The 143,515-nt window shown below is 51.4% G+C and overlaps 4 protein-coding genes across 10 annotated transcripts; 3 read left to right on the top strand and 1 right to left on the bottom strand.

Annotated features, from left to right (window-relative positions):
• The first annotated feature begins 38,030 nt into the window (after nucleotides 1–38,030).
• Nucleotides 38,031–46,755, top strand: LOC122382970 (leucine-rich repeat protein soc-2 homolog). 2 transcript variants are annotated; one of them, XM_043368976.1, is made up of 11 exons: nucleotides 38,031–38,173; nucleotides 39,521–39,657; nucleotides 40,208–40,471; nucleotides 40,660–40,875; nucleotides 41,032–41,127; nucleotides 41,419–41,648; nucleotides 42,094–42,277; nucleotides 42,536–42,790; nucleotides 43,332–43,489; nucleotides 43,845–44,082; nucleotides 44,629–46,755. In XM_043368976.1, exons 2-11 carry the CDS (start codon nucleotides 39,595–39,597, stop codon nucleotides 44,662–44,664), a joined length of 1,740 nt encoding a protein of 579 aa, XP_043224911.1. In that variant the 5' UTR covers nucleotides 38,031–38,173; nucleotides 39,521–39,594; the 3' UTR covers nucleotides 44,665–46,755. The 2 variants fall into 2 exon arrangements, with proteins under 2 accessions (XP_043224911.1, XP_043224912.1); XM_043368977.1 differs by lacking the exon at nucleotides 38,031–38,173 and adding an exon at nucleotides 38,340–38,467.
• Nucleotides 46,756–52,250: 5,495 nt separating this feature from the next.
• LOC122382951 (protein unc-13 homolog 4B-like) lies at nucleotides 52,251–110,393 on the bottom strand. Of its 6 annotated transcripts, XM_043368940.1 has the most exons (24): nucleotides 95,871–96,379; nucleotides 93,355–94,566; nucleotides 93,080–93,238; nucleotides 87,625–87,805; nucleotides 72,994–73,158; nucleotides 72,526–72,592; nucleotides 71,705–71,810; nucleotides 69,091–69,280; nucleotides 62,383–62,829; nucleotides 61,940–62,064; nucleotides 61,536–61,685; nucleotides 61,124–61,322; nucleotides 60,367–60,524; nucleotides 59,763–59,925; nucleotides 57,935–58,060; nucleotides 57,430–57,618; nucleotides 56,779–56,916; nucleotides 56,214–56,420; nucleotides 55,521–55,699; nucleotides 54,254–54,364; nucleotides 53,722–53,744; nucleotides 53,516–53,636; nucleotides 53,082–53,275; nucleotides 52,251–52,829 (listed from the first exon to the last, which is right to left on the bottom strand). In XM_043368940.1, the coding sequence occupies exons 1-24, from the start codon at nucleotides 96,362–96,364 to the stop codon at nucleotides 52,672–52,674; spliced, it is 5,262 nt and encodes a 1,753-aa protein (XP_043224875.1). In that variant the 5' UTR covers nucleotides 96,365–96,379; the 3' UTR covers nucleotides 52,251–52,671. The 6 variants fall into 6 exon arrangements, with proteins under 6 accessions (XP_043224875.1, XP_043224874.1, XP_043224877.1 ...); XM_043368939.1 differs by lacking the exon at nucleotides 53,722–53,744 and having other exon boundaries at nucleotides 54,231–54,364; XM_043368942.1 differs by lacking the exons at nucleotides 53,722–53,744; nucleotides 93,080–93,238 and having other exon boundaries at nucleotides 54,231–54,364.
• Nucleotides 110,394–119,360: 8,967 nt separating this feature from the next.
• LOC122382953 lies at nucleotides 119,361–120,132 on the top strand. The gene is made up of 2 exons (XM_043368947.1): nucleotides 119,361–120,032; nucleotides 120,105–120,132. Exons 1-2 carry the CDS (start codon nucleotides 119,361–119,363, stop codon nucleotides 120,117–120,119), a joined length of 687 nt encoding a protein of 228 aa, XP_043224882.1. The 3' UTR covers nucleotides 120,120–120,132.
• Nucleotides 120,133–120,250: 118 nt separating this feature from the next.
• On the top strand, nucleotides 120,251–123,250 carry LOC122382972. Its single transcript, XM_043368979.1, has one exon. It carries the CDS (start codon nucleotides 120,251–120,253, stop codon nucleotides 123,248–123,250), a length of 3,000 nt encoding a protein of 999 aa, XP_043224914.1.
• Nucleotides 123,251–143,515: the final 20,265 nt, after the last annotated feature.

Below are 143,515 nucleotides of genomic sequence, written 5' to 3' on the forward strand. Positions count from 1 at the left end.
GACAATTTTGCGACCCTTCTATTAGGTATAATGAAATGGGAGAAAATCAGGGCATGTGCCTCTTTTTATAGGTAGACAAATGTCAAAGTTAACGAATTTAAACATCACAAAACAATTAAAAATGACACACTTAACCCTCGCCTGACTTATTGGTTTTCTACATACGCGCCGGCCGAAGGGGGGGGGGGGGGTACAGTCTACAGCAGAAGTAATGTGTGGTTTCAGTCATGGGTATGTTCTGCTTCTGAAGCTTAGGAACGATTAGCCAGACTACAATGAAACTTTGAATGTAGCTTATATGTATCGTCACCCTTGCAGCTGTAACTTTAGCTATTGACATCTTCTTTTCGATCACTCCGCATTAAACAATCGCCAATCAAAGCCAACCGTTGAGATTGGTAAAACCCTACATTACTTTAGCGGTGGGCTGTACAACCCCCCTCGCCGTTTCGCCCCTGGTGGAGCTAGCGCGTCGCGGATGAACGAGCTTGTGCGCCGTTACGAGACGCAGAGATTGGTACCCGATTTTAAGGTCCTAGGTCAACCGGTGACCTCTGAGGTCAGGTCAAGTGCCTCAAGGTACGGTTCAGTTTTTGGTGAATAACTTCGCAAAAAACAGCCGCAGAGCCGCGATTTTGGCAGCATCGTGTTCGCCTTGCTCAGGCGCGTCCAATGATATACTTTTTGTTCTGGTCAGGTCAACTTAGGGTTTTGACCTCAGGTCAAGGTCAGGTCAGCACCCCCAGGTTACGAAGTTGGTCGAAAGAGGTCATGTCGCATATCATTCGACTCGGCAGGTCTTCCTGAGTCCATTGGTGGCTTTCCCGACTCGCTAGCTCAATTTGATCGGGAGTTATTGACGAAAAACTAATATGACCTTGATGACGTCATAAATGACGTCACGCAAGGTCAAAATTGCAAAAGTGACGCATCTAACCTTGCAAGGAGTGCATCAAATCACGATTCTGTGTGTTTGAGATAGTTGGAGATCGTTCCCGGCGCCAGAATAGCAGTTTTCATTTTTCCCCATTGACTTATAATGGTGAGGTCACGAAAATGACCTGACCTCATATGACCTTTAGGAAAAATCCGAGATATACAAGTTGTGAGACTCATAATGGATACTAGATCCTGCAAGTTTCATTTCCCTGTGACATCTCCTCCGGCAGTGAGGGCGCTGCGAAGTTGCGACATCTGGAGACCGTGCAGAGGTTCACTTATGACGTCATAGGTCAGTGACCTGACCTGACCCAAAAATGCGGTTGGTGTCAAAAGATCCGGCTTGAATCAAAGGTCAGTTATGCCAAGTTTCAGCTCTCTATCGCCAGCGCGTTCGGAGCTATCGCGAAAAAACCCTATGGGGGGGGGGCGGCACCCGCCCCCCCTCGGCCGGCGAGAGTTAATCGGAAAATTGCCACCCACGACCCCTCGTTATGTCCTTGAGGTCATGTCAGGTCATGGAAGGCCTCCAGCAGTTTTTTCCAATAACTTCTGATAGAGACATGCGACATGCCTGAGCGATGAAAACACCTTAGATGATTTCAGTTTGACGATACAAATCGACTGATATGCAACATGACCTTTACCAGTCAGGTCATGCCCTGGACCTGAGCTCAAATTTCCCAAATGACATTTGAATGTCAAATTATAGTTCATTTGACCCATCTCGACGAGAGGAGCACAGTACTGAAAAAAAACAATGTCATAACTTTCGTGAGTCAATAATTATTACAGTAGAAAGGTTCCTCATTAAAACAGCTCAGTAGAGGGGCGGAGGGGGTCCACTGTCCCCTCCAACCCTCCGCGGCCCGGCACGGGTTAAACAAGTTGTGCTCTGGAGGTTAAGCCGTTGATGTTAGGTCAAGTCTGAGGACTTTATAGGAACGCTATTGAATGCGCTTTTTCGCGGTGCTGTAGTTCTATTCTTCCCCGAGTTATGCGCCAGTTTGTCAATAAATGTTGAAACAGACAACATTTCACCCACATTTCACCTTTGATGACCTCTGGTCACCTGATATTTGACATTTGACTTGACCTAACCAAAGTACGGTTAACCAACTAACCCAAGTAGTTTTTGACACTCTTTCGAATACCGCTTACCGCGTGTCGCTACGTGGCCCAAGTAGCCAAGTTATATAGGGGTCGGGAGGGGGGTTCTAACAACCTCAGCCCGGCGCCGATTAAGGGAAGGCACTATCATTTTGGGGGCGCTGCAGATATGCTAAGGGACGACAACATCATTTTGAGGCGCGCCACCAATTTTTTTTAGGGCACTTTAACCACTTTGAGGGGCATCACCGACACTGTGAGGAGCGCAATTATCTCGTTGAGCGTTGAGGGGTGGCACCGTTACATTGAAGGGCGCCATGTGAGCAGTGATGTGGGGCAAAATGACAATGAGGAGCGCCTCCGATACTTATTGCGCCTCCGATACTTAAAGAAGAGACGCCACCATTACTCGGGGGGGGGGGGGAGCAACATCACTTTTATTTTGAGGACGCCACCTACATTGTAAGGGGCGGCACTGTAACTTTAAGGACCGCCGCGGATACTTTAAGGGGCGGCTCCATCATATGGAGGGGCGATACAGATCGCTAATGGACGACAATAGGTATGATATTTAGGGACTCCGATACTTCGAAGGGCGCCACCGTTTGTTTGAGGGTGACATCATCACTTTGAGGGGCACCACCGATACTGTTCGGGGCGCCACCGACACTGCCAGGAGCACTTTGACCGGCGTTACTATCACATTTAAGGGCGCCGTGAGCACATTGGGGGCGGCACCATGACGTGGAGGGGCGTTACGGATGGTTTGAGGGGCGGCAACATGACATTGAGGAGCGCCTCCGACACTTCGAGGGACACCAGCATTTCTTTGAGAGGCGGCACCTTCACTGAAACACGAGAACAGAATAGAATATATGTTGTGCAATTGACTTTTGTGCGATGGGCGCTGTGCTATAATTTATATTTGTCGTTCAACGACGCCAGATGCGCGCGTGTGTGATGTGAATGTTATGTGTCTCACAGTGACGCAGGAGCCTCCAGTTTTGTACGACAGCTCGGGACAACAGATTTGACTTTTGAGGAGACACCAGTACCACCGACACTGTAAGGGGCGGCACCATCACTTTGAGGGGCGCCACGGATGGTTTGAGAAGCGGCACCATTATGTATATGGAGGGGCGCTACAGAAAGTTGGAGGGCGGCAACATTGTATTGATGAGTTCCTCCAAAACTTTGAAGGGCGCCACTGACACTGTAAGGGGCGGCACCAGCACTTTTAGGGGCGGCAGCATCATTTTGAGGGGCGCCACCGACGGAGACACCATCACATTTAGTGGCGCCACTGACACTTTGAGGGAGGCACCATCACATTGAGGGGCGCCACCGATACTGAAAGGGGCGGCATCATCTGCTTGAGGGGCAGCTCCATCACAATAAGGGGCTATGTGCATACCTAGAGGGGCGGAACCATTATATTGGTGCGCTCCTCTGACACTTCGAAGAGCGTCACTGACACTATAAGGGGCGGCACTAACACTTTAAGGGGCGGCAGCATCATTTTGAGGGGCGCCACCGACTCGTTGGCGGGCAGCACCATCACATTCAGGGCGGCATCATCTTCTTGAGTGGCGGCATCATCTGCTTGAGGGGCGGCTCCATCACAATGAGGGGCTATGTGGATACCTAGAGGGGCGGCACCATTATATTGGTGGGTTCCTCCGACACTTTGAAGGGCGTCACTGACACTATAAGGGGCGGCGCCAACACTTTAAGGGGCGGCAGCATCATTTTGAGGGGCGCCACAAACTCGTTGGCGGGCAGCACCATCACATTCAGGGGCGGCATCATCTTCTTGAGGGGCGGCATCATCTGCTTGAGGGTCGGCTCCATCACAATAAGGGGCTATGTGGATACCTAGAGGGGCGGCACCATTATATTGGTGGGTTCCTCCGACACTTCGAAGGGCGTCACTGACACTATAAGGGTCGGCGCCAACACTTTAAGGGGCGGCAGCATCATTTTGAGGGGCGCCACCGACTCATTGGCCGGCAACACCATCACATTCAGGGGCGGCATCATCTTCTTGAAGGGCGGCATCATCTGCTTGAGGGGCGGCTCCATCACAATGAGGGGCTATGTGGATACCTTGAGGTGCGGCACCATTATATTGGTGGGTTCCTCCGACACTTCGAAGGGCGTCACTGACACTATACGGGGCGGCAGCATCATTTTGAGGGGCGCCACCGACTCGTTGGCGGGCAGCACCACCACATTCAGGGGCGCCAACGGCACTTTGAGGGCGGCACCATCACATTGAGGGGCGCCACCGATACTGAAAGGGGCGGCATCATCTTCTTGAGGGGCGGTATCATCACATTGAGGGGCTCCACTGATGCTTAGAAGGGCGGCACCATTACATTGAGTGGGGCTATTAACAGATTTAGGGGCGGCACTGTCACATTGAGTTGCGGGGCCGGGATCATCACTTTCTATAGACGGCTGCTTCACTTTAAGAGGCGACATTATCATTTCGGAGGGCAGCAGCCTCACTATGAATGACGGCACCTAGCCTGCATGTGCGTGCTGCATCCTAGAGGGGGCGGCAACTGGGTCGGCAAACGGCTGTCACTGGGTCGGCATTCTCCGTGACTGGGTCGGCAATTGCCGACCCAGTTAACATGTTAAAATACGCCCTGCCTTTCTTAGGTCTTAGCGTCAAAATCCCTCTTCTATGAGTTATGAATAATTGACCGTTATCTTTGGCATCGTTAAAATAGCTCACAACTATGTCCCCAATCTCATTCCAGAAGAAAGAGAAAAATTCGGCAGAAAATCCTGAGATTCCTGCTGCTTTATTTCTAGCCATGCCAAGTAATGCCGCACTGCATTCCTCTTTCGTTATATACCCTTCACATCTATTTTTCTCTTCCTCCGTTAATCTTGGGTCTTCATCGCTCAAGGCAAACTCATCTAGATATTCTTCGTTAGTTAATTGTTTTGAATAAAGCGATTGAAAGTGTTCAACGCACATGTTGAGAATAGGTCGATTACCTTGTATTAGCGATCCGTCATCAGTTTGGAGGGTGCTTATCGTTTTTTGCATCGCTCTCTGTTGTGCAGTTCTCATGAAATACCTAGTTGGCTTTTCCCCTTCTTCTGTCCATACTGTTTGAGATCTCAAAATTGCTGCCTTGCCACGGTTACTTTTGATCTCATCTAATCTTTGTCTGGTATTTTCGTACTCTTTGACCAGTTCCTCTGTCGGCGAACTGGCGAGCTTTGACTCGCATTTACTTAATGCGTCATATAAAAGATTTTCTGTGCGACGTAGCTCGTACGCAATTTTCTTACTTCTTTTTATCGCAAGCACTCTTATGTTGCTTAATAGCATATCGATTATCACTCCTTTCTGAATGTTTTGATGATAAGGTTCAGTTTTTATCAAAACTTTATTTATTTCAGACTTAGCTGCGTTAATGAATTCATCATCTAAAAGAAGGGAATTATTAAAGCGCCACAGACCGGGCCCTCGGGAGTGTCTAAAAAGCAGACGAGATTAGCAGACGAGCCCATGCTCAGTAACTACTGGACCGATTTTGATAATTCTTTCACCATTCAATAGCAGGGAACTTATATAGGTGCCGTTTTTCGTTTTTTGGCGATTAGTTCACTCTGACTGGACCAATCGGACCAAAATGGTCCAGAACCATACACCCCCTTAAAAGCAGACGAGCCCATGCTCCGAAACTACTGGACCGATTTCGATGAAACCTTCACTATTAGACGCGCCGTGGTCTGAATCGGTGCCGTTTTGGATAATTTTTTGATTGGTCCACCCTAAGTGGTCCAAATCGGTCCAAAACCGTTAAAATCTGTTGCAGACGAGCCCATGCTCCGAAACTACTGGACCGATTTCGATGAAACCTTCACCATTAGACGCGCCGTGGTCTGAAACGGTGCCGTTTTTGATAATTTTTTGATTGGTCCACCCTAAGTGGTCTAAATCGGTCCAAAACCCCTAAAATCTGTTGCAGACGAGCCCATGCTCCGAAACTACTGGACCGATTTCGATGGAACCTTCACTATTAGACGCGCCGTGGTCTGAATTGGTGCCGTTTTTGATAATTTTTTGATTGGTCCACCCTAAGTGGTCCAAATCGGTCCAAAACCGCTAAAATCTATTGCAGACGAGCCCATGCTCCGAAACTACTGGACCGATTTCGATGAAACCTTCACCATTAGACGCGGCGTGGTCTGAAACGGTGCCGTTTTGGACAATTTTTTGATTGGCCCACACTAAGTTATCCAAATCGGTCCAAAACCGTTAAAATCTGTTGCAGACGAGCCCATGCTCCAAAACTACTGGGCCGATTTCGATGAAACCTTCACCATTAGACGCGCCGTGGTCTGAAACGGTGCCGCTTTTGGATAATTTTTTAATTGGTCCACCCTAAGTGGTCCAAATCGGTTCAAGTACAGCCCAAAATACGTTTTCACGTAGTCAACCGATGAGCTGGTTTCCGCAGCGCGGAGGTGCCCCAGGCCCAATTAGCATGCATTTTTGCTCTAGTTTGGAAAGCAAAATGCATGACAATGGGTTTGGGGCACCTCTGTGCTGCAGAAATCTATCCGGACTCTGACAAAGTACAAACGGGTTTTAGGCATTTTGGACTGATTTGGACCACTCAGGGTGAACCAATAAAAGCTTATCAAAAACGGCACTGTTTCAGACCACGGCGCGTCTAATGGTGAAGGTTTCATCGAAATCGGTCCAGTAGTTTCGGAGCATGGGCTCGTCTGCAACAGATTTTAGCGGTTTTGGACCGATTTGGACCACTTAGGGTGGACCAATCAAAAAATTGTCAAAAACGGCACCGTTTCAGACCACGGCGCGTCGAATGGTGAAGGTTTCATCGAAATCGGTCCAGTAGTTTCGGAGCATGGGCTCGTCTGCAACAGATTTTAGCGGTTTTGGACTGATTTGGACCACTTAGGGTGGACCAATCAAAAAATTATCATAAACGGCACCGTTTCAGACCTCGGCGCGTCTAATAGTGAAGGTTTCATCGAAATCGGTCCAGTAGTTTCGGAGCATGGGCTCGTCTGCAACAGATTTTAGTGGTTTTGGACCGATTTGGACCACTTAGGGTGGACCAATAAAAAAATTATCAAAAACGGCACCGTTTCAGACTACGGCGCGTCTAATGGTGAAGGTTTCATCGAAATCGGTCCAGTAGTTTCGGAGCATGGGCTCGTCTGCAACAGATTTTAGGGGTTTTGGACCGATTTGGACCACTTAGGGTGGACCAATCAAAAAATTATCAAAAACGGCACCGTTTCAGACCACGGCGCGTCTAATGGTGAAGGTTTCATCGAAATCGGTCCAGTAGTTTCGGAGCATGGGCTCGTCTGCAACAGATTTTAGCGGTTTTGGACCGATTTGGAACACCTAGGGTGGACCAATAAAAAAATTATCAAAAACGGCACCGTTTCAGACCACGGCACGTCTAATGGTGAAGGTTTCATCGAAATCGGTTCAGTAGTTTCGGAGCATGGGCTCGTCTGCAACAGATTTTAGCGGTTTTGGACCGATTTGGAACACCTAGGGTGGACCAATAAAAAAAATTATCAAAAACGGCACCGTTTCAGACCACGGCACGTCTAATGGTGAAGGTTTCATCGAAATCGGTTCAGTAGTTTCGGAGCATGGGCTCGTCTGCTTTTAAGTGGGTGTATGGTTCTGGACCATTTTGGTCCGATTGGTCCAGTCAGAGTGAGCCAATCGCCAAAAAACGAAAAACGGCACCTATGTAAGTTCCCTGCTATTGAATGGTGAAAGAATTATCAAAATCGGTCCAGTAGTTACTGAGCATGGGCTCGTCTGCTAATCTCGTCTGCTTTTTAGACACTCCCGGGCCCTCGGGGTTCATCCGAAAAACAAAATGTTAGCGTAATAAAGCTGTGGTCACTCAGGATGCCGGTATCGATATGGGCTTTTACTACATTGTTGTTGATTATCCAGCTGCTTACAAAAATCATATCAATTCGAGACTGCTGCAGAGGGTTTGTTCTCCTCCAAGTAAATTTTTTCTCCGTTGGGTGCAGTGTTCTCCAAGCATCTTCCAGAGAAAATTCTCCTATCAACTCTCCTAGTTTTTTACTAGCTCTGCTTTCCCGGAAGGAATGACTGTCAGTGTCGAGTGAACTTAATCTAATATTAAAGTCTCCCGCCATAACTATTTTAGCACAACTGAAATCAGTCAAGACTTGTCTCAGTTCATTTAAGAAATCGCATTTTACGTTTTGATCGTCAACGGCAGGTGCGTATACCCCTAACAACACTACTTTATTCGGCACGGATCCAATTTCCACACAGACTAATCTTCCTTCATGATCAGCAAGTAATTCATTGACGCTATACTCAAAACCACCCGGAACCAACACAGCAACACCTGCTTGTCCTGACTCTGAACCATGTGAGAAGAAAATTTGTCCCTTCCATTCATTCTTCCATGTGTTTTCCATCGACGGTCTAGAGTGTGTCTCTTGAAGAACAACGATACATTTTTTGTACTTTATTCGAAGATGACGAAAAATGGATCGTCTTTTGGTGCGATTGCGTAAGCCTCTCGTATTAAAGGAAACCACCGAAACTTCCTTCATGAACCAGCCGGTAGATTTACAGCAAGGCTATATGTTTTAAGAGGTCTTGGTTGTACCGGCACCACCGCCTGGCACAGACAAATATGGCAGTATATGCACGCCAAAGGAAACCTAGCACGTATTTCACCAGTAAAACCATCATTTACAATAAAAAAAGAACTCAATACCTCTAGACCCCACACTTCCCATTCCCCTAACATTACGGCCGTCCGCAGGCTAGTCATATGGACCTCCTACAGACACAGCAGTGCACGAGCGTGCCGCTCCGGGCAGCAATTATCGACGCATAATGGCAGATAACTTCTCACAACAGGTTAACCCGCGCCCTGCTGGGGGGGGGTGTTTGAACACCCCCCCTTGTGGTTTTTCGCGAATATCTCAAAAACGGCGGCGCGGAGCGCCGCCGTTTTTGGTACACCTTATCATACATCAATTCTACACATGTTGTGAAAATTTCAGACCAAGGTCATTCAAGGTCAGGTCACCAGGTCACTTGAAGTGACCTCACCTCATAAAAACTTTCAATGTCTGTCATAGCTACACCGAGTGACCGATCGCTTTGAAACTTTCAGCGATTGCTAAGAGCAATAGCATGTACAAAATGTATATCTCAGAATTTTGATATCGATGACCTAAGGTCAGGTCAATTTTGCGACCTCCCCATTATAAGTCAATGGGAGAAAATTGAAATGCGCCTCTTTTGGATGAAAGACATTATAAACACTCCCAAACACCGAATTACAAGTGGTTTAGACACACTGAACTTGAAAATGGTGTCCGTGACCCTTGTTTATGCCCTGAGGTCATCTTAGGTCACGAATGGTATCTAACAGTTTTTCGCAAATAACTTTTGATAGAGGCATGCTAGAGCGATGAAAACGCCCTAGATGTGTTCAGCTCGACGATACGGATCGACTGATATGCAACATGACCCTTTCCGGTCAGGTCATGACCTTGACCTGAGGTCAAATTTTCAAGTTGACCTTTCAAGGTCAAGTTATTGTTCATTCGATGCGTCTTGACGAGAGGAACACGATGCCGGTAAAAGTAAGCTCGTACAAGGCTTGGGTCAAAAGTTATTGCAGAAAAACTGTTTTCGAAAAAATCGGCTATTTTTGCAGTTTTTGCCCCCTGCAGGCAAAACCGTTGACGTTAGGTCAAATCTGAGAGAATTACTCAGAAAGAGCGTTAATAGGGCTATCGAATGCGCTTTTCCGCGGCGCTGTAGCTCTATTGGTTCCCGAGTTATGCGTTGGCTTCTTGGAAATTTTCGACATTCGACCTGGAAATCGGCGAAATTTTGCCTTCAATGACCTCTGGTGACCTGACCTTTGACCTGACCAAAAAATTGACCGAAGTGATTTCGTCATTATTTTTGACGCTCTTTCGAACGCCGCCTTCCGCGTATCGCTACGTGGCCCAGGAGCCGAGTTACAAGGGGGGGTGTTCAAACACCCCCCCCCCCCCCAGCAGGGCGTGGAAATCCAGGACCCCCAGCAGGGCGCGGGTTAAGTGCGTCTAGTCAAAAGTCTGATACGTCTAAGCTATCTGTTACAGATCAGAAAACTTTTCCAAACGAGAATATACGTAGAAAATTGAGATGACACGTAAACAACTAAATATATAAATAAATGAATAATAAAAATGAATATCTTATGAAAAAGCATTTCTATATTATCTTGCAGGGTTCACTAATACAAGCCACAAGAAATTCGTCTAATACAGGCGTCATTGGTTAGCTGTACATTAATGCTAGAAGACAAACATCTACCAAGAATCATCAAGGCGCTATTTAGGAGCACTTACTTCAACGACCAGTAAACGGACCGAACCCGATGACGAAGACCTGCACCGGAAACGGTTTCCGGTGACCGCGCACCGGTCTCACCGGGCTCAGACGACTGACGTCACCGGGTCTCCAGAAGCGGCGACCGCCGGACTGTTCGGCACCTCACCGCGCGACTCCGTCGACGGCCTCGCGGCCGACACCGGCTCGGAGTTTGACGCGGCACAGGATTGCGCTGCAGTAGAACCCGGCTGTGGGGCACCGGATGAAGACGAAGGCGTTGATGTTCCCTTACCGGGCCCGTCCGAACGTACATACGGCGATGACGCCGCTTTTCCGCCGGAGGCACCCACCGCAGGGAGGACGCCCGAGTGAACAGAGGGCGGCGGCGGACGGCCACGGTGCCGAGTCGAGAAACGGGAGCCGTCCAAGACTCGCCGGAGGGCGGCCTGATCAGCAGCCATGATATTGTCGCCACGTTTCACACGCCGACAGAACACAACGCCACGTCGAGTGAACACCGACGCGATTTTCGCACCGTTACAGGGCTTACGAGCCTCGAGGAGTTCATTATAAATTGCTCTGTTGCTCGGGGTCAGGCTCTCATTTACATAAAGAGGTGACAGCCTTTCCTTGCGCGCTGAGTGAGCACTGCCGGAGTTCATGGAGAAGCGGCGTTCATAAATAGAGTCACGTACCCGCTGTTTCGCGAACTTCACGATCACTTTGTCGTCGCCCTGAAGGCGATGTGCGGTCTGTAAGTCCGCAGCAGTCAAGCGGATGTCCGGGTCGCGTTTGTTGACAACATCAACGACTTGTTGTTCGATCTCTTCATTTGGCCGACGCTTCCCGAAGTCCGAGCAGGTGAAAATCAGCGAAGTCATCCGCCCGTTCATGTCCATGGATTCTACCTGCTTCTGCAGCTCAATATTGACGTGAACTTGCATCTCTAATTGTTCAGATAATCTTCTGATTTCTATGTCGCGATTCATTTCTTCACCCTCAAGAATGGAGATCCTCTTTTCAAGCCGATCAAATTTGGCCTCAAACGCAGAAATAACCCTTTGTATGCCGTCACCGATCATTTGCTGTATGGCGCTCATCGTCTCGGTGTTCAGCCCCACCCCGGCCCGACCGCACGCCGGGGCGGCCAGCCCTGTAGCCCGGGGCAACGACCGGCCGTCCGGCGCCGCCGGGACGGGAGGGCTGCTGCCCCGGGCCGCACGTTTTGCGTTACGTTCTTCGACGCGTCTCACCATGTCAGAAACGGAAGATCGACGCTTGCGACGACCACTTTCTGTGCCGGAAGTAGCACAGTCGGTGGAAAAGGCTCCCTCACTGTCCGAATCTGAAGCCATGGTGTTTGAAGGCGACTGGATCCGGTGAACAGCGCAATAGATATTTCCTCACTTCTTATGTACGAGCACACAGCACTCGGTAGCAATTCACAAAAAGTCGCTCTGCCGCCAACCTCACTTAACACTGGCCGCTGCCCGGGCGTGCACTGAGCAGCGCTCACGCCACTGCCATGACTGGAGCCGCGGACGGGCGACCCGACCTCGGCCACGGTCAGCCGCCGACTCCGATTGCAGCTTATATTTAGTGGATTGCATTTATTCATATTCTGCATTCATTTATAGAAAGATCAAATATGTATCACCCATTTTCCCGCTTACCCTCTGTTGGCGCCGTTGTCGCCTGGCGATGCTAACTTTTAGTTGTCTGGGCGTTTGACAGATGGCGGTGTGGTTTTCGGTTGCCCATTTGTTATCGATTTATTGATATGTTTATTTTATGGTTTGGTGCCTTGTTTCTTTTGGTTTATTTTAGGTATCGGTTTGTAATTTAGTTTTGTATTGTGTTTCGCGGTCATAAGTTATTTGGGTTTTGTTCGATGTACCGTTTTGTTGGTACTGACCGGTGACCTCTACGGTCACGTGACCCGCCACGTCACCCTGCTGGGTCAGCGGAGGGGCGGCCGGCGGGGCAGCGCCCATTCTTGGTTGGCCTGTCGCGGCGGCGTTAGCGTGCCGCGCATCGGTTTGGTTTGGGGTCGTGTTTGGCTTGGTTCAGCCGTTCGACGTGAGAGCACAAGGGCGCACCGTGTAGGTGAGTGAGCGATTTTGACCTCGGAAATTAGTTCATGTTGGTGAGATTGTTTGCCGATTTTGTTTTCTTTGCTTTGTTGTGTCTGCGTATTCGTTTGGTTGGTGTGCATTTGGTCATATGTTAAGTTTCCTTTGTTTCGATTCCAGAAACCGCTACGCTTTGTTCCGTTCTGTTGCGCTACGAGCAATATATGGTCAGCACAGGCGGAGCTAGCGCGTTTTACTACCGGTCTGCGCGAGATCCGGGGCCCTGAGGTCGTCGGCGGCTACAGTTTCTACACGCGCCAGTTTCTGCGCGAGCCATCTGCGCTCGCTGGCTGGTCTTCGGCTGCTCGGCGCCAGCTTCTGTGCGCGCCGACTGGATCTTCGGGAGCGCGCAGTTTCTGCGCGCCGGCTGGATCTTTGGACGCGCGCAGTTTCTGCGCGCGCTGGCTGCGCTATCGGCGCTGTCCTACGGACGCGCGCAGCTTCTACCAGCTTCTACGGTCTGCAGTGGCTACAGTGTTTCGCCCTGCAGCAGAGCTCGACACGTGCCGACTGCCGGGCCTCTGCGCGTGTTTCAACGTGCTGAGTTTCTGCGTGAGCTAACGTGCGCAGAGTCAGAGTCGGTAAGTGATCTGGGTCTGGTTTGGTATGACCGTGGGTTTGGTTTGGTTTGACTCACCTCTGTGAGTTTGGACCTGTGAGTACCTACTGCTCGCGGGTAGTTTGGCCTTGAACCGGGGGCAGTTTGGCCTTGAACTTTGGACTTGGACTCGCGCCAACTCGCTCTTCCTGGGTTGGCTGTGTGCCAGGATTGGACTCAGTCTGGCTCAGTCACAGTGGTATCAGTGAACTTTGGCTCAAGTAAGGAATTTGAGTGCTCTTCAGGGGGAACATCAGTGGGGCTGTTGGGGTTAGCTTTAAGGTGTTACTGTGTCACGCATTTGTGTGTTTAGTGTGTGTTGTTGTTGTTAGTCTGTGTGATGCATTATTAGGGTAAGGTAGCTAAATGGCATCAAGGGAGGAGCTCTCCAAGCTCAAGTCTTCAGAGTTAGTGGAGGAGCTCAGCTCTAGGGGGCTTTCGACTTTGGGTAAAAAGGCGGAGCTTGTTGATAGGCTGTGGAATGTTGTCAAGCCTGTTGATGATGAGCATGATAGTGTAGACAGGGACATGTCTCAGTTAAAGGGAGATGTAAATCAGGAACAGGTCAGGATGGCAGCAGGTCAGTTGGATAGCAATACTTTGTCTCAAAATCTGTCAGGTTCTGGCTCGGAAGCGTCTCAGTTGCTCATTGCAAAGTTGAGGAATTTGAAAGAGATGGAACAACTTGAGGAACAGGAACTTAGGATTAAGATGAGACGTCAGCAGTTAGATATAGAGTTAAAGCTGGCTGAGTTGCCCAGTGGAGAGGTAAGTGAGGAAGTGATTGACTCATTGAGGATCCAGACAGACAACCAGGTGAGATCTCCCCGTTCTGATGAGACATCCGTGCTGAACTCACAGATGCAGAGGATGTTGTTGCCACCTACTGAGATTGAGAAATTTGATGGTAACGTCATGAAGTACAAACTGTTCATCAGGTCATTTGAGGCTAGAATTGTGTCACGCACGACTGACGATGACGAGCTCTTGCACTACCTTGAGCAGCTGACTGTGGGAAAACCGAGACAGATTGTTAGGAGCTGTATGTATCTGAGTGAGGGTGGTTATGCAGAGGCCCGAAAGCTGTTAGATCAGAGGTATGGCAGCTCACACAGGGTGGTCGATGCATACGTGCAAAGACTGAACGACTGGGGCAGGATCCCTCCAGGTGACGTAGAGGAGTTAGATAGGTTGACCCTGTACCTGACTGAAATCAAACACGCAATGACTGACTTGGACGTTGCAGGTGAGCTTGAACACCCGAGAACCTTGAGAGAGGTGGTTGACAAACTGCCTGGCTACTTGAAGGATAGGTGGATGAGGTTAAGTGATGATATCATGGAAGGTGAAGGGAGGATGGTGAGGTTCAGGGACTTGGTTGATTTTTTGGCCAAGGAAGTGCGCGTTAAGAGAAACCCAGTTTTTGGTAGGTCCTCGGAGAGCAAACAGGCTGCACAGAGGTCAAAGCCGCAGGTCTCTGGTCGCATGCAGGCGCAGTGCAGTGCGACTGCAGTAAGCTCAGGATCAGGTGAGAACAGATGCAGGTTCTGTCGAGGTAATCACTTCCTTGATGACTGTCAGGAGCTGAAATGGAGACCGATGGATGAGAGGAAGCAGTTCATTCAGACTCAGAGGTTGTGTTTTGGTTGCCTGCATGAAGGTCACACTGCCAGGTTCTGCAGGAAGCGTAGGAAGTGCAGCATCTGTGGTGGTTTGCACGCTACTCTCCTCCACAGGCAGGGTGAGCAGCCACCCAAGTCTGAGCAGGTGAGACCCAGTGCTGCTCCCAGCAGCTCAGTTCAGGTTAGCAGCGGTGGAGTCACTGCTGACTCTGGTCAGAGAACAGGTACTCTGATGCCTGTGGTTCCAGTGAGAGTTGTGTCACCCTCAGGGAAGACAGTGGAAACTCTTGCCTTTTGTGATAGTGGCAGCTCTGGAACTTTCATGAGTAAGAGTCTGGCTGATCAGCTTGGGATGTGCTCAAAGTCCACTACCATTTCTGTTGACACTGTGTGTGGATCTGGGAGTGAGATTTCCACATCTGTGATGGAGGATGTGAAAGTTGGTCCCCTGAAGGGTGAAGGTCTGTTCTCGCTCCCTCCAGTGTTCACTCTTGACCGCATTCCTGTGTCCACTGAGGATGTGTGTGACAGAGTTGAGTTGAGTGCTTGGCCACACCTGTGTGGTGTGGAGCTGCCGGAGACTGATGTTGATCTGCGTGAGGTGGATCTACTGATTGGTGCAAACTGTCCACAGCTGTTGGTGCCGGATGAGGTGAGGAAGCCTGAGGGCGACGGGCCGTGCGCTCTGCGCACCCGCCTCGGGTGGTACGTGATTGGACCCTCCCATCGGTCGGCTCGTGATCCTGTGGGTCAGCACTCTGTGAACCGGATCGGCGTTTCGCGTTCTGACATTCCTGGTAAGGTCTCTGAGGCTGATCTGTTCGTTCAGCTGTACGATCAGGATTTCAAGGATGTAGCTGATGAGACTGAGAGTTTGTCCGTGGAGGACAAGGAGTGGGTGAGCATGGTCAAATCTAAGCTGAGGAAGGATGAGATGGGCCATTTTGAGATAGGTCTCCCACTCCGTGATGTCAGTGACTTGCCGGATAGCTACTTCACAGCTAAAAGGCGCTTGGAGCCTCTCAGGCGACGCTTGTCAGGCAACCCGGTCTTCGTGATGAGTATGTTTCTGTTGTTCAGCGACTGTTTGATGAGGGCTACGCTGAGGTGGTCCCCGATGCTGAGGTTGAGACTGGGGAAAGGGTTTGGTATTTGCCGCACCACGGTGTTAGGCATCCAGAGAAGAGGAAACTAAGGGTTGTTTTTGATTGTTCTGCAAAAACTGACGGCCTGTGTCTGAACGATCTGCTGATCAAGGGACCCAACCTCACCAACTCACTTGTTGGGGTGCTGCTTCGATTCCGCCTGAATCCTGTGGCGTTCACGTGTGACGTGGAGTCGATGTTTCACAGGGTTCGGCTGCCTGCTGCTGATGCGAACATGCTGCGTTTCCTGTGGTTCAGGAACGGCGATGTCGGCGGTGACGTGGTGGTCTGCCGCATGAAATCGCACATCTTTGGCGCGGTGTCTTCTCCCAGCGTCGCAGGGTTTGCACTGAGGCAGTGCGCTGAAGAAGGTAAGGCCGAGCATCCAGAGGCTGCTAGGATTGTTGATCAGAATGTCTATGTAGACGATGCACTGGTATCGGCTTCATCAGTGGATGAGGCTGTTCGTTTGGCCAGCGATTTGAGACAGTTATGTCAGACAGGCGCATTTAACATGCGCAAGTTCACGAGTAACAGCACAGAGTTCCTTCGGAGCATTCCGCGTGAGGACAGGGGCAACAACGCGAAGGATCTTGACCTCCAGGTAGAGTCGTTGAAGCCAGAGCGTGCTCTAGGCATGCTTTGGTCAGTGGAGGATGATACGTTCCGGTTCCGCTTTGTTGACGGGCGCAGACCAGTGACGAGACGAGGCATCTTGTCCACAGTGAGTGCTTGTTCGACTCGCTGGGCATCGTCTCGCCAGTCACCTTGCACGGCAAGGTCTCTGTCTAGAAGCTGTGCCTGATGTCCTGTGGCAGGGACGACGCCATTCCGGCGCCATTCCGGGTTTGGTGAGCTCTGTTCGGATTTTGGTGAGCTCTACTCTGGGTTTTGGTGAGCTCGGCTGTTGGTTTGGTGAGCTCTACTCAGGGACTTGGTGAGCTCTGCTCAGGGTTTTGGTTTGGTGAGCCCTGCTCAGGGATTTGGTGAGCTCTGTTTTGGTTTGGTGAGCTCGACTTGGAGACTTGGTGAGCTAGGCTCTGGGGTGAAGGCATACCAGGTAGGTTTGCTGACGAGCAGTTCTCCACCCAGCAGTGGAGAAGGGTCCAGTACCTCGCTGACCAGTTTGGCTCAGATGGAGGCGCGAGTACTTGCCGACCTTACAGCGGCGCCAGAGGTGGGTATTTAAGTCTAGGAACGTAGAGCAAGGAGACGTTGTGTTACTGATAGATGAGGATGTGCCGAGAGGTCATTGGCGCATGGGCAAGGTGACGCAGACGTTTCCGAGCAAGGACGGTTTGGTGAGAAAGGTGTCCCTGAGAACTGGTGGCACGGTTTTGACGCGGCCGGTGCATAAGCTGATAGTCCTGCTGCCGACTGCTGACCGGAGCCTGAGCTAGGCTGCGATCGTCTGGAGCCGACTGCGGCTCAGACCTGAGTTACTGAGTGTTGTCGCGGCGCGGTGATAGTTAAGTGTTTTATTCGGTGTTTAGTGTTAAGTGATGAGTGTTAGGTGTCCTCAACCCTGTCGGTTGAGCGGGGGCAGTGTTGGCGCCGTTGTCGCCTGGCGATGCTAACTTTTAGTTGTCTGGGCGTTTGACAGATGGCGGTGTGGTTTTCGGTTGCCCATTTGTTATCGATTTATTGATATGTTTATTTTATGGTTTGGTGCCTTGTTTCTTTTGGTTTATTTTAGGTATCGGTTTGTAATTTAGTTTTGTATTGTGTTTCGCGGTCATAAGTTATTTGGGTTTTGTTCGATGTACCGTTTTGTTGGTACTGACCGGTGACCTCTACGGTCACGTGACCCGCCACGTCACCCTGCTGGGTCAGCGGAGGGGCGGCCGGCGGGGCAGCGCCCATTCTTGGTTGGCCTGTCGCGGCGGCGTTAGCGTGCCGCGCATCGGTTTGGTTTGGGGTCGTGTTTGGCTTGGTTCAGCCGTTCGACGTGAGAGCACAAGGGCGCACCGTGTAGGTGAGTGAGCGATTTTGACCTCGGAAATTAGTTCATGTTGGTGAGATTGTTTGCCGATTTTGTTTTCTTTGCTTTGTTGTGTCTGCGTATTCGTTTGGTTGGTGTGCATTTGGTCATATGTTAAGTTTCCTTTGTTTCGATTCCAGAAACCGCTACGCTTTGTTCCGTTCTGTTGCGCTACGAGCAATATATGGTCAGCACAGGCGGAGCTAGCGCGTTTTACTACCGGTCTGCGCGAGATCCGGGGCCCTGAGGTCGTCGGCGGCTACACCCTCAACCTCTGAGCAGTGACATTTTCTTGATCGATTCAAAAGGCATGGAAACACCAAGCAGAAACTGAGTGCGTAAGATATTTGGTAGCAAGTATCACATACGCTCTAAATGAACTTCTAAGCAGATTCGAGAGTCAGTAATTACCTATTTAATCACGTTGCGCTCATTCATCAAGTCAAACAAATACCTAAACCGATTGGTAGCGTCATCTAGGCGATCATAAGTGCCAAACTGCTAGTTGAAGACTTCTATTATAGATGGCACTGCTAGACAAGCCAGAGCATATGCCAGAGGATTTTACCACCGCCGTGAAAAATTCCTAACCAAAGGCGCACTCCGGTCCCCTCAACATAAAACTCCCGATATTTCTCTGACCAATCAGAGTAAGCCTTGCTCGGCGCTGATTTGCTAATCAGAAAATGACGTCATTAGGGAGCCACGGCGTTCAAGCTATTTTGTGGCGATTCAGGTGATCCACTTAGAAGTCATATTTTGATGTTTTTAGAAAAGTCTGATGAAACCTTTTATATTTTCAGAAAAGAACCCTTAATGCTGTTGTTGATAAACCCAACTTCGCTATTTTTGCCAATAGTAATAAGACAGGAAATAATCTGTTGGTGGGTCTTCACGCTAAATCTACCACCCCCAACTACGTCATCATCGTTCCTAAGCATGCTGTACTTGGTCATAACTTCGTTGCCCAGCACTAGTTAGCCTTGATTTCCACCAATCAGAGTGCAGAGCTGTCTGCCGAGAGACAGCAGTACTCGATACTAGTGGTGGGCCAAATACTTGTTTTCTAAGATGTTTTTCTTTACAGCCTTTTATATCTTACTTTTGTTTATATTATATATCGCTTTATATTTTGTTTTTGTAAGGAATATCTGCATATATTGTGATTTATATAGCTTGATTTAGCTAATATGGCAAAGTGTTTACGAAGGGGTGCAGGGAGATATGGCAGCAGATATGGTGCTTGCAAGTAGTCTTTGTACGCATGAAATAGTACCCTTTTTTCGAGCCGAAAATAACCTATTTATTGCAATTTATTGATGTATCATGCCTGAATTCCGAAAAAGTGCTCCTCGTAGCATTGAATACAGTCACTTGTGTAGTTGCAAAAGGTCACTGGCCAGTTTTGTGATATCTCTAGGCCAGCTAGGGAAATGTCTAAATGCTATGTAAACAGGGTTAACATGTATCGATACCAGTTGGTGACATACCAGGGAAATAAGCTAAAATTAGAGTGCTCTATTTATTGCTCCTGCCCCATGTTGAAGAGATACCCCTAAAAACGTGATCTTTTATCGGCCCTTACGCAGCAAGGCAGTAATTCTCAGACCGGTGGATGGTATCAATAGAAAGAGAATGCGTCAAAGATTAAAATGAATTAATTAAAATAACATTAAAATGTTAATTAAGCGTGGAAATTAGTCCCAAACATAAGCTAATTATTGCTTCTACCTCGGCGACGGCGCTCCCCGCAGTCAGCGGAGAAGCTAAAATAAAAGCCACCATCCTCCTCCGTAAGTCAATTTTAGAGCGGCCGAGTGGGCCGATGCGGCCGTGGCTAGCAATTGCAAACCGCCATAGAAATCAATATCTTAAGACGTACAATATGGGATGATTACTCTGAAGCTGGAGTGAAAGCATGAGTAGATTGCAAGAAACGAAATGCATAGATTGGTTGAATTATGTACAATAGGCACAGCTCAATAGATGAAGCCATTTCTATGATGTTGACATTTGACATAACCCTTCCTCTCCTCACCTATGGGCTATGACCTAAGTGCATTGGCAGTTACCGGCATAGTTTTTGAGCACGAGTTTAATTCGCTATCGGACCGCAATGCATGTTGCTAGGCTGCTGCAATTACAACGAACATACGAATACTGCCTTCATTTGTAGACGTTTGTTTTTTAAGCGGTCTTTGACGTACCTACAAGGGGGCATACCTGTCGACAACTTGAGTTTCTCCGAATTTCAAAAACTCCCAGAATTTCAATTCCTTATGCACTGTTGTAGGTACAGCTACGTTCACAAGTTTTCGTTTCCTCCTGTTCTAAAAAGGTTGATATTTGTCGATTTTGTGCGTCGCTGATAAGAGGGTGCGTTTAATAATTAGGCCCAACGCTTTCTGCATCCGCGAGTACCTACATTCAAAAGGGAACAACAGTTTCCATTTATTACACTATGGGACATGTGACAAAATGACCACTGGAACACGCATGAAACGGAGCTCATATTCCTAAAAATGTCTACAATCACTTCCTTTCTGACACTATTAGCAAATACCATCTCAAGATACCATCTCTCATGACTGGTTGACAGACAGTCAATGGAGATCTGGGGAGACTGAGTGATGCCAATTCACCACTTAACCCTATTCCTGGCGGGCTCCGCCGGGACAAGAAACTGGCGGGGGGGGGCCGATTCGGCCCCCCCCCCCCTGAGATCTCGAGAACGAAGCAAGATAGCGACAAGCGGTAAACGGCATCGGATACGCATGGACAAGGTCTACAATTTTTACCAAGGTCATTTTCAGGTCAGGTCAAAGATGACGTCACAGGGGTCGAAAAAGTCAAAATGGCGGCGCTAGAGATGGAGAGAGTTTTTCTCGAATAACTTTCGAATTAGTCAAGATAGGAACAAACTAAGGGCATCATCGTGATCCTCTCGTCAATCCGCATCGAATGATATATATGTTGACCTCGAAAGGTCAAGGTCAAAGGTTGACCTCAGGTCACGTGACCTCGAGGTCATCATGTATATCATTCGATGCGTCTTGACGAGCTGAACACAATGAGACCATCCACGCGTCTGTATCTTGTTCCTGTACGGAGTTATTGGCCAAAAACCTTTGGTGACCTTTGATGACGTCACATGACCTCACAGCTGCCCAACAGCAAAACAGACCTCAAGGTAGTGAAGGTTGATCGTATATGAAGTCATGTATGGTATATGGGGCCATTCCGACCCGTTTTAGTGGTAAAAACAGGAAGTTGATTTTTCCCCCATTGACTTATAATGGGGAGGTCGCGAAATTGACCTGACCTTAGGTCACCGATATCAAAATTCCGAGATATACAAATTGCACATACTGGTACCCTAACTAAAGCCTGAAGAGAAGAAATTGATCGGTCAAAAACTCTAGCTCTGGCGTGATTGCAAACTTTTCTGAGGTAGGGTCACCAAACCGCCTCTGGTGACCTGACCTGAGGTCAGATCAACTCAAAATTTTCAGACATGTTGCGTAGAAGCCTTATAGGAAAAGTCAGAAAATTTGAGCTTCCTAGCTCAACGCGTTTGGGAGAAATAACCAAAAAACCTCAGGGGGGGGGGGCTCCTGAGGCCCCCCCCCCGCCAGGAATAGGGTTAACTGATAATGAGGGCTGAGGGCAGAGAAACAGGCAACATGCACAACTGACAACTTGACAAGTGACAAAACACTACCAATATTGCGCAGTGCACAACATATTACAGCGGCCAGCCCAAAAAATGCTTTTGGTGGCTAATTGCAAAACAAGTCACTAATAAAATATGTCTTAGTTGCAGCTGAACACTGCACAATGATCACACTGTTCACGCATTGAGTGAGATGCCACAGGTGGTTTGAATCACACTTTGATACAACTGCAAATCTGAAGTGTTATTTTGAGATTCATGCCTCCATGATCACAGCACTTTGGTTGTGGTTGGCATAACACTTGTAGTCTGCAGAGTTCCACATGAACTGCAGACACCTCATCTGGTGGTCTTCATGTTGCTCAACTTCTTCAGGAGGCAAATGTCGACCACCCAGCGGAAGCATGGTCCTGCAGAAAAGAAAGGTAATGCATAAGGTACAAACATTATCTGCTGAAACAGCCCCTTCTGTTGGCTGTTATTAAACTTTTAACATAACATAACAACATGTATTCCATGTATATTACATTTGTTGAAGTAAAATACTGCCGGCTATTTCAATACCAGAAAATGAAATTATATTGTGGCATAATTCACATGCTCAGCTATCAGTATCAAATAATAAAATAATTTAAAGTTTGGCATATTCTATAAAACACATTCCTAGAATATTCTACTTCACGTCACAAGGACTCACAATCTTTCTGTTGGGTGTTTGATTGACGCATTAACTAAGTTTGTCTTAGGTCTTATTATTACACAAAAAAATTCATATTGCATTATTGTATCAAAATACTGCCAGCAATAACAAAACAAGAACATGAAATGTCAATGAGCAGGCCGCCTTTCCTAAAAATGGGTTACTTTGAAAAGAATTTTAGTTTCTTTTAAGGAAAAGAAGAAATGATTATCAGGTAATTATCAGAAAACCACTCAACCAGCAAGTGGCTGGGTGGTTTCACAGCAAACATCAAGCCAAAACATATATTTACATTTATCTAACAATTGAGCCATTTGACTACCACAAGGATATGTGAGCAAAATAAGAATCCAATTATCCAATGTTGACTTCCGTGCAAAGTTTATGCCTTATTTTAAGAAAACGTGGCACTAGAATATGATACTTATCATCGAATATTATTTAATTTACGATTTATTTCGATCGAAACGCACATGGAGTCACGCGCCATTTTCGTCGACGATTAATATGATCGTGTTTCATGAAGAGATAAGGGGTTTCAATGGTCTTTCAAAGCAATAATTTGATGCAAAAATTGGTAGGAAATAATATAAAGCTGGTTCAAATGGCCATCAACCATTTAAAACACCGAAAATACTCACAACTCCGTCCCGACGACCACGCAGCACCGCGCACGCCACAATACTGGCACTAGGGCCTTGACTGGCACAATGCCAAAACTGCTGTCACAGCAGAAATGTTTTTTATTCTCGATTGCAATTATGGAATTATTTATTAAACAGAAGACGATCTTTCCGAAAAACCGACTGATTTCATACACAGATGCATGGAAAATAAAAAATCCCGGGAAATTTACTTGTATTGTTTTGTCGATTTTGACATGCTCCTACTTTGCAGCCATATTTCGATATGTTCTACAGGGAGTTCAGAATTATTTCAGGACCAATCTTTTCCTCGTTCATTTTCCCGTCGATCATGAAATTTTTAGAGCGGAACAATTAGTTTCCAGGCGGTCCGAGCGGTTTTCGTGAGAAGGGTGCAAAAATCGGCGTCATTTTTAGAGCCTCGACACCAGCTCAACACAGGACCCTATGGGAGACGGTGAAGTAGCGGGAGCAATAAATAGAGCGCTCTAATTTTAGCTTATTTCCCTGTAGTGTCACCAACTGATACACTGTGGTCGCAGACCAGTTGTTCAGGGCTCTCTCTATCGCCTGGATAAAAATAGGCCCCGCCCATCCCAATCAGCTGCTGCATGACGAGTTGATGACGACAACCACTACTTACCAGCAACCAATCTAGGGATAGCGTACGTGACAGTAATGGTGCAGCGGTTGCAAAATATTACATTGTTATCACTGAGCTCATTGTTATTCAAACGGTTTTTGCTTTTAGGGCCTTGTTAGATGAGGATGAGGTTAGATTAGATGAAGTGTTGATGAAGGCAGGTATTTTTTTTTTAATATTTTTTTGACAATTTTTTGCCCTTGTTTTACTTAATAGCTGAACCTGGGACCACCTGAAGTCTAAACCTTATTTTATATAACATGTCAATGCTGATGCTGTCTTGAAATGTGAAATTTAGACAATGGTAATAGGAATAATGCATATCAATTTCACCAACAACATTTTAATCTCTAGGAAGTGCAATTAAAATTAAAATCACTGTCTGCCACACTGCTCCATCCTGGTCATGGTCATGCAACCAACGTTCATGGGTGGTGTTTCACGGCAGAGCACGCAATGCAGTGCTCAGCACTGCAGTGCGCTGCGTGTGTCAGAGCATTGAGTTTCCATGGCAGTGTCAACAAACTTCACTGTGACGCTAAGCTATGACAGCATCCCAGAACGCTAGCATGCTGCGGTACCAGCACCAGCAGCATGCTAGCAGTATTTGAACTCAAACCTCTGTTCTTGGTACGGTTTTTCAGAACCTCTCACTCTGTTCCAAACGCGATTGATCATAAACTAAGAGATCACATGCAACGTCATTTGAGTGATGCTATGGTATGCCGTAGCTACCAGTGCACACAGTGTCTGGATGGTGAAACAGGGCCATTATTAATCACATTTGCTTTGCTTTGTTTCAGCAGAAACCTGTCTGCACATGGGAGGAGCGCAACAAAAGCCCATCAAGTTCATGCATGGCAGTGGATCTCAACAGGAGAAAACCAGAAAGAACATGGATGTTTGTAGATTGCAGTTGTACACTGCTGTTATCACCTGATGTGTGTGGCTGGCATTGCTCCTGGCAAGAACCACCTGCAACTGATGAGATGGTGCCTCAGTCGTTGAGTGTGCTGCAGTGTGAGAGGCGCCCTGATCTCTACTTTGTGATGGGTTTCCATTGGAGGTTCAACTGAGAAGTGAGAACTGACTGTGACCATGCTTGAGCATGCCAGTGGAGCTTTACATGCTTAGGGCAGCTTTTGAACAGATGCTGACCATGGCATGTCCCATCCAGTTATCACGTGCACAGAATGGTGGGGGGAGGGCAACTCTGGGCTCTTGAGTCAGCCCTACTGCACAGGGGGTACAGATGGCCGCTTACGTTTGGTGTGTCCTGCACTGCATTATCAAGCCCAGTCTGCGCCACAGGCAATGGGTCGGGCTGCACTATATTAAAGGCAGACTATCTTGCAAAGGAGGCTGGCATCCTCTCCCATAATGACACACCAATTGGCAATCATCGCTGCGATGATCACGAGGGTGTCTGCTTATCTAACATGGTGAGGTGGAGAGCCAGTTCAAGCTGGCCTGAGGGATGGTTTTACTTCATCTGAGGCCCCCTTTCCCCGCCTGCCAGGCCCGGTCAAACGACCGCTTCACAGTGAACGACTTGCAGTGGATGCCGTCCCACAGCGCAACGAGCGCGCCGACCAGAGGCGGCTGATTGGCCAAGAGGCGGCCGCGCTGGACGGTCCCGGTGGACGTCGGCAACGCCCACCGCGCGACCATCAGATCGGCTCGCGACAGCGCCGTCGCCGACTGACCGCATGACTGGTATCTGTTCTTGATGTGGGACCGACTGCCACCGCCGGTCGCGGAAGGGCATCGCTCATCGGCCATCGACGTCCGCCAGCTTCGCGTGGGTCACTGTTCGGGCTGCCACCAATACACCGAATCGGATGGAACCCTGTCGGCGAATGCCGGCGGTGCCCCGACATCGACTGCGCGGCGGCCAGTGCATCGCGTGCCGGGAGGAGGCTGGCACCCCCGATCGGTCATTGGTCACAAACCGTGTCCCAGCTCATGACTGCATCCAGCGCAGCTCTGTGAGATGTTCTGCAGCTGCTGCAGTCTGCCGCGTGTGTTGAAAGAAGAATGAACATGAGAAAACCTCAAAACTTTATGCCTATTCGTAATTGACCAGTATTGGAATAAGTTTGGATTTTGAGAATTTGTGTCCCTGTGCTTGTGCCTGTGTGGAAAGGCATGCTTTACGGTGTACCATCTCAATGTCAAATCCCGGCTGCGCTGTGCGGATTTGTGCGGCTGCTGACAGGCCACCTGGGTGCCAACGTATGTGCGAATCCGCGAATACGTTGTGTTTCGTCAGTCAGTATCGTTCTGAAAATATTGACTGCAATAGGCTATATAGCGTATGACGGTTCAGCCCAGCAGTAATAACTGACCATTGATTGGGCGATTTTTGGGTGGTGGTTCGCTAATACATAACCTAAAGAGTGTTTTGCCGGAATCGTTTAGTAGCAGAACTGACCGGAATATAAGTAGAATGCAACGGTTTGACTAATCGTTAATTTGTTGAAACGATTGCTCTCTGAGACCACTGTGTAACTTTTGACCTGAGAATCACCAATTATAACGACAATGGGGAAGCAGTAGGCTGTACTGTAGAGTGTAGGCAACACTATATAGTTGGCACACTTACGGAAGCACACGACTTACGCAGTGGACATCTGCATCATGCATGTTAAGGTTTACTGGGAAGAGTGAGAAATTAGTCAGAATATAACTGACTAAGGAAAATAGGCGACATTTCCTATTGAGCTGGGGCGGAGAGGGGGAGGGGGCGTGTGGTCAGCTATGCCAATAATTCATTCTCTTTATGCAGCTGTGTAAAAGGGCGTCCGTTTTTGGGTGAGACCTTCCCCATCGGCCATTTCCAAGTTAAATCGTGGTGGAGAGTCTGGAGACCTCAGCCTCGGTAGTCGGTACCCTACGCGCTGCGCCACCTTGCGAAACATAAAGCAGCAGTCCTGACATCTACAGGCGTGACTTTTCATGAAAGCGCGGATGTGTTCGCGCTTATGCGAAGAAAATTCTTCCGAGTATGGTTGATAATGAGATTAATTGTTGTCATTTATTTATTAATTCATTGGCAAAAGTACCCTAATAAATCGGTAAAATAGCTTGAACTGTATCGTATTTCCTTGGGAAAAAATGACGAACTCATCCTATGACATCCAGATTATTGGATGCGTTCGTCAGTTGTAAGTAGTTCAAGTTTTTGGGAAAATTTGCTTGTGGAAAATCATAATATTTCAAAGATATGCCTATTTTCGAATAATTTATGCATTTATCTGCATTGAAAAATGATTGTAAAGCAAAAGTGCAAAAGATTATTGTCAACTTATTTTCTCAAATCACGATTTACGAACGCACAAAACTCCAGCTTTTAATTTAGTGCGTGTGCGAATTGCGGTCAAGAAAAAATATTTAAACTGTCTATGTTCCTCTTAAAACAATGAAGGATGAATGAGGAAAACGCTGTTTTGAACAATTGTATATTTATTTTTTCTTAATTAAGCAAAAGTACAAAATTTTCAACTATTATTACATTTGCTCTCACAAAACCCATCACTTTTTAGCATGACGTCATGTCAGCCAAATTTACTAGCGCCATCTCTGGAGAGCATCTTTCGAAACCTCCAGACGATAGAGAGAGCCTTGTTCAGGCCGTGTACGTAGGAATAATGTTTAAAGGGACCCTCCCACCTTCAAAAAAGTTTATGAATTGGCATGAAAGTGATGTCGCTCGGTTCAGAAAGAGCGAAAACGAATATCTACCAAATTTCACCGAAAAATATTCACCGGTTTTCAAGATATTAGACTTTTACTTTTGTTTACTTTTTTGGGATCTCCGCTGTTTCTAGCGACTTTATTTTAGAAGTGCGGCGTTTGCGGCAGATGTTGCGCGCAAATAGCATATACCACCGCGTGCTACAAAACGTTTTAGTCAAACTTAATGACAGACGTTCGAAAGCCTGATGACGTCATCAGATTCCCATAAAGACATAAAGACATAAATTTGCAGTACAACAAAGAGCCACTGGGGCCCATACTTGGTTGCACATTTGCACAGTCTGTACTCTGTCAAAATGCGTGCCACCTTTCCGCTTTTCTCCCTAACTTATGTGTGTGAAGTTGGCACAAAACAGCGACACATTGCAGGCATAAAGCATACCTACACCACATTACACAACATTTTGCCACTTCATCACTTCATCAATCATTTCGTCACAACTCTTCCCTGCCCCCCCCCCCCGGCCACGCACTATCATCGCCAAATGTCTCACAAGTCCACTGCCATGCAATGCATCTCCAAACAATTCGCATGTAAGCTCAACGGAACAGCATCAAACACCCGCAACAACATTCTGCAGACATATTGCAACCTAATACCAGGCATAATTTTTGCTATGAATTCACGCACATCTTACATTGATCACATGCACACATCAGTTGGCTAGTCCTACCTATATCTGTATACTATATCCCGCTCTGTAAAGTATTTGTCGAGGCTATGTTTAAATGTTTCGAGGGAGGTTGCACTTATTACACTAGTTGGTAAACTGTTCCAATGACCTACCACTCTTCTACTGAAAAACGACTGCCTTAACTTTGTCCTACTACGTTTAATGGCAAGCTTATATTGATGGCCCCTGCTGCTTCTGCCCTCCAAATTGAAATCAAACATATCCTTAAGGTATCCTGTGGCTTGGCCATTTACGAATTTAAACACCTCGATCAAGTCTCCCCTAAGCCTTCTGTATTTGAGAGAAAATAGCTTAAGCGATTTTAATCTATCCTCGTAATGCAGATCTTTCATACCATTTACCATCTTTGTCGCCCTTTTTGCACTCTTTCCAAAAGCAAGCTATCTTTTTCATGCATTGGAGACCATGACTGAACGCAATATTCCAAATGAGGCCTAACGTATGCACAATAAAGCGTAAGCAAAACCTCTGCACTTTTGTACGAAACATTCCTGTTTATTGCTCCAAGCATCCGAAGGGCCTTTTTTCTGGCTGCTTGTACTTGTTCAGTTGAAGAAAGCTTCTTATTAATAATCACGCCCAAGTCCTTTTCTCTGTCTATATTACATAATGTTTGTCCCCCCATTGTGTATGAAGTGTCATAATGTTCTCTACCAATATGCATGACCTTGCACTTTTTAAAATTAAACTTCATTTGCCACTGCTCTGACCATTTTACGAGCCTATCAAGATCTGATTGGAGCTCATTATGATCCTTATCGTCCCCTATAACCCTAAATATTTTAAGATCGTCAGCAAATTTCAGCACATCACTATTCACGACAGTTTCGATAGAGTTAACAAAAATTAAGAAAAGCAATGGTCCCAGGACGGATCCCTGTGGAACCCCACTTAGCACATTTCTCCATTTTGATTTAGTGCCATTTAGCACTACCCGCTGTTGTCGATCAGATAACCAATTCTCAATCCAGCTTAAGATTTGACCATCTATTCCATGACATTTGAGTTGTAAGCAGAGCCTTTTATGGGGCACCGTATCGAAGGCTTTACTGAAATCAAGGAAAGAGACATCTAGCTGCTTACCCTGATCAAAAGTCTCTGTCGCCTCATCAAGAAATTTCAAAAGGTTAGTGAGGCATGAGCGCCCTTTCATAAATCCGTGTTGAGATTCTTTTATAATATCATTCTCCTTCAGAAAACAAACTATGTTATCATTAATAATCGATTCAAGTAGTTTACATACCAAGGAGGTAAGACTGACAGGTCGGTAGTTTTCAGCACAACTTTTATCGCCTTTCTTAAATATTGGGACTATATTTGCTTTTTTCCAATCAGTAGGAATGTCTGCATCGTTAAGGGATCTCGTAAATATTATAGATAATGGAATTGATAACTCTTGTTTACATTCCTTTAATACCTTTGCATATATTTCATCAGGCCCTTCAGATTTATTTGACTTTAGTCTCTCAATATACTGTTGAACCAAGCCACAACCTATCTCGCCTAAGTTTCCAACCATTGTATCAGTAACCATCTGTGGTAGAAGTGACTCAATACCATCCGTGTCCTCAACGGTAAACACCGATTGAAACTGAGTACTTAGTAATTCTGTCATTTCGCTATCACTAGATACTACATTGTTGTTCGACTTCAGGGGTCCAACGCCTTGTGTGATATTATTTAATTTATAAAAGCTAAAGAATTGTTTGCTGTTTCCATGACAGTTTCTTGCCAGATCTAACTCCTTTGCTCGTTTAGATGCTCTGACCTTCTTTTTGAGCAAATTTCTACACTTCTTGTAATTTATCCTATCTGATTCAAGAAAGGCACCCTTCTTCATGGCCCTGAAAGCAGCCTTCTTACATCTTATGGCATTTCTGACCTCAGGAGTAAGCCATGGAGGGTTCAATTTCCTTCTAGATCGTCTAGTTTTCGTTGGTATACATCTCGACTGAATGTCGAACAATACCGCTTTAAAGGCATTCCATGCTTGAGAAGCACTTAAATCTAAAAGCCTCTGATGCCAATTAACCTTCGATAGCTCATTTCGCATCATTCTAAAGTTCGCCTTATTAAAGTTTGGAACATTGGCTAGGTTATCCTTGGGTTTGACCTTTGACGGAATAAGAAAGTTAACCATATTATGGTCACTCTTGCCCAACCCTTCACCAACCTTAAGTTCTTTTACCATCTCCATGTTGTCAGAAAATACCAAATCCAAAATAGAACCCCTTCTAGTTGGCTCGCTAACAAATTGATTCATGAAGAGTTCCTCCTCTAAGAGATTTCTATACATTTTGCATGCATTTGTGTCCCCTGTCCTTTCTTCGTATTCTTTAAGGTTAAAATCTCCCATTATAAGACAATTTGTTTTGAAGTTTCGACGAATTTCCTCACATATCATGCCTTCCTCACATATATAAGTAAAGTAATCTTGATGCCATCTACCTCCAGCTGTGGGATTTCCATAATATTACCGGGCCTATAGAAAACCCCAAGTCTTACATCGTCATTGATATCTTTCCCCAGTCTCACATCAATCCATATTGACTCTACCTGCTTTGCCTTCAATGCATCATCCACTATCCACTATTCCCGTAATGGTTAAGAGATAGGGACCACGCTGGTCCCACCCTGCAAGTAAAGGGAAGAAATTTCTTGAACACCATAAAGCTGCGGGGGTTGCGACCAGGATAAATGGTGGTTTCTGAGCCTGGCCGCAAACTTGGCTATCTCAACTCAAAACTAATGTTAAGGTGGGAGGGTCCCTTTAATTAATTAATTAATTAATGTTTAATTAATGTTAATGAATAAATGTTTTACGCTCTAGTTGGACTGCGCCATACATGAATGGCATGCGCCAGAAACGAGGTGAAATCCAAGGTGAAATATACGATTGCGACTACGAAATTCATTATGCTAGGAACAGACGGAAAAAAGATTTCTTGTTTGCATCTTACACATTTTAACGGCCACGTTTTTCACTGAATTTTAATAAAATACATCTTCTCATCTATGACTTTTTCTTTACCTAGCCAGCAAATTTGGTCTGGGTCCTAGCTTGTTTTACTTTGGTTAGCTCCGGCATTTGCTTTGGCTAAAAGCACGGGCTGTGTCTGCCTCTGGGGCTCTACTGAAACTGACACATGATCCTGGACCTCACCCGCACCACAGCCGGACGACGTATGCTGGATTGAGCTGTGGCAGAGAGCCGGCTTTGCATCAGACTTGGCGTTCCGAAACCATACCAGCTCTGGTGCGCTTCGGGCAAGGCTGGCTAACCGGAAAAGAGCTATTATCGACCCAAAGCCCGGCTCTGACGGCGTTCCGTTTGCACTTTGCCCGGCCCGGCCGCTTAAGTCTAGGGTACGTCGGAGGCGGAGCTGCCGGGCAAAACGGACTTGAACCGGACTAAATTGCTGGCTGGGTAATAGCCTATAACCCTTTCCTGAAGATTCTTATCTTACAGTCCGGGTCCGTTTATGTCGGCATGGCCCGGCATGTCGGCCGACCTTTGTCCAGCAACGCTGTGACCACTCCCCAAGGTATTTCTCCCTCCGCCCCCTAAAAAAAATGTTTAGATCCGCTCTTGCAATATAGATATAACTAGGTGCAATGCGCTCTTAGCTTTTTTTTTCTAGGAGTAGTAAAATAATCTTGTTTTCTAGCTTGTTTTCTAGGGCCTTGGTGTTTTCTTTCTCACTTGAGAAAAGAAAAAATAAATTAGTCCAACGAACGGGACACGCCTAAGAGCTGGACTTTTTGATGACGTCTTCGGGTGACGTCATGTCGTGTGTGACGTTTCGTGAGCAGGTAAGGAAAAGTCACCACCGCTGGCGAACATTGGTGCGGTAAATGGCAGACACAAATGCTCCGCAGAAAAGACAAATGTGTAACTTCAGTATTCGACGACATTCGTTGGGTATAATTTATACTGTGTTTTCTCTGCATTATTAACATATTCATCATATATACAATATAAGGGCCACATGTTTTTTACAGGGAGACATGTCAGACAGCCCAGTAGGATGAGGCTTCGTCAAGCGTCATTTTTAGCAAAGCTTTTCTAGCATAAAAGTTAAAATGACAACACTCACTGGGAAAATGGTGATATGATATTATTTTAATGGCCATTGAAAATTCTGTTTGTCAGATTTGATATTCTGAACAGCGGTTTGGCAAGATATTTTCAGTACCTAAGTAATCCACTTTGCTAGAGTACTTTTGTGCGCTTTTACGTGAATGCATCCATTTCCCCCTGAAATAAACTTTTATAGTGATATCAAGCATCTTTTTTCATTGTGTTCAAAACTTTGAATTTCAGCGCCAAATGCTGGCTCTGTTCAACCTTGGACCCCCATTCACAACAGCCAGAATCAAGATTCTTTGTCTTCTTTTAAGAACTGCCGGAATAACTTTCCTATCTTACTTCCCTTAACCTGAAACTTGTGTTTTCTCCACCAGGGTGCAAAATTGGTATAATGGTGGTCAAATTTGATTACTATGGCATCATCACCGTAGTCATACTTAGCAAAGCTGTAGTCAAAAACAGTATTGCTAAAAATGACCACTCTTGACCAACCAAACCTCACCCCACTGAGTTCAAACACCATTGTCAAAAGTCCTTACACTCGACTCCCAGCTGTTGTGTCTTTGCTATGTGATGTTAAACATATAAAACATCTTACTATTCATGTATGCGCCATGACTCATGTAATCTTTTCACAGCCAAGACGCTCCTAAGGTACTGGGAATGTGGGGAGTGCAGCAGCATCAGTGCAGCACCGATGGTCGGATGCGATGGCTGCGATAAATGGTACCACTTCCGTTGTGCGGGACTGACTAAGGAGCCAGGTAAGCGCAAATGTTTTCTGTCTCAGTATTTTTGTTGCAGCTATAGTGATCAATGAAATATTTTCCGCACTGTTCAGCCAAACATGTATTTCAAACAATCAGAATCTGCTTCCCAACCAAGGGCGTCACCACAGGGGGGGGGGGACGGAGGGGATCTCGTCCCCTCCACTTTTTAAAATGTTAACATTACGCCTATGGCGTTGCATGGAAAGAATCGACTTGAAATGGTCCTCGTCCCCTCCAAAATGGTCAATGTCCCCTCCAGTCGTCGCACCGTGGCGTCGCCCCTGTTCCCAACTACACAAATTTAATCAAACAATGTGCCAATATGGAATTTTCAGGTTCCGTTGAATGAAATAGGAACAATGATAATTGTAGATTACGTATACCTGCAAGAGAGGAAAACAGAATACATTGTATTGCTTGTCCTTCGCCGATACTGTTATTTTTCCATTTCTAGAAACACCGACATGGCGATGCAGGTGGCGCTGCCTGGTGAGGCCGCGGTCTCCGGAATCGCCTGCAGACGAAGTCACCTGGCGTCCATCTGCACATCACTTGCAGCAGTGAGGCCTGCTGACAGCGTCTGGCAGTGTCGGCAACGTGCCAGACAGCTATCTGGAGTCCTGCTCACCGCAGGTCGCCGACAGGAAGGGCGACGCATCGTCTCCGAGGTCGCCTCAGCAGCAGTGAGACCCCACTGGCCGTCTTCTTAGGCTTCAACTAGATTGCGAATAACCTATGCTGAGACAACGCCCATGACGTGTGATCCGGTACCGCTACCGCACTGCGTGCCTGTGCCCGCCGTGAGCCGCTAGTGCATGGGTTCGACCATGAGAATATGTGTTTATGCTGCTTTTTATACTATTGTTTATACGTTGAAGTGACGAATTGTTTATTTTTCGCAAGCCTCCGCTGTCCGGTTGCCTGCAGCTCCATGCAACGCCAGCTGTACTGTTGTTTTAATGTTGTCTCTCCGCTTAGCTGTGCTGTTGCCTCTCCGCTCATAACAAACTATGCTGAGACAACGCCCATGACGTGTGATCCGGTACCGCTACCGCACTGCGTGCCTGTGCCCGCCGTGAGCCGCTAGTGCATGGGTTCGACCATGAGAATATGTGTTTATGCTGCTTTTTATACTATTGTTTATACGTTGAAGTGACAAATTGTTTATTTTTCGCAAGCTTCCGCTGTCCGGTTGCCTGCAGCTCCATGCAACGCCAGCTGTACTGTTGTTTTAATGTTGTCTCTCCGCTCAGCTGTACTGTTGCCTCTCCGCTCATATATGACACCCTCTATATGAATGGCACTACTGATTGTCACACCCACTGTCCGTATTGTCCGTAGTGGTGTCTGAGCAGTAATCGCCACGCACTTTCAGAATGTGGATCGCTCATGATTGCTCAATACAATACAATACAATACGCCCATGTTCATACAGCGTGCAGAATCCAGATTCTATTGAGGAGAGTTGAGCCAAGTCACCATAGGCTCGGGAAGAGAGCAACGTGGAGGCCCACTGCCCCTTCCCCGGCCCCCACTGGGGGCGCCAGCCACTCCAACTTTTGACTGGATGTCAAGAGCGTCGCCACGAGGGGAACGAGTCGCCGGCCAGCCAAGGTAGCCAACGGCGTGTGAAGGTTGCCTGACCTCGAGGAAACTGAGATGGCACCAACGGAGGTTTTGTTAAGTAGGCGACCAAAATTCGAGCGGCAGCAACCTGGGCACCTTCACAGATAGCAGTGCCGCGTATCAGGGCGCCTTCGACGGTGAGCTGGGCGCCGATCATCAGGACGCCGGGGGAATATGACCCAATATCCCTCGTAAATATGTGCCTCGGAAGGGAGACCCAACCATAAAACTGAAAGCTCGCCGTATTTTATCCACTATTTTTCGAGCAGGTCCATAGATTTCCGTCCTCAAAAGTGCGGGGATATTCCCCAGTGTTTGAGTTGGATGGGACTATAGTGGCGTTTACACCGACAGGAGATTCCCATTGCCGGCTGTGGGAAACTACTGTCGGTGTAAACGCCATTCATATTTCCTGCGTCACCCCTGTGGGGACGCCCTTACTCCATGGTGCCGAGCTTATCAATTTGGATATCAATGGAATCAAAATCTCTTATCGATCGATGAAGAACTAAATTACCCCGACCCGGAGAGCGTCTTTGGAATCAAAGCAGTAGCACATGACGTAAGACTTCAGGCAAATAAATCCTTCTTGTCTGAAATAAAACATTTGTGTATTGATAAGCACGTTTTATAAGCAATGGTAGCAAGATTCTCCATGTATTTGGTTAAAGTGATAATTTAGTAGCAGATACTTACCGTCGCATTTCGTTTTTTTAGTTAATAATTTATATTGTCAGAACTAGCAACATGTCTCTTCACTCAACAATAATTACAAAAGTGAAAAGGAAATGATAAATTGCTTATATTTTGGTGAAACTAAAAATAAATTCAGCACATATTTTTTTTACAGCGTTGAAGTCCAGCTCCAAAGGACAGCTGACGATCGTAGCCGAGCAGGCGCTTTGGTACTTCTTCACTACTTCTTAGAAGTACCCGTTAGTACCGATCATGTCTCACATAATAAGCTATTGGAGCAAAAATATGCATGTTCTTCTAATTATTCTCCTTTCACACTTTAAATAAATACTTTTGAAATGCATTTAGTAATAAATTTCACAAAAACGGCTTGAAATTTTACAACGTCAAAATACTTATTCTAATTTCCACCATGAAACCACCACTATATTACTTGCTTACAGAACCGTGCGCACAGTGCGCGCAGTTTTATCGTGACGTCAGAGGGTGCTTCCTCAGTGGCGCCCCCTGGCGGGGAACGCGTGCAAAAAGTCCAGCTCTTAGGCATGTCCAACGAACGCACCCTGAACATTAGTACTCTGGCGCTTTTGCGACAAATGGCTGAAAAGCGTTCGTCTTTACACATCGATGGGATTAAAATACCTTTTTCCACGTCACACAAATTTCTAGGGATCATTTTGGATACTAATCTAACCTTCCGTCAACACGTTGAGCACCTAAGAGCACGTTGTATTAAACGAATCAATGTCCTAAGATGCATATGTGGGTTTTCTTGGGGTGCGGACAGGAAAACATTGCAAATGTTGTATATTGGGCTAATCAGATCTACGATTGAGTACAATTGTTATCTGTTTAGCACACTGTCGCCCAGTTTATGCAAACGTCTAGAAGCCGTTCAATCAACGTGCTTGAGACTTCTAACTGGGGCTTTTCGCACATCGCCAGTTCTTGCGCTTCGTGCAGATACCGGCATTCCAGCACTTGATGACCGACGCGTCTTTCTTTTCCTCCGCTATTACTACAGAGCAAAAAGTGTTCGAAATCACATTGCGGTACCAGCAATGGAGGCGAGGAAACCAAGAACCCGACGCCCACTGCGTAGATCGTGCTTTCTACCCGGGTGCCTTGAGCAAGCTCATCAACTGCTAAACATTAGGCGCACTGAAGTTACTCTAAATCCTCCTATGATTCCATTTTGGCTCCTCAAAGACCTATCCATTGAATTTCTTTTTGATTATAAGAAGACCAGTATACCTCCGGTGGAAGCTCAAATGCTCTTCCAGGAGTATGTAGAGCTCAACTGCGACTCTGCTTTTTTCTTCACAGATGGCTCATGTCACGAAAATCAGATAGGTTCAGCAGCCGTCGGCCCTGGGCTTAGGTTTGGGACCCGGCTTCAAGAATTTGCGACAGTCTTTAGTGCCGAAGTTCACGCAATCGAAAAAGTTATGGAGCACATCAAGGCAGAAAAGATTGATCGGGCAACCATCTGTACTGATTCGAAATCCGCTCTTCAAGCACTGGAAAGGACCGATAATGTTACCCACCACGGTATCTACAATATTCTCAGGATCACATCAGATCTCAATGAGGGCCAGCATGTGACCCTTCTTTGGGTTCCAGGTCATTACGGTATTGCAGGAAATGAACGTGCGGATGTCCTCGCAAAGGAGGCTGCAATGCGACCTGATCCAGTTGTGGAACCTATGGCCCAAGGGGACGCTATTCATATGATAAAAATCAAATTCGCCGAGTACCTTCAACGCAAATGGGACCAACATCATGCTGCACATATGTATGCGATCAAACGAGAACTTAGAACATGGGTCACATGTAACCAACCAGACAGGATACGCGAGGTGACCCTGGCCAGATTGAGGTGTGGTCATACTCGCCTCACCCATGGCCACCTTTTTGATAGGACGGGCCCTCCGATTTGCCACACCTGCGACACACGCATCTCCGTAGAGCACATTTTGATCGCATGCACGGCATTGCATCACGAACGAAGACACATCACTAACTATCTTGCGGTACAACACCTTAAAAACGACCTCCCGACGCTTCTCGGGGACGACACAACATTGACAAACCTGGTACTTGATTTCGTCCTAACATCACCCTACTCAGAGCTACTTTAACGGCCTTGACTGTTAGCAGGCGCCCGTTTCGCTACCACCAGGCTGACTTGTGATACGGGATGGGTCGGGTTTTTCGCTGGTGCCGAAACACAGAGCTTCGGTGGCAGACGGGTTTTCTCCTGCCGCTGGAGCAGGCTTAGAGGCTCAGCGGCCCAGCGAGCTACACCAGCGGACCCCGGCCGCTGAACAGCGGCGGCGGCCGGGTTGAACGACCACAGACAACCGTCGGCCGCCAACTGCAGCAGCGACAGATTCCCCATCCTCCAAACCATTCCTTTCATCGTGACGCTTAAACATTCACAAACCCCATCCCTCCCAGCGACATATCCCCCACTCTTCAAACCATTCCTGTCATCAAACTCTCGTAACCTTACCATTCACAAACTTCCTCCTTCCCTCCCTTCACAAACATCAATTTACCGGTAAGTTTCACTGTCATTTATGTGTCTTAACGTAAATTCATGGGTTTTTTCCCATATTCATGGCATAGTATATGGATATGGGTTTTCCCATGTTGTCTTGCTGTAAAAGTGGCCACCGGTCTTAGTTAGGACGGCCGGTTTGTTTTGCGCGGCGTAGTTAGGTCGCCGCCCTCCTCGCGAGGCCGGTAACGTAAGTTAGGGCCACTAAAAAAAAAAAAAAAAAAAAAAAAAGTCTTTGCAGTTTGCGAAAAGCGCAGATGAGCGCAGATTGGAAACGAAAACCGAGGAAAGTCGTTTCGGTTTGGAAAGTACATAATCTTACAAGTTATTGACGTGAAACCTGATGCAAGGCTATCATAGAGTGGATTTCACAGGTTAGTGGTGTTCCTCTTTTATACATAGCTGAGTTTCCTGTATGTCTTCATTCCTAAGGACAAAGTGAAATTGTGGTTTTGGCCTTGGCCTAGAGCAGTAGCGGCGGAACACCTTCAATTAGAGGGGGGGGGGGGGGCGCCAACTTTTGGTCCCATTCTTTCCATGCAACGCCCATACTGCTAATGTTAAGATGCCAAAATCAAAGGGCATGGTGCTCTGCTGTGGTGCCCTCCCCGTTCCGCCGCCTATGGCCTACTGCCTCAGCCTAGAGGGTGAAAAGTGCAGCATGCAGAGTGGGTGGCAGCCGTGCATTCCCTAAGCTGAAGCTGATAAGAAAAATTGAGCATTAATGGAAATTTACAATTTAATCCCTTTGATATGAATGATCCATTATGTTTTTCATCTTTGGAAAGTCAAAGTGGTATCCAGGTAATCTATTTGGTTTTGTGAGCAATGAGCATTGCCCCCATTGGTACCTATATGAATAAATCCCTTAAGCTGTCCTCACCTGTTAAAACTCCGCTGTTAGGTTTCTACTTTCTACAACCCTAGTTCATATGGAAAGGAATGGAACCCATTGTGAGTAGGGACACACTAATTTCTTAAGTGGTCGCTCTGCAGCGTTCACAGGGTGTCAGTGTTAAATTGTGGGACCTCAGGCAGAGGTTGAAATAAATGGTGCATCTGCACTAGGTACAATAGGTACTCATAAAAAATGAGCATCATGTTTATCCTGGAATGTTGAGATTGTCAACTAATAACCATCCACTGATTAAAATTATAATAAGAATTTGAAAACAAGTAATTGGTAACCATCAGCATGGATATTACCTTTTGGGTGAGGTGGGCATGTGCTGTATCAGTACAGATTTTATGCGTTATTGCTGGATTGCTGGAAGTATCAAAGTTTCAGAAAGTTATATGTGGATGATTTGGAAAGGTGGTCACCTTGTATCAGTATCTTGGCAACAGTTTTGCTGCTGAAGAGCTCCACTTTGTTTCACATGCAAGGTTGCATTTCCACATTCAGCAAGCCAGCATTCAACTGCAGTCTGCACCCAATGCCCATAGGCTCCAATGTTAAACTCATTTGTGATGATCAGCACTCAGCAGCCTTTGCAGTTATAACTGTTACGTTATCATGGAGCTACTGACAGCTACCTACTACTGAATGGTTTTCTGACAGATATAGGAATGCTCTTACACTTTCAAAGCCCATAAAATTCAGATTCAATAAAATCCATGGGAACCATTGCCTTTCCCAGTGCCTGTGCCCTGTGGCTGAGCCCCAGAACTCAGAAGCCTCTTTTTCAATATTAGACTATTGATTTGCTATGTTTTCTCAGGATTGTTCCACTGCTGAGTGCTATCTGTTCTCTGGCTGAATTGGGAAGAACAATATGTGTACATCTGCTGCGCAATGAGAAAGATCAGCAAGTCACGCAGCCAGGAGGGTGCCACTGCTGTCGACTGGAGTGGAGAGGTGAGTGGTCACATTTAGGTCATGCACTGACCTAAAGTAACCATCCCACCTTACCATTAGTTAGTTTTGAGTTGAGATAGCCAAATTGGCATCCCTGACTTGCAATTAGGTAGCATTTGGGCACTCATAACAGTGATGCTGTGACACAGGGTGCTGAGTGTGGAGGGCGGAGGCGGCAGGTCTCCTCTGCTTCTCGATCTCCCCTGTGGGTGTTGATGCTACTGCTGTGACCGTTCCCCGTGTTACCACCAACGAGCTTCCGTGTGCCATCTCAGGGCGGCTCTGTGGGTGTCGGTGCTGTGACCGTTCCCGTGTTACCACGAGCTCCCGTGTGCCGTCTCAGGGCGGCTCTGTGGGTATCGGTGCTGTGACCGTTCCCCGTGTTATCACGAGCTCCCGTGTGCCGTCTCAGGGCAGCTGTGTGGGTGTTTGTGCTGTGACCGTTCCCCGTGTTATCTTGAGCTCCCGTGTGCCGTCTCAGGGCGGCTCTGTGGGTGTCGGTGCTGTGACCGTTCCCCGTGTTATCACGAGCTCCCGTGTGCCGTCTCAGGGCGGCTCGGCGGCCGAGAAGATGGCCACCTCTGATGGGCCGGCGCCGTCGGCGCTCCGAGAGAAGAAGCTCTCGTCCAGCTCGCTAGCGGCCGCCGACGCCAGCCGCCCCAAGGTGGTCACCGTCAAAATGGCCGAGTCGAACAAGGCCAAGCCGACGTCCACCAAGAAGGCGCGTCCCGTCCAGTCGGACATCGATCTCAGCAAGGAGTTCACCCGCTGCCGCGACGAGGGCACCAAGCGACTCGACCTCAGCAAGTCCAACGTGAGTCCGACGCGCCGCATTTGTGTAATTTTATCCGGGTCGAGTGCTCTCGAACGTGATATTTGGTGAATGGTTGTAGTACGCGTGCAGTTTTTTTATTTCCTGCCCATGACACGAATTTAAACTGTTCTGACCTTCCCAGCTCCGGGCTCCCTGCGTCACATCGGTTACCCCGCCTGTGCCTCCAGATCACCCAGCTGCCGGCGACGGTGCGCGATCTGACGCACCTGACCGAGCTCTACCTGTACGGCAACAAGCTGACCACGCTGCCGGCCGAACTGGGCTGTCTGACCAGCCTGCAGACGCTGGCGCTGAACGAGAACTCGCTGACCAGCCTGCCCGACTCGCTGGCCGGCCTGCGCGCGCTGCGCGTCCTCGATCTGAGGCACAACAAACTGCACGAGGTACGGCCCTGGCGACCGGCGCGAATGGTCCGAGCTGGTGGGGCTTGATGTAGAAAATGTGTAAACCAATTATATTGAAAACGGCATTTTCAAATGAAAATGATTTTTTTGTGGTTTTCGCTGTAATCGCTGACATTTGCAATGTGCCATCGGCAGATTCCGGACGTTGTCTATCAGCTGACGAGTCTGACGACGCTGTTCCTGAGGTTCAACAGGGTGAAAATTGTCGGAGACGACATACAAAACCTTGTGGTAAGACATTCATATGCATGCGTACTTACCTATATGTAGTCCAAAGCGAATATGTTCGACTGCTGGTCTGTGTTTTGTATGATGATATCACCATTGAAAAGCAATGGCCGTTAAGATGACGTATTTTGGGATCCAATGGTTTCTCTAGTTTTCTGTAACTGATACAATATTGTATGAGTGCCATACAATCTCCGCTGAATGGCCGCTGTTGGTGATTAAGCTGACCGTTGAGTCCGTGACTGTTATACTGCTGCGACTGACCGGTCGTCCTGGTGTTCCCCTTCCCCGTAGAACCTGACCATGCTCAGTCTGCGCGAGAACAAGATCCGTGAGCTAACGGCCGGCGTGGGACGGCTGGTGAAGCTGGTGACGTTCGACATCTCGCACAACCACCTGGAGCACCTGCCCGAGGCTATCGGCAACTGCGTGCGCCTGTCTACCCTGGACCTGCAGCACAACGAGCTGATCGACATTCCGGAGTCGATCGGAAACCTCCGCGCACTCACCCGGCTCGAGCTCAGGTCCGTGGACAGAGGGGCGGGATGGGACAGAGGTCGGTTGTAATTGTATGGGGGAGACGGCTGATGGACGATGATGGAAGGTCCTGATACAGAGCAGACGTGGGGACGGGGACGGGAGAGTTACGGTGATCTGTCCCCCACCTCAAACGTCAATGGTGAGGGACAGGCCGGTACCGAGGTCGGTGAGGAAAGAACGATGCTTTCGTGAGCCTTTAGGACGTAGGTTTGGAAAAGGAAGTGGTGGGTGGCGGGTGCTAGCGTTGGGCATATCCTGAGGAGGATTAGTTCTTCCTTTAGCAACAAAATAAGTTCGCTACTGTACTGTCATGTTAACTTTCTGTTTCAATGTTGGCGCTGTTTACGCCTTTCAAAATCTGAAGCGTAAATCTGTAATAAGATCTAACTAATATGAGATGACTGACGTTGCTGTGTTGCGGCCGGCCAGGTACAACCGTCTGTCGGAGATTCCCAAGTCGCTGGCCAAGTGTGTGCACATGGAGCAGTACAACATGGAGGGCAACAGCGTGGCGCGCCTGCCGGAGGGCCTGCTGTCGGCGCTCAACAGCCTGACCAGCGTCACGCTCGCCAGGAACTGCTTCACCAGCTTCCCGGTCGGCGGACCGGCCCAGGTGCGCCCATACTCTGAGGGGGAATAGTCAGCCAGCGAACGCAGGGACGCCTCTAAGTCTGGTAGCCGAGACGGGGTACGTTTATTTATGGGTAGGGGATTGACTGGCCGCTGACCCAGGCACCTTCGCGGGTACACGTGTGTGCACAGTGTTCTCGTCGTACAGTGATGTGGTTCCAGCGTTTTCCGTGGTGTGTGTGTGATGCTCTCGTCCTTCGATTTGCCTTTTCACCACCCTTGGTGCTTTTTCTTATCTCAGTTCACAAACGTGGACTCGATCAACATGGAGCACAACCAGATCAATAAGATCCCGTACGGCATCTTCTCGCGGGCGCGGCACCTGACCAAGCTGAACATGAAGGACAACCTGCTGACGGCGCTGCCGATGGACATCGGCACCTGGGAGCACATGGTGGAGCTAAACCTGGGCACCAACCAGCTGACCAAGGTGCCAGACGACATCCAGCACCTGCAGAGTCTCGAGGTGCTCGTGCTCTCCAACAACCTGCTCAAGGTCAGTGGAAAGCGGGGCGGGCAAGGTGCCCGCGGGACCCCAGAACACAGAGACAGGCTGAGGCTCAGAGTTCATACTGCCCGGTCATTGTAGATGGCGAACCATGTCGGCATTGTTATATCACACAGTCTAAGCGATAGCTAATCGGATCTGCCAAAGCTGTTGACAAGTATTTCAACAAGTAATGATATAAAAGAGAATCACTACACTTTGGCTGGTAATGCCTATAAATATGAGGAGACGTTTCCGTGTAGCCCTGTCTGATTTCGTCCCGTCGTTGTGTACCTGTGCCTTCTTTGCTGGTCTCCACTGACGGGCTGGTGTATGCTGTGTACGCAGCGCCTGCCGCCGACGCTGGGCAGTCTCCGTAAGCTGCGCCTGCTGGACCCACTGTCCTCGTTAGTGCTATGGTGCTAAGTTGCCGTCCCTCTGACCCACAGCGCCTGCCGCCGACGCTGGGCAGTCTCCGTAAGCTGCGCCTGCTGGACCCACTGTTCTCCTTAGTGCTATGGTGCTGAGTTGCCGTGTCTCTGACCCACAGCGCCTGCCGCCGACGCTGGGCAGTCTCCGTAAGCTGCGCCTGCTCGATTTGGAGGAGAACCGTCTGGAGACTCTGCCCAGTGAGATCGGCTACCTGCGCGAGCTGCAGCGGCTGGTACTACAGAGCAACTGTCTCACGGCGCTGCCCAGAGCTATAGGGTGAGTGAGGGCGGGGAGGGGGATATTGGTGCTGCAGAGCAACTGTCTCACGGCGCTATCAAGGGCCATAGGGTGAGTGTGTGTGTGTGGCGGGGGGGGGGGGGAAGGGGTTACTGGTACTGCAAGCAACTGTCCAACTGCACTGCCTAGGGGTGAGCACGTTACACTGAATGTGTAACAAGGCGTCAGATGTATTGTAATGATTAGGAGTTTGCGACAGCACGGTGCACCTTGCGCTCCGTCAGTGTTTCCGATTGTGTTCTGCGGTGAAAACTGAGTGGCATTTACAGCATCTCCTCGTGTCTCTCTGATATAAGATAGATATAAGAACAAGTTATATCTGTCTGTCTGCCAGTCTGCTGACCAACCTGGAGTACCTGAGCGCCGGCGAGAACAACCTGTCGCACCTGGTGGAGGAGGTGGGCAACCTGGAGTCGCTGAAGGCGCTCCACATCAACGACAACCCGGGCCTGCACGGGCTGCCGTACGAGCTGGTGCTGTGCTCCAGTCTGCAGGTGCTGAACCTGGAGGGATGCCCGCTCACCCAGATACCGGCCGAGATTGTGGCCGCCGGGCCCAGCCTCGTCATACAGGTCAGTCCTCGCCGCCAGCTGCGGCGGCTCCATTCGGCAGTCTGTAGGTGATGCAGGCCGAAATTATAAACGCTATTTCGCTTAAAGTTCGGGTGTCTGTGGAATTTTATCATGAACTTTTGTTTTGTGCGGTTCCCGTAACGTTCGGATGTTCAATCATGCGTTCGCAAATATTGTCATTTCAAAGGTGAGCATTCATTCAAATGCTTCAATATAAAAGTATCCTCGGTCAAATTTTCGTTTTGAAGATTAATATTTTTATTGGTCTTCAGCCTTGCATATTCTTTTTTTCGTTTCGAAGAGTACTATTCTCGCTTCTTTGATTGGTTTTGTTCATTTTCAAGGGGTATGGACTGCGCGGTGGTCTTTATAGCGTTGCTAATCACGTTACACGTATGCGAGGCATTTCTAGCGTAACCACGTTGCATTGCAGCCCTCTGTATTAATGCTACGTCATAGCGTAACAGTGGTGTCAGCCTAGCTCTCTGCCCTGCTCCCCGTTTCGTTCTGTGACTGTCGCGACTGACTGAGTCGTTCCCGTTGCAGTTCCTCAAGATGCAGCGTCCATACCGAACCATGTGACGGCGCGGTGCACGTGCCACGTGCGGCCGAGCTGCGGGCCGCGCCGCCGCCATCGGAGCCGGACCCGGTGAGCTGTCAGGGCGCCGGCCGGCCGGCTAGGAGCGCTGACCGGCCCCCGGCCGCCCCCATCCGTAGGGTGTTTTAGAGACGGCGAGCGGCGGCGCCCGGCTGCCGCCGCGCCGCCGCGCACGGCGCCGTCAGCGCGCTCCGTCTTTTTGTAACCACTTTTTGGTGACTCGATTTGTGTTGGGTGTTGTGTGCCGTCGGTCGTCGGTCTGTCGGCGGCTCGCCGTCGGTCTCTGCTGCGGTCACCAGCGGCCGGCAGAGCGACCCGGCCCGTGCGAGCTGCGGCGATTGCCAGCGGCCGGCAGGGCGCCGCTGTTGGTCGCGGAGGAGGGTCTTGCCCTCCGCGCGGCGGTTTGCAGTCGGGCGACTCGATCGGTGCTGGTGTGCGCAGTTGCCGGCCGGCTGGTGGGACGTTTTACTGTGGTCGGGAGTGGCTAGGATTTGGCGGACAGGTCAGCCGGAGCGACGGTGATGCTTATTGTAGGTCACTTACTTTGAACGTTTTCTCTTTATAATGAGAGAACTTTATGGTTCCTGGGAACCGCCCTATGCATCGTAACGTTTTAGTGGATGACAAAAAACATCCTTTTTATTTGCTACGACCGGGTTTATCGGGCTCAGCTTTGCGTTTTGTCGGTGACATTTGACGGTGCTGTATCTCTGGCTTTTGCCGAGACGGTGGACCGGCTATTTCACAAGTCACATGAGCATTCCCTTTGGCTTAACTTATCAATTGCATTAGCTATTAATGGCGGTCATTTGATTTTAGACGCACTCGTGCAACTGCCTTGTTGCCCCGCCGTTACCCCTTTCTTTGTTGACGGTTGTGTCATGGATGACGCGTACGCGATACATGGCTTTAATGTGGTCATCGTACCAACTTGGGCTCGCAGCCGTACCCCATTTATCCCCTGTGGACCCTCGCGCGAGCGTAGCGCTGTGGGGGTTTAACCAGCTTACCGCAGCAGGGCGGTCCCCGTTTTTGGATATTTTACCTGGACGCCGATGCTGTTTTGCTGTCGATGATGATGGACCTGCGCTGGCCGGCGCGGTAATTCAATGGCCGCTGGGTGGTTGGCGCGGGCTTTGGTTGGCCGGGGCGGCCGGGTAGTTGGCGCGGACCCGTCAGAGACGGCCGGGCCGGCTCCGGGGTGCCCGCCGCTGTGTGCGCCGCTCCTCCTCGCGCCGGACGGCCCGCGTCCGTGTTCTCAGTCGGTGCGTGTCCGCGTTTTCAGTCGGCGGCGCGGCTGCCGTCAGCCCCCCTGTGTGGATGTGGGAGCGGGTGACGCGGCTCCGTGCCGATCGGTGGCATGTTCACCACTTACCAAGCGCACAAATTTTATGACTACGTAGATGTAGCATGCATATGCCAAGTGTGTATGTCTGTGTACTTGTGCGCGTGGTAGCATAGACGGCGCGGTCGGCCCGGCGCCGGTACGTTGGACTGCGCCGCTCGTGCCCGACCCCGCCGCCGCTGCCGCCGCCGCCTCTGGGATCTCTGTGAGGGGACCGCGCGCCGGCCGGGGCATTATCGGCGTGGGGCGATACTGGTAGCTCTCTCGCACGCCGCGCCCGTTTTTCGCGGACACCAGCAGACATTTTAGAACCATTTCGCTTCATAACCCGGACTGAACTACTCACGCCGGGCGGCGTAGGAAGACTCTGAGGGCAGTCCCCCAGTAGCGTCTGTAGCGCTCCGGTGTCCTGTGTTGGTTGCGGTCGGGCAGGGAGCGCGGTGCTGGGCAGGGGTGTCCGCTGCGCCCCGGGACACGGAGCGGGCCTCGGCCGTGCGTGGGCACTGGGGCGGGGCAGCGGCGAGCGGGCGGGATCCACCGCGGCGCGGCGCGCAGAACTGTGATCCTAGAGTGGGCCAACTGACCGGCCGCGAGCCGGGAGCATCCCTGAGTGTGTGTGCGTGTGTGCGTGTGCCGGCCGGCCGCCTGGGTGCCAGCGACCCGCGCGGCGGACGCTGGGCCGCCGGGCACCGGCCAGCCGCGGCCGATACTAATATACGATGTTGTTACACTACTGGTTTGCTCGGATCAGGGTCAGACTATACTAGAGGCAGAAAAGCAGGGGATATTGTGAATGTGGGGATGGGGAGGGGCCACTACAAGGGTACTTAATTTTCAGGCTAGGAAGCAGATGAAGACATTCATTGAACCGCGGTTACACAGTTACTGTGTTGAGCGGCTAGATCTTGCTACGATCTCACAGCAAATGGTTTACCATGACTGAGTAACTGAGAGCACCGTTCAATGTTCGTTGTATTTTCACACTCATTGTAATTGCCATGATCGATTTCAATGTAAAGTTTATACTATAAATGACCGCTGATCAGTCGGTAGCGGTGTTGCCACTAGCCAGCACGGTAATATTCCGCCCGACTACCGATCGAATGCCAGTGACTTCAGACGCGCAAAATGATACTGGTGTTATGCGCATACTTTCTTTAGCATCGTGATCCTGTCTATGCTGCCTCAAGTGTCACCTTTCACAGCGTCATAAGCCTCACAACTTCAGCACAGCTAACCTCAGAACACTACTCACAACTCGCCTAATTCACACATACACAGCCTATGCCTTCAACAATAGCCGGCCCCGCCCGATGCCTTCCAGTCGAATCGAAGGACAACTCAGGCCGAAACTGAGCGTCGACCGACAATACCAACCGTTTTCTGGAAAGATTGCTCATGGAGTAGTAAAACCATGCATCACAAGCGCAGCCGATTCCCTTCTCCGGCGGAACGGGCGTCTGTTCGAGGGCTGTCATTTGCAGACCGACTCCTCGCACTCTCACCCCGTCGTCAGTTTCTGAACACGTACTTCCTGAGACTCCAGGTGTCTGGCAGCGCGGCACACCGGCGCCGGAACTCGGTCTGCACGGCCGGCTCCGCCAGCAGTCGCAGCAGCTCGCACCACCACTGCACCGCCAACATGAACGTCGTGTCCTCGTCCAGCGCCAGCGCCCGTTGCAGACGACCCATCACGCTGCTGTCGTACTTCCTCCGCAGCCTCTCTGCGAACACGCCGAGCTGCGGGTGGAACGAGAGCTCAAAGACCCGCAGTCTATCCAGAAGCATCCTCTCGTCGAGCAGCTTGGCCTGCAGGTGTTCGCGGAACCCGGGCACGCTCTCGCAGAGTGCGCGCCGCAGCAGGGCCGGCCGCAGCGCCAGGTCGCAGAAGGCGCGCGGCGAGTTGATGTGGTCCGGCACGCCGGCGGGCCGCTCGGCGGGCGGCCGCGCGTGCTGCTGCCGACACCAGTCCAGCACCCGCAGCGGGTCCACCAGTACCTCCAGCACGTCTTGCGGCTGCAGCAGCGAGACCAGCGGCGCCGGGTCGAGCGTGAGGAGACCGCTGGGCAGTGGCGTGACGCGCGTGCGGCTCAGCACCGGGTCTGGCGCCACCAGCAGTGCCCGAAACAGAGTCGTCTGCAGAAAGGTGGTGGCCAGCTCCTGGTGAAACATAGCGGCCAGCTCACCAGGAGCCGACGAGCCCAGAAGACGAGGCACCCAGAACGATTCGTATTTCGCCAGTCTCGGCGAATCGCAGGGCTTTCGAATGGCGTGCCAGACCGCGGAGGTGACCAGAGCTCGGACCAGGCAGACGCGGAGCTCGTGCTCGGGGATGGGCTCCTGGGGGTGCCGCAGCACGGGCTCCACCAGGTGCGAGAGCGGGCCGGCGCACCAGCGCATCAGCAGCCGGTCCATGTGGGCCCTCAGCAGCCCGATCGTCTCCGTCATGGCGCTCAGCTCCTCGGTGGAGAGGAACTGCAGGACGTTGATGTCCGCCCAGAAGAAGCACGGCAGGCGGCGCACACTGACTGCGCCCTCCAGGAGGTGGAGGATCCAGCGAGCGCCTTCCACCGCGCTGTCCCACTCGCTGGCTGGTACTATTTGGCACACCCAGAACAGCGCCGTTTTCATGAAGTACGATTTGACGCCCTTGCCGCGCTTCCCCAGGCCTGCCTTGCACCTTTTGAGGGCGAGCAGCGAGCCTCGCTGCTGCACCGTCAGGTGCCAGGAGGCTATCACCTCGGCTCGTGAGAACGAAATTCGCCAAATGTAGTAGCCAAGAGGACTGCCGGGAGGACTTTTAGCGACGAGGTGCACTCCGTACAGCCGAATGTCCTCCCTCGCTTTCGCCGGAGGCCAGTCCTGCTTCCGATCGCGCGTGATGAACTCCTGAGCAGGCCACCAGTGAGCGCGGAGGCAAGGCACGGCGTCATTCCCATCATAGCCGAGCTCAGACCTGCGCTCGATCTCAGCCGATGGTCCAGAGGTGCCCTGAACCCCGATAGACGCCGCCTGCTCGAACCGCACCGAGCAGCGCATCAGCTTGTAAAAGGCCTCGGAGGAGAACAGCAGTTCGTGCTCGTGGGCGCAGTCCGGCGTCCGGGGCTGCCGGAGCATCACAAAGCCGGGATTCCTGGTGGGGACGATGATCACACAGGGCGGTGCTGGGGGCGCCGTGGTTGGGTGGGATCCCGTGCTGGTCGGTGCGGCTGCTCGTCTCGTGTAAAACTCGTCCGCCGTCTGTACCTGGATGGGTCCGAACTCGTACATGGAGTCCAGGTCGGAGTCGACTTCCAGAGCGCCTGTCGGGTTGCTGAGTCCTTCCATGACGCTGCCCGATGTGGACACGGTCTGAATGAGCAGCTGGCCGAACGGCGAGCAGTGGGGACACCGGGGCAGGCGCTCCTGGACGAGCTGCAGCAGCGGCGCCGCCTCCAGGGCCCCGGCCGTGCCCACCTGGTCCTCGACGGCGTTCCGAACGAACATCGACGCCTGGTGAAACTCGTCTGATGTCTGGTCCAGTATGGTGTCGAAAACAAGGTCGGTGTGACCTCCACACTTTCGGAGAAGCAGATCCACTCTTTGCGAAAGGTCGTCCGATACGACATCCTCGTCACATTCCGCGCTACTGGCGTTAGATGTGTCTTCCCTGAGCCGCTTTTCATCCCCCTTGTTGGTTGTGGAACGTTGTTTTTCACTCTCGCTCCCAACGAGTTTTTCATCATGCCTGGAGGATTGTGACGAGGGCTCGTCCGGCGGTTTCTCCATGAATTCCTGTTGGCTGTTGGCCGCAGTTCTCTAGGTTTCGGCTCGAGCAGTCCCTGCGGGCTCCGATTGTCTCACCATCGGCTTGTTACACACAGTCGTCCTTACTGGGAGCTCCGGCCACGGTCCTTGTCCATCGGCCTCCGCATGATCACTAGCACTTTCTGTCGTCTTTCCCACGCTTATTGCAGGCTCACCGGAGGGCTGATGCAACTATTCACTGGCCCACCTCCCGGTTGAACTAACAAACTTGTCTCTTCTATTCTGTCCGTGTTGCACTCACAGTCCGGCAGAGTCCGTCTGGTCAAGTGCGCAGGTGACCGCCCCCGTTGGCACACTAATACTGGCACACGACCACGGCACTCGGTCGTAGCTGGGCCACAACTGCTGACAGTCGCCCGGGACATTCCCGCCGATCGGCACTCGACGGACTAAAACTGCCGGGTCGGGGCGAACGCCACCCAGGGTGCGTCGATCGGTCCCCCGCCCCCCGCCTGGTCGTTCTTCACCGTGTCGCGTTCAAGGCCAGTCGCCGTCTCCGGCGTGATCGTTGTTTATTTACTGAAGTATGTGATTGTGACAATCTGATGCGGTCACGTAACACGTGGTCTTTGTCTTTGTGCCCGTGAATATGGACACTTGGCTGGAGGGGGGGGGGGGGGTTGTCTGATGATATTGCCTCAAGTAGGGCTGCTATCATATCGTATGCAATGATCGGGTGTAGGTGCCTATAGTTATACTGTGATGGTCACAAGACCTGAAGACCCCGGTCTCATCAATCTCGCGCACTGAGCTTGTTCTTGACTCGGTGTCCGGGATAAAGTAGAACCGATAAGTCGGCCCAGTAGTTATCGAGGTTCGACCGGGGAGGGGGGGGGGGGCGTTTTGACCACACCTGAGTTTTTTTTCTTGCGTGCGTAAAGTAAACGTGCTGCGAGATTAGGTACAAATTGATGAATAATTCATCAATTTCGCATCGTGTGTGAAATTTTTGACCCCAGGTCACATGTCAGGTTACCAGGTCAACTTAAGTAACCATGCCTCTAAAAAAAAAACTTTGTTATGCGTCATTCCTACAGTTCACATCCCAGAAGTTTGAAACTCGGGCATTTGTGCGGAAAAAAATCAGTATGGACCATTCGCATATCTCGGAATTTTGATATCGGTAGGTCAGGTCAATTTTGCGACCTCTCCATTACAAGTCAATGGGGAAAAATCGATATGTTTTTCTTTTGACCGAAAACACCCTGAAACATCGGGACACGGGTGAATTGACACACTGAACCAGAAAATTGCACCCCTTTAGGCCCTTGAGGTCATCTCAGGTCATGAAACGTCTCCAACAGTTTTTTTTTTTTTACTATAACTTTAGATAGAAACATGCTAGAGCGCTGAAAACACCATGAATGTGTTCAGCTCAACAATACGAATCGAATGACATGCAACATGACCTTTTCCGTGACCTTGACATGAGGTCAAATTTTTTAAATGACCTTTTCAGATCAGCATACGGTTCAGTAGACGCGTTTGGACGGGACAAATGCGATGCCATTAAAATCAGCGTCATGCAACCTTGGAATCAAAAGTGATCATACAAAAACCTTTTCCGCAAAAAAACGTCAAATTTTGGTAGTTTTTGCCCTCTGGAGTTTAAACCGTCGACCTTAGGTCAGATCTGAGAACAACATTCAGAAAGCCGGCTTTGAAAGAGCTATCAAATGCGCTTTTCCGCAGCGCTGTACCGCTATTGGTTCCCGACTCATGCGACGATTAGTGAAAAGTTGTCAAAATCGGGAGCACAAATTTTTGAAAATTTTGCCTTTGGTGACCTCCAGGGACCTCAGCGATGACCTGATTAAAAAAATGACTTATGTTATTCTGAAAGATCATGTAGCGAGGTATCTATTGCTTTTTACCCCGTCTTTCTAGCTTGATTACTTTCCGAGATAATTTGTTCTGGTCAAAAAGCCCCTCCCCCGGCCCCACCATGGCGAAGTTGGCCAAGAGGCTCAACCGGGCGCAGGTTAAGCATATTCACGGAACTTGCGTTCACCTTCTCGTCAGAAGATTGAAGAATGTTCTAGTCGTTAATTTCTCTGAAATTCTGAAACTCGGAAATCGGTATTGAAATTCACATATCTCTAATGGAAAAAACAGACGTCAAATTTGGCGGCAATGCGCGGCTCCATTTCTCGCTATTAGCTCCAAATCATTTGTTACCTACCGAGTAGCGATACGGTAAAAATTTTCAACAAATTTTACCGTATTCCAGCGGGACCTGGCCGTCTTCAACAGCCGATGATAGCATCGCCGTCCGTGACAGAGCATGGAAAGAAATGAACACTCGATATCAAATCTGGGAGTTGTCCCCCTTCCTTCACCACTGAACTGAACCCAAATTGGGTTCAGTTGCAATTGACAAAGTACCAGGCATCCTCGATATGACTTCTAAACACGAGCTGTTTCTTCTGTATGTTATTTAGCATATTCATTCATAGCAGTATAAAATGTGACCATCAAATAAAGCAATACTTAATTCAGAAAAAAGTAACATCGAATAGAATCTCACTGTAAACATTATTCGTTCATTCAACACGCACATTTCAGAAAAGAATCAGCGATGCAACATAATCGTCAAACACGATTTACCAGTCAACAGACAGTCACGACACACGTACAATTTGCAAGCTCGGCACCCTGCGATACGTATGCAGTCTTTGGCTTCATCTAAAGACGCGCCACAAGCGTCTCACTGGCGGCAATGAGCGCCACAATCGCCGCGCGGCGCCGAGCCGTCGGCGGACCATCGCCGAGCGGTGAGCATTATTAGACGCGCTGTAATATCACAGAGAGGAGAGTGGGGCCGCGGCCGGAGCGGCGGCTACGACTTGAAGAGCCGGCGCGAGATGGTGGTGGTGGCGCCGGCCGGGTGCGCGCTGTCGCGCTTCAGCCGCTTGGTGAGCTTCCGCACAAACTCGGCGGCCACCGGGCTCCACGAGGACTTGTCCACCAGAGCGCGGAATATCTCCGTCTGCTCCGCTGTAACACAAAACGTCAGCCATGAGCTGATGAGCTTACCGAGGGATGCGTCATGCCTGTACTTCTGGCGAAATTGCATTGCATTGCTGAATACGTTCATGTGTGCATACACAAAGTGGTCCCGGCTAAATGGTTCTTAGAGGCGTTTCGAACGTCATATTTCCTATATCATTGAACGACTCTTCTCTCATTTCTCTCTCCACGGCTTACCATCCTCTCCCATCCACCCCGCCCTCTCGCTCTCCCCCTTACCTCTCATGCGGACGGGCGTCAGGTTGAGCAGCTGTTGCTCCACCTGGCGTGCCTGGCTGAAGGCCACGTTCTGAAGCCGCGAGAGGGGCAGCACCGCCTCCCCCAGCAGCTCCGACTCGACCAGCGTGTGGTGGTCCTTGACGGTGAATACGAGGTGCGCCTCCTTGGCCACCAGCCGCTCCCGGTCCACGTGACTGCGACAGCGGGGAGGGGGGGTCAGCCAGGGGACGGGAGAAGGGGTGTGGCAGGCCGGGGAGAGGGGAGTCAGGCATGAGGGGAGGCGAAAGAACTACTTCAACCGTCAATAATGTGTGGTGGTAGCGATCGCACACTCACTGATAAAAAAGAAACATCTTCTCTGCCATATCAACTGGTGCAAGCTATCCCAGCATAACATAACCGGTCGGAATAAAGCATCACATGACATTACTCACAATTCAAAGACTTCGTCGAATAGAGGAAAGACAGTTTTCTTTTGAATCTTCGTCTGAATCTTCTCCATGGTCGGAGTGAGATTTTCCGGCATCAACTGGATCTTGACATAAGCATCGCACGCTGAAATAGAGAAGCATAAAATGGTCAGACGGCGGATGGGCCGCATTTAATCTATCAGGGTCGAACGGACCGTAATTCATCTTACTGTCTGGGTCGGAGGGTCGGATGGATCGTATTTCATCGTACTGTCTGGTTCGGAGGGTCAGATGGACCGTATTCGATCTTACTGTCTGGGTCGGAGGGTCGGATGGATCGTATTTGATCTTACTGTCTGGTTCGGAGGGTCGGATGGATCGTATTTTATCTTACTGTCTGGGTCGGAGGGTCGGATGGATCGTATTTTATCTTACTGTCTGGGTCGGAGGATTGGATAGACCTTGATCTTACTGTCCGGGTCGGGGGGTCGGATGGACGGTATTTGATGTTACTGTCTGGGTCGGAGGGTCGGATGGACGGTATTTGATCTTACTGTCTGGGTCGGAGGGTCGGACCGTATTTGATCTTACTGTCTGGGTCGAATGGATCGTATTTGATCTTACTGTCTGGGTCAGAGGGTCGGATAGACCATAAATCATCTTACTGTCTGGGTCGGATGGACCGTATTTGATCTTACTGTCTGGGTCGGAGGGTCGGATAAACCATAAATCATCTTACTGTCTGGGTCGGAAGGTCGGATGCCGCGCGCGTTGAGCACCTCCACTCTCAGCACGTTGTCGACGAAGAACGCCTTGGTGGCCAGCTTGCCCTGGGGCGACTCGGCCTCCTGTTCCTGGATGTCGTACTTTCGCCTGTCGGGGACACGGAGCTGCTCAGCGAATGGAACCTTTATCGCGAGTTTCGCATGCATCGGGTGACTGACGTCTCCAAGCTCAGTGTGATGGCGAAGTGGAAATTACGTGTTATGGATACAGTTTAAAGGCCAGTAACGATTGCGAGATACATATTCGCATAATATGTATTCTTCTCGTATAATATTACCAGTATAGCGCCTTTTGGGGCGAATAACGGAGCGAGCGAGGGGGTGAGTCTTGCACGTGCGAAATTTCGAGGGGGTACCTCCAACTGACTTGTGCACGGCACCCTACTGACCGGTTTCTAGCGATGTGCCAAATTTGAGCACAATCGGCCCAGCCGTTCTCGAGATCTGGGAGCGGCACCCTGCACGTGCGCACGTGCAACATGGGTCCCAACTGACTTGTGCACGGCACCCTACTAACTGGTCCCTAACCGTGTACCAAATTTGAGCGCCATCGGTCCAGCCGTTCTCGAGATCTGGAAACGACCCCTGCACGTGCGCACGTGCAGCAGCACCCCAACTCTGGCACATGGATATACAGTGCCTAGTGGGTGCCTACCTACATGCCAACTTTCAGCGCAATCGGCCAAGTAGTTACCGAGATATTGCAACAATTACAAAAGTGACACCTCTTCGTTTTGCACGTGGCACGTGCATAAGGGGTCACCCACATGCATCGGGAATAGTCCAATACTTGGTAGAAGGAATGAAGCTACCCTACAAAAATTACCGCGTGTAAATCGGTCAAGTAGTTGCTGAGATATAAGCCTCGCAAAAGCGTCCGCACGGCCGGCCGGCCGGCCGGCCGGCCGGCCGGCCGGCCGCTCATACTCAGAAATTTCCGTTAATCTAAGGAAAGACTCCGCTCGCTTCGCTCGCTCCGTAATCACTGAATTGTTATTTTACCTATATAGTTGCGTTCAGCTCCTCATTTCACTTAACGTGCTTCATTTGTCTTCAATTTGTAACTCCTGAGTGCACATATTTGATCGATATCTTATGCACTATATTTGGCCTTTGAAAATTACATGTTCAAACAGCAACTCCAAATTTTATTTTCGATCAAACTGATCACTTTCCTACCACCCAGAGTGACCGTCTTTTGCCGTCCTAAGCGTCCGCCGCCCATTCAAACGCACACCACTCACGCGTAGTACATAGAGATGAGCTTTTCGGGGTCGCACTTGTAGACGTTGACCCAGTGAACGAACTTTTTGTAGACGTCCGTGTGGATGGCGTCCATGGGCAGGCCCTTGTCGTCGCCGTTGATGAACTCGACCAGCGCGTTCACCAGGCTGCACATCGTCCCAAAGTACTCGGTCTCCTTCTGCGCTCGGAGACACGTCGGAGATGTTAGTAAAGTAACCTCGGTCAGAGAGGTGTGACAAACCGCGCCTTTGGCCAGGAAATGGTTCACATAGTCATACAGCCGTGAAGGAGGGACACATAATAAAAAGACAGCGGCTAGGTCCTTCCCCTCCCATAGCATTCACCTTGTTGTTTCGGTGATTCAGAGGCCCTTGGTTAGTCCCCACGGTACTGGTTCAGTGACCCGGTCCCCGTCAGTGCCCACCTTGCTGTTTGAGTGACCTCAGTCCCCACCTTACTGGTTCAGTGACCCGGCCCTTCCAGTGACCTCAGTCCCCACCTTACTGTTTCAGTGACCCTGTCCTTCCAGTGACCTCAGTCCCCACTCAGTGCCCACCTTGCTGTTTCGGTGACCTCAGTTCTCGCCCAGTGCCCACCTTGCTGTATCAGTGACCTCAGTCCCCGCTCAGTGCCCACCTTACTGTTTCAGTGACCCTGTCCTTCCAGTGACCTCAGTCCCACTCAGTGCCCACCTTGCTGTTGCGGCTGGTGGTGTCCACTACGGCCTGCAGCACCTGCACCCAGATGGACTCTAGCACGCGCCGCAGGTTGGCCGGGTGCAGCCGCGGGTAGAGCAGCATCAGGTTGGTATCCAGGTACGAGATAATGTTGTCGGCTGGCACCAGGTGGCAGTGCGGCTGCGACAGCTGACTCAGGTAGGCGTGTACCTGGGGCATCATCTGACACGCAGACACAGACACGGTCAGACACGGGCCCGAGCCGCGGCCAGACCGCAGACACGGCAGCTGTGAGCGTGCAGCGTGGGACAGGAAATACCGGCTTCAAGTCGCGGAAGCCTCGCGCAGGTCTCAGATGTGCATTGCAGGACAATATTCTACGAGTAAATGCTACAATACAGTAGAGTGGATCTAAGTTACACAGCGTGCAGTTCGGAGACCCAACAACAAATTATTCCAAAAGGCAGCGTAAAGTGTCCCGCCGCACCTGACCCGAGCCATGGCATCCCTCCCCGTCCCACCTGAGCCAAAGCAGCCATCCCCGCGCGACCCTCCGGCCTTCCCCCGCCGCGTAACTGACCTGGGCCACGGAGCCGTCGACCATGTCGCTAATGCCGTGCTCCATGTCCTCGATGGCCTGGTCGATGACGTTCTGCAGCGTCATCCGACACTGGATCGTGCCCTGCGAGCCCAGCTGCTCCTCCATGGCTGAAAACACCTGCCGCACAGAGACGGCCGAGCGCACCGCGCGGTCAGCAGTGTGGAGGGGAGCGCGGGGGGCGTATAGGGGCCGTGGTATCAGATACGGGTCCCACTGGTCGTGAAACTGGGATAATCAGACGCCGACATATCGAGTATACCTACCCTGTGAATATACGAATATACGGACTGTATCAGTGCGCGCCCTATGTGCTCGACAGATGGCAGGAGCTGTCGCACAGCCTAAGTTACAGACTCTCAGACATACAATATATCTCAGTAGCCGCCCTATGTGCTCGACAGATGGCAGGAGCTGTCGCACAGCCTAAGTTACAGGCTCTCAGACATATGCCCGTCAGGTGGCAGTGCAGCGTCGGTGTCGCCAAAACCAGCCAGATACCGACTGCCAGGGGACCCAGACGTCACCGGCGGTCGATTACGCATGACTAAATAACGGCCTGTGACGGCTTCTGGCACTGAGCTGACATCAGGTCCGGCCCGGCCAGGTGCTCTGTGCGCGGCGCTCACCCACCGTTTCGAATCCCAGCTCGTTGGGCAGCGGGTTGATCTGTTCGCGCACAAACTCGACGTTGTTGAGCGCCAGGCATAGTTCCTGGGTGAAGTTGAAGGGCCGCGTGGGACACGAGTAGCCACAGGCCTTGAGGTGCCGGTGCATCTGGGCCACGTAGAACGTAGCGCTCCGGGTGATGTCGTCCAGTACCTGGCCGACGGACAGAGTCGTCACGGATCACGACGCAGTGGTCACGGGCACTAATGGACAGTGGGCAATGAAGAACATTGTAAGAAGGACCCAGTCAATTGAAATGACTACCCGATAGCGCAATGGGGACATCGGCTGAAAGAAATGCTAGTGTACAAACGAATGAAATGTGGAAGGGATTATTATGCAGTCAAAAACAAATTCACGCATTCTTACTGATAATATTGCAAGACACAATGACGGAATATCATCAGCTGAGTCTCCCGTGTCATGACCGGAGACAAGCCCTAGTTGTGTGACATCCGTCCGCGCTCACCTTGGTGACGAATCCGTAGGAGCCGATGGCGTCCGGCCAGCTCAGCTGCTTCCAGAACGTCTTGATCTGGTAGAAGACGGCCACAGTGTCCACTGCCGAGCTACTGTGGTTCACGAACGTGTGCACCTAAAGAACAGAAAGGGTAGGTAATTTAACATAACACTGCCGAGCTACTGTGGTTCACGAACATGTGCACCTGAAGAACAGAAAGGGTAATTTAACATAACACTGCCGAGCTACTGTGGTTCACGAACATGTGCACCTGAAGAACAGAAAGGGCAATTTAACATAACACTGCCGAGCTACTGTGGTTCACGAACGTGTGCACCTGAAGAACAGAAGGGGTAATTTAACATAACACTGCCGAGCTACTGTGGTTCACGAACGTGTGCACCTGAAGAACAGAAAGGGTAATTTCTGTAAAATTAAAAATAATTTCTGTAATTTCTGTAAAAACGGAGGGGGGTCGGATCCGACCCCCCTCCGTTTTTCTTGAATAACTCATGAATCACTTTCGCTATCTACTTGAAACTTGGCATACCTTCTCCCCCATCAATTTGACGTCTCCTGTGCAATTTTTAAGAAAAAATTTCCAAAAATTAAAGAGATATATCGATTTTAGTGATGTAACTACATGGCGTTTTTAGTCAAAAAGTGGTAAATGTTTAAAAAAAATCGCCAAAAATCAGGGTTTGAAGCAAATTGCAAATTAAGGACAGGAAAGGACGCAGCTCAACGAGTTCTTTAAAATGGCTATCTCGGATTTTCCATAAAATGCGTTTTTCACCCCTAAAAATTCAAAAAAACTATATTTTTTGGAAAACAGCTAATAAAATCCAAAATTTTGGTTATTTCCAAAAAACCGGAATATATGTTGTAGAGCTCCATTAGAACATTACATGCCCCAAATTTCAACTTTCTATCTTGATTTTTGACCCCCAAATTGTAAAAAATAGCTCCAACATGCATAGGGCATGGTGACGTCATAAGCATTTTCGTGAATTAGAGGCACTTCTGAACATCGCATGTGAAAACAAATGGCACCACTAGATTCCTGGGACAAAGCTCTTCTAGAAAAGTGCATTTTTATGTCAAAAATAAAAAGTTGAAAAATTGACTTTTTTCTTAGCCCTCGTTTAGTTATGTATAGTATAAACGATTTTTTATGCTTTCAATGCACACTTATCACCAGCACAGTGACTTGGGGTCACATATAACCATTACCATCGGATTCGGCGTGAAAAATAAGCCATAAACATGTGTCGCACGCCCATGTAGCAGAAAGTGAAAACCGTGACCTTTCGTGACCTGACCTGACCTTGACCCGTACTTAGTATGACCCCTATACGCACATGGTACCTTCACTAGGCCTTTGAGGTCATTTTTGGTGAGTTTCGAGCAGCAGCTATCGATTCCGCTGTCCGTAAGCCGATTCATGCAAAACCCCTGAATTTGACCTTTGACCTGACCTTGACCCGAAAGTTGGCCTCAATCTTAAAATTTTAAGAGTGCTTTGGGAAGGTCTCGTAGAGACCTTTCGAACGCCGCCTCGCGGGGCTCGATACGACCATTGGTTCGCGAGATAACAGGGGGGGGGGTCGGATCCGACCCCCCCCCCCCCCCCAGGCTGTCGTGGGTACGGAAATAGCCCAGGCGGTGCCGGGTTTAAGTAGCATACGTTGTAAACATCAAGCAACTACCAGAAAAGTGACGACCAGCCGCTCCGCCCGTATCTCTGTTGATATTGCTACATATATCGTCCGCGTCGGCTCGGCCGTGTCACATACACCAGTGATTCTCCCTGCGGCTGCGGCCCGCCCTGACTGACCTGCGTGGCCTGGTCCAGCTCGATGGCCCTCTTGATGCGGTGCATGGCCTTGTAGCAGGCGATGTCGAGCCAGCGGTTGACGGCGCTGGCGAACCACAGGTAGGCGTCCTGCAGCGGCGCCGGCTCCGAGCGTGTGTCCTCCTCGGGCAGCTGCTCCCGCAGACTGAAACACGGAGACACACACATACAGACGTCAGTGGCGAGGCCGCCTAGATCACAGGACAGGCTGTCAGCTAACTGAGCCCATACGCGACCACCAACTCGTTCTGAACACAGTAGAAAGAAAGATCAGTAACGAAGAAATAACAGTATGGACAACTTCAACCAATGTCACCATTTCTGGAATGCAAATTTCCATTACAATAAGTGTTTGGGATTTGAAACACTCGAGCTGCAGATGCGTTGGAAAAACAATTATGTATGCATCAATGTACTGAGAGTACCTGCATTTGCCATGTTTACCCTTCCCCTTCCGTTGTCCACTAGCCACCTCCCCTTACAAAACCACCCGGGCCGTCTCATCTGGTGAAAACTGTCCTGCCAGGCCAGACTCCTGTTCCCTCGCCTTACTCCCTCTCCCACATTTCCACCGCGGCCGTCTCACCTGGTGAAGAGCTGGACGGCCAGGTAGAGCTCGAACAGCGAGGTGCCCATGTCGAGGCCCTCGGGCGACGACAGGTTTTCCGTGGCGCCCTCTTTGTACTCGACCGTCGGTAGCGAGCGCGAGATCTCGTCCACAATCGGACCGATCTCCTGCTTCAGCTGAGCGCGAGAATTACACCCGGTCAGAACTACAGCCACGTCCGGCACATACACAATACACTTACACATCGATCCGTGCACATCGATCCGTGGGTAAGAAGTGAACTCTGATTGAGGTTCACCCTCAAATGAACCGTACTTTACAGTCTCTAAATCGATAAACGATCCTTAGTTTTATCGCTCATGGTTGAATGGCATTCACAAGTGTTGCAGGTAATACTGTGAACACTTAGTCATGTTTCCAAATTAAAGGCCAACGTGGAAATCTATTGTCTCGCTGCAGCCTCGCCCTATCACCAGTTCCTGACATTGGACACGCCTGGCCAGTCATCCAGAACGCCCCATGACCGGTGGCACTGATCTAGCGGAACTACCGTGAGTCATGGACGGGGTAGTCACGGTCCTCTGTTCACTCTCCAATTACCGGATCGACCACTGCCGCTCATGCAGTCGTCCAAAAAACACACCTATTGCAACAGCCGCACGAACCATACGGAAACGCATGGCCACCATCAAACGAGACAGCTGCTTTCAAACACCGGCCGCTCGGCGCCCGCTCGATGAAGGATCTCCGCCTCGCCGGTGTTTCCGTCTCTCACCTTCTCTGCGAACTGCAGGTACGCCACGGAGAAGTAGTTGACGCCCAGGATGCGGCTGAAAATCTGGTTGTAGCTCTCCAGGCCGCGCTTCACGTCGGCGTACAGCATGTTGATGAGCAGGATGAGGCTCTGACAGCGGGCGTCCTGGCCGGGCTGCTCCTCACTCTCCCGTTTGGTGGAGGCGTACACGTGTCGGTACCTGGTGTCGTAGACGTTACCGATTCAGTTAGTGGCGAGACAAATCAGAGGTTAATCGCGTGATGTAGACTTTCACCGAGGGGCATCGCATAGAGTCGTGCTCTCCGGGATATCAAACATCAATGGAAGCTTTCAGCAATGTTAAAGCAATGTCATGACGAAAATAGGAAAATAATCCGATGCGGCTGTCATTCTCTGCGAGTTCAGTACGCACCAGTCCTCATTCCCGTGCCGCAGAGCCGTCAGAATGTGTCGCTTGGGGTTCAGCACCTTCTCCTCGTTCGGCACGGGCGGCACCGGATCGTCCAGCTTCTGCGATGCTCGCCTGACCAGCTCGGGGAACTCGGAGAGCAGCACCAGACACCTGGCGAGCAGCAATGGGAGCACGTGTGTGTTCATTCCTGTGGTGACCGATACGCAACGTGCAAAAAGGCGAGCAGTATCGATATAAAATTATCGACAGCATGTAGGCTCGACTTATCTTTAGGAGCATACAGCACACGAGAAAATAAATCTAATGAATCGAAGCAAAAGTCGCCGTTTGGTAACTGATAATCTCATTAATCTCCCCTCTCCCCGTATACAGTCTGGAGCGAGTGAATAGACAGCGGCGCTGACCTGAGCAGGTACTCGATGCTGTGGAACGTGGCCGCGCTCTGCGGGTTGAACATGTGACGGTGCATCTGGATCGTCTCGTAGCAGTGGTCGGTAAACCGCTGCAGCGTCTCCACAAAACGGGTCACCTGAAACACGCCACGGCAGGGTTGGAGACGGACAAACTCTCGTGACTTCAGCGGAGTTAGTAAAGACAACAGTGATTCAGAATCCGACGTGCACGCAGGGAAACCCGTGGCATTTCCTGTTTAGTAACGTCTATCGTCCTTATCTGCAGAGGGAGCAAATATAGCAGGGTTCATAACCGACCAAAAGGCCCACTCAACGATCGGGAACTTTAAGCACGATTTTCCTGCCGAGTAACTCTAAGGCAAACGTTCGTCCCGGAAACTTTGAACGCTCCCCGCTCCCTCCCTCCTCCCGCTCCCTCTCCCGCGTCCACTCACGTCTGCCGCCGTGACGTCGCCCTCCTGGAGGCACTGTTTGACGTTCTGCAGCTGAGTGAAGAGGAACTTGTAGTCGAGCGGCGCGGCGCAGTGCACCTCGGCGTAGGCGGCCCAGGCGGCCACCAGCCGCTCGGCGCGGCTCAGGTTGCCCCAGGCGGCGTGCTGGGCGAGCAGGGCGCGGCCGGCCGCCGGCAGGCTCTCGGCGCGCCACGTGAACGGCTCGCCGTCGAACTGGCGCCGCGCCGCGCCCACCACGGCCAGCTGCAGCCGCACGTGGCGCGCCACGTGCTGGTGGCGCTGCGCGGCCCCCCGCACGTTGTGGAAGCGCAGTGCCAGCTGCACCACGCCGCGCTCCTTCTCGGCCCGGCCGGGACGCTCCTTGCCGCCCTGGTCGCGCGCGCGCCGCTGCAGCTTGTACGCCTGTTCCACGCCCAGCGCCGGGATGTCCTGTGACCGGGGACGGGTCAGGACCAGGCGTCTCCGGCGCCGGCAGGCATACGCCGGCTGACGTCACAAACATATGCATTGGGAAGTACGCTCGTATGTAGATTACCTAATACCTATCCCGTCATCAGGGAACACTATTCCATTATCGCGCGTATGCGCTATCATCACCAGGATATCCGGGGCTATTCCAATCACTTATCATACCCTTGCTTACACTACGGCAGCGTATCATATTGCCGGCTATTTTCCGGTCAAGACTGTGGTGTCGCGAGCTGCTCCCCCCCTGCCCCGGGGCCTGGCGACGCCAGTTGCTCCCCCCTGCCCGGGGGCCTGGCGACGCCATTGGCGGCGCCGGCGCGCAGACGCGGGGTTCGAGAGCAGTCGGCCGCCGGCCCGCGCGGAGCGCGGTTGTGGTAGTAGCGATCGGTGTTTGGCGCTCTAGGAAGTTTAACGCAATGCGGCTTTGGTTGTGAATAAAGAGCTCACGTTATAACATCCTGGCGACGAGGATGAGATCAAGGTGAAGCCTTGGAGCTGTGATTGCGAGTGATGGCGAAACGGGCCAGTGATCAGTGCGCGGTGGTCAGCGAGGGCGGACAGGCCACGGACGGTGAGGGCGCAAACGTTGCTTAGTACGAATGCTTAGTGCTTAGTATTGCTTAGTATTTTTATTTTCGCGCTGCTGCTGGTAGTGTGCCTGTCGCGCGGCGGCCGTTGTCCTGGCAGGGTTTCCCATGTGATCGCCGAAATTCGTGGCGGCCATGATGCCTCGGCAGTGTGGTGTGCGTGGCGCATGCGTCGGCGTCCTGCACGCTGATTGGTCGGCCGGGGGTGACGCGCAGCTGTGGTAGCGCGTGTGATTGGCCGATCGGTGCGGCGGAGAGGGCCTCAATGCGGTTTGAGGCGCCTGGTCCCCGAAGCGGGTAATTTCGGCGGGAAGCTGGCGCGCGGCCGGGCGGTGTGGGGCGAGTGCGCATGCGCGCGCGGTGACGTGCGTGTGACGTCACTACCACGTGACGCCCCCGTCGAGAAAAGCGCGGGAAACCGCAGCTGCAGCGCCAAGTACAGGCGCAGGGCGGCGCGGTGAGCGGTGACCGGTCGGCGTGAGCGGTGGCCGACCGGCGTGTGCGGTGACCGACCGGCGTGTGCGGTGACCGGCCGGTGTGAGCGGTGACCGGCCGGTGTGAGCGGTGACGCCCGGCGGCGGGCCGACCGGTGGAGCGGCTGCGGGCCGCCGGTGGAGCGGCTGCGGGCCGACGGTGGAGCGGCCGCGGGCCGACGGTGGAGCGGCTGCGGGCCGACGGTGGAGCGGCGGCGAGCCGACCGGAGAAACGACGTGCTGGTGAGAGGGCGGCGGCACGATGGATCCAACGGGGATGCAGATAGTGTCTGCGGTGCCGTACCGTCCAGGCACGGACTTTGAAAAGTGGCTCCGGGCATTGGAGCGGTATATGATCGCTGTTGACATTCAAGGGCCTGCGAGACGGTGTGCAGTCCTGTTGCACCTGGTGGGCCCGGACCTCGCCGATGTCAGCGATTCACTGCCTGAGGAGGACGCCGAGAGACAGGGAGAAGACGAGTTTGCTCGCCTGAAAAGGAAGCTAACACGGTATCTGGTGCCGAAGAATAATGTGGTGGCGGAAAGAGGAAAGTTTCAAGGGATGAAAATGGAGCAGGAAGAGAGTCTGGAGGAGTTCCTGGGCAGACTACGGGCGCAAATCCTGCGCTGCGGCTACGAGCCGGCGCAGGTGGACCGTGAGTTGAGAGACCGATGCGTCCTGGGCAGCCGAGGTGAGCTACAGAGGAAGCTGGTCCGGGAGGCGGCGCTAAAGGGTGACGATCTCTCTCTGGAGGACGTCCGGCGGACGGCACGGGCGCACAGGGACGTGATGGATCTGACGACGCGGCTGTCAGGGGCGCCGGCGCCGGCCGAGACGGACGGGGAGGCAGTTCACCTGGTGCGACGCCCGCAGCGGACGGAGAGGGTCAGGCCGACCGAGCCCCCGGGGCCAGGCACGTGCTTCCGCTGTGGCGGCCGGGGCCACTGGCGGCGCCACTGTCCCAGCGCGCAGTCGCGGCAGGCCGGCGCGCGGCCCCGGCAGGACGGTGCGCAGCCGCGGCAGGACAGCGGGCAGCCACGGCAGGACAGCGGGCAGCCGCGGCAGGCCGGCGCGCGGCCATGGCGGGCCGGCGCGCCGCGCTGCTATCGGTGCGGAGAGCGTGGGCATCTGCAGCGTGACTGCGGCAAACAGCGAACTGGCGTGAAGCTGGTTCAGGACGGCGACCAGGCTGACTGGCAAGTCAGCGCCGTGCAGCCAGCCGCAGCTGAGTGGGCGACGGTCAGGGTGAACGGCCAGGAGTTCACCATGCTGATCGACACTGGCTCACCGGTGACTATAATCAGCGCGGAGACTCACATCCCCGGTCTGACGCTGCGGCCGAGTGAGCTGCACCTCACGTCATTCACCGGCCAGCAAATCCGTCTGCGAGGCGAGGCCGACGTCAACGTGGAGACGGACGGCCGAGCGACACGGCTGCGACTCGTCGTGTCCGACATGGGCTCTCACCGACCTCTCATGGGACGAGAGTGGATCAAGGCGCTGAGGACGGCGTCGGGTCTGGAGACGCTGAACGTGTGCCCGGTGGCGACTCAGCCGACGCTGAAGGAGGTGATGGACAAACACCGTGAGGTGTTCAAAGAAGAACTGGGCAGAATCCCGGTGAAGGTGGCGCTCAGACTGAAGGAAGGCGCCAAACCGGTCTATCGACGCGCCAGACCGGTGCCGTTTGCGCTACAGCAAGATATCGAGCGGGAGCTCGACAAGTGGCTGGACCAAGGGATCGCCGAGAAGGTGCCTCCTGGACACTTCTCCGGATGGGGTACGCCGCTCGTACCCATCCCCAAGAAGGACGGCGTGCGGCTGTGCGCGGACTATCGGATCACGGTGAACCCGCAGCTGCAGCCTCTGAAGTATCCGATGCGCACGCCGGAGGAGCTATTCGCCAGCATACGAGGGAAAAAGTTCTGCAAGCTGGACTGCAGGAACGCCTATCTCCAGTGTGAGCTGGACGAAGAGAGCCGAGAGATGACCACCGTGACCACACACCGTGGTGCGATGCGGATGAACCGTCTCCCGTACGGGATCAGCACCTGTGGAGCGCAGTTCCAGGCGATCATGGACCAGGTGCTGGATGGTCTTCCAGGAGTCGTCTGTTACCTGGACGACGTGCTGATCGGCGCCGACAGTGACCGTGAGCTGATGGACAGGCTGGACCGGGTGCTGGAGCGGCTGAAGGACAACGGCGTCCGCCTCAAGAAAGAGAAGTGCCAGTTCGGAGTCCGAGAAGTGGTGTATCTCGGTTGGCGACTGTCTGAGGCGGGTCTGCGCCCGGTGCAAGAGAAGACGGCGGCCGTCACAGCAGCACCTGACCCTCGGAACGTGCAGGAGCTGCGATCTCTGATCGGGTCAGTCAGCTATTATCAGCGGCTGCTGCCCAACCTGTCTACCGTGCTAGCGCCGCTCTACGCGCTACTGAAGACGGGCGTCAAATGGGCATGGACGGCGGAGTGCGCCGCGGCAGTGCGCCGTGTGAAGGACATGCTGTCCACGGCGCCGGTCCTGATGCGGTACGACCCCGTGCTGCCGCTGCGGCTCGTCACGGACGCCAGTGCGACAGGAGTCGGAGCGGCTCTGATGCAAGTGACGCCCGAGGGGCTCGAGAGGCCGGTACAGTACGCCTCCCGAACGCTCACTCCGACGGAGAGGAAGTACGCCCAAGTGGAGAGGGAAGCCGCAGCCGTCTCGTTCGGAGTGCGGCGGTTCCACCAGTTCCTGTTTGGTCGGCCGTTCACCCTGGTGGTCGACAACAGGACGCTCTCCAGGATCCTAAACCCGGACCGTGAGCTGCCATCTCTGGCGGCGGCTCGCATGCAAAGGTATGCGCTGCAGCTCGCGGCGTATCAGTACAAGATCGAGCTGCGCCGGACGGAGGACATGAGGCTGGCGGACACGATGTCCCGTCTGTCGGTGCCGGACGAGGCGGAGAACCGGCTGTCGGCAGAAGAGGAGGCGGCGTACGGCGGAGGCGGCGTAATGTTCATCGCCGAGCAGGGGCCGTGTCTGACCGCGCAGCAGATAGCAGTGGCCACGCGCCGAGACCCGGCGCTCGCCCGCGCTCTGGCGGCGGTGCGATCGGGCTGGCCGGCGGTGGTGGACCCGGACCTGGCTCCCTTCAAGAATCGCCGAGAGGAGCTGACGACTGAGGCCGACTGTCTGCTCTGGGGCGGCCGAGTCGTCATCCCGAGCAACCTGCGCGACACCGTCAAGCGGGAGCTGCATGAGGGTCACTTCGGCTGCACTCGCATGAAGCAGCTGGCGAGGCGCTTTGTGTGGTGGCCGGGACTCGATGCTGAGCTGGAGGCGCTGGCTCGCGGGTGTCAGGCGTGCGTCTCAAAGCGAGCTGAGCCGCCGCAGGCGACACGGCACCCGTGGGAGCCGACGGACGGCCCGTGGCAGCGGGTGCATGCCGATTTTGCCGGACCTCTGAAGGGCACCTGGTTCCTGGTGATGGTGGATAGTTTCTCCAAGTGGGCTGAAATGATCCCAATGAAGACGACCACGTCCGAGCGGACCGTAGCGGTGATGAGGACGGTTTTTGCTCGTCTCGGACTACCACTGGTGCTGGTAACGGACAATGGCCCACAGTTCACGAGCCAGGAATTCGCCCAGTTCGCCAGCTCTAACGGGATCCGACATGTCAGAGTGGCGCCCAATCACCCATCGTCTAATGGGATGGCGGAGCGAGCGGTCGGCTCGCTAAAAAACTCACTGAAGGCGACTCTGGCAGCAGACGACAGCGGAGGCATGGAACTGGCGCTCGCCCGAGTTCTGATGGCGTACAGAGTGACGCCCCACGCCGCGACCGCACGGACTCCCGCTGAGATGCTGTTCGGGCGGAACCTCCGCACTCGTATGAACCTCATGGTTCCGAGCGCCGAGACAGCTCTGCAGGCGGCTCGGGACCGGCAGCGTGAGACGGCCGGCGGACGGAGCAGGGAATTCGCCGTGGGAGCTACAGTGTGGGCCCGCTCGTATGACGGTCGTCAGAAGTGGGTCCGCGGCACGGTGGTCGCCCGCCCCGGTCCCGTGTCGTATGAAGTGGACGTGGGACACGTGATCTGGTCGCGCCACGTTGACCAGCTGTTGGCGGCGGCGGCGGACCCAGGGAACAGCGCCGGCGGTGACGTCAGAGCGGCCACCGGCGGTAGTGTCCGAGCGGCGACCGGCGGTGACGTCAGAGCGACGACCGGCGGTGACATCAGAGCGACGACCGGCGGTGACCGGGCTGGTGGCGCCGGCGGCAGCGCCGGGCGCCCTGTCGGAGACGATCGCGCCAATGGCCTCGGTGACGGCAGCCGCGCCGGCGTCGCCGGTCAGGCCTGTGACCGGGGAGCAGTCGGCCTCGGCCGTGCCGGTGATCTCGGCGGCGGCGGGGATGCCGGTGACCCCGGTGGCTACGGCCGTGCTGGTGACCCCGGCGGCGGCGGTAGTGCCGGTGACCTCAGCGGCGGCGGTGATGCCGTCAGCAGCGGCGGTAGTGCCGGTGACCTCGGCGGCGGCGGTGATACCGGTGACCTCAGCGGCTACAGTCACACCGGCGGTGGCGGTGACGGCGGCGGCAGGGGCGGCGGGGACACTGAGGGCCCCTCGCAACGCCGTTCCGCTCGGCGCCGGAGGTGCCCGAGGCGACTGATCGCCGAGGTTTAAAATGTGTTTGTTTCCACGTTCCGACGCGTAATGTGTTTGTTTCCACGTTCCGACGCGTAATGTGTTTGTTTCCACGTTCCGACGCGTAATGTGTTTGTTTCCACGTTCCGGTTTAAAATGTGTTCCGTTTTAAGGGCGGCAGGTTAAAGTGAATGTGTTCCGTTTTAAGGGCGGCAGGGTGTGGTGTCGCGAGCTGCTCCCCCCCTGCCCCGGGGCCTGGCGACGCCAGTTGCTCCCCCCTGCCCGGGGGCCTGGCGACGCCATTGGCGGCGCCGGCGCGCAGACGCGGGGTTCGAGAGCAGTCGGCCGCCGGCCCGCGCGGAGCGCGGTTGTGGTAGTAGCGATCGGTGTTTGGCGCTCTAGGAAGTTTAACGCAATGCGGCTTTGGTTGTGAATAAAGAGCTCACGTTATAACAAAGACCGCCCCCCCCCCCCCCGAGTCAATAACATAAGAGTAGGCTCGGCTGTGCCCTCCATCCAGACCCAACCTCACCTTCAGCGGAATCTGCACGTGGCCCAGAGTGTCGTGGCTCTTGCCCTTGGCCACCTCCTTCATGTAGCGTGTGATGCCCTTGAGGTCCTTGATGTCGCTGACCTTGCCGATGCGCTGCGCCAAGTTCTCCTCCATGTCGTAGTCCCATACCTCCACCTTCAGGATGTCAGTGCTCGGGTTCTCCAGAGCTCTGGCGGCCCAAAGCGCAAGACAGTTCAACAATCGCCAGTTGAAGTGACTATCATTAAGGTTAGGTCAATTTAATAACGTAGTTCTATATCGGGGGATAATTTTTTCAGTACCTAAATTTCAGTTATTTTGCACTATCATAAGTTCAGTTTGCACTATCGTCTTTTCGCAGGCAATTCCTGTCAAACACAGGTATATCCGGTCATTCCGCACTATTTTAGTTAGTATAGAGGCGATGCCAGATCTGGCATAATAAATGGGTGTGTGGTAGCTCATTTTGCACTAAATCCGGTATATGAGCACTATTCATGATTTCACTGCCGAGCACGAGCTACTGCTATGATCACAGTATTCTTGAGCCTTGACTCTTGAGGTATTTATTTTTTATGTTTTACGTAAGTTGGACATCAAAGTATGATCCTCCATTCAGCGTATTACTTCCACGATGAAAACGGAATTGGAGCAAGTTTTGTTGCATATCCCGATCCACGGGCACCGCACACTGCTGCGTGCGGTGTGTGCGGTGCGTCCAGCAGGCGTGGGGGTAGGGGATGGGTAGGCGGTTCTGACGTCCAGCTGCGTGCGGTGGACGGTCCGCTGTGGCCAGTCCCGACCGGCCACAGCGATCGCTGTGTGCGGTGACGGAAGGCTGACGTAGGGACGAAGTGGGCGGAGCTTCGAGGCTGTGTGCGGTCCGACCGCACACAGGGCCCGTGAACAGCCCTCTGCCCTCTACGCAATACACCACGCCCGGTGCTGCCCCCTAACGACTAATAGGCATGCTGGGTTATATATTAGGTAAATTTGTGGACAAAAATGCGCATCGCTTATAGGTTCGTGGGACAAAATCATGTACTGTACGGCTGTACGCAAATGTACGGTACACGGTCTGCCCACCGGCTTCATCTGGCTCACGATGCAGCGTGACCACTCATGCTCCTCAGCAAAGTACCACCCCTCGAGGCTCGAAGTCGAAATGAGAGCTGGCTAAGCGTTAGGCCGCTGAACGATGAAACGCTGCTGCGAAATGCTACAATCAAGATCCATCTAGTTGATGTGCGTCAATGACAGACACGTCCCTTCCACGACACGTACGGAAGGGACGTCGAGCGCTTCCTACTAAGCATGGGAAAATGCCACCGCACATTATAAGCATTTGCTACTGCAATGCTGTACCTACCTACAATCTACATGCCCATAGCGCCGTTAGATAACCTGACAGAATAAAGACAGCAGCACTGGCGGACCAGTACGCTTGGGCGGACGGTAGGACCCAACATCCTCGCGGAAATCGTCATCACTCTCCAATCTCCATGCTAAGAACCTCGCTCAGTTCACTCTTGGACAAGAAAAGGCAGGATGATCGGCACACGCTGAGGCTGTACGTAAATCAATCTATCCAAATTCCTTGCCAAATCCGTCCAAGAAGCGCGCCTTGCGTCCTACCGGTCCTCTCAAAACGTATGCGCCGAAACAGACGCTAATCGACCTGGCAACAAACAATCTGTAGCTAGTACAGACTAGTATTGTAGTTTATTTCTCCATAATATACTAAAATCCTTCTAGATTTAGTAGGGATGCCTAAACATCTACCAAAAATAGTGCGAAATGACTACCATTAGGTGTCATTCAAACTAAAAGTACTGCAAATTAGACTAAAAGTAGTGCTAAAGTTCCTTAAATAGGTGTTATAACTGGTTAGGTGCTAAATGCCCCTGTTATACCTCAAATTAACTGGAAATGCCTAGTTTTGCCGAAAATACCACAAAATGACCGGTTTTTAGTGCTGAGAAAATTACCATCCTTCTATATCATTTTCTATGAACGAATCGCAAAAAGAAACATTTCGAGGGCTGTCGTAGAATTTTTGTTTTGTTTTGTTTTGTTTTGTTTTGTTTTGTTTTGTTTTGTTTTGTTGGGTTAGGCCCTTTCGGTCCAATTAGACCATTTCAGAGCCGGAAGGATGATAGGAACTAGGGGGAGACATTGGTAGGGGCAGGCACCCTAGTGAGTCACCGGGGCTGAGCCCGCCCCGAAAGACAGGCCGACCAGCCCCAAGGCACTCACTGCACCCGGCTACGGGGTGCGCTCCCTCGGGAGCAGCGGTGCCTCTCCAAGGGAGCAGCCCGCATGAGGGTGCCTGTCCAGCCCGGAGTGGGTTTGCGGCGTGGAGGAAAAGGATTTCAGTATCCTGAGGATGGAAACGACGGAACGGAGGTGTCGCAGAAAGCAGTTGGTGGTCGCTATTGAGAAAATCCGTGATTACGCAGCACGTATCGAATGAAAAACGTTACAATACGTATGCACTGACATCCAACTAACCTCAGTTCGTTTCTCATCGACACGCTATTCACAGGGGACATTTTCCGCACAGACCAGTGTTTTACGGTGACGACCCCTACGCGCCGGCCGGCCGGCCACTCACAGTTTGAACGTCTCGTTCCAGGTGGGGTTCAGCGTGCGCTGGCACACATGAGTCTCCCTCCGCTCCTCGTTGTTGATGAAGAGCATGCAGTAAGGGTCACTGAGTCCTGCGGGATAACATTGGTGAACGGTGATGACCGATCGTGGCACGTGCAGCGGGAGGTTTTGTTTGCTCAGCCCGTACAAATGTTTGGGGTGAATGACTGGGCCATTAGGTATCTAAAAAGATATGATTTTGTTCTATTAATCAGGGGCTTCCCATTGCCTAAAAAAGAACAGGCCGCGAGTCGTGAACAATGCTGCAATGTGATGTTGAATGTAGTACGTGAAACTGCGCGTATCTAGCAAACATAATCACTACTTACCATCCCTCCTGAGTAACTGAGCAAGACCTAACGCCACAAAACCGTAGGTATTATGTGAGAACGTACCGACGTAACTAGCCCAGAACGATTCATCTAACACACGCCCATACACTACATATGTAGTTACCAAGCCAAGAACGCGAACCATTCATATCGAGTTGGGTGAAGTCTCCCAGTCATTTGTCACGTAAACATCTCTTTTTAAACACGCACGCATTCGGCTTATTTTACTAAACGGTGGGGAGGCAGCCGACATCATCTAGCATAAACTTGGCACCGGTACGTGTAAACCGCCGACCCCGCCCCCCCCCCCCTCCCTCCACCATCCTCCCTCTCTTCTGCTCCTCAGCACGGGGAGATGCATTCCTATCCACACCCTTACACCCATCAGACACCTCAAACCACCCGACAGTGACTGCTGTCTTACTGCAGAGTATGAGTTACCACCCATGCTCACCATTGACATCCTTGGCCCTGAGTCCCTTTGCGCCCAGTACAGTGCAGCTGAGGCATATATCGGGAGTCTGAAACAGCGAGACAAAGCCTGCAGCTCAGCAAACCGAATGCAGAAACATCGCAATACGGACAAAAGGATCAAATGGAGGGACATGCAGCACATGATGTTCAGTGGGTATAATACGTTTCATCAGTTACCATTAAACATTCATTGCTTGACGAAACACTGGCCGTATCCCTATGGCATTGCCCTCGTGCTAGTCTTCTTACAGTTAATGAATATATCATGCTGAAAACTGATTCTTACTACAAAAAAATGAAGATCACGCTGAGCTCGAAAAAGAACACTTTTTCCGCATTTAACAATAAGGATAACAAAAATCACCGAGCAAGAGTGAGACGGACCGCCCTGCCTCTCCGTCCCACTGGCACCCCGAGTCCATCTTCCCTTCCCAATCGGTCCACTCACACCCAGGTGTTCCAGCTTTGTGAGACAGGCGGCATGCTGCTCTTCGCTAGGGCTGAACAGCTCCCGCAGCAGCTGCTCGATCTCCGAGACCAGCTCAGCGGACGGCGCGTCACAGCCGAGCGGGTTCCGGGCGGCGTACAACGCGTCCACGTACAGCTCCTCCGCCTGAAATGGAACGGGTGTACATGTGAGGTACAGGAGTACAGAGTCAAAGGAGAGTACAGAGGTACGATAGGACGGAGGGACACAACACAAAGTTACACAGAGGGGTATGTACAGCGGATCAGTTGTGGGTGAGATGGAAATACGGAGACATGAGCTGGCGTAGCCGTCACAAACAGGACACAACAAACATTTAAACAAGTGAATACGAATACGTAATTACATCACGTTCATAACGTGCATGAAGCTACAGCTACATCACGTTACGGATGCGTCAACAACCAACACATGTTTCCAAGTGAAAAAATGAACGTCTTTACCTGAGTGAATGCAAAGGGACAACAAGTCTCGACAAGCAGCACAACACACGACGGAATTTCGCCACGTGGCCCAGCCAGCACCACGTGCTCGGCCGTCGGGGCCGCCCGTGATGTCCCCCGGCTGCCTGCTCTCCCTGCTCTCACCGACCTGGTCCCAGCTGACCCACCCGACCCGTGTGACCTCACCTGCTGACCGACCATGACCGGTCGCCGCTGCGCCGACCATCGCGCCCGCCCACACTCGGCCCGACTGGTCACTATCGTCGGCGCCGACGGCCCGTCGCCCACGACGAGGCCGCGCCGGCGCCGACGGTATATTTAGCCGGGCCAGAACCGCGGCGCGCGACCACGCGGTCGAGTGCACAACACGGACAATAAAAAGCCTCCACAAGAGCGCCGAGCACGCCTAACGCACATCAGCCGCGTGCAGTCGCGCCGGAAGGGGACGGTATGCCGAACACGGGACGACAGGGGACCGTTGGGGCTGATGGAGACTGGAGCCCCGAGGCACAACACGTGTCTTATGATGTTGATACTGCGGTAGGACGGGGACGGGGAGGGGAAGGAAGAGGGAGGGCGTGGCCCAGAGTGTGTCAGGAGGGACGGGGTCGGTGGAATGCAGGCGACGCTGCCAGGTGGAACCGCAGAGCATTACGGACAGGAAACGGCAGTCCATAGAGCCCATGCACAGCTGAGCTCTGTCACGGGGACGGAGCTCCGCTTTCAGCCCTTTTATCAATTAATGAATGTGTCTTTTCTTTTGAATCACGCCGTCATAGTTCAGGGATCAAGGTGACCTTAGACAAGTACGAATCGGATCCACAATAGGTACTATAGGCGTCGGGTTAATACATATAGTAATTCCGGAAATTATCCAGTATTCTTCCCTTCCTAACATGCGCATGTTTGCACTGTACCATACCGTTCTGATGGAGAGGCATGTTTGCACAGTACCTACCGTACCGTTCTGATGGAGAGGCATGTTTGCACAGTACCGTACGGTTCTGATGGAGAGGCATGTTTGCACAGTACCGTACCGTGCTGATGGAGAGACGCTCCAGCTGCGGACGGAGCTCGAGGGCCTCCTCGGCCGAGCAGAACACGTCGAGGTCGCTCAGCTCGGCCCAGGAGCAGACGCTGAGGCAGTCCTCGTCGGGCTGCGTGCACGGCAGCTCCACTCCCAGCACCACGTCCGAGCTGGGCTTCAGCAGCCACGGCACCACGCGGTCCACCCGGCCCAGGCCGTGCTGCACCAGCTCTGAGGTCACGTTCAGACCCTTCCTCAGCCGGAGCGAGACGCGGCTCCAGGGCCGCGGCGGCCGCACCAGCGCGCCGCCGGCCGAGCCCGACTCGTCGGTCGGACCGTCGGCGCACACCGGCAGCTCCGCGCACGGACCGTCATCAGGGTCGAAACGCTGCGTCGAGGACGACGGGGACGGCGTAGAGCCGGGCTGCACCACCAGGCCGTCACGGACGCGCGCCGAGGTGGAGCAGTACCAGGAGGACCGCAGCATACCCGACGGGCGCCGGACGCCACCGGGGAACTCCGTCGAGCGGTCCGACCTCAGCCTGGCCGAGGGGAGGGTGGTGGGGTCGCGACCCTCCAACACGTCCTCAACCAGAAGGCAGAGAGGCAGCTCGACTCGGCCAATCACCGGTCCGCAGCCGGTGACGCCGTCCAGACTGACAGCCTCCACAGCGCCGCGGTCCATGGCGACTGGTCGTCCCCGCACCTGTTTCCAACTGAGCGACCTGCCCGGCCCTGGCGCCGGCCCCTGCTGGGGGCGTATCCGGCCCGGATCGCTTACAGCACGGCGCCACCTCACAGCACCGGGAGCGCTCCGACGCCTCGGTCACAGCCTGTCGCGCACTGGCCCCCGCGCTGTGCCGGCGCCGCTCCGAGCCGAGCGGACGTCTTCCTCGGCCTGCCGGCTGACCGCCCACTCACTGTGACCCAGCTGGGCCGGCCCCGGGTAAAGTCCCGTCCTCGGCGGCTCGGGTCTGGTTCGGCCCGTCCCGCGGCTGGACGGGTCCTCACTGGCGGCCGGCGCGGCGGGCGCGCGGCGGTCGGCCCGCCCCCACCCATACCTACATCAGCCAGTCACACTGGGAAACTCCGGCCACCGGCCGGCGGCAGCTGCAGCCGCTCGACAGTCGAGCTCACCGTCAACGACATCCGGGCTCACCGTTCACAGACAGCCGAGCTCACGGTTCACCGAAAGCAGAGCTCACCGTTCACCGACAGCCGAGCTCACCGTTCACAGACAGTCTGGCTCACCGTCCATACCAGCTGCCGAGCTCACGGTTCACCGACAGTGGAGCACAACGTTCACAGACAGCAGAGCTTACCGTTCACCGACAGCCGAAGTCACCGTTCACAGACACCTGGGCTCAGCGTTCACCGATGGAGCCTGGTTCACCGTTTACCGACAGCCGAGCTCACGGCTCACCGACGGCCGAGCTCTCAGCTCACCGTTTGACAGCCCAGCTAACCGTTCGACAGTCAAGCCCACGGTTCACCGACAGCCGACTCCACGGTTCACAGACAGCCAAGCTCACGGATCACCGATCACCGACAGCCGAGCAGACAACCATGCATATAAAATATGGAGACAAATGTTCATTCACGTCTCATAGTCGAGACTGTAGGATAATATTAGAAACTCTTATCAGCAGCCAAAGATTTTGGGTTGAAGAAATCATGGCCATCGAGGGTCCAAATAATAATTTTTATACGGTTTATTGTTGTGATTAAAATGCCAAACATTGACTCCTATCCGGATGACGAAGAGAAATGCTACACAAGAATTTGTCGAAAAGCATGCAGATTTCAGTGGAAGTTACCGAAACGTTTTAGTGGGAATCAAATGGGTCCAGATGTTCCCGAGTTTATTTGTTAGTGACGGTGTAATGTGTAGGATCCATGGTGTAGGCATAAGCAGTTGTGATGGTGACACATGCTTTATTATTAATACTCATGCCAGCAATATTCCTATTGCCACAAACAAAATCATATTCTGTTTAACATTAAGACGCAAAACTAATAGTTAACTGTTCCTCTCCGGAACTAATGGTGAGTCGGCGTTCCGTCAAGTTGTTTGTCACGATATTGCGCCGCTGCCGCGCCGTTTAGCTCTGTTTTGTTTTGCGGCTTTGTCGCTGCCTGTGTGCATGACGTTGCAAGCCGCGGCGTGTCCAGTGCACATGGAACCCAGACAGTGGTCGGCTGGCCTTGGCGGGGGCATCCTGGCGGATCGGTCACCGGCCGTATACCCACGACAGCGCGAGCGGTGCCCCAGAGGTCGACGGGACATTAGCCGCACAGCGGTGTCTCAGCGGTCGACAGAACGCCAGTAGTAAACACGGTGCCAGTGCCGCTGGACGGCAATGACCGCAGACCAGGCCATGTGTTTCTGAGATAGATGATCGGCGCAGCTGTGCCGGCTTTAATTGCCGCCGTCGGTAATTCATTCTGGAATGCTGATCTTGCACCTTGCTCAAACAAATACAAATCGGCGCATAAATCAGGCTGCTTCTTCTAATATCAGCGACATAAAGCGCGTGTTTTCTGTTATCACCGTAAAGAGCCTGCAGTCCTCTGGCAATAAGTTGTCCCGCGCTGCTGGTGTGGACTCTGTCTGACCTCAGCCCGCCGTCTGTCAGTCCGTCACCGTGCACTGACCAGACGGAGCGGAAACGAGCCGCGATACCGTCTCACCAAAACTGCGCTCCGCTCAGCACGCCACCACTGCGGTTTTACTATTATCTCCCACTGTGCGACCGTGCGACCGTCTCCGCGGCCGCAGCGACTCAGCCCGGCAGCTGATCACGGAAGTATAGTGGCGATCGGTCCGCCCCGCCCCCGCCCCTCTGCTGTGGGCCCCGTCCCCGTCAGACCAGTCGGGCCCCGAGCCTCCACCGATCCCAGCTCTATTCCGAATCCAGTCGACCATATGCCTCAGCTATGATATCATCGAGGGAAAGGCCTTCCAGAGATGATAGGTATTGATCGACGCCAGGGCCCGAAGTTTCATATCTGATGATTCACCTACGGCAGATGCTCACAGGAATCCCCCGCAGTTTTTTAGTGTGGACCAGCAGACTGCCGACTCCGTTACTTAGAATGACTTTACATACATAAAGCCGCACTCCCAAGGGCTGACATTTGACAAACGATCTCAGGATTGTCATTTTGTGAGAATTACAAATAGAACCCTGCACTGCGATACCTATATAAGCTTAGCATAGTGTAGGCCTTGAATGTAGGTACTGTGCAACTGAAGACTGATATTCGATCTGACACGATTAGATGTATATCATCTTATAATCCAGAAGTAGGTAGATATTGGTATTGGATGGATATTTCACTTGCAGCATTACTTCTTCCTATTGGCGCATAAGACCGCTTTTTTAATGTAGCTGCCTATGTTCTACGGAGCTCTTAGTGCTAAGCCTTACTTATCCTTTAGTACCTCCCGACTAAATGTTTGTTTGTATCGGAGCTGTTCTGCGGACCGTCACCGCGCCGCCGCTTACCGTCACAGGAAGACCAGCCACAGTGCCGCCGAACTGCTCCGTCACTGAACGGGCGTCTCTACTGTGGGACCGATTCCCTTCTTCCATATCATGATAAAGAGAGTACACGTGCAAGCTTTGTTACATAGAAATAGCCGTCACTTTCCCCACGTGTCGGCACCGTCCACCGACCCGGCGGGTCGGCGGACCGGTCCTTCATTGTGCAACTGTTTCATTATCCGTTTTCGTCAGTGTTCTGTCGTTTGTTGTGCTTCATTGTGGTTGCTCACCCCAAAATTTACGGAGAAATTGCAAGTGCATTTAATTTTTGCCTGCACTTTGCCGTGTCATTTTGACACTAGTAAACGTAAAAAGAGCCTGCTCTCAACGGTATGAACATTCAAATACGTTAATCGTGGTCAATTCACTGAAATTATATTGTATTGATATTCGGCCAGAGATGCCGAGGGCCATGGAGATGCCCAGGGACGGTCCCCGCCAAGAGTGCGGAGGGATCGCCCGGTAGTAGGTGTAATTGTCACGAAACTTACTTATCTGTTCATACCATTTTGTGATACGCTCATATGAACATTTCTTTCTCCGTCAGCTAAACGTTTCCTCTCTTTGTTATGATCGCTTCGGTCCCCTACGCTTCCCTGGGGGAGGGAAGATAATGTGGGACCGATTCCCTTCTTCCATATCATGATAAAGAGAGTACACGTGCAAGCTTTGTTACATAGAAATAGCCGTCACTTTCCCCACGTGTCGGCACCGTCCACCGACCCGGCGGGTCGGCGGACCGGTCCTTCATTGTGCAACCACCCTGCATATAACGCACAGGCACTGGCGAATCAGAATCAGAACCACAGTTGCAATACAAGTCTCGGCCCGCTCAGTCGTCTCTCCTTCCGCGCCTCCGCGACACTACCCTGCTATGTAGTGCTCTACACAAACGCCAGAACATGACTGAATGCCGCAGAAAATATGTATACACGCATTGTTCAATGTTCCGGTTACGGCACTTTGCACGGCTGCTTGCAAATTGTGCCCGACTGAGCCCTTAAGTTCGCTTTTTGTATCCTAGTTGAGGGAGCCGGAGGCCTACTATGACGTTACGCCAAGGTAAATTGGGATCAGGAGATGAATGAGTGGGGAGGTTGGACTGAGTCACTCGTGCACCATCGGTCATCGGACAGCCAGCTGGTCAGTCCGAGGGTCAATCATCGGCCAGTGGTCAGTAATTAATGGTCACTGGTCAGTGGTCAGGGATCACTGGCCAGAAGTCAGGTCAGTAGGTCAGTGGTCATCGATCAGTGGATCATTGGTCAGGTCAATGACCGTGTTCAGCGGTGCGGTCATAGGTCAATAGTCAGCGATCAGTAGTCGCCGGTCAGTAGTCAGTGGTCAAGTACCGCTGATTAGTAGTCAGTGGTGAGGTAGGTATCGTTGGTCAGTGGTCACTACTGGTCAGTAGTCAGTGGTCAGTCGTCAATGGTCAGAAGTCAGTGGCCATTTATTAATGGTCATTGATCAGTGGTCACTGGTCGGTAGTCAATCGTCACTGGTTAGTGGTCAGTCATCACGACTGGTTGGTAGTCAGTGGTCAGCAGTAAGTGGTCAGGTATTGCTGGTTAGCTGAAGTCAGTGGTCATTGGTCACGGTCAGTAGTCAGTGGTCAGAAGCCAGTGGCCAATGGTATTTGGTCACTGACCGATCAGTAGTAAATGATCACTGATCAGTGGTCAGTAGTCAGTAGTCGCGGCCAAAACCCCAGGGTCCATTCAGCGTCTGGGAGTACCTACGTCCTACGGGGTGCTGTCGGTTGAGGCGATGTAGAGACCACTGGCTAAATACCCACCCTATATTGACGCCCTCAATCACCACGGGAGTCGTGACCACCGACCACTGATATGACTTATGCCTATTTGATAGTCATTAGTCACCTCCAGCCGTAGAAAGGTCAGGTTATCCTGTCTCAGTTTTACGGCCACCAAATAGAACTACGAAGTCTCACGAAAGCACCATGCACCAACGGAAGCTCAATTTTGGAGAAGGGAGCCGCGCGCCTTTTTGTGTGAGTTGCATTGATTAATCCTTTTCGGTCAATAGAGAACGTTTCAGGGCCGCTGTCATTCAAAGCACAAGCAATATAGAAGAAGGCAGAGCTAATGGGCTGATTTTTTTTTTAAATAAATTTAGCTCGAATCTTTGAATGGACGGATTGACAGAGCCGGCGCCCACGCTAAGCAGAGCTTGTTGCGTAGACCCCGACCCCTACCGTCCGATCGCGCAATTCCGGGTATCGGGAGAATTTAGATGCCAAAGGTTAACGTGCCCTTCAAAGCCGGACACGGCCTGTCCCACTCAACTGACTTCAACTGGCTGCGGCTGCTCCCACCAACCGCAGACCATCCCCCACTTGAGTCTCAAATATCGAGCACCGGAGCGTCTCGAACCCGGGCTCTCACTACTGGGAGTCCAATGCTCTACCAACTGAGCTACGGGACAGTAAGTGCGATTCTACTACTAACTGGTGCGTCGTAGCGGCTGAGCCTGAACAGTTGAATTGGGAGTCATGTTCTGGTGGGACACGCCACCAAGCCATACAAACGGTCATCCCAGAGGGGTATAATCCTATTCAAGCTGTCCTCCACAACACCGGTTGTCTGGAATCTGGTGGATGGTCTGGTCCAAGACAGGGAAGACAGGGTCCAAGACAGGGAAGGCTCATCAAGGCTGAGGATGAGCTGGTCTTAAGGACAGAAGATAGATTCCCAGAGCCTCCGGCACGCACCTCGACATCGAAGACAGGCGGCGGTGTCGGCGGCCGCTCGTCCTCGCCGGCCGAGTCCGGCTTTTCTGGACTGGTGCTCTCGATGGCGAGGCTCTTTCGCCGCGAGTGTCGCCGGTGCGGAGTCTGCGTCGGCCCCCTCAGACTCATGGTGACGGTGAGCGCGTTCCAGAGACCTCGCGGCGGCGCCGGCGGCGGGGGGCGGCGAGACAGCGACATCTGCCTCCGGGAGTGGTTCGCGGCCTGGCCGACAGGCAGCGCGCTGGGCGCAGCGGCGCCGCCCCGGCCCCGTCCGCGGCCGCTCCCCGCCCTGTGAGGGGCTACCGCCGGCGAGATGGCCATGGCTATTGAAGCCGCTATTTAATCACTGTGTGGAACATAGCATTCAACATGAACAACTTATTTTGGGAAAAATGATCAACCAAAATTTTAATCAACGAAAGGAAACCAAATAAGATGGAGCAGTGAAACGCCAGAAACGCCAAAAAGTTAACATTTCCTTCCTTACCATGCATCTTTTTTTGCGCCGACACTCGTGCTCTAAATCAGAGTACTCCGCCGCACCCGATTAAGCAGCTCACCGGCACCGTCAACAAACTGGCCTGGAGCTATTTTAACTGGTCATCTTCTATAGCAATGTATTGTGTAACCTTGGGCGTATTTCCTCGTTTGTGGTAGCTTGAGCACCTACAATCCGTAGCTTAGCACCCCCAGCATACATAAGCGGATCGTGCAGAGAGATGATTTGGGGTGCTCCGGGAAAATGTTCCTAAAGAAAATTATCCAAAATGCTCGCATTTCGTTCCATTTTGAGTTCTTAATTCAACCATAATTCTAACCAGTAAAACGCCTTTTGGGCGACCAACGGAGCGAGCGAGAGGATGGGCCTTGCACGTGCGAAATTGCGAGGGGGTACCTCCAACTAACTTGTGCACTGCACCCTACTAACCGGTCTTTAGCGATGTGCCAAATTTCAGCGCAATCGGCCTAGCCGTTCTCGAGATCTGGAAGCGGCACACTGCACGTGCGCACGTGCAAGCGGGGTCCAAACTGACTTTTGCACGGCACCCTACTAACTGGTCCCTAACCGTGTACCAAATTTGAGCGCAATCGGCCCAGCCGTTCTCGAGATCTGGGAGCGCCCCCTGCACGTGCGCACGTGCTGTAGCACCCCGGCAACCTTAACACATGCAGATGAATTTTCTGATGGAGACCTAACTGTGTACCGAGTTTCAATTCAATCGGCCCAACCGTTGTGCCGTTATTGAGGTTGCAATTTTGGGGGTTCTTAAAAAATGTCCAACTTTACCACGCGCCACGTGCGGTGGTTGGCAAGAACGCATGGTGGCCATCACACCACAGAACTTTTACGTCCAAATGACATTCAGTAAAGAAGACCGCTTGTCAATCGGATGTCCCGTTCCTAAGATATTAGCTTTTGAAGAGCGTCCCCACGGCCGGCCGGCCGGCCGGCCGGCCGCTCATACTCAGGATATCCCCTTAATTCAGTATGAGACTCCGCTTGCTTCGCTCGCTCCGTAATAAAAACTGCCTCCCTTTAGTTGTTTCCGAGGAAAACGACGAAATTCCCGTCAATTTCAGACGACGCTGCGTGGTATGCCTTGTCAAAGCAATGCCCCTTCCCTTTGAAAACGCCAAGGTCAGCCAACTCGAAGCACACACAGCATAGCATAGTGCATGCTACAATATATAATATCACACGGGGCCGGTAAAATGTTTCATTCAGGACCGAGGGATTTGTTGAGTTTTCCGCACGAGACCGAAGGTCGAGGGCGGAAAATTCAACAAAGCCCGAGGTCGTGAATGAAACCGACCCCCACCGGACACGATTTGGTAGCCGAGGTCTGTGACGTCAGCCGGGCGTGAAGTTTTCCCTTCACCATAGGCTTCACACACAAACCGGCCGAAGTTCATGCCAGGATAGCCCGGCTTGAAAGTGCAAAAATGATTAAATTTTGCCCTCAATAGATTCATTGCTTCGTTTTATAACTAAAAACGTCCGTTATTAGGACTCAATGAAGGTAAAAAGTACTTAAAATCGAAGTTCAAGAAGATGCTGTCCGAGCACAATCTGGTAACATCACGTGACCTCTTTTAAGCAGAATGTATATAGTTCAAGGATGTTATTACACGATTGCTGCCTAAAACATCATAAATAATACGCTTGTAACATTTATTGCTTCTGTTTAAGTCATAACATTGCAAAACGCAAAGTTTATCATGGAAGTCACGTGACCAAAGGTATAGCAGGGGTTGGGACAAGCACTCAAAGGATTTCAAGTTTTTTAATTAAATTATATAAGTTTCATGATGAAATTGAAAGAATGTATTTTTTCCTAATGAAATACAAATTTCCGTATGTAAAATATTTTCCTTATGGGCGAAATTCTCCATATAAGAAATGTCAGTGACGTCACCAGGGCTTTACTGGGCTTTACTCAAAACATCGGACCTACCTGTTTCTTATAGGTATCTTGAATGAAACATTCCGGCCCAAGTGTGATATTTATTTTAGCATATGCCGTTTAATTTCCATATTTAAGCTTCTTTAACAATTGTACATGCTTGAAAGAAGTGAAAAAACCCAGAACGAATATCAAGAACTAAAAAATGTACATATTCCCTGACCTTAAGATAATAAACCAAGCCGACTCAAGATCACTGTGTTCCATCCTTGTGTCTGGCTCTGAGTTGGATTCATATCAAACCAAGAACATCTATTTCAATCTATGCCATATGAGAAGCTAGAGTAACGTTCGTTTTCAATATTAGAGAAGAGTGGAAGGTATACCATCCTGTGAAGTGAGCGCTTGATTTTTTACCCATGTCAGTATGAATAAAGTTTTTACTGATCAATGTGAAATGCGTTTTTTGTCAATTCATTGCAGTTGTAAAAGGCATGAAATTGACGCCATAAATGTAGGTGATTAATTAATATGTCTGTACATTAGGATTTAAAATATTATCTTATTGAAAACCAACATTTACAATCTGTTCAATAGTTCACAGCGACCAAATGCAACACGTAAGTTCACGTTAAGGCCTGGCTACACTATGCGTTTTCTTCGTGCGTTTTTTGCGTGTTTGCGTGTTTTGCGTGATATCGTTCTAGAAAAAAGAACGATATTACGCGTTTGTGATGCTTTTCACCTTAAATTTTAGTTACATAAGAGTCATATTAGCTTTTGTATATAACCAAAGTAAAAATTATATTGTTTATAACTTTTTCCTAGAACGATATTACGCAAAACACGCAAACCTGCAAAAACGCACGCAGAAAACGCATAGTGTAGCCATGGATGATATAACACTGGATTGGTGTCTCGTGGAAATTAAAGGAAATAGTTCACTTTCACGAAATTATTTTTTTTGCAACGATTTATGATTTTTTATGTTCAAAATAATCAGCAAAGAAAATAAAACCTTTTTATAACAAAAGATTTTTTTTCTATATTTTGATATAGGAAGAACTTTTCAGTTTCTGTAAGGCACACGCGATCCAGTATGAAAAGAGCATGGGTCCCGAAAATTCTTCAGAAACAGAGAAATTATCGCAGCCACCGGCATTTGGGCGATCTGCTCGATCTGATAATGTTCCCCTGAATGTCCTAATTGATCAGTACGAGAATTTCTCTAGAGTTCTCGTAGATAATTTCTCTAGTTTCTGAAGAATTTTCGGGACCCATGCTCTTTTCATACTGGATGGAAATATATGCAAGGCACACATCCTCAACGCAAGACACTTTTTCGGGACGAGAAATAGAATATCTTTGCCTAGGGTGATCGTTGGGCTGTAAAAGCTCCTGATTTATGCTCGTCTCAGCCTAAGCTACGGAACTGCTATTCCAGTTCAAAACCCATGTTAAAAAGTGAACTATTTCCTTTTTAACATTGGGATCCGCGACATTGGGATCAGGCCTGCCATCTAGCGAGAGAATTATCGTAAGTTAGGAGCAAGCCGAGTGAATGCCATCTCTCAGCATTATGACACACGTGGGTGTAGTGTGTTAGTTGGCTTGAAGTGCATATTCCCACGAGTTGGAGGTAATCTTACTGGACCTGAGACGACAAAAAATATCTGAAATGCTTGAAAGCCAAAAACGTCAAGCAGCCTTTAGGTAATGACGAAAATAAAATGCGTAAGACGGTGTGTACCTATTGAAACGCTCAGTCCGATCGGCTTGTACGACCTTTTATATGGTCATTTACTCACAATGTACAGCAGTTTGACAATATGTCATACATATTTGGCAGACTTATTTCTTCTTCCCCGAATTTCGCTCCATTTTCTTCATCTTAGTTAATGTTACGGCACGTGCCACGTGCCAACTTAGGGGTGTCGAAATCGTTCCACATAAAGTAACTCCGCAATGGCTGGGCCCATTACAGTAAAACTTCGTCAATAGTTAAGCGCCCAGTGGCCCATGCATTTCCATGTGTCACTATGGTGGTGCTACTGCACGTGCGCACGTGCGGGGTGCCGCTTCCATATCTCAAGAACGGCTGGGCGGATAACACTCAAACTGGGTACACAAATGTCACATCGATGCTCGCACTGCATTGATCAGTGCTTACACTGGTGCAGAGTCATTAGGAAAACGAGGAAATGAGATGCGTGGTGCTTATGCCTTTCTGTTCCTGCAGGCAGCAGCTGATTGATCCTCAACAGGAGATCCCTGTTTGTGAAGGCGTCGTCTCCCTTTTCCATTCCTTGTTTAAAATAACATAACAATGTACGAAGAAGATCACACATCAAAGTTGTTTTAGGCGGCTATCTTGGGCCAGGGCTGCGGAGTTGTAGTCAGAGCCAGCGGTTCTGTTCCGACTCGGAGTCTGTTGATTTTTAAGAGCTGTAGTCTGAGTAGGTATGAGTCGAACGTCACCGAAACGTCATATCGACTCCACAGACTTACCAGGGCTGCAGAGTCGGAGTCAGAGTCGGAGTCTGTGTGAATTGCCAGTTCTGCCCGGAGGAGTCGGAGTCGATATTTGAATACCGGAATCGGAGTTGGAGCCAAAGTCACTGAAATTTCATCGACTACGCAGCACTGGTTGGGTCCTTTTCATAGAGCGTCTTGAATGACATATTGAGCGGCAATGACGTTAGCAATTCCGTTTAACTTTTTCATTAGACTTGTAGATAGTACTTTAACGTTCGTTTTGTTCTTTGATCGGACAATTTGTTTGATTTAGGCCAAGTAAAGACTCGTGTGAAAAATAGCGAAAACGACACGTGCTGGCGAAGTCTCCAATAACTCCCTGTTTTACGATTTCATGAGGAAATAACATGGAACTGCTTATCTTATTACTGACCCTGCACATAAATCTATTAATTTCTTCGCTTTTACTGACATATGAAGACATAACCTTTTGAAAAATTGCACAACAAGCCTGCTACTACACCACACTCCCGTGTGTCACAATGCTAATCAGCGGCGTTCACTCGGCTTGCTCCTAACTTACGACAATTCTCCCGCTAGATGGCAGGCCTGAGCTCAATGTCGCCAAAAACTGCGAAGACACCAATCCATTATTATCTTATCCATGGTGTAGCCAGGCCTTTAGATTTCTATCAGTTAAGCTCTTTTCCAGCGCCTTCCTCCGTCTCAGGAAATGCTTCAAAAGTTCGCTGATAAAATGTTTTGCCCATGGGCCGAAACCTTTGGCCAATTGCCTTCAACATTATGCGGTTTAATCCAAAAAGCTTTTACCGCACGCTCGCGCTAATGCTAAAGGCATACTTCGGCATATGCTAAAGTACAAACCCTAAATAAATTTTGGAAAACTGCACCCACGGCATAGACATTAGAAACGGCTTTGTACCTACTGTTTGACTCGCCACTTGCTCAGATGATTCCAAAGTCCAAAGTTTTCGAAACGACCCCTACTAATTTTTATCCGTAAAGCAAGGCTTCGGAGTCGGAATCAGAGTCTGATTCACCCGGAGTTGTGGCAACGATCCAGGAGCCGGAGAACGAGTCAGAGTTGGAGCCGACCGGACGCCGGAGTCAGAGTCGGAATGAGCTACCACGACACTAAAACCCTGCACTATATGTAAAGCACAAAAAGAGTATGAATGCATTATGTGGCCTGTCGCTTCCATCCGTTCTATTTCATGGCATCATAAGGTCTGGGAGCGCCCACTAAGCGACGTCTTGCGGCACAGCATACCTATCGAGGCGGCCGCTGACTGATAGCTCATTGCGGTACAGCATATCTGCCAGGCGTTCAAGGCAGCGCCATCTGTGATCAGCAATGTAAACAGACATCCGCCGGGTAAGGCTTGCGAATTATAATTGTTTTCTTTGGAGGGAGGGGGAGGAAGGGGGTGGGCTGAAAAATGCACCTACATCCAATTAAGACAATGCTTCGCTCATTATTACACACGGGACGATGGCGGAAGCATTATACCGATCGTTCGCACAACGGCGCGGACAGTGGATACCTATTACAATGGACATCCTGATCCATCACTCACTTCCCCACAATCCAAACTCGCCTGTAACGGAGTAACGTCCTCCTCCCACACTCGTAACACTCCTGCTACGGAAGTGATAACTGCTTTGTCCTCGTATAGTCTCCGTCACGGAGAAATGCCCCCCCCCCCCCATTCCAAACTGACCTGTTGCGGGATGTTGCCCCGGTCCCCCGGTCCAAACTAACCTGTTGCGGAGCGACATCCCCGCTCACCTGGCCCCCAAAGTGACCTGTTGGGGCGTGGTGCCCTGGTCCCCCTCCAAACTGACCTGCTGGGGCGTGATGCCCTGGTCCTCCACTCCAAACTGACCTGATGTACGGTGATGCCCCCCCCTCCCAACTGACCTGCTGGGGCGTGATGCCCTGGTCGCGCGGCAGTCGGACCGATCCGTCTGTGAGTGACAGCGGTACGACCAGGTCGCGCAGCGACTCCTCCGCCTGGTCGCGTGACGTCTGCTGCAGCAGCTGCTGCCGGCGCGGCAGCTGCGCAAAGTTCTCGAAGAAGCCGTTGTCCACATCCTGCACCCTGACACAGACGACGACGGTGGGTTAGCGCCTGGCGGTCAAAAGCTGATCGTTCCATGTGCTATTTCGCAGTTGTAAGATAGAGGGCCCGGGCCCCGGGGACGTGATAAAAAAGTGAAAGTACCCGGAGATGGTCCGATGGATAGGCCCCTTTTCCTTGCCATCTGAAGATGACTGCTGAAGTGCTGAGTTTCAGTTAAATAGGCCGATTACAATTAAATGCTAAATCTATGACAGATTGACAGTAGTTGACTTGAAACACATTTGACATGGGCGTTAAAATGCTTACACCTACGCTTCGTCGGCCGTTCAAAGTACGACAAAACATCACGCATACGAGACTAAACGTATGGAGCAATCTGAAGCAGAAGTGCACAAAACCAACGCACAAGACAACAATCGTGCAGGAAGCGGCTGCATGCCCAAAATGTCTTATGTCAATTGCCAGACGAGGGCGATAGCTGCATGTTAAGAATCCAAACTAGTTATTGATCGCAAACTAACAACCACAGCCCACAGCCCGTGGGGATAGTGCCTGTTTCTCTTAAGGAAAAGTCATACGATGGAACGATAAATGATTTTATCGATATTACCAAGCATGTCCAATAATTGATGGACATTGATGGACATTGCCCATCACTCCAAAGCAAGTCGTGGGCATTATAATTGAATTCAAAATAAATAGCACTTTGAAACGGAACTCTCCGTCCTTTCAGAAACTCACCACCTGAACCCCGTCTCACTCCTGTAAGCGACTGAGCGCTGCACCATGTTCGACACTAACCACTTCCCGACTAGGCCAGTGAGTCGTGTCTGTTGCTCCAGCCCTCAGTTTGAGTAACATCAGCTGGATTCGGTTCGACACCACAGCTGCTATCGATACCTCTGCACGGTACCATCCACACCTTGCCGAGGCTCTCCAGCCGGCCGGCGGCCCCATCGGAGCCGTCTGTCGACACGGAGCGTCGTTCGTGGGTGCAATTTGTGATACCTGATCTGACCCAGATTCACTCTGTTCCGGTATACAAAGCACGACAGCCCGGCCCGCTGACGATCCGGGAATGCTAACAGAGAGTAGGGGAAGGGGAGGGGCACACTGCACACGCAGACGGAAACCCAAGCCATCCAGCTCCATCCAGCTCGATGTGTAAACCTGATCATGACAGGTGTGGTGTGGAGGGAAACGGTCGCAGGTGAGACTAAGACAAGGAAATTCGGTCACAGCTCAGACGAAACGTGTTCGCAATTATCGATCGCAACCGAGTGAGGAAAACAGAGGCGATTGACGACGGCGACCCAGAGCCGTGTACCTATCAGTCTTTCTGGAAAACAACTTGTTTATTTGGAAATTGTAAAACAATTTAAAGACGTATGTTGCCAAGTAGTATGCAACAATGAGATCAAACCAGCCTTTGTTGCATTTGGAGACCTTTTCAGCGACATGCCAGTAAGCACCATAACGAACTTCCTTTCAATCTCCATGAAAGTACCACCTCTATACCCTGAACGGGCCATTGCGGCAATAGGAAGCCAATGGCATTACCTGCAGTCGCCCAACACCCTGAGTTGCTCCAGCGATAACGCCCTCCCGACGTGCCCCGATCACGACCTCACGACCGCTGTGTGTTTGGCCGCGCTCGGAATGTTGCTGGCGCCCCACCGGGCACGTCTATCACACGTGGCACGTGCGACGTGCGACCAGCCGAGCCGCCGCCGGTCCGACCCGACCTGACATAATGTCCGGAAATGCCAAGCGTCGCCCGCCGCCGCCGCCCCCCCCCCCCCCTCGCCCCTTACCGACTGCCATCGCCATCCCTCAGCATGGCGAATGAAACAGACAGATACTCGTAACTGGGACTGACGCTTGGTACGCTGCACTAGCATTTTTGTGGCGAATGGTATGGAGGGAAATCACAGACACTTGGAATAGTTACATAAGGGAGATGGATAAAACCGAACCGTGACTCCCTCGCCGTTAACCCCGGAGGACGCAGCAGCAGTCGCACCGAGTCGTGACCGGCCGTGTGGTCTCGTAAATCCCACCATGCCTGCAGTGGAACCGGAAAACATCCTCGCGGTCATCGCGGGGGCGGTCGTTTTATAACGGACACAGGTAACGGGACTAGAGAGCGAGTGGCGACGCACTGAGTGCACCACGTGAAACAAAGTGTAGTGCAAGCACCATGCCGATCGCTCTCGGCCCTAAAATTGGCAATGAGCCGATAATATGGATGACGCATGACCTGTGATTTGAAATGAAAGGAACCGTGCCGCCACATGTAACGCTATGCTAACTGGAACACCAGGGCCTCGTTTCATAAAGCGAGTCCGTAACTTACGGCGGTTTTTGGTCTTGTATTGCAAGCGCATGTGAAGCGATGACGATAGTTTGAATCGTTGAATTTATTTATCTTGCAAGCAATGTTCTTGCAAGCAAGAACAGAAGGGAGAAGGGGAAATAAATTTATCGCTTCACGCGCTTGCAATACAAGCCCAAAAAACGACGTAAGTTACTGACTCGCTTTATGAAACGAGGCCCAGGACCCACGGGAAGGTGATACCCCGATTGGAGCGATTCTGAGTAATGTGATCCCCTCGACACGTCACGGGCGCCCGGCGATGAACAGGGGCGGATTTGGTGACTCACTTCCCCGCTGTGCCCCGTGTTATCACCGACCCATGCACGGTGCACGGAACGTTGCACAGTGCACGGGACACTCCAGTGTTTACACAGTAGTGAAAAGTTCTGACGGAGCAGACATGTTTCATATGACAGGCGAATCCGTCATCGGATGTGCAAGATACACAGCTTAGCAGCGATTTGTCATAATGATGAACATGTAAATTGCTGCTTTGTTTCGTCGTCGACGGGAGTCGTCGGGCTACAGAGCATAGCATTACAGTAGGTACAGAGCAGAGCAGAGCAGAGCAGAGCAGAGCAGAGCAGAGCAGAGCAGAGCAGAGCAGAGAGCAGGGAGAGGAAAGGAGAGAGAGCAGAGCCGAAGAGAAGAGAGAAATGAAGAGAAGTGGAGAAAAGAACGGGGAGGAGATGACTGAGGATAGGAACGAAAAGAGGAGCAGAAGAAGGAGACAGAAAGGGATGGAGGAACGGAGGGATGCGACTGCTCCAACAACCAGACACCGATATGTATCTACCTACTATGCACGCACACGCGGCAGCAACAGCGTCCGCTCGGCCGCCACGGTCTGTGCCCACCCCACACCTCCCGTACGGCAGAACGGACCGAGTGGAGACCACGCCCTGTGCGGACCATTGGTCACGCGGCACCGGAACGGCACAGCGGACGACGTTGGCACAGCGCACGGCCGATGTGTCCCACCGGTAAGCACGCAGTGTGTGGGGGGGGGGGGGGGAGGGGGGCTCTACCACACAGCCGGTGGACGCCACCGGCACACCAGCTCACACAGTGAGCTACGAGTTGCACACAGCTCACACAGTCAGTGTGTACTGTGTGGACAGGCCGGCTCCCGCCACAGAGCCAGTACAGGCTGGAGCACAGACCTGACCGGCCAGCAGCCGTAAACAGCTGCCAGTCGCAAACCAATCCAAAAAGGCGGCATTATTGGATACTACTGGGGCAAACCATCCCCATAAAACCCCGTATTTCCAAAACGCCAAAAGTTCTTTTTTATCTTAGCTATGAAACTGAAAGATACTTTGTTGACGATAACAAATTTGCTGTCTCATTACTAAAAAAACGGCGAATTTTCATCGCCTCAAACTGTGCGAGGGAAATGAGGGGCAGCTGGCTCAAACATGCCCCTTGGACGTGATATCGCTGCCGGTGGACCAGCAACAAACAGTGACCGCCCTGTCTGACCGTGGCCCTAGGGCGGCCGCCGTCCGCAGGTGACAAATAAACAGGGGCGGTGCCGCCCCCCCCGGCCCGCTGACTTCCGGGCCGGAGGGTACCGTGGTGGGTGAGGTCGGACATGGCGATTGGCGGGACAAAGTCTGTCGAGAGACCAAATGTTGTGGGACCCCAGCGAGCAGCACGACGTAGAAGGTTCGGTCATGACAATAATGAAACAACAGAAAGCGCATTCACGTAAGCAGTGCCGACGCATCAAGGACATCCTCCATTCTGCATGTTTCCATTGATCATATCGGAGCGCAGATTCTCATTGACTTCATCAAGTCTATAAGGGACAAACCGAGCATAACCGGATCCAGCCGGTTAAAGGCGGTCCTTTCAAACTCCGTCACTGATCTCCACGGCGACAAATGGATGGACAGCCGGAGCGCTGATTGGGGTCAATCAGCGGGTCTGCGCGGACAAGGTCGCCAGTTCGGGGGTGTCACCGTCTCCAGAGCGCAGAGCTGTCAGCGGAAGGTCCCCTGGCGCCGGGCCAGGCTCCCAGCCGGGGTCACCGGGAGGGGATGGCGGGTACGACCACCACCGAGGTGACAGAGGCAGTTCGTAAACAGGGCCGGGGCCTCGGGGTGACACCGGCGGACCACCCGCGAAACAAGGTCATACAGAGGCTGGTATACGCCAGACCGACCAACAACTTCACTACCGACCAGTTCATTTCACAAAAATAAATGAGCATTGAGTGACGCATCAGCTTGACAAATGACAGCGAAAACGCAAAGTGTTATTTGGCAGCGTTAGCTGATACTCGTTATTCAGATTTGAAACGGTTCGGTTGTCGTTGGCCGACTAGCCAAGGATATGGAACGGAACGACGCCAACTAAGTCAGCCGCACTCCCTCAATTAACTGTGGAGATAAATGGGCCGGTAGAACTGTGGCCTGAGCAGTGCTTACCAGCTAACCTACATCTGTCAGCAGTTCATGCTACGACGCATAATTTGATAACGAGACGCGAAAAGTGACGTGTGACGAATGAAGTCATGCAGCAATTAGCAAGACGCGCACTCGTTAGATATGTTATCCCGACTATGTGTAATCATCCTAGGATGCCCCAAATGTCTCAAATGTGTTGAAAAACTGGGCTGGAGACGAAGCTAAGGACACTAAACATCAAAAGCAGGGATTTACCACTGGTATCACGGCTACGACTCGGAAGAGCACGTAGGCAAGCAGGAGTGGGGAGGGCGACGGGACGGCACGAGGACGCGCCCCCGGTCCAGTCCCAGATGAACCGGTGACCATTCAGAGCCAGCTGTCGCCCCCTTCACACCACACTGCTCTCCAACCAAAGCGGCACATCACGGGACAAGGGACGGGCACAGGCAGCCTCTCTGCGGACTGGACAGGGCGGCCGGCAGGCGGCCGGGGAAGGGTTACCCCTGTTTGTAATAGGAGCCCACGGAGACGGCATGGCCGATCTCGAGCAGTTCGTTGGCCGCCGAGCCGGCGCCGTCGAGCGGCTCGATCCACGGCTGGCCGTCGCCGATCTGATCGAGCGCAGACTCCCGGCCCAGCGTGGACGAGTAGCTGGCCACCCTGCAGACAGGGGCGCACCTCAGAGACGCCGCGGGGGCGCACCGCGCCGGCGGACCGCTCATCCGCCGCTGGCTGCAGCTCGCGTCAGTCTGCGCGCGGCGCGCTGGAGTACTTACTCTGGGTTGCGGATGCTCGACTGAAACGCCTCCCTGAACACGCTGGTTCGGTTGGTGGGCGGTGTGAGACGCGGCCGCTTTCGGCGGCGCAGCGTGCGCGGCGGCGGCGTGGGCCCTCCGTCCACCGAGGCGGCGCGTACCGTGCTCGTGCCGCTCGTCCACGACTCGGTCGGCGACAAGAGCCGCTCGGAGGCCGCCCGCGGCTTCGGCGGTAGCGTGTAGAACACGGAGGCACCGAGAGCGCGCGGCGCCTCCGGACTGCCCGCAGAGTCGTAACCGGAGCTCTTCGGCGACGAGAAGTCGTCACTGATGTCGCCCGTCTCGCGGCGAAACGCGCTCGGCGTCGACGCGTCCGAGACATCACTGAGAGCGCGCAGCGAGGGCGGCCCTGTCGAGGGCGCCGGAGAGCCGGCGATGACCTGTGGGGAGCGCGAGCGGGGCGGCTTTAGCGGCGCCCCAGGCCGGCCGCCCCCGCCCGCCACCCGACCCGCCGAATAGTCATAGCTGTTCGCGGCGGGCACTGGCAGTGCGGCCATTGACTTTGGCAGCGGTTTGAGCGCGGCGGACGCCTGTGGTGGCGGCGGCGGCGGTGTTGTTGGGTGCACCGGCTCCCGGCCGGGGACGCTGCGTCGGACTCCTTTGGCCGGCGGCACCCTGTGGGGACTGCTGGCCGGCGAGGGCTGCTTCTCCTCCTGCAGCGTCGGCAGCGGCGGGTGCAGCGACGACACCGACGAGGCGCGCGACGGCGAGGTGCGCGGCGGCGGCGGGCGCGGCGGCGGCGCCTTGCGGCCGCGCATGGGGCGCACCACCTCCACGGGCCGGGCGGCCGGCAGGCTGAGCTCGGGCTGCGGCCGGCCGATGGCGCGCGCCCGCTCCATGGCGCGCAGTCTGGCCAGCACCTCGTCCCCCGAGTCGAGCGACACCTCTGATCGGCAGCGGCGCCTCTCCGACAGCAGGATGTTCTCGTAGCTCTCGGGCCGCCGGAACCGGAACGTGGCCGACGTCTCCACTGACGTGGTGGAGTAGCCCGGCTGGAGGACGGCCGGCGCCGGCTCCGGCTGACTCAGATCCACGGTGGAGACGCTCAGCGCCGCCGGCAGAGGCGCCGGCCGGTCGCCGGGCGACCGCCGGCCCGCCGGCAGCGACGCCGAGCGAGGTCGCCGCTTGTTGGGTCGCACGCGGTCTATTTTGGCCAGCAGCGCCTCCCGAGCTCTGCCAAAGAGGACGGACTTTGAGCGGGGTCGCAAGGGGTCGGGCCGCGTTGGCACGGCCGGGGGATGCCGCGTCCAACAGGCGAGCGCCGGGAAAACAGCACACAGTGGCGGCCGGGCAGCGGGGAGGTCAGACGGCCACAGGGACCGGCGGGTGCAGTGTTCATCCAGCAGGCTGCACAGACACAGATATGTACATCCAAATATGTGTGTTGTATACGTGTGGAACACATACTAAATGCGTAGATACATGCACTGGCGGGCACAGACACACAACAGACCGGGGGGGGACTGGGGATAAACAGCCAGGCAGTGGGGTCTGAACAGCGACTCAATGGACTGTATCCGCCCGTCTCACGGCCACGTCAAACCGTGGCGGACCAGGCAGCGCCAGGAATGTAGCGAGCCTGAGCGGTTTCCATAGCAACCGGGAACTCTGATTCGCCACAATCGATAACATGAGACTGACGGTATACAGTTGGGGAACAGACGCCGCCGTGTGGCCGTCCCTGTCTGCCGAGTGCACGATCGGTAAGCGAGCGAGCGGCGGGGCGTGCAAATTGAATCACGGCGCGGTTTACATACCCCACCGGTTCCTCTCTGTTCGGACGGGCGAGACGGACAGATCAGTGTCAGCGGGAGCGGGGGGTGACACACGTGACACGGGACACACGGCACACGGTGGCACACGAAACAGGGACACATAGGCTCACGGGACAGCGACAGAAGGCACGGCGGGCACAGTACTACACGGCACAACACGGCGACACAAAGACGTGATACAGTGACACACGGCACAGCGACACACGGAACAGAGGAACAGCGGCACACGACACAATCACACGGAGGCACATGAAACGCCGGCACATGGGTGCGTGTCGTGAACACTGAACGCGCCCCTCCCTACCTGGACCATCGATTAACAGGGGTACACTACGGGGAGACACATCGATTCTCGATAATCACAAGCCACGTGAGTTGGAAGGCATGAGGATTTGTGCAGGCCACAGTTCTAAACACTGAAAACAGAGCCGCTTGGCTCGTAGTAGAGCGTAAACAATCCCAACAACGAGTCACCTTACCTTCTCATACAGCCGGCACAGGCATCGGGTAGCGCACAGGTATACCTGAAAGTGTTTATCTCAGCCCGCGGACACCTCCCCCTTCCCTCACACAGACAGGTGGTCACGTTACGAGCCGACACTGCAGAGACAGGTGGCTGAAACACCGCACTGAGGACCCACACCTGGACCGCACAGACTCACAGACAGACGGACAGGTGCAGTGCTGATCCCGGGCTCTCACCTGCTTAGTCGCTGCTCGATGTTGGAGGCGCACACGCCGGCCGGCCGCGCGAGCAGCGGCCGCACGCGGGAGGCGCGCAGCGCCGGCAGCTGCAGCCTCCTCCGCAGCCGGTCCATACCCAGCCTCTCCCGCAGCTCCGGGCCGCACATGTTGGCGCCGGCGGCAGCACCGTCTTCGGCCGGCTGCCAGCGGCCACCGGCGGCCAGCCGACCCTCCGAACAGCTGATGGCGCCCGTCGCGGCCGCCTCCGGCGCCGTATTTATAGCCGTCGGCGGCGGACGGGTGCCGTCCGGCCGCGTCGCCGGCGGCGGGCCCTCTGTCAGCGCTATGTCGAACCGTGTCGGCGGCGTTGTTGCGCGCGCGGCCGCCGGCGCTCCTGTGGCCGGCGGCCGGTGCGCCGTGCGTGGCCCGAGCGCCGCCGCCCCGCTCGGCCACGCACCGGCGGAGCGGCACCATTTAAACGGCACCACTGCTGCGGGGAGCGCGTGACTCATAGTGAGCGGCTCGTCTGCCCGCGGGGGAGCCGGCCAGCCGTGAAGGCCGGTCCAGGTGACACCGGCGCCGGCCGCCCCCGCCCCCGCCCCGGCCCCGGCCCGCAGCCGCAGGTGGCAGCGACCGGTGGATGCCAGATGGGTCAGACGCCGACGTCACAAAGGGCAGGTCACACCACCGGACAGCGCGCTGGCAGCTGGCCCCGTACGAGGTGACGGAGACGTTCGGTGTCCTGTTCTCCGACCGCGCTCCGAGCCAAGACCAGACGGCATCACGGATCAGCTGATATCACTCTGATGAACGGGTGGTTGACGAAGCCGGTCACATTGTCGGCAGAGGAGGCTCGGTGCTTTCTAAATCACAATAATCCACTTTCACTTCCTTTCCTTGCTCCCAGTTTCACGGCTGCGTCTCCTGCGGGTTTCCTCGCGGTCTTGCACTGGAGGCGGATCCTGCCGGGCTGCTGCAGTCCTCCACTCCCTGCCGCAGGCCCCCACTCACTGTCGCCCCGCTCTGCACAGAGCTGGTGACCTGTCAGTACCGCCGCCGGCGCGCGACTGCGCTACAATCACAGCTGCCGAGCCACAATCGCCTCAACTACCCCACCCCCACTGGACAAAGCCGGCGCCGGGAGCAGGCGCCGCCGATACACCGCTCGAGCACCCGCAGAGCACCAATGGAGCACTAACAGGACACCAATACAGCACTAATAGAGCACCACTCGACCGCCGCCATGACAGAGCTCCGCCGCGCCGCCGGCGGTTCCGGCCGCGCACTGGTCTCTCTTCCAGCAGAAGCCGTCGCTGGACGAGCGGCCCGTCATCGGATACGACACACCCACCCGCTGTGTTCCGGAACAGGGGTGCGGATTTCGACCGGAACCGGGTCAACGGCACAGCGCAGGGTGTTGGAAACTGGTCGGTGCTGGGGATAGGGTGTCACTGACGGCCGCTGAGAGCAGAGGAGAGGCGAAAGGATCGGGTGATCAAAGTATATCACTCCTTTGGCCGCAGTGTAGTTGAGCAGTTCCGTCTAAATTGATATTTAGTAAGCGTCTACACATTATTGATTGAATAATTTTGCAAAATACGTCACAGATTCCACATCTTTCCTTATCTCTGCAAATCTAGACGCGTGAAGTCACGACACTGGTCGCCGTCAGAGACGGAGGTCGACTGGTGTCCTCTCGTCCCTGAACCTCTCAGTTTGTCGCTGCTCCTCCGCCCTGGGAGGGGCGCGTAAAAACGCCATGACTCTTGTTGTGACGATCAGTGGGAAATTGAGCCAGGGTCGCGGTGTCCGTCGGGCGGCCGACGGGAGGGAGGCCCGAACCGCCAACGGTGGGCGGTACACTGACCCGCCCCCGCCCCCGCCCCGCCCCGCCGGCGGACACACGCTCCAGTGCCGCCCGCCACGCCACGTCGTTCCGCACGTGTCACGTGTGAACGCCCCTCCCCGCCCGCTACATTGCACCCCGCGGCGTGCTGGACTCCCGGGGAGGCAGAGGGAGGAGGGAAGGGACAGAGGACGGGAGCGAAGGGCGGCCACTCCCCGGCCGGGCAGGTGGTGAGTGGTTAGCGTGGATCATTGGCCTGTTGGGTGTCTGGATGAGCTGGGCGTGGCTAATGACCATCTAAAAGATGGCGCCGACCGCCGACAGAGGGGCGGAGACTGGTTCACGGTCGGGCAGAGGATGGGGTGGGGAGGGAGAAGGGAGAGAAGGAGGATAGAGGGGACGCGCAGTGGAGAGGTGAAGAGGGTCGGCCCCGGCTGGGCGGAAAACGGGGAGCCGGCCACCAATGGGGGATCAGGGAGGGTCAGTCCTGGCCGGACAGAGGGCGGGGCGGAGAGAGGGAGAGGAACGACCACCACACCAGTCGGGTAGAGGGGGAGGGTCGGAGCTGGCCGGGCAGAGGGCGGGCCGGAGAGAGGGAGAGGAACGACCCACCTACCCGCGGGGAGAGGGGAGGAGCCCAGTCACCTGCCGGGTAGAGGGGGAGGGTCGGAGCTGGCCGGGCAGAGGGCGGGGCGCCACTGACGGCGGAGGGTAGCGGACGGCGGTGGCCAGCGCCATCCGGTTTATTGTTGTACCCCTCATACAGCGTGACTTGAACCAGTCGGACAAACATTGTATTTCCAACGGAGGATGAAGGAAATAATAATAAAGAGCGTTTTACTTAATGACATAATAATGAGTGACGACGCCGATAAGAATCCGTTTATATTATAAACGTGTCAACGATAAATGAGCTTCCGACATGTGCCTCATGACTCATGTCAGACAGCCATTCATGCAATGGTATGTCCGACGTTGTCATTGACGACATACAGCGTTATACATAGTACCCATAACAAAAATGGTACAGACGGAAACTTCAATGAAGAACATAGTTATCTGTACAGGCTTGATCAACAGGTAAGCTAAAAATGTATGAAAGGCTCACTCAGTTGTAAATCGGCAGCTAGGAAAACAGGCTGTGCACCGCGCAGCATTGACACCACTCAATGTTTTAGAAACGTTTAACGCAAAAGCTGTTTGTTTTTACGTTCACTTGCTGTGACTTCCTCTGACATGTCTGCCAATCAACTCAGCCGGAACCAAAACAGCACGGCGGGAACAAGAGCGCCTAACAGTGCAAAAATAGCAGCACCGCCCGTCTCAAGCTATACAGGTGAGTATAAACAGTGCGGAAATAGCCAACACCGAAGGTATTCCGCACTGAGCAATGAGCATAGAGGCTCCCTAGTCGACCTTGTGTGTCGTGCCCATAGCCCACGGCCCGGCCCTCTCAATCAGCTGACCGGAACGGGGCGGGGTGAGCTCAGGGCTAAGCTGCGGGGATGGGAGGGCGAGTAGAACGCCAGAGTCCTGTGGCTGAGGTTAGTGACTAGCAGTCAGGCAGTGCCACTCAGTCCAGCAAGTGCATATACTTCCTCTGAGCTGTCGCTGTCCAGTTCACCTGTCATTTGCCAGTTTACTGCAATCCAATGTAACCATGCCCATTCCCGCTCAGTATACCGCCGGCACAGAGTAATCCTGGCCGCCACGCCCGGCTGACGGCCCGCGCGCCATGAGTCAATGAGTCACTGGGTCACTGAGTCAGGGCCGCGACTCTGACCCGCCGGGTGACCGCCGCCCACGGCACGGCCGGGGTCTGACGGTGGCGAACGGGACTGGCACAGATCCAGGCCCGTCTCCAACACCTCGGTATTCCGCTCACGGAGCAGAGCGGGCCGATCTGCTCTCAGTAGTGCCAGTTTCCGTTTGTTTTAATTTTGGTCATTTCGGCAGAAAAGACCATTTCATGCCCTGCCCTGAATATGAAGATGCGGCACCGTCAATACCAGACCAATCTGACTCCAGTGATCCTATCTGTCCCCTGGCCTGAGTAAAGCACATGGATGGACAACGGTCCGAAATAAACACAGCGGCGTATACCTATTGCAGGGGCCAGAAACTCAACTGGCATTTTCCAGTGACTGCAGTGACATTTTCGATCAGCATTTGGCAGTGACCCACATCGAAAACCACCCACCGCTCCAGCCGCAGTCCAAAGCAAACCGGACGCCAGTGACGGGGGCGCGACTCAGAGGGGTGAACCGCGGGAACAACAGAATCAGCGAATACAGTCCTGAATCCTGAATCCTGAGAGGAGCACGCAGCTAAACGGACGAAACGGAGCGATTTATTCTAGAATTATTAGACTGATTATGTTTATGTAGATGTTTGGATGCATGGGATCACCTGTGTAAGTTATTGTATGCTGGGCGGCAGAAAGATAGGTTTATCAAAATCAAAAGTTTTTAATGACAGAATTGAAGTTGTTGCCTTCAATCAATCTAAGCCCTGCTCTTGAACAGAATCGGCACCTAAACAGAAAATATGCATCCGCTGAACCCACCGGCGACAGCAGGTGATTGAAATGTGAAAAATTGGAAATCCGTGATTGGATGGATGCCGTCAGTCGGAATCCCAACAATAAACTTGCTGTTAGGCCAAAGGCAGCGTCTCCATTTGGTAGGTGTATTGGAGCTTCCACAAGCAGTAGCGGCAGCAGCAGCAGCACAGCAGCACCCGCGCGTGGCGGCTCCCCGGCTCCGAATGACCGCCCGCCCGGGGCCGTGGCGCGACCTCGCGCCGCCGCGCCGGTCGCAGTGGCGCGCTCAGCGAGAGGCCGCTCAGAGGCGGACCCAGCGGGAGGGGGCGCCACACTTTGCCCAGAACATGTACGGAAATAACCCAACACACCTCCCCCCATAAAGCTTTGGCATACAAGCTGCGAATAAAACATGCACAGCCTGAATATACACTCTTGCGTACTGTTCGCTCTCCACTTAACTAACTTAACATTTATACGTATTGCATACAATTACTGGACTGAACCGCCACGGCCGACAGTAAATGACAATTTAATCGAAGGTCCCGGCATCGACGAATCGAGTAGCATCGGGCCTCGTTAATCGGCCTCGCCACTCGGGATAGCGTCCGCTGACGCCTATAGCGCTGCCGCAGAATGCTGAGCCGCGTTGGGAGCCTCCGTCCGGACCTGCGGTTCGTCCACTGCAGCGAGCCCGTGGCCGAGTGAACAGCTGCATCAGCACGTCAGGGTCGTCTGGCGCGTGACGCGGCTCATGCCTGGCGGTATGCGAAATATCAGCGTATCAAAACATGTACAACATTTAATACATGGACAATGACTTTTTTGTAACACTTGGATCGCATTGCAATAATCTTGAGCTCTAAAATCGATACTTAGTTAGGGTATCTCACTGGTGGCTTTGACACCCGTCCAGACTGTGTCACATATCCGACCGGTGACTGTAACGGCCGATCTACGCCTGTCTCATTGGGCACTCTTAAGAAAATGGGAGGTGGTATACTCTCCTTAGATATGATGTCGGTGTCCGGCGGCGTGTGCACCGTGTCCTCTGGCTTCCTCCCTCGTCGATCGTATGTAGCTGGTTCTTCTGCAGCGTCGTCTCTCTTCCGCACCTTGACAGGTTTCAGGTGATTGTGATGGACGTTAACTTCTTTCCCTCCTGGCATGCTGACTCTGTATGTCACTCCTTCGGCCTGATGTTCCTGCCTCTGCAAGACAGTTGCTGGTCCTTTATATCGCAAGGCTAGCTTGCGCTTGCCACCAACGTTACTGGTGTGGTCCAACAGCCATACCCTCTGACCTATCTCGTACTGTATTTCCCTCGTAGATTTCTCATGCGTCTCCGCCATGTAACGAGCGGCCTTACCGATGTTCTCCTCGACTTTGTCAAAGGCGTGTCTAAGCGTAGGTTCGGGTCCTACCGACCGCGCCAATGTTAGGCCAAAGGCAGCGTCTCCATTTGGTAGGTGTATTGGAGCTTCCACAAGCAGTAGCGGCAGCAGCAGCAGCACAGCAGCACCCGCGCGTGGCGGCTCCCCGGCTCCGAATGACCGCCCGCCCGGGGCCGTGGCGCGACCTCGCGCCGCCGCGCCGGTCGCAGTGGCGCGCTCAGCGAGAGGCCGCTCAGAGGCGGACCCAGCGGGAGGGGGCGCCACACTTTGCCCAGAACATGTACGGAAATAACCCAACATTGCCATAGGCCTAGCTCACAGCATTCAGAAATTAATTTGCTGTCTTATGTTGAAAAATGCCGTTTTTGTCCTGCATTGCACCTAATTCACTGGTGAAAACATAATCAAGGACGAAGTTTGTTTTTTGATCAAACTACGACATATACGTCTGATGTTATGCACCCCTGAACGTCTAAAACTAGGATATTTCTGACTTCTCAAAAATAGTGATGTCACAGCACAAGTTGTCATAATAATTTCCCACCAGTGTCATACCGCCCGCCAAAACTGCGCTGCATTTTACCGCCCCAGATCCGTGACGTGACGCGGCCTGCGGTCAGTGAATGTTCGCCGGCGGTCGGGCCGGCGCCGTGGCTGGCCTTCGGTGACGCGTGACGCCGCATTGTGCACCGTTTGGCCCGCCTCCCGAGCGTGACGACTCCTTCCGAGGTGAGTCGGTGGTTCAGGACACAACGCGCCAGTGCAGATCTACTGCCACTGACCAGTCCAGAGGCCAGAGCAGACGGCTCCAATGAGTGACACGTTTGAAAGCCATAACCACAAAAAGGAGAGCGCAATTGGCATCGGCCCAGTAACTACTCCTACTCCTAACTTTCTGATGCGTGGTTCAGGAAAAAAACGACCGCACCAATCATTACTGGTTCTGGTTGTCGCGTGTTAGCTTCCGAGTTGTTTTCTTTAAGTTCATTTCTGGCTAAATTGATTAGTGATTATGATCAACAGCAAGGATGCATAAAAATTGCAAGGCAAAAAAAAAACACTGTCACTGATTGCTAGACTGGCTGGCTGAGGCAGTCTGGCAGCAGGCGCCCACTGCCAGCCTGTGGCGGGCTCTGGCAGCAGGCGCCCACTGCCAGCCTGCGGCGGGCTCTGGCAGCGCGCGGAGCTCACCCCCTGGAGCAGATGTAGTTGGCCGTCAACAGCAGGTTGGCAGCCTTCTTCCACTCGGCGGCCGTCGATGGGCGCCGCTCGTCACCTCCTCCGTCGCCGTCGCTGTCGGCGCCGCCCGTCTGACCTTGACCCTGCCGGCTCTCCCGGCTGCTGAACCAGGCCGCCAGCCCGGGAAAGCTCTCCAGAACCATGACGGGCGGCCGCCTCTGGCAGGCAGACACGCAAGCCGCTGCTGGCACGGAACGGCGGCGACGGCCGAGAGTGCACTCCCCGACTCCGGGCGGCGCCGCACAGAAATATACCCGGCCAACAAACACAAACAGAGCTGCCGGCTGGCACAAACAGTCCGTGTGGCACAGAGCTTCACTGTCATCAGCCCACCGTATCGCTGCGGTCTTCAACAACACGGCGGTGTAGCGCCAACAGCGCTGGATACAGACACTAGCGGTGGCGGTCCAACACACGGCACAGAAGGCCAGTCCAGCTCACTCCACAGTCGTCCAGCCCTGTGTAGACACGTCACAGCCGGCCAGCGCTCGGCGCGTCACTGGACCATGCCAACCGGTGTCGGTGTGTCCGCTCCGCAGGTCCGGCTCCGGTCGCCACTGACACAGCGATACCACGGCGGAGCGGACTGGGCTACCTATTGGGACTGGACTGGAGTTCCCGGCGGCTGGCGGTGACGGCGCCGGTCAACTGACCTTCCCGTGGTGCGCCGCAGACACAGACCGTTCCCTGAACGAGGCGGCCACGCAGCCCCGACCGCCCCAGGTCCGAGGATCGCGGGGCGGGCCCGCGCGGCGCACACACCAACAGCGGAATGCGGCAAAACGGCGGCCAGGACCGGCTCGCACCGTCATTTGACGCTCGGCGCGAACGATGACAAACGCGAGCGAAAATTAAATACAGGTTAATCCGGACTTGTTCAACACGCATGGGTTTCACAATACACGGAATGGGTGCTGATTTTGCATTCAAAAAGGGAACCGAACAGCAAAAGTAGCTTTAAAAAGATATCCACTAATGATATAAGATCCGCAAAAGCAGCCACTAAAGGCAACAAACACGAAGCCCTATTCTTGGCACGTCCTTGTTTATACCTACGTGGCATTGACGTGGCCAAGACTGAAGCTTTTGGTGGAATAAAACGGCAATTTTTTCATGCCGTGCCGCTTCCACAAGTGAGTATCATTGATCCGGTAATGCACAATATTTTAAGACAAAAACAACCGTAACCACTTCATATCTTGCAACATAGGTGCGCGATATTTAACTGTTTTCATTTAACCCGCGCCGGGCCGGGGGTGTTTGAACCCCCCCCCCCCCCTGCGGTTTTTCGCAGATATCTAAAAAACGGCGGTGCTCCGCGCCGCCGTTTTTGGCACACCTGTTCATGCATCTTTTCCGCACATGTTGTGAAAATTTCAGATCCAGGGCTCTCAAGGTCAGGTCACCAGGTCAGGTCAAGTGACCTCACCTCAGAAAAAAAGTTTCAATCCTCGTCATAGCTACACCGACTGAGCGATCGCCTTGAAACTTTCAACGATTGATAAGAGTAGCAGAATGTACAAAATGTTTATCTCGGAATTTCGATATCGTTGACCTAAGGTCAGGTCAATTTTGCGGCGACCTCTCCGTAATGGGAGAAAATTGAAATGCGCCTCTTTTGGACGAATGGCGTTCAAAACCCTCTAAAACATCAGCTCATAGGTAAACATGACACACTGAATCGGAAAAATGCACCTGTGACCCCTCTGTGTGCCCCTGAGGTCATCTCAGGTCATGAACGGTCACCAGCAGTTTTTTGGTTATAACTTTTGATAAAGACGTGCTAGAGCGATGAAAATACGTCAGATGTATTCAGCTCGACGATACGAATCGACTGATTTGTAGGGCTGGTAAAAAAGCAAATTGCGTCCCCGACCAAAAAATGAGAGCGAAAAATGACCCCGACCTTTTTACGATTCATGTATGCAGGCTGCATGCAACTACGATGCGCGTTTCATTAGCTTTCATTTCTATATTATTTTTTTACGAGCAGTCATATGTACTAAATTGCTTATCAGACTCGCGCTTCGAAATCTCCAGTTTGTTAATTAAATGTCACGGCATCACTCGGTCACCGGGTAGCGAACAGACGAAGAACCCGGAAAGGGTAGGGGGCGCTACGATCGTCGAATAGATGCAATAGGTGTCGCTATTGTATCGGTAGCTCACAACGACGACGGCTAGAAACTATCGACCCCGCATGTAATACCCCGGTTCCGAATCTAGTCGTTTGTCTAGTCGTATAGCTGGCTACAACTGGTCGTCAATCAACCCCGCTTGAAATAGCACAGCCGACAGCGGGGTCGATGTCTAAGCGTCTGTTAGTATGTGTTTGATCATCTAGTTTGATCTAGTTTTCGTTAGCAACTGTCGACGGTAGTTTTGCTGTTAAGGAAGTGAGTTGTGGCTACTAATTGTTCATAACCACGTTGTAGGTATGTATTAGGTATAGGGGCTTTTTATGTCCTTGTTAAAGGGGATATACGTTGTGGATTCAATGATATCTTTTACTTGCGTTTAGTTTCTGCTTTATTTGAAAGTTATTTATTACTGTAAAAGTTTACTAAATGTGGTAATTTTGACCCCGGGTACTTGAACTTTTACTGGTACTGTGTCCCCGACGACGTCAATAGGACATAACACTTTACCAGCCCTGTGTAACATGACCCTTTCCAGTCAGGTCATGATCTTGACCTGAGGTCAATTTTTTAAAATGACCTTTCAAGGTCAACAAATGCCTAGTGCATTCGACGCGTCTCGACGAGACGAACACGATGCTTCCAAAAGTAAGGTCGTGGGCGTGGCTCTCTTGAGTCAAAAGCTATTGACGAAAAATGATTTTCGTGAAAACTGCTATTTTTACAGTTTTTGCCCTCTGGAGGCTAAACCGTTGACCTGAGGTCAAATCGGAGAACGGTATTCAGAATGGTCTACAAAAGGGCTATCGAATGCACTTTTCTGCGGCGCTGTAGCTCTATTGGTTCCCGAGTTAGCCGTTGGCAGTTTCCAAAATTATTGAAATGGACTAAATTTAAAGGTAGTGTGCCACCTTTGAAAGATTTCCCATTTTATTTTTCCTAGGATAAGAAGCTTCTGTTTTTACCTAATATCGCAAAAAAAAATCAAAAATGGGCCTGGAATAGTGCCTTTTTCGCCTAAAAGTTTTTCGGTTTTTAGATATGTATAACAACTGTAGTGGGCTCACCTGCAAACAGGCGTCGGGCAACAATCGCGAATGCGGCGCACTTGTGACAATAAGCAAAGGTCATTATAGTGTTACGACCATACGACGTACGGGAATGAGTTATCAGCTGTCTAATCGTAGACAACACAATGTCGAGCCTTAAACTGTAAGCCCGTATTGGTATTGTTTCTTTTATTTGGCTGTCGAACATTATTTATGGTTTGAAATATGATTTTATGTAAAATAATTGATATGAAAAAGCCGTCTTATAAGTTATGACCCCATTTCACCACACGCAAGTGGCAGAAATGACAATGATCAGCTGACGCATTTTTCTTGGCCGAAGTCAGAGCGCGCGGCCCGACGCACCACGCGTATTTGGAAATTCCGACCTCGACGAGCATCAGAAGCCACCTAACAGGCGTGTTCGAAACCGCAGGAGCTGATGATGAACGGGTTTATCGAAACTTGATTGGATGAGCATATCGGTAATAGCGATTTCAGTGTGTGCATTTATTGTTCATAGTGGTGTGAAATGTGGTTGGGGTACGACCGACAACCCGTCGGGGCGAATTTCGCACTGGGGTACTCAAAATTTGAAGAATTTAAGACGTTTCCATGAGTTTTGAAGGTATGGATAAGTTCTAAAAATCCGGTTCTCCTTATCTGGGCCATTAACTCCATACGGTCCAAGAAAGCTGGCACACTACCTTTAACCTTTGAAGACCTCTGGTGAGCTGACCGTTGGCCTGACCTTAAAAATCACCGAGTTGATTTCTTCTTTATTTTTGACGCTCTTTTGATTGCCGCTTACCGCGGTGTAGCTACGTGGCCCAGGAGCCGAGTTAGACGGGGGGAGGGGTGTTCACCCCCCCCCCCCCCGGCCGGGCGCGGAAGTCGCGGAGCACCGGCCCGGCGCGGGTTAACCCTATTAGTGGCAGGCTCCTGGCTACCCCTATTAGTGGCAGGGGGGCTGTTTACGACCCCCTCCCCTTGATATCTCGAGATCTAACGGGCCGATTTTCAAAATTCAAACGGCCTTCGATTTCGCTCAACGAGATCTACATTTCTAAAAAAAAAGGTCAATAGGGGGGTAGAGGGGGGTAAAAACGGGCAAATTGCAGATACATTTTAGACTGTTTATCACGGCCAGGTTTCTGAACCAATCTTAACACAACTTTTGCCGATCGATAGAGAATGAACCAGGAATTCACATGGATCCTACAAATATGCATTTTCAAAAATCATAGGCGGATACAGATCATTGAGATTGGGGGTACACAAAAAGTATAGTAAGTAAGGTTTTTGTTGGTACTGTTTCTAAAAAGGGTGGCAATGGTCTTGTTATGTTACAATTTTCTTATGAGAGAACGACTAAAATTGTATTGGTCATGCATAGGCGGTGTCAGGGCACCTATGTTGGGAGGTAAAAAATAACCCCCCTTTTTGGACGCCTGGATCCGCCTATTACAGCAAAAACGTGTGAAAAGAGGATGCACAATAACTTTGTATATGTTATCACATGATACCTTTCATTCACTGTTCGTAAAACTGGTGCAGCATCGTTATCTTCGCCCAAATGACTCGCTTCACGAATAGGACCCCCCAATTCCCAGTGCTCTGGAGCCGCCCCTGGTAAAGTTATGAACTTGAAATTTTCAGGGAATGTGCCAAATTTAGTTTTAGGAAAAGTCAGAAAATTTCAGCATCGTAGCTTCAGCGGTTTCGGAGATATTCCCGAAAAACCTGAGGGGTGGATAAAAACACCCCCCTGCCACTAAAAGGGTTTTAAGGGCTTCTTTATTATGTATGCAAAAGGAGCATAGTTAATACCGGGCTTCTCAAAAAAGTTGGACGATTTTATAACTAACGTATTGAAGGGTGTATCAGAGTAACAAAACATAATTGGGTATCACCTGAAAGCCTCATCAAAGACATTTCGTTTGAGGGGATTTCGATCCTCGGCAGTCGCCTTTCTGAGCCGCGCCGAGGTCATGTTCGAGATGATTCCCTTTTTGCTCGATGCACAGTTTAGCCCGGCGCAGCGCGACCTCTGCTGCAGCACGACCCACAGAAAGCTGCAGACGGCACACCGCTGACTTCACTGCATCCTTATGATCTTCGGAACTTTTTGGGTGATCTCGGTACACCTGGGACTTGAGTTGGTCCCATAGGAAAAAGTCCGGTGGGGTTACGCTCGGAGAATTCGCCGACCACGGGCGTGTCTCGAACCTCGAGATCACGCGCTGCCCGAAGCGTTCCCACAGCCCCTCCCGGTTTTCTTTAGCGGTATTGGCGTGGCACCGTCTTGCTGGAACCATTGGATCTTAAGCGTTTCCGGATCTCTGCTCACCCTGATATTGCAGAACCCTCCAAAACGTCGCCAGAGCCACCCGATATCGCTGACCATTGACAGTCTGAGTAGCGCATCTCTCACACGAGTGGTGTTCGCCGTGAGCCTTTGATTGGGTTTATGGCCGCCGCTGTGTTCCTTGAATTGCATGAACCTTGTTAACACTTCCTCGAGCCAGAAACTTGTCAATAATGTGGAAAATTTTGTTTCAAGATGTTGCTCTCTTTGCCCTAAAGTGTTTGCGGATCTTCCGTGGTGTCGAACCGACCGACTTAGTCTGAGAAAACATAATTTCACGAGTTTTGCTTTTACTTCCTAAGAACACGGCTTCATTTTTTAAGCTCAAACCATGGTGTCATATAAATCTACGAAAAAATTCTCCGTTTTTCCACGTGTTCATTTTGCTTAAATGTTGTTAGGGGTCCTTTGCAAAAGAATTAGAAATCCGTCTAACTTTTTTTAGAAGCCCGGTACGACTTGTCAAATAGAAATTTATCTGGTGGTAAAGACTAAAACGTTCCCTACCTCTCGCTATATAACAAAAATGTCTGAAATCCGATGCTGTTAAGTAGGTCGGAGTGACAGACCAGTCAGTTTGCGACTGCATTCAGTGACGACCGGTAGGTGTCAAAAGTAAACGATCAGTTGAAGGTAGCCGTCTGACTCTGACGTCTTGCATCAAACGTTCTAAACTTCTAAGCTCAATCAATTTAAATCTTGGTACGCATTGACGAGCAAAAAAGAAAAAAAACAGCCGCTCGTTGTACATAGAAGGAAAAACAACATAAATTAAGTCAATGTAACGCGTGCATATTGTGAGACAGTACATCAGTACTTTTATATTCTTATACGTAAACCTCATCTCAGTCTCAAATGTGAAAAAGCCCGGTGACGGTTTCCGCTCTGTGACGAATAAAAAACCCCGCTACGACGGATCAGGATGTCGTTATCTCTATTCTAATTTCGGGACGCCCTCGCTCCATCTCGGGGGAAGCGGATACGGAAGTTCTGTTTTCCGCTCTGAATGATGTGAACTGAATCATATGGTCCCGCAGTGAGGGGAGGGAACTAGCCGACAGCCAAGCAGGACCTTGCAATAATTAGAAACGTAGTCAGCAGACACGAGACGTCAACGAATTGTTTTACAAACAGGTGGATAGAATGCATTCCCATGGACGTAAAAGATTATTACTTAATCCTCGAACTTCCTGCTAGAATAGGTACTCTTAGATCGCAATGGTTTCTATGGACAAAGAGGTTGAGTGATGTATAAATTTCCTAATGGCCATTGTCGGCTGCTCGATGACCAATGCTTTATGATAAGTTATCTTCCGCGCTTCTTTCGACTTTCGAGACCACTACGAACAAGCTAATTCTGGATGCATTCCAACTCACCTGAAAAGCAGCTGTTTGCAGGTGGGCTGGTAAAATGCTGGCTTCGTCCGATTCATCCAGCCCATGGTGATGGTGGCAGCCGGGTTTGTCTCCTTATACGGCCGCCGCACTAGTGACCAAGCTCCTCTAATCACTAGCGAGACTTCAAACGCTAAGCGTCCCAATAAACGTCACACATCACATATCAGACCTCTGGTGAGACACGCGTCACGACTCGGGATGTTTGTCGGTTTCGTCCCAGGTTGGTTGCACTGCACTATACGATCACGTATTGTCCGGTATGCAGTGCAACTCAGGACGACGCTAGGGTGCTCGTCAGCCGGCCATCCAGACAGCTGACTGGTCTGCGTGGCTGTTGCCAGGACTTGCACTGATCTGCCTCAGGAAGAAACGGAAGAAACGAGACGAGTTCCACGATCACGACAAACGGCACTTCGGGCAGCCGAATTCAGGTTCTGGTTCAGCTTGTCACTAAGACACAAGTATGTCTTACCGCTACTTCGGTACAGTTTCTCACAAAACAGAAACCACGCCGGCCACCCACCTAAATCAACTCGACTCACCGAGAGCAGCACTGACCTCTGACCCGCGGCGGCAGGCGCAGCGGTCGGATCACCGCGACCCCTCCGCCGGAGGACCAATCACCTCCGAGCCCACCCCAGCCAGGATAGGCGTGATTGGTCAGTGCCTGAGCTCGGCTACAGAGGCCTGGTAAGGTCTGGCTCAATTCAATAATGTTCAGATGAGAATACACATGGCAAAAAAGGAGCTTACGGGGAACTTATTGTAAACATGAAAAAAACACTCACTATGGTCTGTTTCACGTTTCACGGATGATGCATGCCAATAAGAGACATTGTAATGTCTAGGTATTACGCCTAGGAGTTTGCTTTTTTTACCGGCCTGGTCCAATGTCCACGTCGGGACTGCACCCCACGGTTAGGTAGAGCCTCCTCCTCCTCCTCCTCCTCCTCCTCCTCCTCCTCCTCTCCTCTCCTCTCCTCTCCTCTCCTCTCCTCTCCTCTCCTCTCCTCTCCTCTCCTCTCCTCTCCTCTCCTCTCCTCTCCTCTCCTTAGCCCTATGGGCGTTGAATGGAAAGAATGGGACCAAAAGTCGGCAGTACCCCCCCCCCCTTAATTGAAGGTGTTCCGCCGCTTCTGTCCGAAAGTAGGTACGCCAGTGGAGGTGCCGAGGCGAAACTAGAGCCACCTAGCCCGGGTGGCCTATCCCGTTGGCGCCCCCTGGTGTACGTCACGTCAGGCCGCAGGCGGGCGGCCGCCGCGCTGGCTGACCCGCCCGGTCGGTAGGCGGCAACAGAGCGGGTCGCGCATGTCAGAGCAGAGGAGGAGAGGATGGAACTGATAAATTTGCAGCTGTGCGATCAGGTATTCCGAATAGGTACGTGCTTATCACACTACAATAGCTGCACTTTTGGTATTACATCGTCATTTTGTGATGCAATTCCGGTTCTCTTGGGAGCAAGCCAATGCTCACTGCTGATCACGTTACCATGTTCCAGAATTGCGATGAACCAGTCCAAGCACCTTTCGAGTTTCGAGAAAAGAATACTATTACCGGGGTGATCATCAGGGTCACCTGTGTCACCGGGACACTCCCGTCCAAACGTCCCCAATGGGATGGCTCCAACACTGGGCCGCTTCAGTTTCTGATCCACTATGTCAAATGGCTTCACCTCTAGCTCCCAACCCATGGAACTTACTATTGTAGTCTAGTCTCTCTCACCAGATCAAAAGGGGCTAAGCCAAGGGACAAATGCGGCTTCCTCTCAATCAGATTGAGAGGAAGCCGCATGATTGCTGAACCGGATCATATTTTGTGGCGTCCGGGACTGAAACGTTATACAGTTTCAGCCTAATGTGAATGAGCCTACAGAAAGACCGGTGCCTTTCATGTGTTTACAGACCGAAGGCAGCACATGTTTGCTAATGCTTCGGTGTCTGAGGCAGACTCTTATTATGCGTTATACTCGATGTTTAGGAAGGAACACTCCTTACAAATGGGAGTCAAATCGTATGTGCATTTATGCCCACGCCGCGAGTGCTATGCCAAGGTCGCAAGTGTACGCCATTTCAGCGACACGTCTGCATTGCATGTCCCATCCGAGCCGTACCTGGAGACATTTATCATAGGGCTGCGTAGCTGGCCGGGGCCGCTAGACCACCGATTAGGCGAGTGGTAGCGCGCTCACAGGGCTACAGACTGGGGAAGGTGGTCGCACCGCGTGCTGGGGACACTGGACAATTGTCATCAGATGACCGTGACACCTCACCGGCCGCCGTGACTAGGGGAAGGGGTCAAAGCGAACACCGCAGAGGGGCACAAGGACGTTTTCCGATGCAAAACTGCTGAAATCACTGTCCTTATTGAGTTCAACGCTGCTTTGATAAGTGAAACATATTTGAAAGGTTATTCTGACGCTCAGGCTGCTCAGCACCGAATTCTTGGAGCAAGAAAATGTCAAAGGATGGCGTAATTCTGAAAGCTTTACAATAATTAAAAGTATGCTATTTAGAACTTGCCTCTCTATCTAGAACGCAGTGGTGCTTGGTTTCACCCATAGCCTATATTTTTCTTGCTTCAAAGGAAAATCAATTATTACCAAACAATTACTTTAAAGCAAACGTCAAGTCAGCCGATCGATTCTGATTTCGCACTGACTTCAATTCAAATTGTTTGAAACTAAGTTGGACTCTTTTCCCTTTAAAGTTAAGATGGTATCCACTAATAAGTTGAATTTAATCAAACATAACTTTGAACTTTTGAAGAAGAAAAAAATGTTGATAGACGGCTGATGGCCTTTTAGATAGACGGCCTTTCAGTGCAAAGAGTAAAATCAAACCGTGTCTTTTCCACTAGAGAGACACATAGAACATGTAAAACGATTTTCTGATAAGCGAAGATAACCGGATCTCAGAAGCGAAAGCAGCCTCCAAGGTCCCAACGCTTTGTTTATGGTATGGTATACCGGCATCGCATGCGAGATGATATTCGCCTTCCACGGTATAATGCTATCTCTGTTTGCTTCACACGTCCAAGGATACTCCTCTTAGCGTCTTTATCGTCACAGTTCCGTGCATTTCACCTCCTCGTGGAAACATCTACCTCATGCCTAGTTACGAGCCTGCACGGAGCTCGGGAGGCTTGCACACGGCGTCCTCAAAGAAGCCGCCGCCGCAGTTACCGAATCTGGCCGCCTGGCGGCGCCACCGTCGGGCCGAAGACCATGGCTGCACAGGGGCATACCACCCTCCAGCAATGACCTCCACTCCCCACCGCGAGCTATTTCGGTCTGGCAATTACGCCATCGTGTTCACCACGAGAGCTTGCATGGCACGGCCATCACCATACTCGAGCTAGCCTGGTCCTAAAGTGAGGAGCATGCTGAAATTGCCGTGAAACGGCTTCCGTCGCCGCGCCGCCGCAGAGACATTAGGGTGTCAACACGGTGCCGGGATGAGCCGGCGGGGCCATCAGGCGTGAGAATCGCCAGCGCGAGTACGAGGCAGCGGTCGATTGCGCAATCTGGCTAGCCCTGCAGGCTGGCTGAAACTATTAGACACCATATGGCAGGTACCCCGTTCAACTTGAACGTCCTTGACTCTAAACCAGCTCGAGATAAATATAACGAAATTGAATGCCGGCGGTGGCGAAGGGTCAATGTCGGATTCATCCTCCAGTGCTGCAGGGGAGAAGGACCTCCAACACAAGTCGCACCGCGATCAGCGTGAACAGCAGCTCCATACTGTCAGCAGCGGGGTCCGGCGCTGGGTCACCGTCTATAGCATCTCTCACCCTTTCAGCTATAGGTCGACGCTGTTTCCAAATGCTGCCGCCGGTCTCAAACCGCGTCTGACTGAATCTCTGCTCTTCCCCCGTGGTGTCCCTCGCAATTCGCAATGGCCAACCGCTATCAGCAGCAAAAGCAGTGTGATTGTCACTAACATAAGAGCGTACGTTTTGATAACTGATGAAACGGCATTTTGACAAGTGACCATTAGTCATGAAATTGAAGGCACCAACATTGTTTTGGAATGTGTAATGTGTACCTAACTAGTGTGGCTTACCTGTACCCTTTTCACATTGCTATAACTGTATATGAGAGGCACGAGTTAGAACATTCTACACACATAACTGAGGGCTTAAACTGCCTAAAATAAAAAATGTGTATACCCACATTGAAATAACTTTGATTTTCATTTGATACCCGCAATTAATAGGGTTGGGACCTATCTGCATGCTCTGTATGTTTTGGTAAAATAAAAAAGCTCAGAATTTTTAATGATTTAATTTAAAATCACTTTGTTAAAAAAATGCCTAGTTAGTTCAGAAATTAATTATTTGTGGCTGAAAACAACTTGCTTCTGATTGGTCGGGCTAATCATGACGTCACATGTAGGTATATAACTGTCTGTATATTTGGCGCAGTTGAGACATACATTTTCTATGTATTTTCCTATGGTAAATCGGAGTGATTGGTCGTGTTTTCAGTGTCTCTTTATTTTGCGCTGGTATTGCGTGGCTAAGAAGTTTTATCAAGAATGGCATATACTAAAATGTTCCTTTAATAATGGAGCTTCAATATCTGTGAGTTTTATTGGCAAGCGAAAACTGATTTAGCTGTTATTTCATCTGGAAATTACTCATTTTTTAAGGTCAATATTCAAAATATTTTACGAGAACAAGTTGGCACTTTTCTTGATTTTTGCACTCAAATCGCGTGCGATTCAACTGTATTGGAACTTGCAAAGAAGCTTGGTGATTAATTAACTGTGTTGTTATGGCACTGTTTGCAAAGCATGGATAATGAAACTCTGCCAAAGACTTAGCTACATAGCAATGCCTCAAGTAATACGCAGGAGGAACAGAATTCAGAGTCCGATCGAGAAGAATCGGTGCAAATGCTACGAAGACCAGGCAGCTCTGATACAATAGCTAGTCGTCTCACTACTCTCACTCCATTAGACCAGCTGATTCCTGACAGCACCGACTCGGATGCAAAGATGGAGCTCATCTTCCAAGCCAGAAACCAGTTCTTTGATGGAAGATGTGATGCTGCCTCTGTCTCTGCTTTGTTGGCCACTTTGGACGGGGCGGAGCTCCGCTCCTTGCGTGAGCGGTTATTCGCCTGTCATCCTATGTATCCTATGTATCCTATGTACATGTTTGTATGTCCTATGTATGTTTGTTTTAAAAACGTTGCAGCGGCGCTGGGAACTGCAGTCTTAGATCTGGGTATGTTTGGCATCTGCAACTCTTCATATACACATTAACCCTATTTCGGACGGGGAGACCTTTCAGGATTTTCTTGTACAATTGCCAAACGCCGCGAGACATTCAGCTCATATTTGGTGACTTTTCCTAAATGCTCATTGCGCACATCTCAGCAAAAAAAAAAATGCCGGGTCAGGTCAGGTCAGGTAACCAGAGCGGGTTTGTTGACCCCACCTCAGAAAAGTTTGCAAACACGGCAGAGCTTGAGTTTTTCACGAAGTTATTTCCTCTCATCAAGTCTTCAAAACAGTACCTGCAGTATGTGTCGTTTGTATATCTCAGAATTTTTGATCTGTGACCTGAGGTTAGGTCAGAGTCGTGACCTTTACATTGCAAGCCTATGGAAAAGTATTGAAATGCGACCTGCACCTCGAGTAAACGAGTCAAAACCACCCAATTCTTTAAGAATTATGACAAATTATCTTATCTGTGATGATCCAGGTGCCATTTACTGACAGGAACACCGGAGAGGGTTATCTGAGCCGAGATCATGTGAGGTGATATCTACCATACATGATACATCAATGCTCACAATACTTACAACATTGACAATGCTTTTGCTTACAACACTTACAATACTTACGATGAGACCAGCAAGCACTCTGCCGTTACAGTTCTAACTTCTGCTTCGAAAAACGACGTTACACACATTCGCTGCCAGCATAACATGTATTGTTTGACAGTAACAAAATACAATTGACATCTGAACCCCAAACGGACCGCCATCCACTCAAATTTTATAACCCAGACCGGTCAGGTCAGGGGGCGAATGGAGGTCATTTCCTGGGCATTACACTCAGCCCTTGCACAAAATATCTCACCTCACAGTGATCATTACAACAATAGCACCGACTTGATAGTGGATTTCAAAGTACTTGCATCAGCTCTTCCTGCTATTGCAGACGATCATCTCCTCAGGGTAATGTTGTTCGGGACATGAACGAAGATCGTTTTCGGAGTTTCATAAGTGCTACTGCAACAGCCTGGCACAAAACAGGACTTGTACGCTCTTCTCTGCACTTTGCCCTTCAGTATATCACAAAAGAATTGTTTAGAATCCATCTTACGCTTCTTTCACAGTCTCCCTTGCCACCGTAGGGCGTAGATAGATTGCTGTTGCTGGTAAGTTAAGGCACGGTAGATAGAAATTACCTCGGTTCTCAACGCCTTAAGTTATTTTCATAAAAAGGAACAAATAAATGATCAATAAGATGACAGGAATGTAAACATTTTAATCGTAAAGTAGTCCAAATATTGGAATGAGCTTTTGCTTTTCAGCATCCTCCGATTCATCATCTTTATCATTTGAAAATTCGAGGTACATAAAATGTTTATCACGCGCTCATGTTAAGTGGGAATATAGTACACGGCAGACACATCAATTTTTGACACTGAACATTTCATCCGTAAATGTTTTAGCATAATTTAAAGTTAAAAACAGCGTGAATGGCAGAGTGAAGCAAACAACATCTTTCACCCATTGATATAACATGTAATCTGTGGTGCGCCAGATGCGCCATTATTTGTCAACCGCAGAAGGTGACATGTGACGTAACAGCATCAAGAGCATCTTTTTCAAGAACTTTTCAAAACAAGTTTCCTATCTTTCTTCCCCCATTTCTCTCAGCTTATTGATTTTATGAGGCAATGGTATGCACCATAAATTCTGTGAAAATAGTTTGATCATTTTCATGCATTCTTAAAAAATCGAGTTCCCAACCCCATTGACACAAATTAACGATTTTAGTTAATCAAATCAATAAAATAATAAGTCATAAAATAGCTGAGATAGATAAATTGATTATTGTTTGAATTATTATTTCATTTATTTAGTCAATTAAAATAGTTTAATTATGTGAATCAATTGCGGGCGTCGAATGAAAATCAAAGTTATTTCGATGTGAGCACACATAATTTTTTTGATTTGTCTCTTGCTGAATGGAAGAGACAATAAGGTAGCCGACTCAGGCTCGCAGTCGCTTCTCAGCCGGAGTCTCATTCGAGAAACAAGTTACACCGACTCATGTCCACAATTACATAAGTTTCCGGTAGTGGGTGCCGGTTTTTCGCACGCCGAGATGCCGACTAGTATTCAGAGTTCCGGCCAACGACCTATCACGCCGGCTCGGTATGGAGTTCAAAGGCTGACGTGGCGCGGACAGACGTCCGTTTGGTCACCGGATATCAAAGGACTAGGTATCGGGTGATATACCCAATACCCATTCGAAGCAGCGCCGCACTTAGTGGTTGTTTTACAAAAAAAAACTGACATTACAGATTGTTAAAATACCTATCTCATGAAATGTTATTAGTTCAATTAGCTGAACGAGCTGTTGTCTTTCAGTTTCCATGGCAACCATGCTCCCATGACGTTCTTATCCATTGACCATCCAGCCAAACGCAACATCCGGCACCAGAATCGCTCATGCCATGCACCTCGACCTTGGAGTGGCTACGGGCACAAAGGGGCGCGCACCGAAATAATCAAATAAAATCGCCCATGTTTGTAATACTATTATGATTCCCATGCCAACTGTTTAATTCTGGGCTGCACAAGGTTACACCGACAGTAAACCTGGGCTCTAAAACTGCGGGCTGTGCGGCGGTCCTTCGCGCCCTGTGGTTTATTAAGGTTCCCCTGCTATTGTCGGTTATTGTTAAACGGCGGCCCCCTCCCAGCGCGCGACGAGAGCGGCTCGGAGCCGCTGCACGTGCTTAAATAGAAGTGCGCTGGCGGCTCAGGGCCAATGGCTCAGTGGTTTGGCTGCAGCCGATCGGAGCGGGGCGCCCGGAGCGCGGGGAGCGGTGGCCTGCGGCACTGCGGGCCGCCAGCCGAGCGGCCGACGCTGGACCGGGCTGGACGATTCACCCTCAATCAGCATCAGCAACGACACAGCCACTTAAGAGCGAGGCAACGATAAGAAATACGACTACGGGAATAATATGCAGCCGTGTTGTTCATTATTACATTTATGCCAAAAAAAAGTATACCTACAGGCTACAACTAAAATCTTTCACATTCATTTTACACTTAGGTATTATGTCAATGTTATCACCTGCCCATTATGTAAGGAGCAAAACAAGAAAGGTCTCTCTCTCTCTCTCTCTCTCTCTCTCTCTCTCTCTCTCTCTCTCTCTCTCTCTCTCTCTCTCTCTCTCTCTCTCTCTCTCTCTCTCTCTCTCTCTCTCTCTCTCTCTCTCTCTCTCCCTCCCTCTCTCTTTCCTCTCTCTCTCTCTCTCTCTCTCTTTCTCTCTCTTTCTCTTCCCTCGTTTCATCTTGTCCGTTCTGAGTCGTGTTGTTGCCCTGTGAGTGCGCCACTCTCCCGATGTGTTTGTCCGCCTGTCCACCTGTGTGTGTGTGTGTCGAGTGTTTCTCCTGGCCTCGGTGTGTCACTGCAGTGACCTCGCCAACCTCGGTGTCACTGCAGTGACCTCGCCAACCTCGGGCGCTGACAGTGTGGGTGCCGGAAAGGCTGTCCTTCCTGGTGTAGTGTCGAGCGGCAGATGCGACCAGTCGAGCTCAAGACGGCCATTGAAACAGCACGACTGCACCTATTAATTATCGCTACCTGTTCATGCCTGTATTACAATAAACAGTAGACAATAGCCGTTTTCACGACGGCCATCTGGTACACATTTGGTGCACATCTGGTGCAGATTAGGTGCAGATTTGGTCAAATTAGGTTCAGTGTAGCCGCTTTCACGACGGCCATCTGGTACACATCTGGTGCACGTTTGGTGCAGATTAGGTGCAGATTTGATAAAATCAGGTTCAGTGTGTCTCTTACTAGCTATCAGCTAGGGTTGCACTAATTGCTTATATGCCTGCTTTGTCATATTATCAGAGATTATCATCGATGAAAACACTGAAATAAATTCATAAATACAGATATTTGCTGTAAAAGAGATAAGGTGCAGATTTGGTCAAATAAGGTGCACTCACCGGATAGCCCGTCGTGAAAACGGCCTGTGTCTCTGTAGTCTGTGTCTTAGTCATTGCGTGGTTCGAGCGATGATGGTGCGCGTCGTATTGCGAGCCAGGGTCTTATGGCGACGGTGAGTCGGCGGAGGGAGAAATTGATCAGCCTTTGTCTAGGGTTCAGAATGACGTGATATGACGTGATATGACGTGTACAGAGGTATGATCTAGGCTAATGTGGTGAAGCCGGGCAGTGCGCTCCGGGACACGAGCGGGTACGGGTGTGAATAGAGGCATCTGAGTGTACTGGACTTTTTGCATTACTACAAGCTATTTCGGCAACCATGTCACAGGAAAGCGCTGTGGCAAGTTCGGCGCTGGACATGCGGCTAATCCCCGAGTTCGATGGCGGTAACGCCTCTGTGGAAGAGTGGCTGGATAAGACGGAGCTCGTCTGTCAGCTGCGCGGAGTGTCCGACATTCAAACCGTCGTCCCCCTGCGGTTGACCGGCGGAGCCTTCAGCGTCTACCAGCAGCTGAAGCCCGAGGAGAAGCTGCAGTACTCTGCCGTCAAAGCTGCCCTGCTGCGGGCGTTCGCTGTGGATAAGTTCCAGGCGTACGAGGAGTTCACGGCGAGAAGACTTCGTGTCGGCGAGAGCGTCGACGTCTACCTGGCAGACCTGCGGCGGCTGGCCTCCCTGTTCGGCGGGCTCGGCGACACGGCGCTGATGTGCGGCTTCGTGGCCGGTCTCCCGGATGCGGCGAGGCATACCTTGAGGGCCGGCTGCCGCATGGAGAGCCTGACGCTGGCCGAGCTGGTGGAGCGGGCTCGGGCGCTGATGGCAGAGAATGCCGTCGCTGCAGCCGCTGCCGCCGCTGCGCCGGCCCGTTCCCGCCACACGCCGGCGTCATCACGGTGTTACCGCTGCGGTCGAGCCGGTCACTTCGCTCGTGACTGCCGGGCGGAGAGGAGAGCGGACATCATCTGTTTCCGGTGCGAGCAGCCAGGACACGCCGCGGCACGCTGCCCGGAACGGATGCCGGGAAACGCGTCAGGAGAGGCGGTGTCTGCGCCAACCTCCTCTCGGGCAGCCCAAGAGTAAGAGGCGCGCTACCGACGGTGCAGCTGCTGGTGAATGGGCAGCGCAGAGTGGCTGTTATCGACTCGGGCTGCAGCTGCACCATCATCCACGAGTCGTGCTGCGCGAGCTGGAGACGGTGCGGCGTGACTGTAATGGCCGTCAACGGGTCCCGGCTGCCAAGCAGCGGAGTAACGGAGGTGGCGGTTCAGCTGAAGAGCGGCGGGCCCGCGGTGACGCTCAGCGCCGTGGTAGTGCCGGACAAACCACTGGGCGTGGATATGCTGGTGGGGATGACCGGCATCGCGGCGCTGGGCGGGGTGACAGTGCGGGCGGCGGACGATGTGGTGTTCGGTGCCAGCGAGAGGCCCGACGTGGCCGTGCCGGGCCCGGGAGGGGTGCCGCCGCGATGCAGCGCCGTGACGCCCCCGGCGTTGACCGTGGAAGAGCGAGACTTCACGGTCACTTATGACGCGAAAAGTCAACACTGGACGGTGGCGTGGAAGTGGCGGAACGGGGCGGAGCCAGGGTGCCTGAGGAACGGTGTCCCCCAGTACGGCGTGCCGGCCGAGGCACGGCAGGAGTTTGATGCTGAACTCCGTACATGGATCGACAACGGCTGGCTGGAGCCGTACGACGAGACGGTGGACGGGCCGCCGCGCGGGCTGATCCCTCTCATGGCTGTTGAACAGCAGAACAAGACTAAAGTACGACCAGTCTTAGACTGCCGCGAGCTCAACAGCCATGTGGAGGCACACACGGCCGACGCTGACGTATGTGCCGACACGCTGAGGAAATGGCGGCGGCACGGGGCCAACGTCGCCGTCGTCGACCTGAAGAGGGCGTACTTGCAGCTCAGGACCGATCGTCGGCTGTGGCCGTTTCAGACAGTCGTGATTGATGGCCAAAGGTACGCTCTTACCCGTGTCGGATTCGGGCTCAACGTCGCGCCTCTCATCATGAAGGCGGTGGTGCGGACGGTGCTGCAACAGGACCCAGTGATGCAGGGCGCCGTCATACCGTACGTCGACGATCTGTGCGTCAATGAGGACGTGGTGAGCGCGGAGCGCGTGATCGCCCACTTCGCGAGCTATGGGCTCCAGTGTAAGCCGCCGGAGCGGGCTGCGGACGGAGCGCGGCTGCTGGGACTGCGTGTGGAGCCAGTCGGGGGTGGGCTGGCCTGGAGGCGTGACAACCCAGTCGGCTCACCGCCCGCGGCAATGACGCGGCGCTCCGTGTTTTCATGGTGTGGTCGTATCGTGGCGCACCTGCCGGTCTGCGGTTGGCTGAGACCAGCGACAGCGTGGCTGAAGCGTCGTGTCAACTCTCTCACACGCGGGTGGGATGACGTCACACACGACGCGGCCCTGCGGGAACAGCTGAAGCACGTGGCTGAGCGACTGGCGAGCGAGGACCCGGCCCGTGGGCAGTGGTGCGTGACTGGGCACCGCGCCGTACTGTGGACGGACGCCAGCTCGATAGCCGCCGGCGTCGTGCTGGAGAGCGAGGGAGGTGACGTCATCGAGGACGCGTGCTGGCTCCGCCGGGACGAGGCCACCCACATCAACATGGCGGAGCTCGACGCCGCCGTGCGGGGCATCAACCTGGCCCTGGCGTGGGACATGAAGACCATCGAGCTGAAGACGGACTCCGCCACTGTTCACCGGTGGGTCAGCGACGCTCTGAGCGGGCGCGCGAGACTGCGAACCAAGGCACATGGAGAGATGCTTATCCGCCGGCGGGTCGACGTCATCAGGCAGCTGGTCGCAGAGCTGGGCATTTCTCTCACCGTGTCTCTAGTCCGCTCGTCTCAGAACCGTTCGGACACGCTGACCCGAGTGCCGTCCCTGTGGTTGCGTCAGGACTCGCAGCCAGCGGACCAGCGGCCGAGCGATGGACAGCCAGTGGCAGCAGCGGCAGTGGTTGGATCGGAAGTGGGAGACGGCGGCGGCGCCGTTACCGTGGACTTCCGACAGGCCGTCACTGACGTACATGTCAGGGCGGGTCACCCGGGTGTCCGACGAACGCTGTATTTCGCGCGTCGGGATGTGTCATCGTCGATTTCCCGGAAAGTGGTCAGGGAAGTGGTGACGGCCTGTGACGTCTGCCGCGCGGTTGACCCGGCGCCGGTGACCTGGAGGCACGGGTCGCTGGCTGTGGAGGGGACGTGGGACCGGCTGGCCATCGATGTCACGCACTACGGTGGTCAGTCCTACTTGTCGGTGATAGACTGTGGCCCGTCACGGTTTTGTGTGTGGAGGCTGCTGCGGCGGTCGGACGCGGCGACAGTCACGAGTGAACTCGAACAAGTGTTCGCGGAGCGAGGCGCACCGGCTGAGCTTCTGGCGGACAACGACACCGCTTTCCGCAGTCGTCAGTTCGCCGCTTTCGCTGCCCGCTGGGGAGTGCTGCTGCGTTTCCGCGCAGTGCATCGCCCCAGCGGGAACTCCATCGTGGAGCGGAACCACCGCAGTGTCAAAGTGATCGCGGCGCGGAAGAAGTGTGGCATCGGAGAGGCCGTGCACCTGTACAATATCACGCCCCGTGACGGCGGGACGGCGGCTGAGGCGCCCGCCAACGGCATCTACCGCTACCCTGTGAGGGACGCCGTGAGACAAAGAGCTACCGCCGGAGCGTCCGAGGAGGCCGTGATAGGACGGCCGCCAGCCCGGCGGGAGGGCGACTTCCAGGTGGGGGACGCCGTGTGGGTGAGGCGGCCGGGCACCCGCTGCACCGAGCGGTCGGTTCGAGGAACGGTGTCTGGCGTGGTGTCGCCGCAGGTGGTTGAAGTGGGCGGCGTGCCTTGGCACATCAGAGACCTCCGCCACTGCGGTGACACCGGGGGACCAGCAGCAGGCCCTCGGACCCCCGACCGGGGCAGCGGGGGCCCACAGGAAGCGGAGGAGGACCGTGCCGGGTCCCCGATCGTCATGACATTCGGTTATGAGGGCGATGGCGCGCCGGGGCGCCCGGTGGAGGAGGCTGATGATGCGGGTGGTGAATGCGGCCGGTCTGAGAGCGACAGCGGCGAAAGGGTGGTGCGCCGAGGTCAGCGTAATCGGCGGCCGCCTGACTTCTTCGGCCACGTGGTGCCGATTGATGCGTTAAACAGCAGCAGCGGAAGTGATGATCTTGAGGATCAGGGTGAGGTGTAGTCTGTGTCTTAGTCATTGCGTGGTTCGAGCGATGATGGTGCGCGTCGTATTGCGAGCCAGGGTCTTATGGCGACGGTGAGTCGGCGGAGGGAGAAATTGATCAGCCTTTGTCTAGGGTTCAGAATGACGTGATATGACGTGATATGACGTGTACAGAGGTATGATCTAGGCTAATGTGGTGAAGCCGGGCAGTGCGCTCCGGGACACGAGCGGGTACGGGTGTGAATAGAGGCATCTGAGTGTACTGGACTTTTTGCATTACTACAGTCTCTTAGTAGCTATCAACTAGGGTTGCATTATTTGCTTATATGCCTGCTTTGTCATATTATCAGAGAGTATCATCGATTAAAACACTGAAATAAATTCATAAAATAAAGATATTTGCTGTAAAAGAGATTAGGTGCATATTTGGTCAAATTACGTGCACTCGCCGGATAGCCCGTCGTGAAAACGACGAATAAGCACTGCAGAAGTGCAGATGTCAACACAACACAACTGCAGAAGTGCAGATGTCAACACAACACAACTGCAGAAGTTCAGATGTCAAGACAAAGTTTCCGTAGCAACGTACGCTCAAAACGGTCGAATAAGTACCAGACGTTATATTCAGACGTTACTTAAATGAAATGGAATGTATCTAACACAAATATCTCGGCAAACATCAAAGCAAAATTAAAAATGCCTACAAAGTTCAAGGGTTTATGGGCTGTTCGAACATGTCCCGCAATTTCCGGAATCAGCACATTCCAATGCAGTTTAGGACAATAGGACCTTTGTCGAGCCCAGTTCAACGCTGTTTTCGAGCCACTACGATGAAACTTAACCCTTGCCCGCACATGCCATTTTCCCATCCTAGAACGCACATGGGGGGGGGGGGTGGTTGCCACCCCCCCGCGCCATTTCGTTCCTGTTGGAGATAGAGCTTAGCAGTAAAGACCAGAAAGATTCTTTGGGAAGAGACGAATCCAATGATACCCAGTTTTACCTTCTCAGGTCAGTCATTGACCTTCCAGGTCAGGTCAAACTAAAAAATGTTGCTGTTTTGGGTCACCGTTGGATATCAAGTGCGCTGCTTATCAAATACCGATGACGATGCTGTTTTCTGGTGCCAAGCCAGCTAGAACCTCTTTGTCACACTATCCGACCAGAATTTTGCTGCTGAGGTCATTTCAGGTCAAGTTAGGTCAAGGTCAATTATATGTGTTTGTATGTCTGTGTGTGTCTGTGTGTATACTGATGTGTGCACCGATTGTTTTTGGGTCCATATCACATGAAATCATGATCTGAGAAGCTTTTACCAAAAATGCAGTCAAAAAACTTCACAAAAAGTAAATTCAGCTTGCCTAAAACGCAATTATCTTAGATGACCTAGGTTGACCTTGACCCTGACCTTGACCCCTGTACATCGTCGAACAACATGTTCCATGATATGTGGGAGGTAAGACTGGCAAAAAAGGCCGAAATCAGGGTGTCAAAAGCTCACAAGGCCCATGGCAAACGCAAGATGTTGAGAATTGGCCATTTGGGTCACGACATGACCTGAAAAACAAGGTCATATCTCCGAAACCAAAAATCACAGAAACTTGAAATTTTCAGTGGACATCAAGAAAGGATAGACGAGCAGCTATACGAAAAATCAGCCTTCTAGCTCTAAAAATGTTGAGTGCAGAGCAGAAAGACTGCCTGGGGGGGGTGGCAACCCCCCCCCCATGTGCGGGCGAGGGTTAACAAATGCCAAGTCATGGTGACGGGACTTGCAATGATTGTTGCTTTAAAGCTGTCGTGAGAAGAAATGAACGGAACGTGACGTGACCTTTACCAGTTGGTCGTTCTAACCAGGGGCGTCGCCACGGATTTTTGAGTGGGGGGGGGGGGGGTCGGGTTTCTAGTCTTCACCCGATGGGTAGGGGTGTTTTTTTTTTTGCCACACTTCCCAGTTTTGTGCGTGCGTATGTGCATGTGTGCGCGTGTAACAAAGCGGCGCGCAGCGCCGCGAAATTTGGTATAACCTATTAGGTAGGTATACCTACCTACATCACTTGCGTAAAAATTATCACTGGTCACTTAAGGTCAGGTCGCCATGTCAAGTTCAGTTATACGGTATACCTCTATCAAACTTTCCCCTCTCGCCATTCTTGTAGCTTTTCTCCCATAACTTCGAAATTTGGTACACTGTATACCTAATGTATGGGGTTATACGTGTCAGCAATTCATGATTCTGAGGATTTACATCTATGATCTGCAATGGAGGCAGGTCAAATACGTGACCTCATCATTAGAAAATAATGAGAAATTATAAAAAGCACGAATGCCTCCTGCTTTGAAAAAGTTCGTCAGAAACGCAAAATATCTTTGGAGCCGTGACAAATCAGCTCATCATTGCCAGGGACAGGGTGCAACTTATGGCGAGTGATGACTCGAAAGGTCATTAGTGGAAATGTCCATCGATGGCCACCAGCATTTTTTTTTTCTACAACTTTTGACGAAGACGCGGTAGAGCGATGACAGCACCTGGAAGGTGTTCGTAGTTCAGCTCAACAACACGGATCCATTCATATGCAGCAGGAGGTCCTTTTTCGATCAGGACATAACGTTGACCTGAGGTCGTTTTAACGTTAATTCTGAATGGTCAAATTTTAACTCATGTGACGTGTCTCAAAGAGATAAACACAGTGGTGACAAGACAACATATGTAAGTACCATACAAACTCACGGAATCTAAAGTTATTGCAAAGCAAATGTTTCGGCAGAATCTGTCCAGTTAGCTGTTTGCCTTCTATGGGCAAAACATAGACCTGAGATGAAATCTGACCCGAAGCTAGCGAAAGAGCGTTGAAAGAGCTATCAAATATGTTTTCTGCTTCACTGTAGCCCTTCTATTGGTGGGCTCCCAGTCGCTAACTTATAACGTATACTAAAGTAACGCTGATGTATGCTTTCGACCCCTGATCGATCTAGAGGTTTGCGGAAAAAAGAGCATGCTGCCCGTGACGAGAGAAAGCCGATGATACCCATTTACAAGGTTTCGGGTCATCTCAGGACTCAGGTCATCGCCAATACGTACATAGGGAAACTCGGGACCTGCTAGAATTTTGCGAATGTAAGTTGTGATGGTTTTCGAGGTTCTGATTACGAATGTTATCTTAGTTTTGAACGAAGATGATGACTCCATGCATTTGGGGTAGATCAGGTCAGGTCAGGTCAGATCGACCAGTACCTAATAGTGGATGACCACCACCCATTGCTTCCTAACATGTTATACATATGTATAAGCAACACAACTACTTCTTAAATGTTCAGATGGGCGCTAAGTTCAAAATCAGCTCCAAAAACTATCCTTTACCTAAATTAAAAGCATGTTATGAAAAAGTGAACCAAGGTCATCTTTATTCGAATCAGGGATATCGATTTATTTTTAAGTAGGTGATTAACACGAGCGCACCGGAAGTTTCGTTGCAATCGGCTCCTTTTGCGCGACTTTTTTGCGAAAGCCCGAGACGGTTTCATCTGACTCCCTTTCCCCTACATGTGCACTGTACAGCTAGTTGTGCCGATAGCCATGGGGCTGAGGCTAGTTTGTAGTTTTGTAGTTAGGTACTGATCCGACGAATCGACTGCGACCATTTTTTTAAACGATCAGACGAACGCTCGGGGCAGTTTTGGCGCGTCCAATCCTTTGAGGGATAAAAAGGTACTAGAATGGTGGCCACTGGCCACTTAAAAATATTGTTGTGCTGGTGTTCCCCGCCCACAGCTAATTGAACTTTAGGTAATTGGCTAATTGGCTTTAGGGAGCTCTTGAAGCGATTCTGAATCTGATGTACTTGGTGGTGTTGCTGACGCCTGCTTCACTGACATAAAAGCTAAAAAAGCATACTCAGCATCGCAAAAAGTGGGGGGGTCGACACCCCCAGTTTTCAAGAGTGGGGGGGTCACGACCCCCCCCGACCCCCCCGTCGGCGACGCCCCTGGTTCTAACCCATCTCAGAATTGTTTCAGCAGGACGAAAGACATATGAACTTATGGTCTGGTGACTTGGATACGTGTTACACGTTTTATCGACAATTACGTAATGATGTCGTTCGTGAGAGACCACAAAACGTGTATGAGTACATACCACCGGCACAACAATGCTCTCAGAACACAAGCGGTGGCATTAACCGGTAAGGACATAATCACGAAGTGACAGGCTAGCAGCGCGGCTGATCCTCGACCATTTAATACCTCGCCAGTCAGAAACTAATGCGATCAGCATTCAGCGCCACCCAGCACCCTACCGGAGAAAATACCTGTCGCGGTCGGCGTCAGCCGCTGCGTCCGAGGTCTGAGAGTAACGGGGCTCGGCGGCGACACAGTGCGGTGGCGCCGCGCACCAGCCACTCACCATTGGGATCCGATGTGCCGAGGCCTTGTGCGCGCCTCATCAACATTGCAAATGGTGTTAATCTGTTATGCAGCGGCTCGGCCCGAGAGCGGTCCGCCCCTGCGCGCCGGCCAGCTCGTCTACGTGAGGGGTCACACTCGACCGGTGCGGCGTCCCCCAGCTACACGCCAGAACACCCAGGGTATATAGAACACCTAACCCGCCAGGGAACGGGGTGCCCAGTCCACTCGTCACACGCCCAGTCCACTCTTGGCGGCGGCCGAGAGGTGGTTCCCACTCCCCCCTACCTACGCATGTGCGCCAGAGTCAGGGAACTCCCAGGTAGAGAACTCTGTCCCTGCCAGCCGGGACCACCAACACGTGGCGCATATTCGAAAAACCGGTTTCATCCTCTCACACACGACGCGATTCGCTCTCATTTCGATAACGAATCTGCCTATGTATTTAGAAACATCAAACGCCATTTAAAATAGAAATTCGAATTATATTCAAACTAATCTATCAGTGACAATTGTTTGTACAGTGAGTAGTTCTGGGAAGAGGCCCCATCGTCATCGCACCAGGCTGTTGACCCCATCCTCTGCGTTCCAGTTCCTTAGCTGCGTCACAAGGGCTGCAACGACGTAAGCGCCGCGCGACTTTTGTGACCTTGGCTTTGTGTCGAATCGCGCACCAAGGACAGCGACGTCTCAGCTGGCATATGCTTAAGCACAATGCGGCGACATTGCAGGATAAGTCGCATTTCATGTGTCCCACTGAATCGCAGAGCTCAGTTTTGGGAATTTAAAACCAAGGTGCGTCACACGAATACCGTAAATATCTATCCTTAAATCTTACTCATGCCACTATAAGACAGCATCTCCATCTAACTTGAAAATTACAACAAAAAAAAAACATGCTGTTCGCATGTCACTGAATAGGGAAAACGAATTAATTTCAGAATATACCTAGTACGGTAGGTATTTGTTAATTTATGCCAACTCAGGTCGCACGTTTTATTGTTTGTGACACCACGTTACGAGACAATTTGATTGGCAATTAATGTATATGATTAGATATAAGAAACTGGCCCTGAGTTCACTGATAAAAAACTAACCATGATAATGCCAAAGACATAGCCTAAAGGTAATGATGGCCCACTGACAATTGACATGCCGTCATCGTTTGGCGCCATCCCAACTAACGCTAACCAATAACCTGCATAATTTGGAGCTTATTGCCTGACATCTGTTGATACTCGGGTAAATTTCTGAACAACTTAGCAAGTATATTGTCAAAAACTAAGCATCAAGACATTCGAAGATGACTATCGTGTGGAATTCACGCACGAGTCGGGGCCCCAGACGAGAGCTGTGAAAATCATGGTTGTATCTGGCCCGCGGAACATTCCTTTAGCGTATAATCGGAGTTGGAGCCGCGGGTGTTATCCCGCAGATGAGCAGGTATCGCGGCGCGTATTTTCCAGCTGAGGCTCTAATCAGGCGTCCGTACCCGGCTCACGGCGCTGCATGGGCCATTCACGGCGCAGCGCTCCGCCACCGCCGAAACCGCCGGGTTTCCCGGACGGCTGCCGGTGGACCCATCCTATCACGTGAGCGGCGCCTGTTCGCGGCCCGACGCGACGGCGTGACGCAGCGCCCGCTTCGTGACGCTCCGCAGCGCCGCCGTGACGCGGCCGCGCGCGCTCGTGACTCCGCTGCCGGGAGCGTCACGTGACGGAGGTGACATCACGTGATCTAGGTGCGTAGCGTGACCCGCATGGTGTCTGGGCCCACTGTCGGCACCCACGTGACAGCACAGCCGTGGCCGAGGGTGCAGGATAACCTTCAGAGGGGTGCCCGGAGCGGCGGGCCCCAGAGTACGCAGCACGGCCGGGTACGGCAGGGTACGCCGCGGGTTCGGGTGGTCATGGCCGCGGGGTACGCCGGTGACAGGGGTGACAAGGGGACGGCTGGACGGCTGGTGGCGACGGCTGCTGGTTCGGCAGCAGACTCCTCCATCCGCCCGAGTCGCCGGGACCGGATTCGCTGACCTCCGCTCCGGACCGGGCCGCCGGCGCGCCGCGATTTCGGAGGGGCACCGACCGCCCGGTCCGTCCACCGCCCGCTCCGCAGTCCTGCTGCCGACGACCTCACTGCAATCGGACATCGCCGGCATGCATTAAAGCGTCTGCCCGGCGGCCGAACAGGTTGGGCGGCCGCCGGGCGCGCCGTGCACTGAGCCCCGGCGTGGGTCGTGAACCCACCAATCCGCGGCGGCCGACCCCGCTCAGCGGCCCGGCCGGAGGACCTGGTCAGGGCGGCCGGCCGTGACCTTGGCGTGACCGAGACACCGCGTCACGAGGCCGGTGCACGTGACACCGAGCTGGGCATGGCGCAGATCAACGGCCAGCGAGGGGTGAGATTATCCGCCGCCCACCGGATGATGTCATTAAACATGGTAAAGATGGATATCATGACTTAACGCGCGCATGCTGTCAACGATGTAAGAATTAGGAATGGTGGCATGAGACAAAGGGTACGTAGGTTTTTAATGACGCGTTCAATTAAAATTCCACCGTGTCTTATAAAGCAAGCCTGTGTTGTGCAAGTCAACGGCCTTATATTGATAATGCAGCTAGCAATTAATGCGCTTTAGCAGGCACGCGGTGCCGTCCCCAAGGCAGCTTGGTGGCGGCGCCGCTGCAGTAAATCCTTCTATTGAATAGGCATTGTACGAGACATTAAGCGTCCTCAAATAGTTTCTTGCCTGCTTTGTTATTATTTTTGCTAGATGAAACATAGAACTAAGTGATAAAAAAAGAAATAGCCATCGGTGCGGTGTTGAAGTTCAACAAATAACTTTGTCAGTAGGTAAATGAATAAAATAAGTGTGATTAATCCGATGCATTACAACCAACGTAAAATCTTACGTCATTTTCATTACATCATGTGGCGTTTTCTTATCATTATCATCATTTTTCAAACAGTAATTAAGCCCCAAAGAGACAAGCTTGTAATATTCACCCCCGCCCCCTAATAATATACATAACGCTCGCCGATTTGTGACTTGTAAATCGATGTGTCTCGTTTGGGAAGTGTCGCCCACCAGACACCTTGGCATGGCCAAGTCTAAATGACGATAATGGAAGTGAGATGTATTCCTCACCGACCACCCGACATGCCTTGGACACCGCACCGTCCAGGGAAGTCAGCCCGCTCATACAAGTGGTCACCACAACACGCCTGTACCTACAGTGTACACCGTCCCACGGCAGCTTATCGGCCTACGAGGTGCAACGACCGTCTCAATCGCATCGCAATAAGGGGTACCATTTGTTCCATTGTATTCAATGATTACGGAGGGAGGACCCCTGTAAGACGTTAGTCAGGACTGACAGCAGACAGGCAGTGTGTTTTTGCATGTATCCAGCGGCCTTATGTATTTGTGTACACGCGGCTGATGTAACCCGTAGATCCGCAATGTCAATGGCAGACCCGCGCGCCGCGCCCGCTGACTCGACGGCGGACCGGGGCCTCCGGCTCGTCGGTCCGACAGGAGTGAGTCCATTCTGGTCCGTCTGTCTCACGAGTGACCCGTGCCTGTCCCGTCTGTATCACAGGATGACCCGTGCCCGATCCGTCTGCCCGGCAGAAGTGTCTGGTCTTCTGTCCGTCTGTCCGGCAGGGGTGAGTCCGTGCGGAGGTGCGCCACAGTGCGCCCCACCTTAGGTCATTATCGGCACCCCGGCACACCTCCACAAATACACCAAAGACGTGTATAAATCAACTGACGACCTTCGCGTCCGGGAGCGGCGGTATCCGGGAGGACTCGCGCCGGTCGGACGGTCACGGGAGGTCGGACGGACGGGTTCGGCCGCGAACGGACGGTCGGACAGTCACGGTTGGCCGGTCGGACGGACGGTCACGGTAGGTCGGACGGTCGGACGATCACGGTCACTGCTGCCGCCGGACGGTCGATCGACCGGTCGGACGGTCACGGTATAGGTCGGACGGACGGTCACGGTATAGGTCGGACGGACGGACGGTCACGGCTGCGGCTTAACAAGACAGAGACGGCAAGTCGGCGTGAATATCAAATGTGGTGCCTGCCGGCCGGCCGGGGAGTGCTGTGTAATGTGTATGCATAGTTGGTGATGCCATGCACATTGCACATGTGTTTGTTCATGGTTCATGCTGCGTCATAAGCGAATTTCATGCGTGATCGTTTTGCCAATGAGCGTCATCGTCTGCCGCCACGGTACAGGACGTCCGTTTGATTCGTAAAATGCAAGGTAGACGTTACCAATGCCTTTTTGGCGGCCAAGTTCTTCGTCACATGTTTCATACACAAAACTTATCCAGAACAAAAATAACTTAATAATTTGCATATTTAGCAATGTTGCCAACATCTGCCCTGCTTTGTTCCCGCGGATATCAAGAATGAAAAGAAGCAAGTTCAGCAAATCCTACCTGGACATTGCAGTTTGCATTTTACGGCGGCAGTTTTCACGCTAGTGTTCTCAAGAGCATGGGTGCACTGGTACAGCACTTTACGAACTATCGAGGGTATACCATAAAACGTAAACATTTAGTGAGGTCATGCTGAACCATTTTACGGTGCTGAGCAATTTGAGTTGATTCATGTTTATCACATGCTTCCTGTTAGGCGCCTCTATATGTTAACCCTATTAGTGGCAGGCTCCTGGCTACCCCATATTAGTGGCAGGGGGGGGGCTGTTTACGACCCCCCCTTGATATCTCGAGATCTAACGGGACGATTTTCAAAATTCAAACGGCATTCGATTTGGCTCAACGAGATCTACATTTCTAAAAAAAAAAAAAAATGTCAATAGGGGGTAGAGGGGGGTAAAAAAGGGCAAATTGCAGATACATTTTAGACTGTTTATCACGGCCAGGTTTCTGAACCAATCTTAACGCAACTTTTGCCGATCGATAGAGAATGAACCAGGAATTCACATGGATCCTAAAAATATGCATTTTCAAAAATCATAGGCGGATACAGATCATTGAGATTGGGGGTACACAAAAAGTATAGTAAATAAGGTTTTTGTTGGTACTGTTTCTAAAAAGGGTGGCAATGGTCTTGTTATGTTACAATTTTCTTATGAGAGAACGACTAAAATTGTATTGGTCATGCATAGGCGGTGTCAGGGCACCTATGTTGGGAGGTAAAAAATAACCCCCCTTTTTGGACGCCTGGATCCGCCTATTATAGCAAAAACGTGTCAAAAGAGGATGCACAATAACTTTGTATATGTTATCACATGATACCTTTCATTCACTGTTCGTAAAACTGGTGCAGCATCGTGATCTTCGCCCAAATGACTCGCTTCACGAATAGGACCCCCCAATTCCCAGTGCTCTGGAGCCGCCCCTGGTAAAGTTATGAACTTGAAATTTTCAGGGAATGTGCCCAATTTAGTTTTAAGAAAAGTCAGAAAATTTCAGCATCGTAGCTTCAGCGGTTTCGGAGATATTCCCGAAAAACCTGAGGGGTGGATAAAAACAACCCCCCCCCCCCCCTGCCACTAATAGGGTTAAGGTATGGTGACATGGTGACGGGCGAGTCTGTCGGCTAATGAGTCTCCATCGAGTTCACGGAGTCATGAGTTCACGGGGACTGAAATAAAGCAACGTCTTGAGACGAATGACAGTGCATTCTGCCACATGCTGCAACACTATAGGTGAGGCGTGCCAAGCTTACCGCGTAAAAATTACAGAGCCAAACACAATCGATTGTCCGGAGCTGGAAAATGCAAAATAATACGAAAATATTCTTTAAGTTTCTCAGTGCTTGTGCGAGGATCATATTAAAGCATTTTGATTAATGATTAATGACCTTACCCTCGTATCTAACTTTTTCAAACTACGAGGGTAAGGTCATTAATCATTAATCATAATACGAAAATAATTTGAACATTTATAGTTCGTTTTTTTTTTCAAAAGGACGCTGGCTCAAAGTGCAATATCGAAGCTCTCACGTGAGTTTTGGCAGCTTCAGTGTCTGGCCAAGAATTTCTTACCGAAAAAATAATCGATTTCAAATTGTGCACGGTAAGTAACTGGAAATTGTTTCTTAAAAATGAACATACTATGATGACGTCACTGGTGGCAGCAGGCACCCAAATGTCCGTGCAGTGGGACAAGTGTCAACGAATTTGGGTGAAATTTAGTTTTTCACTGTTGCCGAGCTTATAATCGCGTAAGCGGTTCCGTCCATGACAATTATAAGTTACATTGCAATACATGTTCGACAGCATGACGTCACCACTGTTCTCATATCTGGTTCCAAAACGTACATATGGAAATTATCGGGAAGAAATCACATGTTAAAATTAGCCGACGTTCGATTTTCTCAGGTTCAGTTTTTGCTCGTTTTGCTCGCTAAAACACGTGCTTGTTCGAAAAACATACTTGGAGCCAGCGTCCTTTTGAAAAAAAAAAACGAACTATAATAATTTAATAATTTAAAAATTCAAAAATGTGAAACAAAAAATTGATAATCTGGTCGGTATTAATTCTTCTTCTCTAGAATGGGAGGCCACCATCAATGTATAGCCTGAATTGAGTGAGTAGATCTGAGGAAACGATTTGCAGAATCATGGGAAACAGCTTTGGTGCAAAATTTCCGAAGAAGGCTGCAGTTGGTGCTTCGAAGTGCGCACAAATATTGTCCGACGAATACCGTAGGTACGAATCCTGCACAACATGCGAACAATTCATAAAAAACATTTATCGCATGGTAGCCATGTGACGTACGGATAATAGATTGCACAATATGCACATGATGTGAGACCGAGTAATGCCATCCAATGGGTGACTGGGCGATTGAGAAATGGGTATGTCACCGGAGCATTCAAAGTAATGCTGCGTCAAGATAGCTTCCAAAACCACTGCGCCGTTTGATTAGATTTTAGAACATATTAAGCAGTCCTGAACTGCGGAGGCGGACTGTGGGCTCTCGTTAGACTTTTGAACTGTAGTTTGGACTCTCGTGTGACCTCTGAACTAAAGTTTGGACTTCGGATTCTAGACTCTCAGGTAAGCCGCCCTCTCTGCCGATGATTCTGCCATTTCGGTGGCGGCCAGAGCCTTCCCGTGTCCGTATATCTGATGTCACTGAGGGTAATCACCAATCAGCGAGGTTCACCTCATCATCTAGAATCCTTGTTTAAACAGTACCGCGACTAACACACCCAACAAACTGCTGCCGATGCCAAACACGGGGATCTTTGCTGTCACAAGTGCAGTTTGCAATTCACGTGCTTCCGCGGCGCAGAGTGTCTTCCAGTGTCTCCACTCAGTAGCCATATACGATGACTGTCGTATTCAGTCTGGTCTGAATGCAGACTGGTCGACTTCTTTCAGTTCACGCTGCCGTGTGGCTCAGTAGTGCCCGTCACGGTCCCAAGTGCGAGGCCGCGCTCCCAGCGGGAATCGGATTGCGCTTTACGAGGAAACGAGTGCGCCGCCGATGTACACGGTGCGCTTAGATTGGACTGCGCTTTTCCTGCGTTTTTGCACAGGAAAATGCGCCTGGACTGGAAAGAAAGTAAAATGCCGCATAATCTTCAAACGCTCGATGCCACTGAATGAAATATGCATGTATTATGCTCAGGAACATGGCAAAGTAATAATATGACTTAAATGCATTAATTTGAGCAAACACAGCGTCGAAATTCGCTCATGTTTTTAAGTGCGCTTATACTGACCAAAATGCGCCGTGAGTGGAAAATCAGCAATTTCCCTCAATACTAGTGGACATTTTTAAAATATGAATTTCCTTAATATATAGCTGATAAATTACCCGTTACTGTACACAATATGATGCTTTTCATCATATTTACCAGTGTTTTATGCGCGGAACAAGATTTTGGTCTCGGCTAGCAGCTATTCGCACTTCAGGAAAATTGCACCCCATCTGGCTGTATGGACAATGTTAAACTCATGCAGCCCCACTCGATTTTTAAGCTGAATTTGTGAAAAGTGTTTTAACAAAAAAACGGTTAAATTGAAGAACGAGTGTTTGGATATTACTCGTCTCATCTTAAAACATCATAAAACACTTCAATAAATAAGAACTTCGTCACACTTTTCCTAAAAAATAAGTTTTATATTTTGGGCTGGTTCAGTTCTGGCGCACTTTTGCCTATGTGCGCTATTAAGTCCCAGAAATGTGTCCCTTGTCGGCGCAGTGCGCCGAAAAATGACAAACAAATTGCGTGTTTAAGCGCATGAAGGAAAAAATGACGATTTAAGCGCATTTTAGGAAAAAAACTTTATTAATGATTTATATGTTGCGTTGTTTAGTCTGTATATTTGATTGATCTTTAGCTTCACTCTGATCTTGATTCAGCTATTCAGCTATTTAAGTGTAATTAAGGGTCTTAAGGGGTGTATGGATTTGTGACGTATTACGAGTCTTAATCCACCCTGTACTGTCGGTGTTTATAATTGCATCAGGTGTGTGTGTGGGGGGGGGGGGGGACGTTTCCCACTACTGACCACAAGCGGCTAGCGGAATACATTTCGAAAACGGGTCAAGTATGGTGAATTAACCCTCGCACAGGCAGGTGGGTCGTATCGACCCTTCCAAGTTTTATCCTAGACGGACGCTAAATGTCAGGTCAATGAGTTATTGATGCCAAAGAGGTACAGCCTCCGACCGGTTCTTCCGGGGTGTGTGCCAAAGTCTAGAGGTTTTCTTACGCTGGTACCCACAGTCTTAACCCTCGCCCGCACATGCCATTTTCCCATCCTAGAACGCACATGGGGGGGGGGGTGGTTGCCACCCCCCCCCCGCGCCATTTCGTTCCTGTTGGAGATAGAGCTTAGCAGTAAAGACCAAAAAGATTCTTTGGGAAGAGACGAATCCAATGATACCCAGTTTTACCTTCTCAGGTCAGTCATTGACCTTCCAGGTCAGGTCAAACTAAAAAATGTTGCTGTTTTGGGTCACCGTTGGATATCAAGTGCGCTGCTTATCAAATACCGATGACGATGCTGTTTTCTGGTGCCAAGCCAGCTAGAACCTCTTTGTCACACTATCCGACCAGAATTTTGCTGCTGAGGTCATTTCAGGTCAAGTTAGGTCAAGGTCAATTATATGTGTTTGTATGTCTGTGTGTGTCTGTGTGTATACTGATGTGTGCACCGATTGTTTTTGGGTCCATATCACATGAAATCATGATCTGAGAAGCTTTTACCAAAAATGCAGTCAAAAAACTTCACAAAAAGTAAATTCAGCTTGCCTAAAACGCAATTATCTTAGATGACCTAGGTTGACCTTGACCCTGACCTTGACCCCTGTACATCGTCGAACAACATGTTCCATGATAGGTGGGAGGTAAGACTGGCAAAAAAGGCCGAAATCAGGGTGTCAAAAGCTCACAAGGCCCATGGCAAACGCAAGATGTTGAGAATTGGCCATTTGGGTCATGATATGACCTGAAAAACAAGGTCATATCTCCGAAACCAAAAATCACAGAAACTTGAAATTTTCAGTGGACATCAAGAAAGGATAGACGAGCAGCTATACAAAAATCAGCCTTCTAGCTATAAAAATGTTGAGTGCAGAGCAGAAAGACTGCCTGGGGGGGTGGCAACCACCCCCCCCCCCATGTGCGGGCGAGGGTTAAGGATCAAAGGATCCACAGTCCAAGGATCATAATGAAACTTCTCACACATGTTGGGGCATCATTGTCCATCGTTTGGTAAAATAAATTTAACCGGGTCATGCTAGGTGGCGGAGTGATGACGTGATAACAGATACAGCGTCCGGCGAATAGTTGACTGGTGACTGATCAAAACCGCAGTGAAATTCGACATTTCCTGTGTAACTTACGTTTGTAGCTGTTATCACATTTCCACAGCCACTCCACGTGCCAGTGTGCAGTCGCGCCCGCGTGCTTGCTAGTGACCCCGCGACGTTAATCCCATCAAACTCCTAAGCTGTGCTCCCGGCTGTTGTCTGGTATTAACCCGCGACCGCCTGGGGGGGGGGGGGGTCGGATCCGACCCCCCTCCGTTTTTCTTGAATAACTCATGAACCGCTTGCGCTATCAACTTGAAACTTCGCAAACCTTCTCCCCCATCAATTTGACGTCTCCTGTGCAGTTTTTAAGAAAAAAAAATCAAAAATTTCTGAGATATATCGATTTTAGTGATGTAACTACATGGCGTTTTCAGTCAAAAAATGGTAAATGTTTAAAAAATCGCCAAAAATCGAGGTTTTAAGCAAATTGCAAATTAAGGACATGAAAAGACGCAGCTCAACGAGTTCTTTAAAATGGCTATCTCGGATTTTCCATAAAATGCGTTTTTCACCCCTAAAAATTCAAAAAACTATATTTTTTGGAAAACAGCTAATAAAATCCAAAATTTTGAGAATTTCCAAAAAACCGGAATATATGTTATAGAGCTCTATTAGAACATTAAATGTCCCAAATTTCAACTTTCTATCTTGATTTTGACCCCCAAATTGTAAAAAATAGCTCCAACATGCATAGGGCATGGTGACGTCATAAGCATTTTCGCGAGTTAGAGGCACTTCTGAACATCGCATGTGAAAACAAATGGCACCACTAGATTCCTGGGACAAAGCTCGTCTAGAAAAGTGCTTTTTTATGTCAAAAATAAAAAGTTGAAAAATTGACTTTTTTTCTTAGCCCTCGTTTAGTTATGTATGGTATAAACGATTTTTTATGCTTTCAATGCACACTTATCACCAGCACAGTGACTTGGGGTCACATATAACCATTACCATCGGATTTGGCGTGAAAAATAAGCCATAAAACATGCGTCGCACGCCCATGTAGCAGAAAGTGAAAACCGTGACCTTTCGTGACCTGACCTGACCTTGACCCGTACTTAGTATGACCAATATACGCACATGGTACCTTCACTAGGTCTTTGAGGTCATTTGTGGTGAGTTTCGAGCAGCAGCTATCGATTCCGCTGTCCGTAAGCCTAATCATGCAAAACCCCTGAATTTGACCTTTGACCTGACCTTGACCCGAAAGTTGACCTCAATCTTAAAATCTTAATAGTGCTTTGGGAAGGTCTCGTAGAGACCTTTCGAACGCCGCCTCGCGGGGCTCGATACGACCATTGGTTCTCGAGATAACAGGGGGGGGTCGGATCCGACCCCCCCAGGCTGATGTGGGTACGGAAATAGCCCAGGCGGTGCCGGGTTAAGTCTCCAGGTGTCCCACGGCAGTCATTCTAACCAAACATTAGCCAAACATTGCCATTTGTCTAACATTCTTACTTTACATTATTGCTCTCAGAGACTTAATGAAATAATTTTTATATATTTTTGTCCAGCTGATCAAGACAAAGCAATATAACTTGGAAGGGTCGATACGACCCACCTGCCTGTGCGAGGGTTAATTCACCATACTTGACCCGTTTTCGAAATGTATTCCGCTAGCCGCTTCGGCGCGCTTGTGGTCAGTAGTGGGAAACGTCCCCCCCCCCCCCACACACATGCAATTATAAACACCGACAGTACAGGGTGGATTAACCCTCGCCGGACCTATTGGTTTTCTACATACGCGCCGGCCGAGGGGGGGCGGGTACGACCCCCCCCCCCCCTCGCCGTTTCGCCCCTGGTGGAGCTAGCGCGTCGCGGAAAAAACGAGCGTGTGCGCCGTTACGAGACGCAGAGATTGGTACCCGATTTTAAGGTCCTAGGTCAACCGGTGACCTCTGAGGTCAGGTCAAGTGCCCCAGGGTACGGTTCAGTTTTTGGTGAATAACTTCGCAAAAAACGGCCGCAGAGCGCCGATTTTGGCAGCATCGTGTTCGTCTCGCTCAGGCGCGTCGAATGATATACTTTTTTTCCGGGTCAGGTCAACTTGGGGTGTTGACCTCAGGTCAAGGTCAGGTCAGCACCCCCAGGTCACGAAGTTGGTCGAAAGAGGTCATGTCGCAAATCATTCGATTCGGCAGGTCTTCCTGAGTCCATTGGTGGCTTTCCCGACTCGCTAGCTCAATTTGATCAAGAGTTATTGACGAAAAACTAATATGACCTTGATGACGTCATAAATGACGTCACGCAAGGTCAACATTGCAAAAGTGACGCATCTAACCTTGCAAGGAGTGCATAAAATCACGATTCTGTGTGCTTGAGATAGTTGGAGATCGTTCCCGGCGCCAGAATAGCAGTTTGAATTTTTCCCCATTGACTTATAATGGTGAGGTCACGAAAATGACCTGACCTCATATGACCTTTAGGAAAAATCCGAGATATACAAGTTGTGGGACTCATAATGGATACTAGATCCTGCAAGTTTCATTTCCCTGTGACATCTCCTCTGGCAGGGAGGGCGTTGCGAAGTTGCGACATCTGAAGACCGTGCAGAGGTTCACTTATGACGTCATAGGTCAGTGACCTGACCTGACCCAAAAATGCGGTTGGTGTCAAAAGATGCGGCTTGGATCAAAGATCAGGTATGCCAGGTTTCAGCTCTCTATCACCAGCGTGTTCGGAGCTATCGCGAAAAAACCCTATGGGGGGCGGCACCCGCCCCCCCCCCTCGGCCGGCGAGGGTTAAGACTCGTAATAAGTCACAAATCCATACACCCCTTAAGACCCTTAATTACACTTAAATAGCTGAATAGCTGAATCAAGACCAGAGTGAAACATTAGGACATGATGTGAATATCACATTTCAGGAAGTGTTATATGTTATGTAATGCTAAAGATCAATCAAATATACAGACTAAACAACGCAACATATAAAACATTAATAATTTTTTTTCTCCTGAAATGCCCTTAAATCGTCATTTTTTTCCTTCATGCGCTTAAACACGCAATTTATTTGTCATTTTTTCTGGGACTTAAAAGCGCACATAGGCAAAAGTGCGCCAGAACTGAACCAGCCCAAAATATAAAACTTATTTTTTTAGGAAAAGTATGACGAAGTTCTTATTTATTGAAGTGTTTTATGATGTTTTAAGATGAGACGAGTAATATCCAAACACTCGTTCTTCAATTTAACCGTTTTTTGTTAAAACACTTTTCACAAATTCAGCTTAAAAATCGAGTGGGGCTGCATGAGTTTAACATTGTCCATACAGCCAGATGGGGTGCAATTTTCCTGAAGTGCGAATAGCTGCTAGCCGAGACCAAAGTCTTGATCCGCGCATATAACACTCGTATATATGATGAAAAGCATCATATTGTGTACAGTAACGGGTAATTTATCAGCCATATATTAAGGAAATTCATATTTTAAAAATGTCCACTAGTATTGAGGGAAATTGCTGATTTTCCACTCACGGCGCATTTTGGTCAGTATAAGCGCACTTATCTTTTTCTAGGAAATTATAATTATATGCGTAGTAAAATATGTGGAATTTACAATAATGTGCCTATCCATTATGATCTACAGGCCTGCATGCATCGATACTGGGAAAGTGCTTCATATGGCAGCTTCGTTGGAAGGTAAAAGAAAATGGTATAGGTAAAAAAAAAAGAAATATCCATTCAGGGCGTACTTGATCCGAAATCAGTGCAGTGCGCTTAAAGAAACCGTATGTATAAACACACTGCGCTGTTACCTGAACCATCTTTTCCAGTTTAGGCGTAGTTTTGCGCAATTAGTACCGACAATTCCGGAAAAAAGCTTCCCGTGCCAAATAGGCTGCAGGCTGCCATTGACGTATTTTCCAGTCAAAATATAGATATTCGTAATGCTTTTTCAATTCTCTGTCCATCGACGATTGAAATTATTTGCAATCGTTACGACACAAATAAATAGGCTCAAAAGTTAACGAACCTATAAGGGCACACCCCTTCCGCTTAGAGCGCACCGAGATATCGCAGGTCACGTGACTGCGCTTCAACCGGAATCCCCCGTCCAGGCAGGCGTCCTGGCTCTCTCATACCGTTGTGTCCCTCTGTTCTGTTCTGCTCTGCCCGATTTCCTCTTCTCTGCTCTCCTCTGCTCTGCTCTGCTCTGCTCTGCTCTGCTCTCTTCTCTTCTCTTCTCTTCTCTTCTCTTCTCTTCTCTTCTCTTCTCTTCTCTTCTCTTCTCTTCTCTTCTCTTCTCTTCTCTTCTCTTCTCTCCTCTCCTCTCCTCTCCTCTCCTCTCCTCTCCTCTCCTCTCCTCTCCTCTCCTCTCCTCTCCTCTCCTCACCTAACTCTCCTCTCCTCTCCTCTCCTCTGCGGTGTTCGTCACCAGGCCATGACAGTGGGTTTTGCCTTCTGAATAGCTCACACACACCCACCTCTATGTCGGCAGACGGGGAGGAACAGATGGGGTGAGGTACACTCGGGGGCAGATTGATGTTCCACCACTCCCTACCCATCGGGCTCCCATGGCTCAGCACTGGCTTCTGTCAGTGGCAGGACTGGCAGCACTGGCATTGGCAGGCAGTGCTGAGCAGTGCTGAGGGCAGGCAACACTGACAGCAGCCACTACTGATCCATGGGAGCCCGATGGGTAGGGAGTGGTGGAACATCAATCTGCCCCCGAGTGTACCCTGCACCGTCAGCCCGGCGCCGCCGCACCCACTCGCTAATTCAGAGCCTTGTTAGGGGCTCATTGTCAGCAGAAGCACTGCAACAGAGTGACCCTGCCGGTGAGCCTATCACCAGCCGAGCAGGGGCACTGCCGCGCCTATCACGGACAGTGATCAAACGGCCCGCGACGACGGTGAGGTAGTTCGGCAAACACTGTTACCGGGCCGAGACACAGGGAGATCGCTGCAGTCTGTCAGCCGGCGAGGTCAACTACATGCACACCATCGTATAGCGGGAGCGGTTCCAGCACTAAGGCCGCCCTACCGGTGTGAGCATTAGATAATGCATGTCACAGCTGGAAAATAACGCCGATAATTGCTATAATCTGAAAAGGTCGTGCACGATTACCTACTGCGATGAGGTTTGAGGAATTGACGTACCAACAAGCTTATATAACATTCTACAAACAAACATATCACTCGTGTCACTATCACACGGAAAACGAGTGAACAAAACTGTAAGCACATTAAGCGATACAAAGCCATTGCTGTTTCGTGTCTCTCTCATACAAGCGAAAGTCGACGAGGGCTAACACGCTGATTAGCGGTGTGTCGAAATTCAGCAATGATGCAGAAATCAATGATTAGGTGTGTATTTGGTGTAAGCACAGCACGGTAGACCCGAGGAGTCAAGCCACAGCACGTCGAGAGATTGCAGCCATCGCAAGAAGAACACATGGGGACAGCCGTGCCTAGATGTTGGAATGGGCTTCATTCACAGAAAGGCGCGGGTTTCAGCAGGGACACACCTGGTTAACCCACGCCCTGGTGGGGTCTGTTTATAACGCGACCTGGTGGGGGGGGGGCTATTTTTTGCCCCCCCCCCCCCCCTCGTATCTCCGAAACTACTGGACGGATCCGCAAAATTCAAACGGCGTTCGAAAGGCCTGTCAAATTTGTCGATGAAACCAAATTTCATTGACCTCGGGGTCACCGATGACGTCACAGGTCAGGTCAAAGATGAAATGTTTCACCGTTCACGGGTCTTCTAAGGAATGCGCTATAACACCGAGGAAAACGCATTTTGTCGAGAATTAGCGGTAGGGCTTCAGTTGCCTAGTAGATATGTTGCTGTCAGAGGTCACTGGCAATACCAGGTCAGGTCACAGGTCAGGTCACCAAGGGTCACAGGTCAGGTCACATGAGCCCAACTTTACTAAGGTTGTGTGATGCATGTTTTATGGCCAATTTTTCATTTCCAACTCAATGGTGTTGGTTATAAGATCATCAGGTACGGTTTAGGTCACTTTCAGGTCAAGGTCAGGTCAAGGTCTAGCCAAAAAAGGTCAAATTTTAAAGTTGATAGTTTTGCATAAAATGGGTATTGATTCGATGCAGCTCGTCACGGGG

Source organism: Amphibalanus amphitrite, unplaced genomic scaffold, assembly GCF_019059575.1.
Source record: "Amphibalanus amphitrite isolate SeventyFive unplaced genomic scaffold, NRLGWU_Aamphi_draft 000151F_arrow, whole genome shotgun sequence".
Lineage (NCBI taxonomy): Eukaryota > Metazoa > Arthropoda > Thecostraca > Balanomorpha > Balanidae > Amphibalanus > Amphibalanus amphitrite.

Bases quoted from the DNA above. Each gene is read 5' to 3' on its own strand.
- LOC122382970 (XM_043368976.1), top strand. From the start codon at position 39,595: ATGAGAAAGATCAGCAAGTCACGCAGCCAGGAGGGTGCCACTGCTGTC. The intron at 40,876-41,031 runs GTACGGCCCTGG...TGCCATCGGCAG, and splicing joins GGCACAACAAACTGCACGAG to ATTCCGGACGTTGTCTATCA. The intron at 43,490-43,844 runs GTGAGTGAGGGC...TCTGTCTGCCAG, and splicing joins GCGCTGCCCAGAGCTATAGG to TCTGCTGACCAACCTGGAGT.
- LOC122382951 (XM_043368940.1), bottom strand. From the start codon at position 96,364: ATGAGTCACGCGCTCCCCGCAGCAGTGGTGCCGTTTAAATGGTGCCGC. The intron at 87,806-93,079 runs GTAACCCTTCCC...CGTCTGTGTCAG, and splicing joins GGCTCCTATTACAAACAGGG to GGTGCAGGATGTGGACAACG. The intron at 53,637-53,721 runs GTAAGATGAATT...TCTCTATTTCAG, and splicing joins CCGACCCTCCGACCCAGACA to CGTGCGATGCTTATGTCAAG.
- LOC122382953 (XM_043368947.1), top strand. From the start codon at position 119,361: ATGTCACAGGAAAGCGCTGTGGCAAGTTCGGCGCTGGACATGCGGCTA.
- LOC122382972 (XM_043368979.1), top strand. From the start codon at position 120,251: ATGGCCGTCAACGGGTCCCGGCTGCCAAGCAGCGGAGTAACGGAGGTG.